At 36.6% G+C, this 144,179-nt stretch overlaps 4 protein-coding genes across 12 annotated transcripts in view; 2 read left to right on the forward strand and 2 right to left on the reverse strand.

Annotated features, from left to right (window-relative positions):
- The first annotated feature begins 5,721 nt into the window (after positions 1 to 5,721).
- LOC106096337 (fatty-acid amide hydrolase 2-A) lies at positions 5,722 to 75,743 on the forward strand. The gene is made up of 3 exons (XM_013264040.2): positions 5,722 to 6,125; positions 42,835 to 43,015; positions 70,670 to 75,743. Exons 1-3 carry the CDS (start codon positions 6,031 to 6,033, stop codon positions 72,071 to 72,073), a joined length of 1,680 nt encoding a protein of 559 aa, XP_013119494.2. The 5' UTR covers positions 5,722 to 6,030; the 3' UTR covers positions 72,074 to 75,743.
- LOC106096348 (succinate--hydroxymethylglutarate CoA-transferase) lies at positions 15,481 to 17,172 on the reverse strand. The gene has a single exon (XM_013264052.2). It carries the CDS (start codon positions 16,867 to 16,869, stop codon positions 15,553 to 15,555), a length of 1,317 nt encoding a protein of 438 aa, XP_013119506.2. The 5' UTR covers positions 16,870 to 17,172; the 3' UTR covers positions 15,481 to 15,552.
- Positions 75,744 to 89,204: 13,461 nt separating the features above from the next.
- On the forward strand, positions 89,205 to 95,689 carry LOC106080384 (DNA-directed RNA polymerase III subunit RPC3). Its single transcript, XM_013241763.2, has 8 exons — positions 89,205 to 89,417; positions 89,489 to 89,616; positions 89,676 to 90,022; positions 90,118 to 90,272; positions 90,338 to 90,443; positions 90,545 to 90,894; positions 90,959 to 91,126; positions 95,442 to 95,689. The coding sequence occupies exons 1-8, from the start codon at positions 89,271 to 89,273 to the stop codon at positions 95,622 to 95,624; spliced, it is 1,584 nt and encodes a 527-aa protein (XP_013097217.2). The 5' UTR covers positions 89,205 to 89,270; the 3' UTR covers positions 95,625 to 95,689.
- A 124-nt stretch (positions 95,690 to 95,813) lies between these two features.
- Positions 95,814 to 144,179, reverse strand: part of LOC106096384 (juvenile hormone esterase) — a 95,745-nt gene continuing 47,379 nt past the window's right edge. For 3 of the 9 annotated variants that reach the window (XM_013241708.2, XM_013264144.2, XM_059363136.1), the window contains exons 4-10: positions 114,949 to 115,053; positions 105,875 to 106,011; positions 100,791 to 100,952; positions 99,977 to 100,704; positions 99,728 to 99,897; positions 96,497 to 96,777; positions 95,814 to 96,429 (exon numbers count right to left, since the gene is read on the reverse strand). In XM_013241708.2, the coding sequence (XP_013097162.2) occupies positions 96,237 to 96,429; positions 96,497 to 96,777; positions 99,728 to 99,897; positions 99,977 to 100,704; positions 100,791 to 100,952; positions 105,875 to 106,011; positions 114,949 to 115,053 (1,776 nt within the window). In that variant the 3' untranslated portion in view covers positions 95,814 to 96,236. The other 6 variants (XM_059363137.1, XM_059363138.1, XM_013241741.2 and 3 more) reach the window with 6 other exon arrangements.

Genomic DNA, 144,179 nt, shown 5'->3' on the forward strand with positions numbered 1-144,179 from the left:
TGCGATGTGATGATAGCTACGCTACCGTTGGACACTTGAGCCAGCAGCTATGTAAAGATACTTAGCATTCATTTTGACAAATACATATATTTAATATTCAAATAGGTTTGCACATTAAACACAAATACCGAATTCAGTGTGTGCACAATTACGAGTACTTGTATATAAAAAAATTATTGCTGAGAATGTGTGCAAGCGTTTAATTGTAAGTAGAAGTGAAATTAATAGATCTGTTTTATTTTAACAACAACATCCAATACATCGTTTTATTCTAATGACATAAAAGATCCACTTACTTAATTAATTTAATAGGGTGGCCATTGCTTCTAATGGATTCAACAGAATATCTGGAAATTCTAAGGCTTCAAACAGCGGTGATTTGCTAAAAAAAGAAGAAAAAAAAGAGGGGGTCTGTATATGTATTACCCATAGTTCTACATGGAGGCCACCGAAGCTCAGTGGTTAGCACGTCCGCCTTTGACGCCGAGCGCCTGGGTTTCAATCCCGTCGTGAACATTAAACAATTTTTTTGCGGTGGTTATCCCCATTTATAAGGTATCCTGCCATGTTAAAACTTCTCTACCAAGTGGTGTCGCTATGAGCACGCTGTTCGGACTCGGCAAAAAAGGCGGCCCCTTATCATTGAGCCTAAAACTTTAACCGGACTGCACTCATTGTTATGAGAGAAGTACCCCTGTTCCATAATAGAATGTTCATGAGAAATTTAGTAGTAAGTATTGTTCTATATGGACGCTATATCCAAATCTGAACAGAAAAATTTGTGCATTCGTTCGAGTCAGTTTCAGTGATTTTACCAGACGGACGGAGAAACAGATGTTCCTCCTTATTTCTCCTAAATGCTATGGACATGGCATTTAATGAACAAACCAAGCCCATCCCTACAAAAAATAACCCCACAAATAAAGTTAAGTGCATACAAATGTCTGTTTGTGCATATGTGTGCTTGTTTATGTGAACTGCATATTACAAATAACCCAACAAACAAAACAACAAGAGAGGGAAATAAGCTGACGTAGACAAACAATGAAACAGCTGAAAATAAACAAAAACGCTTTGTTATGTAAATAAACAAGATCTATGTTATTTGAAATGCACAAAAATATGCCTTTTGCTGGGAATGGGTGAGTATGTTATTTTTTGGTGGGGTAAGTGTAAGTACAAATGATAAATGTCTACTAAACAAAGGCGTGAAAATAGCTCTGAGATAAGCAACTTATATGGATTTTGTGTAGGCCTCCCGCATTTGCCGAAGAAACATTAACATCTGCCTCTAAATACACTCAAATGAAAGACATATGCTCCAGCTTGGGTGGGTGGTAGAAAGTGAGAGCGTTTTGAGAACCCTTTTAGTTTTTTTATCTTCTACCATTACATTATTTTGTCTCTCCCTCGCATTTAGAACGCCACGGAGTATCACCACATTGCGAAAGTTTCGTCCACGCTTTAATCACTTTTAAGTCATAGTTTTTTTATACCCTCCACCATAGGATGGGGATATACTAATTTTGTCATTCTGTTTGTTACTCCTCGAAATATTTGTCTAAGGCCCCATAAAGTATATATATTATTGATCGTCATGACATTTTAAGTCGATCTAGCCATGTCCGTCCGTCTGTCGAAAGCATGCTAACTTTTGAAGGAGTAAAGCTGGCCGCTTGAAATTTTCCACAAATACTTCTTATTAGTGTAGGTCGGTTGGGATTGTAAATGAGCCGACTTTGTATCTTGATTTCTTGAGCCACTAGAGGGCGCAATTTTTATCCGATTTGGCTGGCATTTTGCATGAGGTGTTTTGTTATGACTTCCAATAACTGTGCCAAATATGGTTTAAATCGGTACATAACCTGATACATTTGCCATAAAAACCGATTTTGGATCTTAACTTCTTGAGCCTCTAGAGGGCGCAATTATTACCCGATTTGTCTTCTCCCATGACCTTCAACATACATGTTAAATACGGTCTGAATAGGTCTATAGCCTGATACAGCTCCCATATAAACTGATCTCCCTATTTCAACACTTGATGCCCTAACGGTCGCATTTCTTATTCGATTGGGTAATATTTTACGCAATGACTTCTACTATGGTCTCCAACATTCTATTCTATTATGATCCGAATCAGACCATAACTTGATATAGCTCCAATGGCATAGCAATTCTTTTCTTTTATTCTTTGTTTGCCTAAAAAAGAGATGCCGGAAAAAGAACTCGACTAATACGATCCATGGTGGAGGGTATATAAGATTCGGCCGAACTTAGCACGCTTTTACATGTTTTATTGTAGTTTGTGGTTTTGTCATGGCTTATTATTGATATACAGTTTCGCACTAGTGCTTCATATTTATCTTTTATAAATTGTTTACATCAATGACAAATGTAATGTATAGCGGTTACTATTTTGTGTACGAACTTTGAACGGCCGTCGATAGCAGTGTTGTCAATGTTTGAAAATATAATTTTTTGTGACCGTTAAATTTTTTAATTATTTTTGTTTAGTAAAGAATTAAGGAAATATCAAATAAAATATTAATATTTAACAAAACAATGAATAGTAAAAACTACTTTAAATGAAATACAAAAAAAATAATAATAATAGAAATAAATAAAACAAAATGAAGAAACAACTGAATAATAGTAATAAGTTAATACAAATAAAATAAAACAAATAAAAGCGCTTTGAGTTCGGCTAAGCCGAGTGTTACATGCATTCCACCCTGGATGCACTTATTTGGTGAGGTCAGGTTTTGATTTTCAATAACTCTTAAAGTCAAATGCTTGTTAACACTGTTGCGATTTTTTGCTAAAATACTAAAAATATGTTTTATTTGATCCGACATTCCACACGTAAGCAACAAAGCAGTGCCACAATCATGAAACCACAAATATAAAACACATTGGAAGAAGATAAGTTGTAAAACAAAGTTTACTTCAAAAACCATTTCGACATTTAAAATTATGGTATTTGCCAACCAAGGTAGTTCCGTAGTGGGTAGTTTTTTTATTGTTGTGCTAATGACACTACCATGCATTCACCCATGGATTCCGTTTGAAAAGTTTTTGAATGACTTTTTCAAATATATAGAAGCAATATCAAGTTATGGACCATACTTGTCATGGCTACTAAAACACAAAAAACTATTACGCTAAAAATTTTAGCCAAATCTAATAGTAATTGCGCCCTTTAGAGGCTCAAGAAGTTTAATCCGGCGATCGGTTAATATGTGAGCTATATCAAGTGATAAACCGATTTGGAACATACTAAGCGAATAAAGTCGAAACAAAACTCCACATGTAAAATTTCAGCCAAATCGGATTAGACTTGTGCCCCCTAAAGTCTCAAGAAACCCAATCGTAAGACCATTTTATATGAATGATATAACTGGTAAAGGATCGATTTAAGCCATACTTGGCACGGTTGTTGGCAGGATTCACTAATAGAAGTTTATGTCAATTACAAAAACATAAAGTGGATAGGCCCCATTAACATCATTAAGATTGTCAAAATCTGCCTATTGTGAATGTTAAAAAATGTCAGCAAAATTTTTGTTCTTTTACAAAATTCAGCATATTGCACATCCCCGCATTATTTTTTCGTTTTATTTCACATCTTTTCCAAATACGGCTTAAATTCTTTCAATTTTGTGTGTTTTATTAATTCAATTTGAATTTGAATATGAATAAACTCAAATTGGAATTAAGTAAGGAAAACGTAAACAATGACAAGTTTGACAAGTTTAATGACAAAAATTTAAAAAATTGTATATCGGCTGTTCGCTTGGCTTGACCTTGTTGAGTTAATTATAGGTTATTGGAAGCCATACCAAAAAAGACCACATGCAAAATTTCAGCCAAATCGGATGAAAATTTACCTCTTAAGGCTGATGAAATTAAATTAGGAGATCGGTTTACATGGCAGTTACTCAAAACATGGACCAATTTAACCCAAATCTCGACAAACCTACACTAACGCATAGCGTTACTCCTTCGTAAGTTAGCATGCCTTCGACAGGTAGACATATGGGCGGACATAGCTAAATCAAATGAAAATGCCGAAATGATCAATACCCGTTTACACCGTTGTATTACAATATCATTTATGGGAGAATGTCCTACTGAATAAAACTAGCGAGCTTTTTTCTTCAAAGTCTATAATCTAAAAAAGTAATAACGAAAAAATTTCGCAAAAATCGAACATAGTACCACCTTTAAAATAAAGTAAAATCTTCGTTTTTTATTGAACTGTTTTTTAATCATTCTTTTTGTTGTCTATGCATTCAAGAACAGTTATTTTTGGCTAGCATAAATTCCCACAGGGGTAACTACCAAACCAATGACTATCCAACTTATTTATTAGTTGACAGCCGTGGGTGATTTTATTTATTAATAAAAGCATCATTTAGTTTTAAAACAAAATGTTTTCAAAAATTTTGTCGAAAGGTTAACGGGACAGCAGCTTCTGGGATTCCATCCCTTCATCAGCGGTGTTCTTCAACGAATTACCCGGTCAATCAACAAGGTTATGAGGTTAGACAAAAATAGTCTAAATGAGAAAACACTATTGGTCATAACTTCGAAGAAACCTGTAATAATTTTAAACACCTTTTCATTTTCATATAACCAAATAGAACTGTGCTTGAACGCATAGACAACAAAAAGAAGGTCCTACTGAAAAATAAAAAATTTCACAAAAATCGAACATGGCACTTGCCTTTAAGTTGTCAGAGACCATCATTAGTGAAATGTTAAAATATGTTTTTGTCAATTTTATTGATGAAGCGAATTTTTCAAGAAAGTTTCCCATAGCAATAACTTTCTCATATATCCGAATTCATTTTCATATAAAAATAGAATTTGGGAAGTAATAACATTTTACAGTTTAGCGGTATTTTCAGTTAAGCGATTTTTCACTTAAACGATTTCAATTGCATAAAGTTTAACTTGAGCGGGATTTTTCGCAAATGCATTTTACAGTTACGCGTTTTCGACTTACAGTTTAAATTTAATTTAAATTAACACTCTTAATCCCTTAACGCATGCCCCTGCCTGAAATTTCACATATTCATAATTTTCAGAGTTTATATTGACGTATCCACAAAAGGTGCTCCCAAGGATTTTCAGAAATTTTTTTTGTTACAATTTTTCAGATATGAAAAATTGCTGAGTTTTGACAAGATGGGAAAACCCATCTTTATAAGACGGTAAAATTGTATTTAACTAGTCTCAAACGTCCACTTTACGCCAATTCAAACTGCTTTGGTATACCTCTTTCCTAGTTCTGGGTATTTTTTGTACCCATTTTCAGTTAATGAATTCAATAAGTTTAAAATAATTCATATATAACTACGAACTTATTTACACGCTCCATCGGCAAGCAGCACTTTTAAGTTGGCAACACTCTTTTTTATAAGCGCGTTAGCATCTGTTTCATTTCCCGTGATCTTCTTCGTATCATCGATTTGTTTGTAAATAGAAGTAAAGTCAATAGCAGGCAAGACAAACGCCATATGTATCACTGACACTCCCAAAACACACCCCCGCACTACATCTAATGTTTTACAAATTCGGTTTGTTATCGTTTTCTTTCTGTTTGCACACGCGTCCGCACATCCACATCTCTCATCCTCTTCCTGTCGGTGTAGGGCCCAAAACAAACTAAACGGGCGGCTGTTTGTTCATTGTTGAACGTAGCACTGAAATCAATCAGTTGCTTGGTGCAAGTGCACGTCAAAGGTTGTTGTGCCGGCAAATTGTTGGCTTCGTTGTGTTATTTTCTTTCGTGAGAGGTGATGATTTAATAGTTTGTGTTAATCTTCGTGTGATTTTCGTGACTTGTGAGCAAAAAAACAAAAAAATATTTTCTTCTTTTATAAAAGAAACTAGTGAAACTGAAAAAATAACAAAGTGTTCTTGACTACAAAAGCAAACCAAATTGGGTAGTTTCTTTTTACTACGTTTCGGCTTAAACGTTTAAGTTTGTGTATTTGTCGGCGAAGTAAAGACGAAAAAGACATGTCTTTGGCAACAAGACCATTTTTTGTTGTTGTGAATGTTATAAAATCCATAGTAAGATATGCCAAATGTCAGCTGGATAATGCTTTACACGAGTGAGTACATACATACATATACAGTGACTCCAAAAAGTGAGTGCTCACTTGCCTTTGAATAAATGCATTACTTGTCTGATGAAACTGTTTCAATTTTTATAACATTAAAGCAATGTTTTTTATTCTTCATAGTGCTAATTTTAATTTTGCCATAAAACGTAACATAAATTTTATGCAAACTATTTTAACTTATGGTAAAAACAAAAACAAACTTAAAATTTCAAGTCAAATAGTGAGTTCTCATATATTGGGTTGCCCAAAAAGTAATTGCGGATTTTTCATACAGTCGACTCTGTAATTGCATTCTTTCTTCTGTCAGTTATCAGCTGTTACTTTTAGCTTGCTTTAGAAAAAAAGTGTAAAAAAAGTATATTTGATTAAAGTTCATTCTAAGTTTTATTAAAAATGCATTTACTTTCTTTTAAAAAATCCGCAATTACTTTTTGGGTAACCCAATATATATGTCTTAAATATATTATATAAAATAACTGAGAATAGTATTTTGTTTGCCCTCCTTTGGCTTTTATTATTGCCTCCAGTGTTCTAGGAATTGAATTGACTAGAATTTGGGTAACGTCTTGGGGAATTTTATTCTATTCTTCACGTATTTGGTAAAACAAGACCTCTTGGTTCCGAAACTCTCTTGCAGGTTCTTGTCTCTAAATAATTCCACAAATCTTCGATTGGGTTTATATCAGTAGATTGGGGAGTTTCCATCCATGTTGGTGTATTATATAGCAGCCGCAATTTAATATTATAAGCGGTGTGCTTTGGATCATTATCTTATGTAAATTTTAATTTGGTGGTAACCTCACATTTTCCACACTAAACCGAAGATGTGCTTTTAAAATATTAATGTACTGCTTGTCGCCTATAATGCCGTCAATAATATGTAAGGATTTGGTACCACTAGCAGTCATGTATCCCCATACAGGCATCAACCCTCCACCGTGCTTGTTGGCCTTATTTTGCTTTTCTTCATACTTTGCACTGACTATAAATAACTGTTAAATTTACTTTCATCTGTTAAGATGACTCTATTCCAAAAGTCCATTTATTTATTTTTGTGACGTTTGGCAAAATCCAAACGCTTTTTCTTATTACCTTACTGATGTAGGGTTTTTTTCGGCAACACGGCTGTGGTACCACCCAGCCTCATACAACACATTTCGAATAGTATTGACAAACACTTTTTTATGAGTAATCTCTAGACTCTTTTTGGATTTTTCTTGGTTTGTCAAACTGGGGATCGTTTTCCGTTTCAGTTAGTATTTTTGGGCGGCCACTTCGAGGATTATTTTCAACAGACTTTGTGCGTTTCATTTGTCAATTATTATTTTGACGGTAGGATATGTCTGTTTAACAATTTTTGCGATTTCTCAAAGAGATTTTTGTTGTTCGCGTAACTTCCTGTACTTCTTCGGTGATTTCTTTACGTTTTGCCTCCATATCGAAAATGGCTTACAGCGTTCTTAATCACTCGACAAAATAATTGGAAATTATCTCAAAACTCGTTCTTTCTTTTCGCGTATGTCATTAAAAACAATAAGTACCGTTATCCATATACCGGTATTTGACAGTACATGAGTGAGCACTCACGTTTTATTATTATTTTATTTTAAAAATCCCAAAATTTTTTTTATAAAATGCACCATGCTAAAAATAATACTAGCTTTATGTGTAATTAAAATTAATAAATATATTTTTAATTAACCTATAAGTTAGTAATAGAAAATTAATTTATTTTGAAAGACGAGGTGAGCACTCACTTTTTGGAGTCACTGTATATTACAAGAGAATAAAATAAATAAATTTCATTGAGTTTAAACTTTGAAGGCTTTGGTAGAAAGTCTTTAATGCTCCATATACTGGGTCAAGTGCAAGTTCTGTGTTAAGTTTTGTGTGTTTTGTAAGAGAGATTTTTGTTCATTTTATTTAACGCTGGTGAGAAAGTTGCTTTCATTGTTTACATTAGCATAGGGTTGCCCATATGTGGTGAATATGGAGGGGCTCATTATTTATGGATATAATCACATATGGGGGAGCTCGTTAACAACGCATTTTAATTTTTTGCTGCTCTTACATAACTGCTATAAATACTTGGGGAACAATTATTTTGAAGAAGAGAAACTTAAGCAATACGAATAATTTTTTTCAAATGTTTTAAGTTTGCCTTGCTTTAATATTTGAAAATATGCCAAAATATGTTTTAAACATATGACTCAATCTGGATTAATGTTGTTGTTGTTGTTGTTGTAGCAGTTTATTGTGTACTATCTTTCGTCTGCTTGATTCTGTTGAGTGTCAAGACCCAGGAACTCCGCGACTAAGATGGGGTGCGTCCACAGGGATCTGGGTCTGAGTCGAGTGGGTCTGGCCGGGCAGTTAAACAGGTGACGTGTATCGTGCGGTCCCTGGTTACAGTCGGGACATACATCTTGCACGTCGGCATCAATCCTAGCTCTGTGGGAATTGAGGCGGCTGCATCTGCCGGAACGTAATTGAGCCAGAATCACTCTGGTTTGCCGGGGGAGGTCGATTTCTTCGGGTGCAATGGGTGGCGGTCGTACTCCAAGGACTACATTCACCCGGTAGCCAGTTAACGCGTCTGCTACCGTGTCTGCATGAATGTTGTTCAGACCCGCTTGATATGCCGCTTGATCTAGAGGTTCTCTCTTGTAGCGCTGGACCTCACGCTCTAGATCATGTAGATCTACCTTAAGGCTTCTGGGCGGTGGGTATCTATCCACAAGATGATGATTTGGATGATTTCTGCGATAACAGCCCAAAAGGTATTGCTTAGACAGCATGTAGTTATGTCTTCGCACTGGTAGGATCTTTGTCTCCTGGTGGAGGTGGTCCACATGAGAACTAAGGAGGCAACCCGTCGCAGTTCGGAGGGCGGCATTCTGACAGATCTGAATATTATTCCACTGCGTGTCACAAAGCTGACGTGACCACACTGGCGCTGCATAACTTACCACAGACCGGCCAATTGCTTTGTACGTGGTCAACAAGGTTTCTTTGTCTGCACCCCAAGTGCTGCCAGCGAGTGACTTGAGGACCTTGTTTCTACTTTTGACTTTATTGCAGATTGCTGTGGCATGTGGGGAGAAAGTGTAGGAGCTGTCAAATGTGACGCCAAGTATTTTGGGACACTTGATGGTCGGAATCAGTTCTCCATCGACCATCACAGTCAGCTCAGAATTCACCTCACGCGTATTTGTAGTGAACAGTGTGGCTGAAGATTTGGTGGCGGATATCTTCAGATTTCTTGCAGCGAAATATGAGGCAAGCTCGTTGAGGTAGACGTTCAACCTATCGCAGATGTCATCAATGGGTGGGGGGCCTGATGCCAAGATCGTACAGTCGTCCGCATATGATACGATCTCTATGCCGTCTGGAGGAGGTGGGATGGAGGAAAGGTAGAGGTTAAACAGAGCCGGAGATATCACCCCGCCTTGGGGAACTCCCTGTTTCACTCTACGGTGTTTTGACTTCTTATCCCTAAATTCCACAAATGACTGGCGGCCACACAGATAATTCGCGACCCAACGTTTAAGGCCTGGCTGGAGGGACGTGTTGGCGATGTCCTCAAATAATTTGGCATGGCTGACCGTGTCGAATGCCTTCGATAGGTCCAATGCCACGAGGACCGTCCTATCACATGGCCTGGGTTGATTGAAGCCACGGCAAATGTGTGTGGTGATGGCATGCAAAGCTGTTGTTGTGCTGTGCAGTCTCCGAAATCCGTGTTGATGCTCGGCGAATGGAAATTCTCCTACGAGGCTCGGGAGGAGTAATGCCTCAAGCGTCTTAGCCACTGGTGAGAGAAGGGAGATCGGTCTGTACGACTCCCCCAAACTCGGGTCTTTACCAGGCTTCAGTAGCGGGATCACTCTGCCCATTTTCCAGACATCGGGAACTATAAGAGTGTTCAATGACAGGTTAAGGACAGTGGTAAGGTACTCAACTCCAGGTAAATCCAGATTCTTCAGCATCAATGTAGAGATTCCGTCGGGGCCCAACGCCTTGGAAGATTTGGCGCCACGGATGACATTCGTAACTTCGCCCACGGTAAATTGTGATGGCTGTTCATCGGCTCGGAGACCACGAATACGGCGAATGGCTCTCCTCCTTGCCCTGTCTCTCTCGGGATGCACGATAAATTGACGGTTGAACAACCTGGCGCATCTCTTCGGATCAGTCACGGTTAACTCGCCAAAAGTGACTGAGGTCCTGTCGTCCCGTCTACCGGGGTTCGAGAGAGACTTAACAGTGGCCCACAATTTGCCTGCACCGGTGCCTAAGTTACATTGCTCCAAGTGTTCCAGCCACAAATTCCGCTTATGTTCGTTGACTACCCTGTTTATTTCCAGATTCAGCTCGCTGATTCTGGGGTTAGCGGGGTCCATAGCACGAATCCCATCACGCTCGTCTGCGAGTACCACCTCTTGCGCCGGGAAATTGGGTCGCACTTGCGGTATTCGACCGGCTGGTATAAAGCGAGCGGCTGCTGCGTTGATGATGTCTCGGAATTTCCTCTCGGCCACAAGCACATCAGAGGGGGGTGGCAGTTCATTGAAGCGGCGATTGGTATACTCTCTGAAGCCAGTCCAATTGGCCTTCTTATAGTTGATGAACGTTCGGCGCTCAGAGGTTATGAAGTCGGGTGGTCGGTCGATGGTGAGGATTATGGGGAGGTGGTCTGACCCCAAAGAGATGACGGCTTGCCAGGATACGTCACTCAGGAGATCAGGGGATGCGATTGAGATGTCTGGCGAGCTGCTGCACCTCCTCGTAATCCTAGTGGGGGCATCCTCATTCACCGTGCAAAACGTGGAGCTATCTACAGCGGTCAAAAAAAGTATTCATCATTCAATGTTTTTTTTTTTAATAAGTCTACAAAAGACAATTGGAATAAAAACATATTAAACTAATGATGCAGTAGTGCTTGTGTGATATATATGTACACAATTTCATTGTTTTTAAAGAAAAAAATAGTATTTATTGGAACAAAAAGGGCCATTTTACAGCTGAACACAAAAAATTAAACAAAAAAAGTATTCATCATTGCAAAAAAACAAAAAAATAAATAACATAATTTAAAAAAATTAATACTTTGTTATTCGACCACCGCGTCTTATAACTTCTTTTAAACGGTTTGACATCGATTGGACTAATTTAGAGGTTATATTTTGGTCTATATTAGTCCATTCCTCCATTATCACCTGTTGCATTTGACACTTGCTCGAAAAATTGCGCGTTCTCAATTTGGGTTCGAGATGTTCCCAAAGATGTTCAATTGGGTTCAAGTCGGGACTTTGAGGAGGAGTTTTAATGACTTTGGGGCAGTTATACAGCATCCACATCTTGGTATTTAAAGCAGAATGTTTGGGGTCATTATCTTGATAATATTGAAAGTTATTACCAAGCCCAAGTTTTACAGCACTATCTTTTAAATTCCACTTTAAAATGTCAATGTAATACTTATGATCCATTACTCCATTAATAATTTCAAGATTTCCCGCTCCTGAAGCCGCCATACACCCCCAAACCATTAAACCACCTCCACCATGTTTTACAGTAGCAACTGTGTTTCGTTCTTCAAGCTCTGTATTTGGTTTTCTGTACACTATGACCTTTCCATCGCACCCAAAAAGATTAAACTTGCTCTCGTCTGCAAAAATGACTGTTTTCCAAAATGATTCGGGCTGTTTTACATACATTTTTGCGAAGTTTAGCCTTTTCACTCGGTTTATTTTATTTATAAAGGGCTTCTTACGTGCAGTTCTTCCTCTGTAACTATGCCTTTTGAGTGTATTTCGAATTGTTTGTGTAGTAACTTCCTTCCCTAAATATTCCATAGTGTTTTTACGAAGAATGGTCGCATTTGTCTTCGGAGTTTTCTGAACTTGCCGCACTAGCCAACGCACATCTCCAACTGAAAGTGCTTTTGGTCGACCAGATCTTGGTTTATTGTCAACAGTTTTCGTTTCTGTCCACTTTCTGATGATGGATTGTATAGTAGATCGTGGTCTATTTAATATTTCACTGATAGTTTTTTGAGTTAAACCATTCCTGTGGTGTTTTATTATCAAAACTTTTACCTCATCAGAAACCTCGTTTTGCTTACGACCCATTTTGACAAAAACTATATTTTCAATGAAATTAAATATTTGCTGTCAAGGGCAAAGCCTCCTTTACTAAATAAAACAGAAAAGGGGGATTCCCAAATAATATTTGAATTTGACTTTGATGATAGCACATCAATGATGAATACTTTTTTTGTTCTGTTTTTGGTGTTATTATATAAAATTGCATTTTTTGCGCTAATTAAATTTATTTTTTGAATTTATTTTAAAACATATTACGAAAAATAAACTATTGCATAAAACTGCATTATTTGTTTACTTTAAATTTTCTTCAATTACCCAAAATAAGTGAATTTATTATCAATTTTGCTAATGATGAATACTTTTTTTGACCGCTGTATCTGCTCTGCCAAAGCTATGCCACGCTGGTCGTTGCCTAGGGGAGAATGCCATGACGAGTGATGTGCATTGAAATCCCCCAGAACCAGACGACTATGGCCAGATAGCAACCCACTTATGTCGGGGCTGTAGGCCTGGCCATTAATCGGGACACAGCTGCCAACCGGCGGTATATACACGTTGTATATCTCTATCTCGGCAGTACCAGACCTGACTGCTACCCCCATACATTCCATGTATGGGTCACTAGCGTCAAGCGCAGGCGAGATAGGTCTATACTGCACGGAATGGTGTATAACGAAGGCCAATCCCCCACCTCCATTCCTTGAGCGATCCTTACGTAGCACATTGTAGCCGTGACAACTGTGCAAGCTGCAGGTGTTAGTCAGCTTTGTCTCCTGGATCGCTGCGACCGATATGCTCTTCCGACTCATAAAATCCACAATCTCATCAATCTTGCCTCGCAGTCCATTGCAGTTTAACTGCAGGAACGATACATTTCCCGACACTGGCCTGGCAATAGTAGGGCTAGGGTGCTGTCTTTGCATAAATTGCCGTACGGGAGAGGTCGGGGGGGTCACATAGTCCGACGACGAGGACGCCGAAGGCGACGACGGCGACGCTTGTGACCCACTGCTGGCTGTGTTCGCACAGCACCTAGCGACATAGCCAGTATGACTATACTCCCGTAGCGAAGTTAGGCCAGAGCAAGAACGGAAATGTACCCACTCCAAGCACCTGTTACACCTCACCGACACTGACCGATGATGAAGGCGGTTCTGGCAAACGGAACAGAACCAGGGTCCGGGGTTCTTTTCAATCCCGGCACGGAACAAAAGCATACGGAGAAGGCACTCCTGGATGTGCCTCTCCCATGACGAAAAAAGACGAACACGTACACTGAGGCGGCAGCCCTTGCCGATGAAGATTCCATCGGGTCAATCCGGTACGTACAACCGGCTGCCATGGGATTGATCTGGATTAATCATGTATATTGGTGTCGTTAGAACTATGAGGTTTTGGGTTAGGATAGTTTATTTGGTGTATACTGTTGGAGGCCACCGTAGCGCAGAGGTTAGCATGTCCACCTATGACGCTGAACGCCTGGGTTCGAATCCTGGTGAGAACATCATGAACATTTTTAGCGGTGGTTATCCCCTTTTAATGCTGGCGACATTTGGGAGGAGGTCCCTTACCGAGCTTAAAACTTGAATTGGACAGCACTCATTGATATGTGATAAGTTTGCCCCTGTTCTTTAATGGAATGTTCATGGTCACTTTTATTTTATTGTATTTGCATATTGTAAAGAGTCATTCCGCTGGTCCTTTAGTTCTTGTTAAAGAAATTTGTTCGTCTTTGCTAAAATTTCGTACCGGAAGTAGTTTTATGCCCTCCAGAACCCGCACACAATCACGCCCTAGAATCTATATAACCTCCGAATACACTGATTCTCCGATTTGACTTCATAAGCGCCTAAATTTTTGGCAGATTTGAAAAACAATTTTTACCTGAAAAACACTTTGATCACACTAAATTTGATTCTGGCAGGTTAATGAACAGGTATAGCTCCCGTATTAACTGATTCCCCGATATCACCATGTAAGACTAAATGAAATTTGGTACCTATATGATATACACTTAGGACCTCCAACACCCTGCAGTGGGTTCTATTCAATGGTTAAAATGAGTTCATTTACAGGGCTGAATAGTATAAGGTCAAGCCAATTGGAAAGACCCCATGAACATTGAAGTTACGAGTATCCAAATGTGCTGATTAAAAGTGTCATAAATAGAAGAAAACATATACAAAGAATGAATGCAATCAGAGAACAAGGTGACATCCTAATCGCAAGTGCTGCCAAAAATTAAAAAAATTATGTTGGCTTCGCAAGTAATCCTCCTTCTTCGCAAGTAATCCTCCTACTGCAGAATAAGCCCTATTCGCTCGTAGCAAAAAAATTATATCTGTCCAGAAGTCAATATAATTACCTAACTTCTCAGAACCCAATCCAACCTGGACCCATTCTAAGTTCCAATGAAGGAAGAAGTGCTTCCTTCTCAATACCTTGTCTCAATGAGGGCTGTCATCAAGTCAAGTCGTCAATTAGGGGTGTATCTAGCCGGACTCTTCCTCTCCGAGAATTTATATTTACGCCGTATCCGCAACCCTTAGCAGAATAGAAGAGTGTCCGAAATTTGAGAAGCGCCAGACTCCTGACTCCCTTGGGTTTACTTACCTCATTTCTTACCGAAGATACTTCCTTCCTCTCCTCCCCCCTTCCTCTCCTCCCCCCTTCCTCTCCTCCCCCCTTCCTCTCCTCCCCCCTTCCTCTCCTCCCCCCTTCCTCTCCTCCCCCCTTCCTCTCCTCCCCCCTTCCCTTTTTTTATTCTGTCCTGACTGAAGACAGTCTAGCGGTCCATTTAGATTCTGTTTATCACAAAACTCCAGACATTGCACGAGCATTTCTCCTTGAAGGGTTACTGTTGTCAGCCTGGTACATATACGTATAATACAAACGAACTAGTACTGTTTGTTGAATCAGTGACCCTTTTAGTTAAACTAGGTCGTTGGCAAACTACGGATCTCTACTTCTCTGCAAGTTTTTCCCTTTCTGCGCTTAATTGTGGTTTTGTTCATCACAAAACTCCTGCGAATTTGCGACAAAAAGCTCCCTATTGTTACCCTGGTTTAAAACCGATTCGAACTAGTTCAGTTCGTTCTTTCCTTGCCGTTAAGCCTCGTCTATAAAACGAAAGTATGTTATCACTCAACTAAAACTTGAAGCGGACAGCAGTCATTGCTAAGTTGGAAGGTTTTCCACATATTCCTTAAAGGATATTGATGGAAAACAAGTTAAAATGGTTTTTTTTCTTCGCATATTCTTTATTATTTTTAAGTTTTCAATTGGCACATTATGAAATATTACAAAATTTATTCTATAATCTTTTTATTTCTTAATCCTACAATTTGTTCTTTGGTATAACCCAAGACGTCTGCCAACACTTCATCTGTATGTTGGCCCAAAACGGGAGGGGCAGTTCTAGCATCATTATTCGACTCACTAAAGACCACAGGAGGACCCACCACCTTGATTTCACCATCTGTTTGATGGGGTAATGTCTTTACTAAACCAATGGCTTTGATATGCTCATCTTCGAAAACCTCACGTATGCTATTTACCGGTCCCACAGGAAATGAAGCTGCTGCAAATAATTTCATCCATTCAGTGGAGGATTTTTGGCATAAAATATTTGCCAATAGTTCCACAATTTCCTTACGATTTTCTACACGATCTTTATTGGTTTTAAATTTGGGATCTTCAGCCAAATGTTTGATTTCCAATAGCTCACATAATTCTTGAAATTGTTTGTCACTGCCGGTGCCCAAGGTGAGATAACCATCTTGAGTCTTAAAGCTTTGATATGGTACAATGCTGGAATGAGCAGTACCCCACCGCTGGGCATCAAGACCAGCATTTAAATAATTAGCAGCCACATTGATAAGCATCGAGACTTGAGTGGAAAAGAGATTCACATCGATTTTTTGTCCTCTCCCAGTACGCTGGCGTTGTAGCAAGGCGGCTAAAATGGCCCCATGTGCATATAGGCCAGTGGCCACATCTGTAACAGCCACACCAACTTTGCTGGGAGGTCCATTACGTTCGCCGGTAATATGCAATAATCCCCCCATAGAGGCCGCTATCACATCATAACCAGGTCTCTTGGCATATGGACCCTGGGAGCCATAACCTGTTAGCGAACAATAAATGAGCTGAGGCGCTATCTTCTTCAATTGATCATAGCCCAAATGTAACTCATTCAATTTTCCTGGCACATAATTCTCCACCAGAATATCACATTTCTGGGCCAGATCATAGATGACATCTTTTCCCTTTTTTAAATCAATGCAGACACTTTTCTTGTTACGATTGGAGGCCATAAAATAGGTGGCATCTTTACTTTTCTCCAGAAAAGGAGGACCCCATTTGCGTGACTCATCTCCACCAACATAGGGACGTTCGATTTTATATACCTCTGCTCCAAAATCAGCTAAAATCATGGTACAGTAAGGTCCAGCCACAATGCGGGTAAGATCGAGCACCTTTATGCCCTTCAATGGGTGGAGATCGGTTATTTCATTGGCAGAGCAAGAGGTTGCTAAATTTTTGCCCCTACATGTTATAGCATATGATTTTTGCCAAAGCTTTCTGCCAGCTAGGCATTTGAGTGTTTGACTGAGAATTAACATGAGCTGAAGCGGGAGATAGATGACTTGCTGCTTGTATATGTGTGAGAGCTAAACGCAATGCAGCCGAAACAATTAATGGAGGAATTTTTTTACTGCTTCTTTTTATTGTAGTTGTCTCTCGCAAACAGCTGTTTTCGTTTGTATTTATATCCAAAAATTCAATTTCGGTTATCTTAAAGTTGTTGTTGTTATTGCCGGTATCGTTTTTACTCAAATCAACCGATCTACCACCACTGCCTGTGTTCTAACCTTTTAACCCAGCTGCTGCCAACGTTTGCAACTGTGCTTCGATCAAAGTTTGGCGCTCAACTAAATTCATGGCAGCCAATTAAATTTATCTACGGCCATGATTAATGGAATAAAAAGAGAATGAAAGGAATTGAGAGTACATAGTCATATTTGAACAGGTACATAATACTCTTAATGGAATGCTCTAAGAGCAAAGCTATCAGTTAGGCAGAGGTTGTAGATTCTCTGTTATTTGAACGCATGTATATGCGGTTATACACTGAAAATGGATTTATAGCTAGTTTTTTTTTTTTTACTTTAGTACCAGTATTAAAATTTTAACTATAAAAATCCTCCTTAATTGCAAGGTTTTGTATCTAGCTAAAATACTTCAAACTTTCAAGTAAAAGTATAAATATGGTTCGGTCTGGAGCAATAGATTCGCATAAACTCTGAATTGGGAGTTATGTCTATTTGGCGGTTCGCAATGATATGTTTGTCAAACTGAAAATGACAGCTGCATGACACCTGTTGTATTTGATCCTCTTTAAGCACTTGCTGAGTTTATTTTAGAAGAAAGTTATTTGTAATGAAGTTCACGCGTTACAGTGTGATTGCATTATATTTCACTGGCAAATCATAACCGGCTATTGTTTGCGAAAACAAACACCCTAGAGTAAACACAATATTTGTGTTTCGTAAAACGTAAAATTAATCCTTATAATGATATTGCCAGCGAATGCAAAACCTATGTTGGTGGTAAAAAAAATGTGCAATAACACCTGAAATGGTTCAGCGAGGTTAAGCTCGATTTTACCGAAATACATGCCGTGGTGGCAATCAAAAGACTAAATATCTGAAATTATCCCGAGCAAAGATGCAGTAAATGTATTTAAAAAGAGCTCAAGGTACAACTTTTGAATGGCACACGATCTTACACAAAAGCCAAGGCGGATTTAAAAAGGTGGTCTCACGCGAACAGCTGGCCAGATTTGACGGTATTAAGATGACAGATTTCGTTTGCATTCTCTTTGTTGTTATCTACTTTCTCGTATATTCTCTGCTCATGTACGCACACGTATACACACACGCACACAAATTTCTTTGCGTATGTGGGCAAAAGTACGATCAGCTTGATGACAGAATGGCAGATTGCGATCGATAATATTTTATCTCCTGATGTAGATGATCTAACCGTTTAACTGCTAGCTTACTACAAACGATGTGGCTGAAGAATCTGATTCCATCAAAGTGTCAGTATGTAACTATAACGTAATGTCTGAAGGACATGTAGTATATAATAGGTAGGAATTAACGTGCCAAAGATATCATCCTACCTAAGAGGACCCCATATTTCATTATACGGCTCTTGGACTAGATTCCACTGGGTAAACACACGAAGTATTCGTGATCTACCGCTTCAGACTTAGCTGAAAGATGTTGGCGATACTCTCAAAAAGCCTTTAGGGATTCCATGTTAATGCAAGGCAATTGGAAAATTTTTAATAAGACTGGTGAGAGAAAGTGTATTCGTTCTGTACGATTCTCCCTAATCCTTCGTCTTACCAATACACATCAAATTCTCTGGATGATCTGGTAGCATATGGCAGCCATAGCGGCGATGAAACTTTAAGCGATGGGAGCGCAGCTTGAAGATAGGAGCGGGCCATCGCGTACTAGTCGAGAAGACGATACGAAACCTGACTAAATTGAAACAGTTTTCGGTTCGGATACCTGAAGTCGAATGCAAGACACTGAGGCCAGCGCCGCACTGCCATCTGGTAGTTCATGCTACACGGATAGGTGAAAGCTGGATGGCAAAACAGGTCTGCCTGGTCATAATGGAGGACCGCCTTCATGTAAAAATCCTTGCGTTTACGTAATGCATGAGATGGCAATGTCAACGCAAGAACTTCGAGTGCGAACATTCTAACGGAAACTAAATGCTTGTGCCACAAATTCTATTTGAGATCACGTGAGAACCACGAAGTTCCTGAAATAGATTTATTCGAGTCTACTTTTCATTACATAGATCGCACCACGGACCGATTAATAGCTCATGACCTTACCACCATAGAGGCATGGGGCGGTTTGGTATCAACACCCTCTTGTCAACCTTACATAACCTATGGTAACTATAAATTAAAACGATAGAATTCTGGCATGCTAACGCACCTGCTCGCTGGTGATTTCTTGTTCATAATGATTATACAGATGGTATAGCGCAATGTACTGTGCTGTGATTAACGATCTGTTAAACCCTACACCAATACTGTGGAACAGGATGTCATAATTTTGAGCATTTGCTTGCCAAGCTATGAAGACGAAGAGCTAGATGAATTGTTTATCATAGCGTTGGAGTTAGATTCACTATCTGAGTCGAATTAGATATGTCCGTCTGTATGTCCACATATTCCCGTGATCAAGGCATAGGTGATATTTGTTGTCTGAATGTCATCAAATATTGCAAATGTCACTTTTTTGGTCTAAGAACGAATGCTGATGAAATTTAGACGAGCCTTCCAGATGAGAAATAAAACACTCCATACCAAATTTCGTGCAAATCGTAAAAATTGAAGTTTCTATGCCCTTATGAGTGTAAATCGGACGAATTATATTTATATGGGGGCTATATCTAAACCAGAACCGATGTTTTTCCAAAATTGATAGTTGGGCCAAAAATGTGATTTGTGAAAAATTTGCGTGTTGATTGGGTAACAAATGCGATCTCTTTCTTAATTACAAGACAACTACGGACGGACTATGAGTACAGAAAAGATATGCGAACAGACAGACATGGCTAAGCGGAGTCAGTAGGAATTTCTTAGTCAAATCATATTTTTTTATCACAGTCACAGTAGTAGTGGTCGTACCATGGATTTCTTGGAGGAGGCTTCCGGTACCCAAGTACGGATTTCTCCGCATTTTGCATGGTGTGGGCAATAGTTTGCCACTGCGCCATTACATCATCGGTACAAGGAGTGCTTTCATCAAGCATTTGGGTCAGTCGAGTGGAGTATGCCGCTGCCATCTGTTGCGTTTGCACCTTTTCAATATCCAGCTTACGTTCGTACTTTCTCACTTCAAAGAGGTGCGAACCTTTGCTGCAACAAGGTAATGATCCGAATCTATATTCGCTCCAAGTATCGATCGTTCATCTAACACGCTGGATGAATGCCTTCCATCTATCACAACGTGATCAATTTGATTTCTCGTGTTTTGATCGGGTGACAACCATGTGGTTTTGATTATTTTTATATTGAAATCTGGTGCTACTTACTACCACTACCATGTTTTTTGCCGCGGCGAAATCTATCAGCCTCAGTCTATTACTGGACGTTATCTCGTGGAGGCTAAACTTTCTTCTATCTTCGCATTAAAATCTCCCAGAACAATTTTAATATTATGGGCTCGGCAGCGGTCATATTCTCTCTCTAAACACTTTTAGAAAATATCCTTGGTCTGCTCGTCTTTGTTTTCCGTCCGGGTATGGGTACAAATCAGGCTGATGTTGAAGAACTTGGCTTTTATGCGGATTGTGGCTAGCCTCTCAGCCACCGGAGTAAAGCTGGAGACAAGGTGTTTCAGTCTCCGACTAACCACAAATCCACAGCCAAACTCATGCCTCTTGTTATGGCTGCTAAAGTATAGTTGGTTTGGTGTTGTAGTGACGCCATTGCCAGTCCATCGCACTTACTGTAAGGCGGTAAGCGCCTATAATTCGCCTTGTCATCTCGAGTATCATTGGCACTCAGTATTTAATTAAAAGCCAGTGTCACCTGACTCCTCACACTGACCCCGTTTACACTGCTCCTTAAATCCGGATTTAATTCTCTATTATCTGTTTTCACTTCATAAAATCAGCTGACGAGAGCTTTAAATTCGGATTTTTTTTGAGGCCACCGTAGCGCAGAGGTTAGCATGTCCGCCAATGGCACTGAACACCTGGGTTCGAATCCTGGGCAGAACATCATGAACATTTTCAACGATGGTTATCCCCTCCTAATGCTGGCTACATTTGGGAGGTACTGTACCATTTGGTATGTCAGCCATGTAGAAACTTCCCACAAAGAGGTGTCGTACTGCGGCACGCCGTTCGGAATCGGCTATAAAAAGGAGATCCCCTATCATTGAGCTTAAAAACTTGAAACGGACAGCACTCATTGGTATGTGAGAAGTTTTCCCATGTTTCTTAATGGGTTGTTCATGGGCAAAATTGCAATTTGCAATAAACGGGGATTTATTCAACAAATTCTTAAAACTTACTATAAGAATAGTACTATAAATATGCAAATTGAAGCTCTTCCGTTCTTAAATTGTTCTCATTTGATTTGGATTAATTAAATTTGTACAATTGTTATTTTTTGCTTACCATATTTTGTAATCTTATCAAAATTTTTTCTTTATGTAGTTTTATGGAAATATTATCTTTAATACGTATAGATAAATAGATATTAAATCCATTCACAAGTTTTTATCTATTACTCTTATTAGATGGTAATCTTTCTCTAGAATTATTCTAGACATAGTCTATAAAAGCTTTGTTATGTCTCAACATTTCTCTTCAAATTGCGATTCTCTTAAGTTTTGTTTTTCTTCTGGACAAACGCTTTAATGCTTTTCAAATTAACGGTTTTAATTACACTATGAATCATAAGCTTTATATATTTGAAATGTTAAGCTTTTTGTTTTGCTTTGCTTTATAACCTGTAGAGCTATACCATCTTCGTTTGTTTCTGCTATAATGACCAATGGCCAGTGGCGAATGGCAATCCTTTGTGTTTTTAAAAAATCGATTCGGAATTACCCCTGTTGAGTAGTTTTGAAGGTGAAATTTGCCTGAGCCTTACAAAAGAATAAAAGACTCGAATTAAACCATCGAAACGAATAAGGATGTATGATGGTGTGTGAAATGGGGAATTATACTCCATTAAAAATGGATTTCATTTCTTGTGAATATGACTTGGCTTTGTTGGGGAAATTACCCTAAGGAATCATTTATCATTCATATGTTCATCTCCATAAAAGTTTCATACAATGCAGTTTAGCCTGTTTTTATTCTTTTGAATTTTTGTGGTGTTGATGCAAAACGGTTTTTTTTCAGATAATAAAGCAGGATGTTCATACAACAACTTAATTGCTTAACTCTTTTTGGGCAAGCTAAGGAATCCGGAATTTGCCACACATAATAATGATGGCATATGACTCTTCTTTTTGCTCTCCACTCTGGGAATAGTCAAGTAATTTTAATGATTACATATCTTCAGATTATTCCGTTTATCCAAATTTCTAGATAAAATTTTCTGATTTTAGAATCGATAATGAGAATAACAAATGTCGTTTCATTCAATACCATCTTGTGGTAGTCCTTGTAACAATGTAATGTCAAGTATTAAATTTAGATTTCTACATTCATGATGTGTCGAAAGTTTTCTCTGAGATATAGCTACATTGCATAGTGGTATAGAATCGAAAACAAAACGTGCTAAGTTCGGCGGGCCGAATTTTGGTACCCACCACCATGTTTTCCGCTAAAAATTTGCCTTATTTGAACTACTTTACAACATATCGGGGAATCGGTATTTAAGCGGATCACGGTCGCTGGTAGTCATATCAGAAGTCTTTGTTCAGCTAAATCAGGCGAAAATCGAGGCCTATGGAGCTAAAAAAGTCAAATTCTAGGATCAGTTTATATGGAGCCTATATCAGTATATAGACAGATTGGGATCATACAAGAAGTCAAATCCAGAAATCGGTTTATATGGAGGCATACCGGTTTATTGACCGATTCGAATCATACTCTTCAATGATGTTGGAAGTCATAACAGAGGTTAGGAAGGGGATATATCACTTTATAGATCGATTCGGTACTGATGTTGGAGGTCAGAGCGGGAGTCTTTGTGCCTAATTTCAGCCCAATCGGATGAAGACTAAGGCTTCTTGGGCCTCAAGAAGTAAATACTGGGAATCGGTTTGTAGAGGGGCTATATCCGTTTATAGACCGATGTGGATCATACTTGGCGCAGATGTTGGAAGTCAAAACAGAAGACCCTGTTGCCCTATTTTAGCCAAATAGGATGAAAATTTAGATTTCTAGGGTCTTTAGTGATCAAAACTAAATCTTCTAGGGATCGATTTATATGGGGACTATATGATTTTATAGACAGATTCGAACATATTCGGCACTGATGTTGGAATAATTGCCAATCCGGATGAAAATGTAGGTTTCTAGGGGCTTAAGAAATTAAAACTGGGGATCGGTTTATATAGGGGCTATATCCAATTTTGAACCGATATGGCGCATTTGCAATCCCCAACGACCAACATCGATAAAAATGCATCAGTGCAAAATTTTAAGTAGAAATCTACATACGTTCAAATGCTATCGTGATTTCGGCAGACGCTCGGACGGACATGGTCTCAGGCCAATATTTCGCGGTGTTACAAAATGAATGATGGGTATAAAAATGGTACAAAATCCACCATTTGACAATGGGTAGTGATAACTCTTTGAAATTGTAAATAGTTACAGCTGCAGTATTAACCAGATTATGTGCAAAATTTCACGGGCGCGCCTCTTCACAGGCCTCCAAGGTTAGTCACTTCCGATAAATCCTAATTTGTAGTCCGATTTCTTTTTTTTTTTTTTTGTTTGATGGATAGTGCTCAAAAATCCCTGCTAGGAAGTCCACTTGAGGTCTTCAATATCACTTCCGATTTGGGGGATTTTCGACTTAAAATTTTTTTGTTTTGTAATTTCGACTCTGCCGCAAATAGTGTCCACGTCCAGTTAAAAGATATACTATTTCGAAGTCAGCAAATGTACAAAATAGATTTTTTCATATTTTGGTCCAAAACCTACTTTCACTTCAAGTATTAAAAATACTTGCTTGTATGCCGTAATTTTTATAACCACCAACATAGGATGGAAGGTATACTAATTCCTAGAGATGGGTTTCGACAGGATAAATACCCAATGCTTGGTAAACACCCAATAAATACGGATGAAAAATGCTCCTTTTATAGGCTCAATACACTATATCGGGAGATCGGTCTTTATAGACATATTTATCAAAATATGGTCCGATCTGGACCAAATTTAACAGGAATGGGAAGGGTTCTCCCAGATCCACGGTGCCAATTTTCATCGAATACGGGTAATAAATGATCTTTTATGGCCTTAATACCCTATATCGGGAGATCGGGCGGTCTGTCTATAGGGCAGCTATATCCAAATATAGTCCGATCTGGATCACACTCTACAGAAATGGGTAGGGGTCTACCAGTATTCATTGTGATAAATTTCATGGAAATGGGATAAAAAATAACCTATTTAATGCCTTAAGACTTTAAGTTCGAGGATCGATCTTTGTAGCGGCGATATATTACTAAATTCCGATTTTATGAGATCAGGAAGTTAGGTTTATATACACTGATAGAAAAATGACGGTACTTTTCCGATACCGCCTGGTACTATTATGTTCGCGTCATTGGGAATGATTTTTAATACCATTTGGTATCAATTCAATACCAGACAAAGGGGGCTATTAAGAATTGACGGCGTCCTATTGTATACTTGTTATTGAGCTTTATACTTAAGATATTGCCGCCATTATAAAATATTTGGTTAACAAATAAATAAAATGTTTTAATACAATTTGAGTGCGTAAAAACCTGTTCAAATATTCGAAGGCGGTAAAAATGGAAGTAATACAAATTCTAAGCTCATTCTATATAAAAAACATGATAGTCTCTTGTTTGATGTATTCATATGAATACTTCTGGGAATCAATGCATATGAAATCAATTGCTGAATACAAAAGAATTGAGGTTGGTCAAGGTGTAATATTACTTTTTGTAATTATCAACATAAATAATCAAAAAAATCGGATTAAAATTCTGTTAAATGGTTTCTATTGGGTTCATTAGGGGAAGGAATAATCAATAACGGTTTGGTACTTAAACCATTAGCGGCCTGGTGGTAAAACCAATAACAGATTGGTATTGAAATCAATACCAGTTCGGGAAAAAGGCTATTACCAAGCGGTACTAATCATTTTATGTTTCATCCATACCATTCGGAATTGTTTTTGTACCATAGGGTGTTGGTTTGCTATCAATACCGTATGGTATTGAAATGAGTTCGTTTGGTATCAACCTTTCTCTGGGTGTACAAAGAATACGAAATCATCAAAAATTGTTCGAAAAATGTTTTTATACTCAAGACATCTGCAAAATTATAAATACCCAACCTTTTGAGTATATGTGGTTAAATACCCGGGTATTTACCCAATTTACCTGTTAAATACCTTTTGGGTATTTATCTATCGCCAATCTCTACTAATTCCGTTTGTAACACCTTGAAATATTGATTTGTGACCCCATGAAGTATATATATTCTTGATCGACCCGACATTCTAACTCGATCCAGCCATGTACGTCCGTCTGTGAAAATCACGAAGGGGCTCGAACAAATTATGATATCCGCTTGTAATTTTGCATATATACCTCTTATTGATGTGGATCCCGACCCGACCTCACGATTCGACATCTTGAGCCCTTGCAAGCCAGAATTGTTATGCAATTTGGCTGAAATAGTGTTTTATTATGAATTCCAACAACTGTGCCAAGTAAGCTTCAAATCGGTCTATAACCTAATATAGCGCCCATATAAACCGTGGTTCGGATTTAACATCTTAAACCCTTAAAACCGCATTTGTTATGCGATTTGGCTGAAATTTTGCACGTAGTATTTTATTATGACTTCTAACATCCATAGTAAGTATTCTCCAAACCAGTCTATAAACTGCTATAGCTCCCATATAAACCGACCTTCTGTTTAGCCTTCTACGGCTTTAAAGTTTAAATTTTAGCTTGACTTGACATATGTCTTCATTTTTGTCGGAATACTAGGGGTGTGGGACCCAAGATTCGGCACTGTCTTTTGAACTTCGTTCATCTCAGTTTTATTTGGTATAGACTTTTTACTATTAACTAGAATATTTTAATAGTAATCTAATATAGTGATTACAAATTATAAGAGTTAATGAGAAAATCTTTGAAATGATTATCACCAGGATAATTAGTACTGTACAATAATCTGTATAATTATTACAAAACGATATGACTTTAATAAATTAGAACCGAATGCAAAATAATTGCTTGTATAATAGGTCTTAACACATCTATTATTAGTCTATTTTCTAACATTTAATTATTTGAGTTTAGTTAAGCGTAGGGCATTCATTAAGACATTAACTATACGTGTTATATTTGGTTGGAATGAAATGGTTGCATTATATAATGATACGATAATATCAATAATCGTCTTTACATCAATAATTTTAGTGTTATAGCCATTTTAAAAAACAATAATTAAAACGTGCCGAACTTTGGATGTATTTATCATCCTATTTTATTATTACTTCACTGTTATATCCAAAAATTGGCTGGACTGGATAATATTTGATTCAGTTCCGGAGAACTCTCATACAAGTCACAGTTTCAGCAAAGTCGGGCAATATGTTCCGAACTGGAACATATTCAGAAGACGGGAGGCTTGAAACAACTCACTGTTTCAAATTGCAGCGAAATCGCGTAAAAAATGCGGCTTTAAGACCCTAAGTCTAAATATGGTCTGACCTAAACCAAATTTGGGACAGATGTCAGGAAATCGGATAATAAATGCGTCTTTTACGGCCTTTATACCCTATTACGGAGGTTCAATCTATAAGGCAGCTATATCTAAATATGATCCGATCTGGATCATATTTGGGTTAGACGAAAGGAGGATAATATCGAAATCGGAAAATAAATGCGTCTTTTGCGGCATGTAGACGCTCGATGAAAAATACCGCGAAATCCGTACTTGGGTACCAGAAGCCTATGGCACGACCAAAAGTGTCGAAATGCTACTGAAACCAAGAATGGGGTATACAGAGCAACCCTGCAATCAGTAGCAATGCGCCAGATGAAGGATAGGCAGCGGGAGAAAATGAGAGACGAGAAACGTCTATTCCGCAGAAAGAAAAATGAAATGAAAAGACGTTAGTGTGGGCTAATTACTATGTACAGGAGTCAGAATGAAGTCCGGACATTTTACCAAAGAATCAAACACCAAACTGATGGCTTTGGTTCAGGGACATCTTCCTCCAGAAACAAAGAAGGAAATTTGGTAACTAATACAGATAATGTGCTTTGGATATGGAAAGAACATTTTTCCCAGTTGCTAATTTCCCACAATGGCGGCGAAGAGGATAGCTGATGCTGATATAGAATGTTTATCCCCTAGTCGGGATGAGGTCCAAGCAGCAGTGACCGATAATTTTCCGATGAACTATTTAAAGCCGGAGGCGACTGATAAGGCGTATGCATAATGATTTTGGAAGACATTTTTTCTATCAGTGTAGGGTTGTTTAATAACTAAAGCTCTTTATACCCTACTAATTTCATACTTTTTGCATATATTTGTAATGTTAAGTGATTGTTAAGAACTGTTCGACTTCCTAAGTCGAACCGTCCGTTCATCTGACGAGGTATTATGGAACTTAATGGAACTTTCAAAGTCCCTATCGATGATTGAATATATACCCCATATAAAATGAGCTTCAAATTATACTTCTTTGATCCAAAATTCTGAACTTTTTCTAATGTTTTTTGTTCAATGTTTTACTTTTTAAGTTTCTAGAAATATTGCTGTCAACACTCATTCGACAACGTGTTTTGTTCGAATAGGTCAGTATATGCGACACGTGGAGCAATGCAATAAATTCATACTTTTTTTATACATATATTTTGGAATAATTACACCCGTAATCACCTTCAACAATTTATGAATGTCAAAAATAAGTTCAAAATAATTATCTCAAGTGTGCGGGTTTTGCAGGTAATTATATCGTAAATTTTTGATTTATTTACTTTATATCTGCCATTAAATATATTCAACAGATGTCGAATAGTGATATTCTGATAAATTACTGTACGTTAGAGTCCATGGCATTACTTTTAAATTGAAAGCTTTTATCGGCCCGAAATAGCTGTCATATAAATCAATCTTCCGATTATACATCTTGAGCCTCTAATTTGGCTAAAATTTTGCATATGTCGTTTTGGTATGACTTCCAACAACTGTGCCAAGTATGATCTAAATCGGTTCATAACCTGATATAGCTGCCATGCAATCCGATCTCTCAATTTGACTTTCTGAGTCTCTTGAGGGCGCAATTATGACTTAATTTCCCTGAAATTTTCAGGGTGATATTTTTCTATGATTTGTACGGCATGACAAGTACGGTCCATATCGATCAATAACTTGATAAAGCTCAAATATATTTGAAAGAGTAATTCATAGAACTTGGCAAATGCGATCCATGGTGGAGGGTGTATGGGATTCGGCCCGACCGAACTTAGCACGCTTTTACTTGTATTTTATTTTAATATATTGTTTTATTATATTTTATTTTAAAAAATAATTTTTTATGAAACTCCTAACACAGTAATTTTGATACGAGGATTGCCTTTTAAATTTTGGGATTGGACAATCCTTGTGATGCAATCTGCCAACTGATAGCTCTATCGTAAAGCTTGAAGTTTTTGAGGTTATATGTACTCAGAGGCCACCGTAGCGCAGAGGTTAGCATGTCTGCCTATGACGCTGAACGCCAGGGTTCGAATCCTGGCGAGACCATAGAATAATTTTTCAGCGGTGGTTTTCCCCTCCGTATGCTGGCAACATTTGTGAGCTACTGTGCCATGTAAAAACTTCTCACCAAAGAGGTGTCGCACTGCGGCACGCCGTTTGGACTCGACTACAAAAAGGAGGCCCCTTATCATGAAGCGAAACTTGAATTGGACTGCACTATTGATAAATGAGAAGTTTCCCCTGTTCCTTAGTGGAATGTTCATGGGCAAAATTTGCATTTGCATGTTCTCAGATAGTTTTGACATACGAGTGCTATTTGTGTTGTTTACAGTAACTTTAAAAATTTATCTTGCCCAAAAAATGGAATTAAATTGTGAACATTTTCATGCGATTTTTATACCCACCATAAGATGGGGGGTATACTAATTTCGTCATTCTGTTTGTAACTACTCGAAATATTCGTCTGAGACCCCATAAAGTATATATATTCTTGATCGTCGTGAAATTTTATGTCGATCTAGCCATGTCCGTCCGTCTGTCCGTCCGTCCGTCCGTCCGTCCGTCCGTCCGTCCGTCTGTCTGTCGAAAGCACGCTAACTTCCGAAGGAGTAAAGCTAGCCGCTTGAAATTTTGCACAAATACTTCTTATTAGTGTAGGTCGGTTGGTATTGTAAATGGGCCATATCGGTCCATGTTTTGATATAGCTGCCATATAAACCGATCTTGGGTCTTGACTTCTTGAACCTCTAGAGTGCGCAATTCTTATCCGATTGGCACGAAATTTTGCACGACGTGTTTTGTTATGACATCCAACAACTGTGCCAAGTATGGTTGAAATCGGTTCATAATCTGATATAGCTGCCATATAAACCGATCTTGGGTCTTGACTTCTTGAGCCTCTAGAGTGCGCAATTCTTATCCGATTTGAATGAATTTTGGCACGACGTGTTTTGTTATGATATCCAACAACTGTGCTAAATATGGTTTAAATCGGTCCATAATCTGATATAGCTGGCATATAAACCGATCTTGGGTCTTGAATTCTTGAGCCTCTAGAGTGCGCAATTCTTATCCGATTGGAATGAAATCTTGCACGACGTGTTTTGTTATGATATTCAACAACTGTGCCAAGTATGGTCCTAATCGGTCCATAACCTGATATAGCTGCCATATAAACCGATCTTGGGTCTTGACTTCTTAAGCCTCTAGAGTGCGCAATTCTTATCCGATTACAATGAAATTTTGCACGACGTGTTTTGTTATGATATTCAACAACTGTGCCAAGTATGGTCCTAATCGGTCCATAACCTGATATAGCTGCCATATAAACCGATCTTGGGTCTTGACTTCTTAAGCCTCTAAAGTGCGCAATTCTTATCAGATTGGAATGAAATTTTGCACGACATGTTTTTTTTTATGATATCCAACAAGTGTGCCAAAAATGGTTCAAATCGGCTCATAAACTGATATAGCTGTCATATAAACAGATTTGGGGACTTGACTTCTTGAGCTTCTAGAGGACGCAATTCCTACCTGATTTGGCTGAAATTTTGCATGACTTTTTTATTTTTTATTTTTTCTTTCAACCACTGTGTCAAATAAGGTTTAAATCGGTTCATAACCTGATATAGCTGCCATGTAAACCGATCTGGGATCTTGACTTCTTGAGCCTCTTGAAGTCGCAATTATTATCCGATTTGCCTGAAATTTTGTACGATGGATCCTCTCTTGACCATCAACATACGTGTTGATTATGGTCTAAATCTGTTTATAGCCCCATACAGCTCCCATCTAAATCGATCTCTCTATTTTACTTCTTGAGCCCCCAAAGGGCGCAATTCTTACTCGAATTGGCTGACATTTTACACAGGCCTCCAACATATAATTTAATTGTGGTCCAAACCGGACCATATCTTGATATCGCTCTAATAGCAGAGCAAATCTTTTCTTATATCACTTTTTGCCTAAGAAGAGATGTCGGGAAAAGAACTCGACAACTGCGCTCCATGGTGGAGGGTATATAAGATTCGGCCCGGCCGAACTTAGCACGCTTTTACTTGTTTTTTACAATTTTCGACGTGGATTAACTCAACAACAGTGCATCGATGAACTTAATTCAATTTTTGGTGATGAAGCTTCATCAAGGACCAGTGTTTATCGATGGTATGGTGAATTCAACCGAGGTCGTAATTCACTCCAAGACAAATTTCGTGAAGGTCGTCCAAAATCAGTTATTGTTCCAAAAACCATTGATGCTGTGTGCCGTCTGATATTGCAAGATCGCAATGTGAACTACCTTAGATTGAGACAACGTTAGGCATTAGTGAGACCAGCATACATTCAATATTGCATGAACATTTGACTGTCAAAAATGTGTTCGCGATCCAACGCGCTACACAATTTGTCAATCGCTCAAAAAAAAAGCTCGAATCGATTGGTCGAACGAAATGCTCCAAAAATACGAAACAACAGCATTTTTGAGCACTCAAAACATCGATTTGAAAAGTCACCCGCCGTATAGTCCTGACTTAGAACCGAATGACTTCTTTATATTCCCGTACTTAAAAATAAAATGAAAATTCAATGTTTGACGACACCTGAAGAAGCGATTGATGCGTTCAGAATGCATGTTTTGGAAATACCTCAATCCGAGTGGCAAAAGTGCTTCGACAATTCATTCAAACGCATGGAAAAGTCTATAGATCTTTACGGGAAATATTAAAAAAAAAAAAAAAAAAAAAAAAAAACTAAGAGTGTACTAAGTTCGCCCGGGCCGAATCTTATATACCCCCAACCATGAGTCGCATTTGTCGAGTTCTATGCGCGGTATCTCTTTTTAGGCACACAAAGAATATTGAATAAGAACTGTTATGCTATTATAAAGGGTGATTTTTTTGAGGTTAGGATTTTCATGCATTAGTATTTGACAGATCACGTGGGATTTCAGACATGGTGTCAAAGAGAAAGATGCTCAGTATGCTTTGACATTTCATCATGAATAGACTTACTAACGAGCAACGCTTGCAAATCATTGAATTTTATTACCAAAATCAGTGTTCGGTTCGAAATTTTGAAAAAATTTTGTTCAGCGATGAGGCTCATTTCTGGTTGAATGGCTACGTAAATAAGCAAAATTGCCGCATTTGGAGTGAAGAGCAACCAGAAGCCGTTCAAGAACTGCCCATGCATCCCGAAAAATGCACTGTTTGGTGTGGTTTGTACGCTGGTGGAATCATTGGACCGTATTTTTTCAAAGATGCTGTTGGACGCAACGTTACGGTGAATGAACACATTTCGAACCGAACACTGATTTTGGTAATAAAATTCAATGATTTGCAAGCGTTGCTCGTTAGTAAGTCTATTCATGATGAAATGTCAAAGCATACTGAGCATCTTTCTCTTTGACACCATGTCTGAAATCCCACGTGATCTGTCAAATACTAATGCATGAAAATTCTAACCTCAAAAAAATCACCCTTTAGCTATTGTATATCAAGTTATAGTTCGATTCGGACCATAAATGGATGCTGAACATTGTAGAAGTCATTGTGAAATATTTCAGTTCATTCGGATAAGAATTGCGCCTCATAGGGACTCAAGAAGCAAAATCGGGAGATAGGTTTGTATGGGAGCTGTATCAGGCTATTGATCGATTCAGACCATATTAGACACGTATATTGAAGGTCATGAGAGAAGCCATTGTACAAAATTTCTGCCAAATCGGATGAGAATTGCTCCCTCTAGAGGCTCAAGAAGTCCAGATCACAGATCGGTTTTTATGGCAGCTATACCAGGTTATGAACAGATTTGCGCCATACTTAGCACAGTTATTGGAAGTCATAACAAAACACCCCATGCAAAATTTCAGCCAAATCGGATGAGAATTTCGCGCTCTATTGGCTCAAGAAGTCAATGTCCAAGATCGGTTTATATGACAGCTATACCAAATTATGAAACGATTTGAATCATACTTAATACAATTGTTGGAAGTGATACCAAAGCACCACCTGAAAAATTTCAGTCAAATCGGACCAGAATTGCTCCCTCTAGAGGCTCAAGAAGTCAAGACCTAAGATCGGTTTGTATGGCAGCTATATCAAAACATGGACCGATTTGGCCCATTTACAATCCCAACTGACCTACACTAATAAAAAGTATTTGTGCAAAATTTCAAGAGCCTAGCTTTACTCCTTCGAAAGTTAGCGTGCTTTCGACAGACGGACGGACGGACAGACGGACGACTTAAATTGACATGACGATCAAGAATATATATACAAACAGAATGAGGAAACAAGTATAACCCCATCCTATGGTGGAGGGTATATTAATTAATATTTGTTTTTGTGTTCTCTAATACCGAAATATAAAAGGCAACTCTCGTACATGAGATAAAGCCTCATTAATAAGTCTCCATCCTTTAGAAGATCAAAGGGATAGTTTTTTCACTAACATGTTCTTAACATTTTTTCCAAGAGGGAGTTAGGTATTTACAGCTCTATTTTGTTTCCAAGTGTTATTTGAGATTTACATAACACTATAGTGTGATAATTTCCAGAAATGGAGAGTTAAATAATTTCTATTTCAACTTTACCGCATCCACAGAACCACTGCATTAACAGAATTTATTTATTCAAGATTCTAAGAACTTGCTATTTTGTCGGAAAACATAAATGCGAATGCAAGCTGATAAAATGGTGAATGGGTTTTTTCATCTATAGGCGGATGAACTTTAGCCGGACAATAGCTAAAGATAACCACAACAGTTGATATTACAATTTTTATTAAGAAAAAATATTTAAATTGTGTATATGCATGTAGATGTAACTGTAGGCGATTTTAAGCATACGCTTTGCGATTTTCTTTTTTAATTCAATTTTTAATCAATTGCAATGTAGATATAAAATAATTTTATTGGTTTTTTATGGCCTTTTTAATGGCTGGATAGATATGCATTTGAGCGAAACTAAAATAAAGAATACGATACTTTAATTAATTTTAATTGTAGCCATTAACTAAATAATAAATGATTTTTATAATCCATAATAATACCTCAAACACGATTTTTAGGTTAGGACTCTTCTCAGGCCACTCTGGAAATGGCGCATCATTTTTGGTTGTTTGTTTTCTTCTTTGTGGAAAAAAGTGAAATACCGAATGGCAGAAAATTATAATGGGTACTTGTATGTTACTTTTTATTGAAATCAACCCCTAACCGTCAATTAATTAACCTAAAGTAAATGGCTTGAAGTATCATACTTCAGTTGTTTAACCCAACACCATAGGATGGGGTATACTAATCTAGTCATTCCGTTTGTAACACCTTGAAATATTGATCTAGGATCCCATAAAGTATATATATATTCTTGAGTCGAAATTCATGTTTGAAATTTTGTACAGATACTTAATATCGATGTAGGTCGTTGGGGATTGCAAATGGGACATATCGGTTCAGATTTGGATATAGCTCTCATATAAATTGATCTCCCGATTTGGCTTCTTGAGCCCATGGAAGCCATAATTTTCATCCAATATGGCTAAAATTTTGCAAATAATGTTCTGTTATGACTTCCAACAACTGTGCAAAGTACGGTTTAAATCGGTCAAGAACCTGGTACAGCTCCCTTATTAACCGTTCCCCCGATTTGAGCCCCTGAAAACCTGAATTTTCGAATTTTCATGCGATTTGGCTGAAGTTGTGCACATAGTATTCTGTTAACTTCCTCAGCCCCTAGAAGCCGCAATTTTTGTCCGTCTGATTTGGCTGAAATTTTGCACATATTGTTCTATTTTGATTTCCAACAACTGTGCCAAGTACGGTTTAAATCTGTGTATAACCTGATATGGATCCCATATAAACCGATCTCCTGATTTGACTTTTTGAGCCCCTGGAAGCTGCAATTTTCATCCGATTTGCTTGAAATTTTGTATATGGTGTTCTGTTATGGCTTTCAACAACAGTGCCAAGTAGGATTCAAATCGGTCAAGAACATGATATAACTCCCACATAAACCGATCTCCAGATTTGCCTTCTTGAGCCCTTACAAGCCGCGACTTTTATCCGATTAGGCAGAAATTTTGTACATAGTGTTCTCTTATGACTCTCAACAACTGCGCCAAGTACGGTCCAATTCGGTCTATAACTAGATATAGCTCCCATATTTTAGCAGAATTCATAGTGGTGGGTTCTCAAGATTCGGCCCTGCCGAACTTAGCACGCTTTTACTTGTTTTTTATCTGATGTCATTGTCTAAGTAAATTTTTATTTTGTATGGAAGAAACTACATATGGTTGACTATTAATATTAGAATTAGGAAGATGAGAAGAAGGTTTAGAAAATTGCCATTTACTTAGAGTGGAGTATTTCGTATGGGTCTTAGATTTCATAAGTGTTAATTATTAATCAGCCCGGGAAAAATGTGTATTCTACATTGTGGAAGGTTGGTTATATATGCGCTATATCTTAATTTTGTCTAAACTATTTAGGCAATCAGGGATATACACATGTACTATGTAGTTTAGGATCGTTGATCAATATGTCATGGTGTTACAGAAGGAATGATAAGTCCATAACCCCCAATGGTCGAGGTAAAAATTGCAAAAAAACCATAACTCAATCTGCGCTCTTCCCTTTTTTTCAGTTTCATGTAAATGACTCAGTTTTCTGAATTTTACATAGAACGTATATTTCCGTTATAGCATTTCAACCTTTAAAAGGCTTTTAATTAAAATTTGTCATGTGTGTTTTTCCCATCTTTATGCTCAACTTTTTCATTCAGAGAGCCTTATCTCGTTCACTGCCAAATACATTGGTTTCAACAACACAACCCCGCACCTAGCTTCTTGCTCATAAAGTAAAGGCATTCATGCAGCTAGTATTAACTACTAACTTAGTACCCGAGCATCTTAAAGATAGTCACTGCATTAAGTTGCATCGAACTTCGAACTAGCTTGAAGCAAATCTCAGTTGTATTGATAGTGGAATTAAGTTGAAGATACGTGCTCGTATTTATGTTATCTTTTATAAATTGTTTATGGAACTGAAAGAACTTTATACACATTTTAAGTTCAGAGAAAAGAGGGAAGCTTAGTATATCAGAATGGCAATAAGATTACACCATTTCCATGTGAAAAGAAACATTTTCAAGTTTAAGCTTTTGTACTGAACTAAGCGTTGTATATAAGCGATGTATATATAAAGTAAAAAATTTTTCTAAAATGTAAATTTGCCCACGAATATTCTATGAACGAACAAGGGGTAAACTTCTCACATATTATTGGGTGATGTTCGATTCAAGTTCAAGTTTAATGATAAGGAACCTTCTTTTTATAGCCGAGTCTGAACTGCGTGCCGCAGGGCGATACCTATTTGGTATTTAAATAATAATTTTGCACATTCTTCTATGAAAATAAAATTTTGGGAAATTTTTCAATGAAATAATTTTTTCCTTTTGTTTCATTTTCGAGACGAGCTTAATGATCGAAAATTTTTGCAATGGAAAAGGTAAGCCATAGATCACAACCCACCAACCAATATGGCACGCGTTTTGTCTTTGCTTAGAAAACTATTTAAACATATTAGGTGTGGAGGCTTCAAGGACCGTACATACATTGGTTTGTTGTACTTATACTGTTCTCTTCTACCGCATGTGTTTTCTTTGTTGTAACAGACTTATTTTCTATATGACTGCATGTCCTCCATAGCATACACATGTCAAGATGTATTGATGGGTTCGAACGCTAGAAGACGGAAATGGCTAGAGCCGTTGCTACGTCTGTGCATACATTTTCTATTGTATTAAAACTGAATATTTTGATTTGTATAAATAATTAGTTTATTTGGGTTTAAAATGAAAAGTTTTGAATCATTTTGTTTTTTTTTTTTAATTTATTAAATATTTAAACGCAAATCCTATGGGGGGATCCAGATCGTGAAAAGACGAGGCTATTACTGAAAGGAAGTAAGAAAGAGATCAGTATAGCTAATGGTATCATAACGGGACACATAGGACTACAAGCTTACTTATGTAAAATCGGTGCGGCAAGTGATAGCATGTGTAGAGTATGCGGGGAAGATAAGGAGACGTTGGAGCATTTAATTTGTCACTGACCGATTTCGCGTCTAACAGATACCGGCACTTTGGTGGAGATACAATACCAGACATGAACCAACTTAGGGGAATCGTATTGAAAACAATTAAGGATTTTGTAAGTAGCACGGAATTCCTTACTTAATATTTTCTTTTTAGAGGGTACTTTATAGTTTTTAGAGCGCACACAAGCCGATTACTGGCTTAGGTGTATGTCCATAGTGCCATGTGGCGGATTAATATCTGCACCCTTTTCAACCTTACCTAACCTAAATATTTTATTTAAGAACCTTTTTTAATAATTTCATGAATATTACAAATTTTGCCCCTAACCATTCCATTAAGGTACAGGGGCAAAATTTCAAGCTCCTACACGCAAAAAAAAAATAAAACGAATCAAAAATAAATACATATATACTTTTTTGGGACGCAGATCAATATTTCATTGATTTACAAACGAAAGGACGATGTTTATATACCCCAATTATATGGGGGTATATTAACAAAATTTGTCCATGAACTTTCCGTCAAAGAGCAGTGGCAAACTTCTCACATATCAATGATACGGGACGTTTTTTTCATAGCCGAGTCCGAACGGCGTGCCGCAAAGCGACACCACTTTGGAGATTACAAATGGTACAGTTTCTCACAAATGTCGCCAGCACTAAGAAGGGACAACCACAGCTAAAAACTTGTCTGATGTTCTTGCCAGGATTTAAACACAGGGGTTCAGATTTATAGGTAGACATACTATGCTCTTTGCAACGGCGGTAGTGTACATTATAATTTTGCCAATTTTTTAGTAAAATTTTGTGAAACTTTGTTTTGACAAAATTGCGTATAAATTTCGTGGTAATGATAACAAATAATGACAGTGTATGCTTACTAAGTTATTTATGGGTTGTTACTCCATGTGTGCCGTACACCCAGAGAAAAGATGATACCAAACGTGCTCATTTCAGGATCATACGGTATTGATAGTAAATCAACACCGTATGCTACAATAACAATATCGGATGGTATGGATGAAACATAAAATGATTAGTACCATTTGGTAATAGCCTTATTACCGAACTGGTATTGGTTTTAATACCAATCTGTTATTGGATTTACCACCAGACCGTTATTGGTTTTAGTACCAAACCGTTATTGATTATGCCACCCCCTAATAAACCAAAAATAAAAAACATTAAAAATAATTTTAATCTTCATTGTGTACAGCAATTGATTCCATATTTATTGATTTCCAGAAGTGGTTTTCATATGAATACACCAACACAGCATTGTTTTCCACACAAGAGACTATTATGTTTTTTGGTGTATAATGTCTTTAGAATTTGTACTATTCCCATATTCACCGTTTTCGAGTATTTGAGCAGGTTGTTACACACTCAAATTGTATTAAAACATTTTATTAATTTGTTTAACAAATATTTTATGTTGTCTTCAATATTTTAAGTACAAAGCTCAACAACACTTCTGGCGCGATGACAAAAAAAAAAAATGTGACGCCGTCAGTTCTTAATAGCCTCCTTTTTCTGGTATTGAATTGATACCAAATGTTATTAAAAATCTTTGCTTATGATGCGAACAAATTAATACCTGGCGGTATTGGTAAAGTACCGTTATTTTTCTATCAGTGTATTAATGCTGAAGTTCACAATGATCATCTTCCTATTTTCCAACAGTTATTAGTCTCGATTTGTTACCATAGAAATTACGTCGTCTATCCGAAAGCTTGCCTAATGTGCAGTGTTACTTACATTAGGGTTTCGTGCACATGTCCATTTTCCAAGTTTATAGCAACCTTCAAATTTCTTACTCTTTGTACGTCCATGATTTTATTTCTTCACATACATACAGCGGTCAAAAAAAGTATTCATCATTCAATGTTTTTTTTTAATAAGTCTACAAAAGACAATTGGAATAAAAACATATTAAACTAATGATGCAGTAGTGCTTGTGTGATATATATGTACACAATTTCATTGTTTTTAAAGAAAAAAATAGTATTTATTGGAACAAAAAGGGCCATTTTACAGCTGAACACAAAAAATTAAACAAAAAAAGTATTCATCATTGCAAAAAAACAAAAAAATAAATAACATAATTAAAAAAAATTAATACTTTGTTATTCGACCACCGCGTCTTATAACTTCTTTTAAACGGTTTGACATCGATTGGACTAATTTAGCGGTTATATTTTGGTCTATATTAGTCCATTCCTCCATTATCACCTGTTGCATTTGACTCTTGCTCGAAAAATTGCGCGTTCTCAATTTGCGTTCGAGATGTTCCCAAAGATGTTCAATTGGGTTCAAGTCGGGACTTTGAGGAGGAGTTTTAATGACTTTGGGGCAGTTATACAGCATCCACATCTTGGTATTTAAAGCAGAATGTTTGGGGTCATTATCTTGATAATATTGAAAGTTATTACCAAGCCCAAGTTTTACAGCACTATCTTTTAAATTCCTCTTCAAAATGTCAATGTAATACTTATGATCCATTACTCCATTAATAATTTCAAGATTTTCCGCTCCTGAAGCCGCCATACACCCCCAAACCATTAAACCACCTCCACCATGTTTTACAGTAGCAACTGTGTTTCGTTCTTCAAGCTCTGTATTTGGTTTTCTGTACACTATGACCTTTCCATCGCACCCAAAAAGATTAAACTTGCTCTCGTCTGCAAAAATGACTGTTTTCCAAAATGATTCGGGCTGTTTTACATACATTTTTGCGAAGTTTAGCCTTTTCACTCGGTTTATTTTATTTATAAAGGGCTTCTTACGTGCAGTGCTTCCTCTGTAACTATGCCTTTTGAGTGTATTTCGAATTGTTTGTGTAGTAACTTCCTTCCCTAAATATTCCATAGTGTTTTTACGAAGAATGGTCGCATTTGTCTTCGGAGTTTTCTGAACTTGATGCACTAGCCAACGCACATCTCCAACTGAAAGTGCTTTTGGTCGACCAGATCTTGGTTTATTGTCAACAGTTTTCGTTTCTGTCCACTTTCTGATGATGAATTGTATAGTAGATCGTGGTCTATTTAATATTTCACTGATAGTTTTTTGAGTTAAACCATTCCTGTGGTGTTTTATTATCAAAACTTTTACCTCATCAGAAACCTCGTTTTGCTTACGACCCATTTTGACAAAAACTATATTTTCAATGAAATTAAATATTTGCTGTCAAGGGCAAAGCCTCCTTTACTAAATAAAACAGAAAAGGGGGATTCCCAAATAATATTTGAATTTGACTTTGATGATAGCACATCAATGATGAATACTTTTTTTGTTCTGTTTTTGGTGTTATTATATAAAATTGCATTTTTTGCGCTAAATAAATTTATTTTTTGAATTTATTTTACAACATATTACGAAAAATAAACTATTGCATAAAACTGCATTATTTGTTTACTTTAAATTTTCTTCAATTACCCAAAATAAGTGAATTTATTATCAATTTTGCTAATGATGAATACTTTTTTTGACCGCTGTATTTAATTTGTGCAAGAGTTTCTTTACAAATAAAATGTTGTTTATATTATTTTATTTTAAAAATGTCAATAGATGTTTTTGTGTTTAATTATTATGATGATTGTATTTTCCCCTTCTAAATGGTGTATTGTCTCTCTTGGAGCACGATCAAACCAACCATGCAACCAAAGAGAATACTAAACCTAGCACTAGTGCAGAGAGAGAAAGAGATATTGTGTTCACTGCAGAACAGCTTCAAACACATATGTATGCTTGAAAAGAAAACCGAATTGGGGGTTTTTATTTCGTTGTTTACAAAAATTGAACAATAAAACACAATTTGTTTAAATAACTATGTAACTATGGCTTAAGAAACTATTTGCTCAGCAGAGGTCGTCGTGCGTTGTTATACTCGTCTCGTGTGTGTGTGTGGGAAAATATATATTTTTTGATTTTTGTCTAGATTTGGATACTGAAACCGAAATCGATCGATACAACAAAACTAAACATTGTTGTCATAGTCATTGTTGCTGTTGCTGTCTTTCTATATGAACGCTGGGTGTCCGTGTATATATTATACTACTCGCCTCACAGCAGTGAGGGACGGGAAAGCGCGCAACGTTAAATGAAACGAAAAAGTGTGCAACAATCATAGGCAGCAAGCCTAATGGCGTTAGTGCTGAATTGTTGATGAATGCAATTTTTTGTTTAAAACCAAAAATAAAATATTTTTACAAAAAAAATCAATAGAAATTACCCCCTTCTGCACTGTAATTAAAATCAAATTTTTGCAACAGCCGAAAACGGGGAGGGGCTGAATTTTAACTCGGAGTGTATTAAAATAAAAAAAAAGTCATTAATAAACGAAAACAGATGTGTAAAACAAAGCACCTATACAACAAATTTCAAAAATAATTAAAGTTTCAAATGAAAACGTAAAATATTAAAAGATTTATACAAAATAGAATTAATTTTGCAAAAGATAAGAAAAATAGAAATAAAACAGAATCAAGTTTTCTGTGTTTATTGAAAGTTTTAAGAAAAAGTGTACCAAAGATTTTGAAATCTTTTGATTTCAGTGAGTGCAGCTGTGGATGTATATTTTAATGACATACTTTTTGTTGCTGGAAATACCACATGTTGGCTATTGCCAAGTAATTCAAAAACAGCAGCAACAACATTAAATGTTTCCTTTGTTTGGTGTGAAAGAAGTCACAAGTGTAACCCCATTTACCTGAAACGCCTGTTATGAGCAAACCTATTTTCGTTGCCATAACAACATTGAACAACCCCTGAACCAAAATTCAATCTCTAGCTCGCACCTTAGCTGCCTTTCAATCAAACATTCACTCAGTCAGTCAGTCACTTGTTGCGTCGGTGTGATTATTTCGTTTGTGGCATCGATTTGCCTTCGTGTTATTGCTTATTGCTACGCGTTCGCGCATGTGTAAAGCTGGTGCATTGGTCATCGTTTAATTGCCCACAATCAGTCATCGTATCTGGGGGCCACTTCAACCACAAGTAGCAGCAGCAACAACAACCACTTGAGCTTACAACACACATTGTGCAACCTTCTCTCGATCAATAGCATCTCTCTCCTGCTTCACTTTTGCTATTGTGCAAAAAAAGTCCCCAGAAGTTTTAAAAAAAAAAAAATGGGGGAAAAGGGGCTGCTGTAACAGAGTTGAAAAGACCAACAAATACCATTAACTGGCCAGCAGCAGCAGTCATCATCTTAAGTGGTTTTACCACCAGCTGTAAGCTTCAGCCACAAGCACTTTGTGGCTTGCTAGCTAAAATATTGCACAATCCTTGTGGCTTTTGGCAAATCAATACATGCACAAAGCAAAGTAAGCATTCGAGTTCGTCACATTAAATGCCTCCATAAGTGGTAACAGCAGTAAGGCCGTTTGTGTTGTCGCCGCGAGACGCTGACGTTGTCATTGTAATTTGGCGTGTTACAAGGCTTACAGGCAGTGTTTAACAGTCAGAAACAGCAGCAGCTGACACCATGCCTTTGGTTTTAGCACTCTCTCCTCTTCTTTACTCTCTCAACCACAACACTCTAAAATAGATAACACTAGATGAGAGCAGCAGCTAAACCAAATTGGCCAATGGTTGAAAAAACTCTTAAAGAAAAAAAAAACTCAACAAAGCAAAACAAAACAAACATAGACAAACAAAATCAAAAGAAGCTAGCAACATTATGTTGCATGTATAAAATAAACCAGGCGAAACTAATGACCATTGAGAAAAGTGTACTGGTGGCAATAAAACCAAATTTGAAATATTAAAAAAAAACACACACAAAACGTAAATAATAAGTAAAGCCATACATCACCTAACAGAGAGCAATTAGCAATTTGACCCAGTTTCTCTTTCTCTCTCCCTACTTAAGCCTCTTCTTCTTGTTGAAGAGGCCCCAAACAACTATTTGACGTTTAAAAACAATACCAACTTATATTTTATTTCCTGTTTATCCCCTGTTATCTATAAAAACCGCCAAAATTGCTGTCCTACTTTGTTCCAGAATTATGGGGTACATAATGCGGCGCTTTCTGCGTACGGCTATGATCGTGTTCAGTTGGTTCGTTGTACCCTATAGCCGTTTCACCAACATCAAGGTGAATCGGAAAAAGCTGCCGCCCATTAAATCGCATCTCTTGGAAATTCCCGCTGTCGATCTGGCCAAAATGATCAGGACAAGAAAGGTAAGTGAGAATATATTTATTTAAATTTATTCTCAAAAGTCAGACCAGTGTTGCCAATAATGTTTATGACAGATGACATCACTGACTGACTTTTAAAAATCAGATGTTTTTGACACTTGTGGTATTAAATTGCAATCAATGTATGGACATTAAATAGTAACTAGTCTTTGCTCTTACTTTAACTTTCAAAAACCTTAGATGTCAAAGAACCAACGTTCTATTCTAAATTCTGTTTGCAATTTTATGATAACCCAACTTAAACCCTCCAAAAAGACATGTTCATAGATTGGGAAAATAAGGAACCTAAACGAAAGATACTCGAGTCAAGATCTCCAATCTGATTTAAAAGTTTCATGTCAAGAAGAAGTGGGCAGCCCATCCCAAACATGTAAGGCTATATGATTATGAAGTAGATTATGAATCTAATAATAATATCAGAAACCAAGTGTCTGTGTCCCTTGACCAACTGACGATCATGGTAATGAGGGATTCAAATGTTATTCAAAATTGGATTCAAAAACCCATCCGCGGTCCACCCCATCCCCCAAAAATCGTATTTTGTTGGTGTATGGACCCGTCAGGACAATCTTGGACTCAAACGAAAGGTAATTGCGAGTAGATTAATAATCTGTTATTCAAAGTCGATAAATTGTTAGCCAAGGTTAAAAACGCATCTACCACCGCTGAAGGGCGGGGATACTTCCATAAAATCTTTTGAGCAAGGAAAAAACTTAAGTTTTCAGAAACCTTGTTTTTCTGTGTATATGTTCTTTATCCTCGTAAAACTATGAATGTCCGTCCATCGTTTGAAATCCCGCTACAATCTTTAAATATTTAGATATTGAGATGTCATGGCGCCTATCATGACGAAATTTGTGTGTGTTTATACGTGTGCGTAAATGCAGAGAATATGCGAATAAGAAGATAACAACAATGAGAATGCAAACAAAAATCTGACATCTTAATACCGTCAAACCTGGCCGGCTGTTAACAGTTGTTCGCGTGAGACCACCTTATTCAATCCGCCTTTGATCCCTCCCAGTTTTTGCACAGTGGGGCTTTCTGTTTATTCTAGCATTAATTTTAAATGCCAAATACCTCAAATACTGTAATCTGTTTGTGGAATTGTAGACATTGAGAGCTTCCTTTACAATAAGTGGGTATTCCGCATCTCTCCCAGTTTGTGCATCCTTTGGTTTGAACTTTTTAGTGTTGTAGATGTGTTTGTTATCCAATTCTTACGTTGTTACTTTATTTTTTACAAAATTCGAAATGTTTGTAGTTCATTTAGAGTTCCTTTTGTTGTTTTTGTGATGTTTTTAATTTTTTTCTTGATTTTATTTATTATATTTTCTTATGCTCTTAGCATAGCTCTGCTTAACAGAGCGCTGGTAAGTGAATGGGTTTGTGTCTCTGCTATTTAAAGATAACTTTAGGTCTGTTAGCATACTTTTCCAGTAAAAAATTTGCAGGAGAGTAAGTACAGCCTTTACTCTCTTTTGCTATTTATTTGAATTAAAAAGCTGGTATTTATAAAACAGCTGCTCTATGCGAATGACTTCCAGTAACAATTTGTGCAAATTTGCAAACATTTTTGAGTTGCCGAATACACTATTTATTTCACGGTCATGCAGAAGTTCCAAACTCTGCACAGTGCTCTAAAATCAAAATTATATTTCAGGGCAAAATTGGAATAAATTTTTTTATGAACACAAAATTTCAATAAAATGATCATAATAGAAAAAGTAATTAAGAAATTAAATCCCTATAATTTTGTATACTCTGTAAATTTCAGTAGAATTTCGAGCGAACGTTTTCCAAAATTTATTAATAAAATGTCTCTAAACAGAAATTCCACCGTAGCGCAGAGGTTAGCATGTCCGCCTATGACGCTGAACGCCTGGGTTGAAATCCCGGCGTGAACATCAGAAAATTTTTCAGCGGTGGTTATCCCCTTACAAATCCTGGCTACATTCGTGAGGTACTTTGCCACGTAAAAACTTCTCCCCAAAGAGGTGTCGCTCTGCGGCACGCCGTTCGGACTCGACTATAAAAAGGAGGCCCCTTGTCATTGACCTTGAAATTGAATCGGACAGCACTCATTAATATGTGAGAAGTTTGCCCCTGCTCCTTTATGGAGTGTTCATGGGCAAATTTGCACTGTAAACACAAATTCAATAAAATCTATTTTTTTTTTAATTTTTCTTTTAAAACACTTTTTTTTTTTGAAAGAAAAAATTTTGACGATGCCTTCGTAGACATCAAGAAACCATGTCAGTGTTAGTTATCCTCTTACTATGGAGGCGGTATTTTTGAGGCATTCAGCAATGTTAAATTTCGCAACGAAGAAGTGTCGCTAAGCGCCAAGTCGTTCGTACTCTACAGTACAAAAGAGGTTTCTTTTCATTAAGCAAAATATTGAGTCGGATTCCTTAGTGGAATATTTTGTCAAGAAATTTCCAAAGAATACCTAATCTACCTACCAAATGTCGAAATAATTAATAGAGAATAGTGTATAAAATTTAAAGCACAAACCTGTCATTTAAGTCGAATGCTAAAAATTTCCATTTCAAGGTGAATTAATATGGAACAAACACGTGATTATGAATCTTCCAATAAAAAGTTGCAGACTTTGCTAAAAAGAATCATTTATTATATCTTTCTAGAAAAAATTTTTTTAATTATAAACAATTGCTGCTGTGACTAACGATGCATTTGTTTATTAGAATTTATTAATGTTAATAGAATTGTTTAAACATTTACTTTAGCATTTTTTCTCTTTTTCTCAATTCAATTGACATTCACTTTTGGCGTGTTTCTTGTTGTTTCGCAAACTCATGTTTTTCGATTTTATTAATTGGGACAATTAATATATAAGACTTAAGCCACCATCACCACCACCATAACAATAGCAACAGGCTCTTGGTGATGATGGGGATGGGTTTGGCGATGACTATGCCATAGTCCATCTGGTTTGAGTATGTGTCGAATGTCTTCCCAAAAAATAAACACCAAATTAAGTAAATTCTACTTTTCTCTTGTGGCAATCTTCTTTTTAAATGCAAATTATGAACCGGAATTAAATGCATTTTTTAATTTTTATTCCATTATTGTTGTTTTCTTTACGAAAACTTTATTCATAAACTGGTTTGGTTTAAATTCCTTTTTTTTTTTGGTAGATCTTAGAATGTTTACCACATTTATATTGGTAAAATACTGAACAAATTTTGAAATAACGTTAGTAGGCACGTGCAGGCTTAAATTTCACCTCGTCAGATTAAAAAGTCTGTTAAAAATACATATAAAATATGTATGTCTTACCGATCCAAGTTTAACTAAATTATAGGGATATAAACATTAAATACATTATGATACTTCCAAACTGCACAGTTCTCCATAACTATAATTTTTCCTTAATGCAAATGTTAAATGAAATTTTCTATAAATTCAGTAAAATTTACTCCGAAGACAAAAAAATTCTAAAAATTTATTTCCTATGACAAGATTTCTAAAAAATTTGATAAATTTACTCTTAAGACAAAATATGTAAGTATTTATCAAAATATATATATATATATATATTTTAACCCAGTAAGGAAGGGCAAAAGTCGGGCGGTGCCGACTGTATAATATCCTACCCCTACCCTATAAGTATCATGTGGTACCAATTTTGATGGACCTCGGCGGATATTTTTCAGATGGGTTATTAAACAATCCGTACCACATTTCGAGGAAATATGTTCAAACTGTAATACCTACGGTTGAGAAATGACAACATTATTGCAAATTACCCAAAATCTGACGAACATATAAAAGGGAGCTATATCTAAATCTGAGCCGATTTCCAGCAAACTTCTCAGATATTATAATAGTCGTCGAAGAAAGCATTGTGCAAAATTTTAGCAAGATTGATAAATAAATGCGCTTGCAGCGGCTCTAGAAGTGGCAATCGGGCCATATACATATATGGCACCTATATCTAAATCTGAACCGATTTCTATAAAATTCACTAGCAATATTGAGAGTCAAGAGAAAATCCTTCTTGCCAAATTTCGAGAGAATCGGTTAACAAATGGCCATTTTATTGCATTATTGCTGAAAATCGGACGAGCTATAACCAAATCTGAACCGATTTCAATAGGCTTCGTCTCTAGGTTGAAAAACATGCCTGCGCAAAATTTGACGATCAGATGAAAACTGTGATGAGAACTATTTTGTACGAATTAACATGGACAGATGGACCTAGCTAAATCGAATCAGAAAGTGATTCTTTGTCGATCGGTATACTTATCAAGGGGTATATCTCCCTTCCTTCTCGGTGTTACAAACAAATGCACTTAGTTATAATACCCTGTTGTAGTGGTGTAGGGTATAAAAAAATTTCATGAAATTTTTTCTAGAGAAAAAATTTTTAAGGAATTTTCTCTAATTTCTTATGCCAAAAACTCCACCCAAAATCAAAAGTGGACCGATTGGGACAATATGGGTACCAAAAAAAAGGTATTGGAGAGTAGAATACGAATATGGCCATAACATTTGAGAGTAAGTACCCATCGGGCATACAAAATAAGATCAAAGTATAGGGGGTCACCCCACCTCCCAAAAACGCCTCAAATGGGCAAATGACTATTTAGGATTCGTTTTGTTTGCTTGTTGCGTAGAATCAAAAACGGTTAAACCAATTTTCTTACATTTTGCACATATTGTGTGGATTTATCTGATTTGGAGAGTAGAATACGAATATGGCCATAACATTTGAGAGTAAGTACCCATCGGGCCACCCCCAAACTCCCCCAAACAGACATCTTGGATGTTCATGTCAATATGGGGCTCAAATGAAAGGTATTTGGGAGGGGATTACGAATCTGGCATACAAATTAATATCGAAGTATAGGGGGTCACCCCACCTCCAAAAAAACGCCCCAAAATGGGCGTTTTTGGTAGGTGGGCAAATCACTATTTAGGATTCGTTTTGTTTGTTGCGTAGAATCAAAAACGGCTGAACTAATTTACTTAAAATTTTCACAGATTGTGTGGATTTATCTAGACGGTAACATAGGCTACATAATTTTTAGATATCGGATGGGGGCGGACACTCCCCCTTACCCCAACAACGCCACCCAAAACCAAAAATGGACCGAGAGGCACAATATGGGTATCAAATGAAAGGTTTTGGAGACTACAAAATGAATATCGTATTAAAATTTGGGTCCAAGTACCCACCGGGCCGCCCCAATGTCAAAACTTCTCTAAACTGATACATTCGATACGCTCTAATTCACCCCCTAAACAGAATTTAATTTCCGACTATGGAAATATGAAACAACGGTACTTGAGAGTAAAGAACGTATTTGATATCTAATATCAGGGCATAGTGCCTGTGGCCGCCTCAGCCCCAAAACACCCTCCAAACGATTTATAAAAAACAAACCATGGCAATATGGGGCTCAAGTGGCTCGGGGACCTCCCAAAACCCGCCAATTATATATATAGACCAATCGGGACAACATAGAGCTGTTTCGGAGCTTGAGAGGAAAAACGAATTTGATATCCAATTGAAGAGCCATGTGTATGGAGAGCCACCCCACCCTAAAATACCTCCCTATTATATAAAAGCTATTTGGGGTGGATCTTGATTGATTTTCGGGAAATTGATTCTCATTTTCGGGACAAATACACTGGCATTCGAACAGAACTTATTTACCGATCATGCCATTATGGGGCTCATTAGTGGTGCGACATCGAACCAAGAAATATCGATGTTTCTGAAAGAGAACATCGATGTAGATGAAACATCGATGTTTTCCAACCTTTTTTTTAACATTAAAAACGAAAACACAAAACAAAATAAGAAATGCGGAAAGATGAGGAAAGAAGGCATAAACATCGATGTTTTTTTGTCCATTTCTTTTTTAATTTTTTATGAGGCAATCTTAGTGCAGGCAGAAACATCGATGTTTTTGCAGAAGTTAGCTTTCTTTTTTTAGGTAAGAAAGAAATTGAGACATCGATCGAAAAACATCGATGTTTCTCCCTTCACTCAGATTGCCTCATAAAAAACTAAAACAGAAATGGACAGAAAAAATCGATATTTCTGCTTAATATTTACCAATACGGTAATATAGGACTCAAAAGAAAGGCATTTAGGAGTAGAATAAAAATTTACCCAGGAACCGAGCAGGGGCAAACTTCCCACACATCAGTTAGTGCTTTCCGATTTAAGTTTAAACTCAATGATGAGGGACCTTTTTTATAGCCGAGTCCGAACGACGTGCCGCAGTGCGACACCTCTTTGGGGCGAATTTAGATGGCACTTGGAAAGGTCGCCAGCATTAAAAGGAGATAACAACCGCTTTAAATTTAGTCTGATGTTCTCGCCAGGTTTTGAATGCAGGCGTTCAGCGTCATAAGCGGACATAGGCTACAGTAGTACGAATTCGATATCCACATTAAGGGCGAAGTGTCCCCAACCTAAAAAGATATTAGGCAGTTAAAGAAGGCACAGAGGAGCGGGACCGGTTCGGGTAATTTTAAATAAAATTTCTCTAATGACAAAGTTTCTTTCGAACTGAATGATCGGAGATTTTCTTTGCCAATGGAAAAGGAAAGCCAGAGATCGCAACACACATCAACCACTATGGAACGCGTATTAGGTGTGAAGGCTTCAAGGCCGTACGTTGTTATGTTGTACTTATAGCGAAAACGCATCTATGATGTAAATACCACATTAGCTACGTTTGAAAACCCCGTCTGTTAGCTGTACTTTTCCCAATGCAGATTTTTTGCCACCACAATTACACTACACTTCCGTGGTATACACGTGATTCTGTGCATCTGTTGGAAGTTGTATTGATGGCATCTAACGCTAGGCAACGGCTCTTGTTGTTGCTCCGTGTGCCCAGTTTCGATTCCCAGCCGGGATCCGGCGAATCTTTTCATTTTGAAGTTTTTTGCTTGTTAGGGCGAAGATAATTTAATTTTTTTTTTGTTTCTCTTCTTTGGGCCGTACGTTTGTATGTTGTACTTATACCGAATTTATTGCGAAAACGCCTAATTAGCCACGCTCGAATACCACATTAGCCACGCTCGAAACCACCGTTTATTAGCTGTACTTTTCCCAATGCAAGTGTTTTTGTGTAGTGGCAGATTTTTTGTCTACACAATAACACTACTCCCATGGTATTCACATGGTGTCTTCGAGCGCTGGATAACGGCAACGGCTCTCACTGGGCTGGGCTCCGCCGAATCTTTTTATTTAGATTTTTTTTTAATTTAATTAACATTTCTCAAATGAAAAAACTTTATTAAAATTTTTTCTAAGACAACTTTTCAATAAAATTTCCGTTCAAGAAGTTTTTAGTAAAATATTCTTTAAAGACAAAATTTAATTATCTCATCTCTAAAGAAACACTTAATAAAATTTTCTCTAAAGACAAAAGTACTTCTAATTGATGTAGGTTTTTGGGGATTGCAAATAGGCAATATCGGTTCAGATTTGGATAAAGCTCCCATATAAAGTGGTCCTTCAACCTAACTTCTTGAGCAGCTAGAAGCCGTTATTATTATCCGATTTGTCTACAGTTTGGCACGGAGTGTTCTGTTCTGCTCTGTGCGAACTTAGTACGCCTTTACTTGTTGTATGATTTTTTTCTACATATCTCCCAGGGAACCACCCCAATAACAAAGCCATATTTGATTTACGCGTTTTAAATTAATTTAATAATTTTCTTCAGAGAATACCACATGATCTCTGGCGAATGGCATATAAATGTGGCATTAAATAGTAGAACCTTGGCGTCTGCTATCGAAAAAAGGCGCTTCAGTTGCCATTCCTTATATAAACTCAAAAGACAATTATTAAAAATCATTAAAGAGAAAAGATTGTTTGATAAGAAAATTCCAAATAGTAAGAGGAAGAGTACTTGTCGCAGACAAATTGTCTATCTAACTATTAGAAATGGATTGTTTGTGTGTTATTCCAGACGATGATTAATATGACAATATGTGAGTTCACTACTCTCTATGTTTGTCTGTGTCACTTTGTCTGTCTTACTTGTATCTTTTTTAAATTGCTTGCTGGCGGGATTGTGACTTAATTGCATTCCACGCCAATTTAATTTACATATTCGATTTTAATTGATTGTATCTATTGGAAAGAAATTTCAAAATATTTGAGATTTTTTTAATATCATCTACTACTTGCCAATTGTTGAACGATACGTAGTGGTGTTTTACAGTGAGTGATAATATCATCATAGTAGTTTAGCTTGAACCCGGAAAAGTCGGCTAATTTGATGGGGAGTGTAATTAAGATATGAAAGTTTTAGCAGACATGCAACAATTATATGTCACATAAAAATTCTTTGCATGATTTCAATGATTTGCTGTTTCAATAACAATTAAAAAAAAAACACTCTCAGCTGTCCATCGGCACCTGTGGCAGTATTGGCAATTTATGTCTTGTTATACATATTAATTGCCTGAAATGTTGTTGCCACCATTTATTACTTTTAATCGTGGCATACGAACGTGACCAGGCTTTGTTTAAAAACTTTTCTTTGGCTCTAAATCATGTCTTGCCACCTCCTACTTACGAATTTTACCCAAAATGTGTGTTCCTATGTCAGATATGTTCAGTTCCCATGGCTTTCAATCTAAAAACATTATGAATGGTTACAACCATACCCATAGCTATTTTGATTTGTATTTTCGTAATAGCTATCCCAACGTAAAACATATTCAAACTGACAATGAATACATTTTGACTATGACAAAACTGAAGACAACTTGATTATCCACAGCATACAACATTGACCGAAGACACATTGCTGCTATACATCAAATGAACTTGGCGAGTTGTAAGATTACACTGCATAAAATGTTAATAAGAACACAGGATTCACTGAATAAGGTTAAGCCAAGCGATCAGCCGACATAATTTTTTTTTTAAATTTTTGGCATTGAAGATGTCAACTTCTTCTCTTTTTACATTCATTCATTGTTTACGGTTTCTCCTATCTGTTGACACTTTCAATCGGCTGATGTGACATCCTTAATGATGTTCATGGGGCCTATCCACTTTATGTTTTCGCAAGTGACCTAACCATTTATTTGTAACAAGGTAGTACTTCGAGTGTGTGTTTTGAAAAGAAAATTCTTTATAAAAGGAATCAAACAGCTTTAGCAATTACCCAGAGCGTATTTTGATTGTGTAGTTTTTTTTTTGGAACAATATCAAGCACCAGATTCATATCATCTATTTTCCATGTTGCAAATGCAGCATAGCTTCTTCCACCTACCTATAACGTTTGATTTGTTGTTTTACCAACATATTGTACTTATTAAATTCTTGTGCAGTGTACGCATCTATTAAAATACAACATCGTAAGATTGTCATTTTAAACAATGAATCCACATAGTATGCCTGATATAGGCACATCCATCCAACTATCCAACCATCCATTCAGTCTCTTATTCATTCATTCATACAATTGGGGGTATATCAATGTCGATCCATCCCGTCGAGTAGACATCATTTTATGTTCATGTTCAAGAAAATAATTGTAATTGTTTCTATTTAAGTTAATGCGAATTCATAACTCCGTGACACAAAAAAACAGGCCAATGAACACTACCAAGTAATGGCCATCCCCATATACTCGTACATATGTACATATTTACCTACACTTGACTTAACTTGACAATAACAATAATAACCCCCACAACGATGGTGGTCCGGGTTAAAACGCGTATGAGGTCTAGAGACTAAAGTACTAAACGAAATTAAAAGAAATAATTAAAAAAAAAAACAACAAGAAAACAAGCAAAGATATATGACAAATTGGCAATGATTTTAAGAAACAAAATGAAACTCCAAAAACACTTGACTAATAAATGCTACTATTCTACGGGTTGCATACTAGAAAAATTAGCATTTATAAGTTTAGATGATTCATTTGGGAATATTTGAGAACTTGTGCTTTGTATTTTTTTTTTTTTTTGATTTATTTAAATGTTTAAAAACAACATTAACGCCATTATTGTCAAGGGTTTGTTGAGAACATATGTAGCGGAAATAAAAGTTGACACCAATTGACCAACATGTTGCACGACAAATATTTCAATCTTAATATACTAATATTTATTTACCGACCATTAGCCGTGTGATGAATATGAATTTATATTTTGACATTTGTTTTAATTAACTGACATCAGTGTTAGAAAATAGTCGTCGGCCTCAATACACGAACTTATCAATCATCTATTATTTATTGATCGCTGCATAGGATGAGTTGGAGAATGTTGATTTAGTTTTAAGATGGCTACTCTACTGAGTGTAAGAGTAAAGGTGTCATCACACTACATGTTCTTGTCTCATGACATGTCAAATTTTGGTATTTTTAAAGTTGCAAACATAGTGTGATACTGTATGCATTGACATCGAGGGGGCTTTTAACAATGTGCGTATCGACGCACTGATCCAATCCTTAGACCAGTATCAGGTGGACCCGGCGCTTAGTGACTGGATAAACCATATGCTAAGGAACAGCTGGATAAATTGTGTGTTTAATGGCATAAATATAAGGGAGAAAGTGGCACAAGGCACGCCACTCCTATGGGTGACCACCATAAATGACCTATTACGGATGCTGCCTGGGGAAGGATTCGAACCCGTCTGCTATGCCGACGATGTTATAATATTTCTAAGGGGTAAGGATCCGAATGAACTATGCAGAAGAGCCGAAAGGGCCTTGCATATAACTGGGCTAGACCTCGAGGTCTCAATTTTAACCCAGAGAAGAGTGAAATATGGCGGTTCACAAGGAAGATGAAGGTGGTTCAATTTAACACACCACGTTTCCTCAATAAGACGATTTCGATATCTGACACCGTCAAATACTTAGGTGTGATCTTGGACAGGAATCTGAATTAGAAGTGTCACATTCAGATGTTGGGTACTATGCAGACGGGTCTTAGGCTCGAAATGGGGCTTGAATCCGAGGATAGTCCACTGGCTCTACAGGAGCCTGATTAAACCAATACTTACTTACGCCTCATTAGTTTGGTGGTCTGCTATGGAGAAAAAGTGCAACATAAGGACCATACAACAGGTTCAGAGAACATGTTGTCTTGGCATAGGCGGAGCGAGTGTGAACATTTTTACCGACAGTAAAATTGCCATAAGGGCAAAAACAACCAGGACGGTAAGGTCACGAACAGTCTTGTAGGGTAAAAAGGAGATTAACGCCTTTTCTGAGAATGGCAAAATCCGCATCGTTTGGATGCCGGCTCTTACATTAAAGTCAGGGGAAATGAAAGGCGGACGATTTGGCGGTGAAAGCCAGAGTACTGGCGTCAATAAACTTGATTAACTCGAAGCCTTTCCGGTCGACGCAGTCCGAGTTAAGGGAGTGAGCGACGAATGCGCATGCAACATTGTGGAGCAGCGAAACGGTCGGTACGACGGCGAAAATCCTATGGGAGACCCAGATCGCGAGAAGACGAGGCTACTACTGTAAGGAAGTAAGAAGGAGGTCAGTATAGCTATTGGTATCATAATGGGAAAAATAGGACTACGTGCTCACTTATGTAAAATCGGTGCGGCAAGTGATAGCATGTGTAAGGCATGTGGGGAAGATGATGAGACGTAGGAGCTTTTCCTTTGTCATTGCCCGGCTTTCGCGTCTAACAGAGCACTTAGGTGGAGACACAATACCAGACATGAACCAACTTAAGGGAGTGGTATTGAAAACAATTAAGGATTTTGTAAGCAGCACGGAATTCCTACCTTAAAATATTCTTTTTAGAGGTTACTTTATAGTTTTTTAGAGCGCACAACAAGCCGATTTCTGGCTTAGGTGTATGCCCATAGTGGCATGGGGCGGATTAATATCTGCACCCTCTTTTCAACCTAACCTAGTGTGATACGAATAAAATTACCCATGAAAATCACTATTAAAAAAAGCACTGTTATTTTGTTAATTTGAGCGATGCTGTCAAAAACATTAAGAAATCAGCTGTTTTTGTTGTCAGTTGAATGAAAGCAACCCCAAAATTAAATTTCCTTCAAAAATTTTACAATTTGTAGCCATACTAAATCAGCTTTTGTTCACATATTTCGGTTATGTCATACAAAAATAACATACTGGTGTTATAGCAAAAATCATGAATCGTATGTAGTTTGGCAATTTTGACACACATGATGAAATACCAATGATACATAAAAGGTGATATGTCATAAGACAAGAACATATAGTGTGATAGAACCTTAAATATAAGATCCGTCGAAAATCCATGCTAGTGGGTATACATAGGATGTATACCACTAAATTTTAAAAGTGCCGTTTTTACTTGTTCCGGTTCACAAATGACAACTTATTGCAAATTACCCAAAATTTGACGAACATATGTGTTAAAGCTATATCTAAATATGAACCGATTTCGATCAAACTTCTTAGATAATGTGGTACTCGTCGAGAAAAGCGTTGTGCAAAATTTTGGCAAGATTTGTCAAAAAATGTGTATCTAAATCTGGACCGATTTTTATGAAATTCACTAGTGATGTCCAGAGTCATAAAAAAATCCTTTCTACCAAATTTCGAGAGAATCGGTTAACAAATAAGCGCTTTATTGCAATATTTCTCAAAATCGGACGAACATATATATGGGATCTACACTTAAATTTGAATCGATTTCGACCAAACTTCTCATATACTTTGGCAGTGGTCCAGGAAAGCGTTTTCAAGATCAATAAATGCGCTTGATGTGACTCTAGAAGTTAAAATTTAACGACATATATACATATGGCAGCTATATCTAATCTGAATTTCTATGAAATTCATCTATAATGTCGAGGGTCAAGTGAAAATCCTTCATGCCATATCGAATAAGAAAGTGATTCTGAGTCAAACGGTATACTTATCAATGGGTCTATCTCTCACTGCACCACAGTAGTGGTGTAGGGTATAAAATACCCACTTTATCGGCATTTCAAGAGGGTTTGACAAATAAATTTTTCCAAATAGCCGGGTTCTTGAATGATTAGTTTTCGAGATTGGATTTATCAAATTGTGTCTAAAACCCCGTTTACACTGACTGTTCTTTAAATCCGGATTTAATGGCTCGATCAACTGTTTTCCCTTTATAAAATCAGCTGACGCCATCCTTTACTCCGGATTTAATGACCAGTGTAAACGGGGTTTAACATCTTTCTACAACTTTGGCAAATATTGTCCGCTCGGTGGGATTTAAAAAGCGGGTTGTTCATTTAAAACTCTCTATTTCACCCCAGGATAAGTCATCCGTTAAATATTTAAGAAGATCGGTTGTAATTACCAGATTGACTTCATGTTCATATAAATGCAAATTTTCCCATGAACATTCCATTAAGAAACAGGGGAAAACATCTCACATATCAATGAGTGCTGTCCGATTCAAGTTTAAGATCAATGTTAAGCGGCCTGCTTTTTATAGAAGAGCTTAAACGGCGTGCCACAGTGCGACACCTCTTTGTGGGGAAGTTTTTACATGGCTGCCATACCAATTAGTGCAGTATCTCACATATGTTGCCAGCATCAGAAGGGGATTACCACCGCTGAAAAAATTTTTTATGATCTCGCCAGGATTCGAACCCAAGTGTTCAGCGTCATAGGTGGACATGCTAACCTCTGTGCTACGGTGTCCTCCTGTTAATAAACACCCTATACACCCAGAGAAATAAATTTGCTGATATCAGCAAACACTGTCTGTTGATTATAAGTTCCAATTTTCTTTCTCAAATTATGAACTTCAAAGCAATGATTAAATCAATCTCTATATGTTAATATACATTTTTGGTCATGATAGCGGTAAATCTTTTGTTAAATAGCTTCAATATGATTTTAGTAAATATTTTGTCTGCTGGTATTTTAAATCTTTAAATACTATAATGTAAGAGTCAATATACAAATTTTTGAAGAATATTTGAAATTTTTAGGCTAGTTTTAATTTTTTATCATCTGAAAAAATCAGAAATTGTTTGCTATTTTAGCAAAAAATTACTGCTTTCCCATTTTCAGCAGACTTTATTATTGTTTCAGCAAACATTTTTGCTTTTTTTTGATAAAAAAATTGCACTGAGTTTATGAAAATAAAAGGTAAATCCCCGAAAAATGGTTAATGTATTTATATACTCATTAACATAGGTTGGAGGGATACATTTTAATAATAACATTTAATGGTTTCTCGTGGAGCTCTTAGAGGTCACTGTTGACATTTAAGTCAACTTGTAATTACTTATATGATAAAATGAGATTTTTTTTACGATGTCATTATCTTTTCACGTCTTGTCTAGAAAAAATTAACTTCTGAATTATTTTGTTTTGTGCTTACACCAGCCAAAAGTTTTAATCATTTAATTGAAGAAGATGAAACCCACAGAGTTAATCTCTGTGCGCAAAGAAAGCTGAAAAAGCATATAAAATGAAATATTTTTTCTAGGTGGAAGAAATTAAAATAGTATGAGAAATTAAAACACTTCCGAAATAATGAAGTATGTACAATATGTATGTAAATACAAAGCAAACACTTTATCTTAATTTTTGCTTTAAACACAAGTATTGTATTATGACATCGGGTGTTGGCTTTCAAGAAGAAGTTTAACTCATATTTTTAATTTAATATTATGATTAAAAAATTTTCTTTTTTTAGGATAAGGGTTTGCCATTTTGTTTTAAAAATGATTTCAGTCAAGTGGATTCAAAATTTGAGTTTACTTTCTTCAATTACGTTTACTACGCTTAAACGTCTCGGTAGCCGAGTTGACAATGTAGTCGAACATACCAGTGGTCATCGTGTGGGTTCAATTTCCAAATGAAAATTCAAATATTACAGAAATGTTGTCTAAATTTCAAGTTTCTAACCCATCCTAAGGAATCTACTCGAGTTAATAATAATTAACTCAACGTATTCTTTTTATAATCAGTTTTTAGTTTGTTGATGGGCTGCCAAAATATTTTGACTAACTACGTAATGAATACGCACATCAAACGAGAGTTTATCATCAATGGTGACACCCAAGCATTTCAGACTATGTACAAAATCAATGTCCTCACCATTATAAGTCAAATTCAGTTGAATATAGAATAGAATAGAAGAGCTTGAACGGCGTGCCACAATGGGAAACCTCTTTGTAGGGAAGTTTTTACATGGCTGCCATACCAATTAGTGCAGTATCTCACAAATGTCGCCAGCATCAGAAGGGGATAACCACCGCTGAAAAATTTTCTTATGTTCTCGCCAGGATTCGAACCCAGGCGTTCAGCGTCATAGGTGGACGTGCTAAACTCTGTGCTATGGTGTCCTCTTGTTCATAAACACCCTATACACCCAGAGAAATAAGTTTGCTGATATCAGCAAACACTGTCTGTTGATTATAAGTTCCAATTTTTCAACTATTGAAGGAAACTTTCTCAAATTATGAACTTCAAAGCAATGATTAAATCAATCTCTATATGTTAATATACATTTTTGGTCATGATAGCGGTAAATCTTTTGTTAAATAGCTTCAATATGATTTTAGTAAATATTTTGTCTGCTGGTATTTTAAATCTTTAAATACTACAAAATATAAGGTAAGAGTCAATATACAAATTTTTTAAGAATATTTGAAATTTTTAGGCTAGTTTTAATTTGTTATCATCTGAAAAATGCAGAAATTGTTTGCTATTTTAGCAAAAAATTACTGCTGTCCCATTTTCAGCAGACTTTTTATTGTTTGAGGAAACATTTTTGCTTTTTTTTTTGATAAAAAAATTTCACTGAGTTTATGAAAATAAAAGGTAAATCCCCGAAAAATGGTTAATGTATTTATATACTCATTAACATAGGTTGGAGGAAAACATTTTAATAATAACATTTAATGGTTTCTCGTGGAGCTCTTAGAGGTCACTGTTGACATTTAAGTCAACTTGTAATTACTTATATGATAAAATGAGATTTTTTTTACGATGTCATTATCTTTCCACGTCTTGTCTAGAAAAAATTAACTTCTGAATTATTTTGTTTTGTGCTTACACCAGCCAAAAGTTTTAATCATTTAATTGAAGAAGATGAAACCCACAGAGTTAATCTCTGTGCGCAAAGAAAGCTGAAAAAGCATATAAAATGAAATATTTTTTCTAGGTGGAAGAAATTAATATGGTATGAGAAATTAAAACACTTCCGAAATAATGAAGTATGTACAATATGTATGTAAATACAAAGCAAACACTTTATCTTAATTTTTGCTTTAAACACAAATATTGTATTATGACATAGGGTGTTGGCTTTCAAGAAGAAGTTTAACTCATATTTTTAATTTAACATTATGATTAAAAAATTTTCTTTTTTTAGGATAAGGGTTTGCCATTTTGTTTTAAAAATGATTTCAGTCAAGTGGACTCAACATTTCAGTTAACTTATGGACACTCTTTACTACGTTTAAACGTCTCGGTAACCTAGTTAAAACGTAGTCGAACATACCAGTGTGGTCATCGTGTGGGTTCAATTTCCAAATGAAAATTCAAATATTAAAGAAATGTTGTCTAAATTTGAAGTTCTTAACTCATCCTAAAGAATCTACTTGAGTTAATACTAATTAAATCAACGTATTCTTTTTATATTCAGTTCTTAGTTTGTTGATGGGTTGCCAAATTATTTTGACTAAGTACGTTATGAATATGCACATCAAATGAGAGTTTGTCATCAATGGTGCCACCCAAGCATTTCAGACTATGCACAAAATCAATGTCCTCACCATTATGTGTCAGTCGGAATTCAGTTGAATGCCGGGATGAGTAGAGAAAAGTAAAGCCCTAGTCTTAGAAGCATTAACAGATAAGCTGTTGGAACTCATCCAATTATGTAACGAGCTTGTTATGAAATCAATCTTGGCTTGTAGATCATCAATGTTATGAATATCGCCCTGGAACAGCATCTGCACATCATTGGCTTAAGAAAAGGGCAAACAAATTATAAAAAGAAAGGGCCACTTCTCCGCTTCTTACTAGCAAAGAAGCTTCTTACTAGCAAAATATTCGACCGATCCCCATGGACCAAAAAGGTATGAGCAAAATAATTTACAGGCATCTAGACCGAGCCCAAAAAACCGGTGAAGTTTTCGGACCAAGACAAAATGGTCTACGCGATCGAAAGCCTTTTCCAAATCCAACGATAGCAGAAAGCATATTTTATCATGAGAAAAATTTTCTTAATGGAGTCAGTTAATCCCAACAGTAGCATAGATGTGCTACTCTGACTCCTGAAACCACATTGAGAGACAGAAAGCAATCTGCAACGTTCTAGGTAATCAACGAGCTGTTTCTTTAAAACATACTCAACCACCTTGGGCAAAAAAGGAAGAAGTACGATGGGTCTATATTTGGTACGTATGTAGATGGTCATACAAGAATTCGTTGAATTTTACCCAAATCGGTTAAGAATTGCGTCCTGAAAAGGTTAAAAAATTCATATCAGGAGATCAGTTTATATGGGAGCTATATCAAGTTTTGAACCGTCATGCAAAATTTCAGCCAAATCGGATAGGAATTGCGACCTCTAGAAGCTCAAGAAGTCATGTCCCCAGATCTGTTTACATGACAGCTATATCAGGTTATGATTTGATTTGAACCATACTTGGCACAGTTGTAGGACATCATAACAAAATACTTCGTGCACAATTTCATTCAAATCGGATAAGAATTGCGCACTCTAGAGACTCAAGAAGTCAAGACCCAAGATCGGTTTATATGACAGCTATATCAGGTTATGAACCGATTTGAACTATACTTGGCACACTTGTTGGACATCATAACAATACACGTCGTGCGAAATTTCATTCCAATCGGATAAGAATTGCGACCTCTAGAGGCTCAAGAAGTCAAGACCCAAGATCGGTTTATATGGCAGCCATATCAGGTTATGGACCGATTTGAACCATACTTAACACAGTTGTTTGATATCATAACAAAACACGTCGTGCAAAATTTCATTCCAATTGGATAAGAATTGCGCACTCTAGAGGCTCAAGAAGTCAAGACCCAAGATCGGTTTATATGACAGCTATATCAAAACATGAACCGATATGGCCCATTTACAATACCAACCGACCTACAATAAGAAGTATTTGTAGTATTCAAGCGGCTAGCTTTACTCCTTCGGAAGTTAGCGTGCTTTCGACAGACGGACGGACGTACATGGCCAGATCGACATAAAATGTCGCGACGATCACGAATATATATACTTTATGGGGTCTCAGACGAATATTTCGAGTAGTTACAAACAGAATGACGAAATTAGTATACCCCCCATCCTATGGTGGAGGGTATAAAAAGCAAAATATCTCCCCTTCCACTTGTGTGCATTCCACACACGTGGTAACGAAATGCTGCTATGCCAAAATAAAAAGGAACCAATCAAAACATCCCTTCGACACGCCGTGCAGAAATCGTTACAATTTCCTTCTTAAATGTCGAAATAGAAAAAATAAATTCCCTCAGACTTGTTGAACCAATTTCTTTCCATTTAAGACTGGTACTATATTCGTTTTTCGCGATATTTTTCGCCGATTACTTTTTTGAGATAATAGATTTTAAAGCAAAAAACGTGATGATTTCTTTCAGTCGGACATTCCCTTATTACTTATGGTAAAATTTTAATTAAATGGTTATTTTATCGTTGTTATTTTCGTAATGTTTCAAAAAAGTAATCGCGAAAAAAGGAGTTTTCAACGGTGAAAAACGAACATAGTACCAGCCATTAGGTAAGAATTATCATATCTTTCGTCTGACTATGTGCAGACACGTTGGACGTCAGATCATATTGTTAGCTGGGTAGTGAGAATTTGTAACTACCTTTGTTGTTACTGTTACACGGTTAATATGATGTTGTTAGTATTTTTTTGTGTTCCCTCACAAACCGCAACCAAGAACTGTCATTGTTTTCTGGTAAATCACAATTGCATAACTGGATGTCAATACACTTCTTGTAGCGGATGAGATTTTGAACTTGTTACTGTTAGTTGCTGTCGCAGCAGACGCAGGCAGCAATAAAGTTTATGTGACGTTCTTAATATAGCTTCGTTTTACTTACGCTCTCCGTCGCTCTCAAACTCCCAATCGGCAATTATCATTTAAAATGCAAAGTACAAAGTACAGTAACAAAACCAACTGCTGCCAGAGAGCTTGAGGGAAATGAGAAATATGTGTCTTAAAATAAAGGGAAGAAATCAAAGCTAATGACGTCATATTTTAGTAATGCTAGTTTAGTAAACGAAAGAAAAGGTTGAAGCAAAAATTTTTTCCCGCATTAAATAACAGAAAAAAAGAAAAATTTAAATATGCAAGCTGAGAGTAAACAAACTATTTTCGTTATGTTTGAACATAGCCCACCTGGTTAAAATAAGCATTTTTACAAACCGTTAGACACAAACTTCATTAGTTTCTGTGCAGAACAAAGCTTGCCGCCACCCATCAGCGAAATTGTAAACTACCAAAAATGTTATGCTCTTTTAAGATAACTAAAAGTAAATTCATAAACAGCACAACAAAGTTACTCTTCACGGCTTTATTTGCTATTCAAATTTATTTATTTTTACTAAGCCCACATAAATAAAATACGCCTATTATTGTTTTTGGCTGAATGTGCGTTGTTATTCGCAATTTGCCCGCATATATGGCATAGCAGCTCACATTCGTAGTATTCCTATTCACATCGCCATATATAATCATTTTTTTTTTCCATTTTACCATAGCGCAGATTATATTTATCGTTATTTCGTTGCGCGCTTGACTGGCAGACAGATTCTTCAATCGATAAGAAAGGTAGATGCAAGAGATACACACATCACATTTTGCATCAAAATTGTCCATTATTGTGTTTTATTGTTAATGCATATGAATATGATTTTGCAACAGCATAACTAATTCGAAGAAAACCTTGTAACGGAACATCAAACAATTAACACATTGGCATTTACTCTTAAAACGGCATGTTTTCTTGTGTTATGATACCCTGCAAATGGACTGATTTCAATATCTTAAACTGTTGTGATATCACAGTTAAGTGGAAGTTAAGTTTTATTTAGCTCCTTTTAAGAACTCTACACACGCGAAGTGAAACTATGCGGACTACTTTGCTTACGAGCACTACTTTGTAAAATTTTCTCACACTTTTCACTCTATCATAATGAAATATTTTTTGTACAATTAGCTTCAGCCCATCACGCAACAGGGGCCGAATTTTTATTTGTTATTTATTATTGAGTGGATGTTTTACCAATTTTAAACATTTATCACGGATTTAAACATTTGCGCTTTTAAATTTAAAAAATCCTCGTTCAATATAAAAATGCATGATTCACATTAGGGAGATTTCAAACCAGTTTACTTGTTCATGTGTGTGGTAATTTGGCCCTAGACTAGTTGGACGAAATGACTTGTATAGCATCCTGTGCTGTTTCCACTCTGTGGGGGTCCTTAAAGCAATTAAATGGAATCTTAGGGGATCATTTTTGACACTTTGCACTTGTGATAACATAATATCATTTATTAATCTCCATGTCCATTTAAGGGCTCTGTCCTCTACCTCAAAACTGACAAAAAAACAAGTAAAAGCGTGCTAAGTTTGGCCGTGCCGAATCTTATATAACCTCCACTATGGATCGCATTTGTCGAGTTCTTTTACTGGTATCTCGTTTTATGCCAACAAAGGATTAAAGAAAATAAATGCTATTTAGCAATGGTCCAATTCGGACCATAATTGAATTGAATGTTGGAGACAATAGCAGAAGTCATTGTGTAAAATTTCAGCCAATTCGAATAAGAATTGCGTCCTTTAGAGACTCAAGAAGTAAAATAGGAGATCGGTTTATACGGGAGCTGTATTAATCTATAGACCGATTCAAACTATATTTGACACGTATGTTTAATGGGAGAAGCCGTTGTACAAAAATTGCATTAGCTTCTTAAGATCCTCTATACAGGTCAGGGATTTCGCAAGGTCTTTAGTGATATCATACTGTCGATATATGTATGCTCATTCCTAAATTTCGTGTTTGAAGGATTTGACTAAAGTGATTGCGATTTGGCACACACTTCTGAAACATGGATGCAACAGATGTACTGCGTCACAACATTACGGCATCTTATGACATAGTGTATTGTTTTGATCGCACGGTATGATTTTCGTCATTTGATGATTTGCAAATTAGAGCACAGTATTAGCCTATTTAAATTCGGAAATTGATCAATACCAAGTTTTGACACATATCTGAATTATAATTGGGGTTACAGCGCAGCAATATGCAGACAGAAATAAAGACAAAATCGACGAAATCCTTAAAAATATAACATTAATAATATTGAATCCAAAATCCAGATCGATCGAATTGTTGCCAATTTTATTACCTAATAAATACTCTTCAACTCCGTTAAATTATGTTGTTAAGATAAATTTAAACCTGACACCACTTAATGATATCAGAGAAGTCTAGCATCTTACTTCCGTGGGAAAATTTCAATTAGCAATTTACATGTGCACTATATGATACATCTTCAAATTTAATTTGCAACTTTTTTGAATGGAATTTCACCCTGAAATCTTAACCTTCATCTCAAACATTACATATCTAAACTCACTCTTCCAGCACGTAATTACTCATTCATTAAATATTACAATCATAACAATATGTAGTTATCAATGACAATTAGCTGCACATTTGGTATGTAATTTCAAAATACTTTGCTAATAATGTCGTACGTATATACATAGTACGTCAGTTATGATAATTAAATGTGGCAATAATAATAATAAAAACAAGTGTCTATTTAAATAAAAAAAAAATCCCCCCATTTATTCATTACTTCATATTTTTGTTTACCAGTTGTCAACATCAAGGGAAAACTACTGGTCTCCGGTTGCAGTCATTTAAATTACACAGAAATCAAAGAAACACAAAAATTGCAATGCAAACAAATGTTGTGGAATTTTTCTGTTTAACAAGAAAATGCATGAAATAATATTAAAAGGACCCGCAAGTTATTATTTGAACTATGGTATGACTTTAAACGAGAGGAAATTCCATTAGAATTGGTAAATAGTACAACAATCCTTGCTATGCTAATATTTATGTGTAAGAATTCCAAATAATTCTTCTTCTCTTCTCGAAAATGGCTGAACCCATTTTATTGAGATTTTATATTATTGGAGAAATTAGTTTCGTGGTTCCGGTGAAAAAAGGGTGTAATTTTTTTAAATATAAGAAGAGGAGGGGCGGACCCTTCTCCTTACCATCTCGATGACGGTTGAATGGATTTAAGCGAAATTTTCTTTGCACCCTTAAAGTAGACCAATAGCACTAAATTGGTATAAAACTTTGGGGTCAAATAACCTTGGGGAACGCCCCATCAACAAAACTTACAAACTGGCATATAAAACGATCACGACAATTTGGGTATCACATAAAAGGTTTTTAAGAGTAGAGTACGTATTAGTCCCAATTGGCCAGCTTTGTGTTACATATACTATATGCAAATTTGCATATCACCTCTTTTAAAAACTGTGTTTGGAGCAATTAAAAAATTAATAGGTTTAATTAATTTCATGAATGCAACCGAAAAAAAATCCAAAAAAATTTTGACGAAGTCAACCGAAATATCGGAAATAAACTGAAACAACACCCTAAAACACTTTGTTTTAACTGACCTGCAGCCGAAACCATTAAGTAAGTCATAAAAAATTTTGAATCAAAAATGTAATTGAAAACAAAGTCCTTTTCAATGGATTCGTTTTATGTTTTAATTGAATCTTAAAACACTTATCAACAACAATCGTGATTGAATTTTATTAGTTGTAATTAAAAAAATTATTTCAATCAATCATTATATTAATTGAATGTGAAACGTTTTTCAATCATAAAGTAATTGAAAATTTTTTAATTTTCCATTAAATAAATAGTTGATCGAATCATTTTCTTTATCGAATCTGAAAACATTTTCCATTAACGATATAACTGAGAACGTTATCTTCTTCAATAAAAAAATTAATTGTTTCAATCATTTCTCTAATTGGACCGAAAAATCTTTGAATTGCGAATTGGTCTTAGATCCTATACGCCTTCTTTTGTAATATCTGCAACATAGCCTTTAATTGAATTTACTGAAGCAGCTGTACATGATGATGAAGTAAAATCAACCAAAGGCTATATTGTCCCCTACGGCGTAAATGGATGGAGATTTCAAACAGTCATACGTCTAACATTTCAAAAAAGCGGAAACCGTTTCTATGCATTGCATTACCCCGATATATAGGGCAACCCCTACTCGGCATCCGAACTTTTTTGGATAACCCCCGAGTGGAAGTTTTTGTTCATAGGGGTGCCCACGGACCTTTGCCCAAACAAAGCACCTCAACTTCATGTACCCAGAGGTTAACATCTGTTGTAGGAATTAATTACAATTAATATCAGTAAGGAAAGGCAAAAGTCGGGCGGATCCGACTATATAACATACCCTACACGCCGAACTGACTCAAACAAATGAAATTTTTTTTAGATTCATTTAAAAATATTATTAAATCAATTAATTTTTTAATTGAAAATTTCAATTACGATCATAACTGAAAAGAAGTTCAAACTGAAATAAAAAAATAATAGAATCAAATAATTTTTTAATTGCAAATGACAAAAATTTCAATCACAATCGTAATTGAAAAAAGTTCAGATTCAATTAAAAAAATTATTCAATCAATTAATTTTTAATTGAAAATTACCAAAAAAAAAAATAAAAAAATTCGGATTCAATTAAAAATTTATTGAATCAAACATTTTTATATTCAATTAAATTGTTGATTAAAAAAAATGTTCGTTAAATTTTTTTTTGGGTAGGATATATGAATGTTTCCATTAGATAGATGGAGGATAAAAAATCTTCAATTTATTCTATGATGTATCTAAATTTCTAGAAGCATCTCATTGATGCATTCTCGAACATCCTGTGTCGAATAATGGCTTGTAATCATAATTATTGTCTTATAGATTAAGTCATAGCGGTGCGGAGATTAGTTTGTCTGTGGTAATTCTTTAACAGCTTTAAAAAAGGTTTCTGTCTTTTTATATGTGTTTCTCCTCAGGTTTCTTTAAACTTAATCATATATGAAAACAATAACCTTCATGCATATGAAAAAACAAAATATTTTTAATTATTACAAATGTTATTACAATAACTCAAAGACAGATACAGTATATGTTTGAATGTTATAATATGATATCTTATTTTTTTACAAATCTACCTAATTTAGATGGTTTAAACATACATACATACCTTAGCAAAGGTCATCTTTATATCCATTTCATATTTATATGTTGATGCTTTTCATTTAAACCAAACATATAAAGTCCAAACATATTTCATTAGTTTTAAATTTTGTCTAGTCAATTGTGTGACCCACCTTAATGTCTACACACTTGTAAGCATTGTCGACATAACATGTCTCAGTTTGTTTGACTGCTGCTACTGCTTGCCATACGTAACTACACTTTGACCTTAAAGCAATGGCATGATTGCAGCTCAACTTTAATGGTTCAACTGGAAAATGTTCATGCTATTTCTCATTCACAGTCGGATGAACAATTGGCCCCGGCTGTAAACATATCTAGGTCATGATGTGATTAAAATTTTTACTTGACTTCTACTTCTATGCACTCCGTTTGGATATTTAGTTTGCTTAAAATTGCATTTAATCGAGGAATTTTAAATTTCAATTACAGTAATCTTTTTCAAATGCTAAACAATTAAATAAATTTCCTAGATTTTTTGACTGAGCATGAACATAATTCATAAACAATGAAAATACGTGTACTACAGCAAGTCAAAAATTATTTCAAAATAATACTAATGAAGAGTCAAAAGTTGGGGATTATAAAGCGGACTTTATAATACAGTTGCCTGTATATTTAGACCTTCAGTAATGTAGGGGTAGGCTCAAGGCGTATTTAATAAGGTGGCCGCATCGGCGAATTGCTACAACAAATCATCTTTTTTGGGAACTTGTTATGTCAAAATTTGTAAACGGGGCAAAGAAAATTAAATTCGACGTGACATTTAAAAATTTTCTTCAAATTTGCTTCGATCAATCAGAACAAGAAGAACGTTTACTGAATTGAGTTCATACGATGTTGATGGGCGGAAAATTTAGCGTACCACTAGCAAAAGGCTTCAATAGGAATATTGTGACTAGAGCTCAAGGACGGTTTTTGTATCCTTTTTTGGCGCTCTTGGATAATTGTGGGATTTTTATAGTATGCTTTCAAGATTGGCCAATCCCCGAAAGATAAAGTTGGTGCTATTCAACAACATGAAGTAATTTGGTGTCTTCACGGGATCTCTCTTAGATGGGGTCGAGCTATCGCTCTCACTACTGTTGGGCTTCAAATCGAGCTGGTTGACGGTTGTATACCTATGGTAGCACTGTCTGAATTGGTTCAGGATTATGGCTAAATAAACTCCCTTTTTCCTGTTCAAAATATTTCCACGCACATAGACTTTCGCCATTTTGACAGCCATAGGGACTTGCAATGGTAGATTGGAGGGAACTTCTTCAGCTCGCCTGGCCCCCATTATTGTTATTCATGTTGGCTCCTTATCTTCTTCATTCTAATATCTGGCATTGTACCGCCGTAAATTTTGTCTTTTTTCTACAGCACTTTTTGAATCAATTTCGGGGGCGACGTAATAAACCTAATGAAGCTGATAGCGATTGAGATTGTTAGACGCGTACCTAGATAATGGTATGCATCTTACAACCTCAAACGTAAGTTTACGAACCAAGACAGCAGCAAACAGAAAAATCAATTTATAAATATTTATTTCGAAGTTTAAATATTTGTAGGGCGAATTCAAAAATGATTTGACATATCAAATTCCATCAGCTGTGCTGATGCGCCCACCTTATTAAATACGCCTTGGGTGGGCTATTAACATGGTAAAAATTGATTGCAACATTCAATTTCCTAGTTTCCTAAACTATGGATATCAAATTACTCAAAATTCCAGTTTAGAAGAAAAAAAAATCCATTGCTTGAATTGTAACGAGTATCTATTGTCATAAACAAAATGGAATATTACGTAAAAGCTGCATGGATTGTAAAAATTATTCAAATTAATATGCTGTGGCAATAGATTTTTACATTCATAAAACTAATTGTTTATGGCCGTTTTTATAGTAGTTCTATTAATCGATTCCACAGAAAAACCCCCCACAAGTGGAAAACAACAATCATCCGACTTCCATGCTGTTTTATGAAAGACAGAATTGTTTCTTAATTATTCTCAAATGAAGACTGAAAATGCTTTGTCATTTCACGTTCAATTTTTTTTAACGATTGTTTTCCTCCATTGACGCCCATTGATAATTGGCTATACGTTACAACTGTTTTTTTTTTCCTTTCAATTGCTAGAATAGAATTAATAACCTTGACTTTCGCACCGAAAGTTGTCTTTGTATGTCATACTAAGTTGCAAAAAATTTTTTTCTAAGAATAATGTTGCCTAAGTGGCCACTTTAATGTTAAGAACTATTTAAGCGAAATTTTCCACTTGCCCTATCAATGAATAGAAATAAATAGTGGGATTAGCCAAACTATTTAGGTCAATAGATCTAATAACATTTAATGTCTCGCCAGGATTCGAACCTAGGCGTTCAGCGTCATATGCGGATATGATAGTCTCTGCGCTACGGTAGTTAAAATAAACTTTAGAATAGGTTAGAAAATAATATTGTTTAAAAGAAAATTGAAACTATGTAAATTTGAAAACAGCTAATTTCGAAGAAAAATGGAAAATCTTTTTTTAAAAATTGACGCGTTGCTGATGTTTTGGATATTGTGAGGAAGAGTATTCCAAAGACGTATGGTACTCTATAAAACTGCCATTCGGATACTAAGCTCCTTCTTCTAAAAGGGATAAATGATTTTATGTAAGAATAGTAGAGATCTAGTTCTAAGTAGATTGTCGAAGCTACAGCCATAAAGGGAAGTAGCCAAGTGAGAAACATGTTGAGTCCTTCTTATACCATAGACATAATGCTGTTGAATACTACATTTAATTTTCGTTGGCTTAGTGAATGACAGTTTGAGAAAAGTTCACACCCATAGATCAGACTAGGAATTAGATATGTCTTTGCTAACAGATTGGTGTATGCAGTACACGCAGCTTTGCATATGTCTGCCTGGCAGTAGCATTTATATGATTTGATCAAATTTGACCAAAACTTTTTGCAATCATTTAAAAAATGGTGCACCAGGTATTGTCAGATGTAAACAGCTGTGAACTTTTTATTCAGCATAATTGTTGTTGGTTTATAAACATTTGTGGTCGATCTTATAACACCGTGTGTTGATTCAATTTTATGAACGAATGTGGTCGTTTTGTCAACGCCGTACTGGATTTTTATTATATGTGTACGTAAACTGTCACTAGCGTAGTTAGGAAACGATTTTACCTTAAACATTTTAACGGCATTTTGAGTCGGGTCTGTAGACTTTTATGTGCCACTGTAGTTCCTAAAGTTATTTTCTTAATTCTTTCTTTAATTTCTTTCCTTTTTGTCTAATGATTTTTTTCCCTCCTTTTCTTCTTTCAGGTCAAAAGCAAAGAAGTGGTGGAGGCCTATATAGAGCGATGCAACCAGGTGAATCCCTTGATCAATGCCATTGTAATGGATCGTTTCGAGGAAGCCCTGGAAGAAGCCCGTGAAGTTGATCGAATCATTGCTATGGGTATCAATAGCGAGGAGGAAATGGAGCAGAATACCCCCCTGCTGGGAATACCAGTCACCGTCAAGGAGTCCATAGCAGTCAAAGGTTTGACAAATCAAACGGGTCGTGTCTTTAAAACACCACAGATTGCCAAAGCCGATGCCCCAGTGGTGGAGCAAATCAAACGTTGCGGAGGCATCATATTGCTGGTCTCCAATACACCGGAATTGTGTTTGCTGTGGGAGACCTACAACAATGTAACAGGGCAAACAAGAAATCCCTATGATTTGAAACGTACACCAGGAGGTTCTTCGGGAGGAGAAGCTGCTTTATTGGCCAGTGGTGCTTCGCTATTGGGTTTAACTTCGGACATTGGAGGTTCTTCACGTCTGCCCGCTATGTTCAGTGGTATTTGGGGTCATAAGCCTACACCCTATGCTGTTTCCTTCAAGGGTCATCATCCTACCTCGGATTTTCCAAAGTGGGGAGATTTCTTCACAATTGCCCCAATGACACGATATGCTAAGGATTTGCCTTTACTGTTGAGATGCATGGTGGATCCGACAGGACCCAAGCTAACACTGGAAAAGGAGATCAGTGTAAGTGGCATACGCTTCTTCTTCATGGATAATGATGGTCCTTCGGGCATGATGAGGCCTTTAAGTCGCGATCTGCATGCGGCCATCAATCGAGTGGCCAATGATTTTAAGGCCAAACGGGTCAATATACGTAAAATGAAATGGTCCCTTGACATCTCGCTGTCGGCCATGTTGACCATGAAGAACATAGAGACCATCTACCACAAGACCGAGGAGGGCGAAAGACCCAAGACCATTTGCACAGAGACAGTGAAGTATTTCTTCGGTTGCTCCGACAGCATATTGCCATCGGTGATATTTGGCCACTTGCAGAACTTTATGAAAATCATACCAAATTCAAGGCACAAACATTTGGCCACCATCATTGAGGCCCTTAAGACTGAATTCAAAGAATTGCTGGGCAACGATGGCGTCTTCATCTATCCCACATTTCCAAATACAGCCCATCAGCACTATCAGATCTACCATAAGCTGTTGGAGCCCATGTATATGGCCATCTTCAATACACTGGGTCTGCCAGTGACCAATTGTATGATTGGCCTGGATAGACGTCGTTTGCCCATGGGCATACAGGTGGTGGCGAATCCGGGACAGGATCATTTGTGCTTGGCAGTGGCCAGAGAAATGGAAAGGCGCTATGGCGGTTGGGTGCGGCCACCATCGGAGGATACTAGTAAACGTAGTGAATAGACAAACATATAGTATTAAACTAAATAATTAAAAACAAGCATACACTCTCACACTTACATTAAATCATACATACATACCAGCTTATGTACATCACACCCACATCTTTACACCAAGATGAACATTTAGAAATTTAGGCTATTTCATATAATTTTCTACTTTAATTTTATTCAACAATCAATTTCTTCTAATCATTTAACATCACTTTTTTGTTTTGCATTGTCTCTGTGTTTTTTTTTAATTTTTTGAAATTTGGCGATTGCCAATTTTCATATATATTTCGCTATTTTCGCATATCCATTAAAATTTTAAATTTTAGTATAATTATTCAAATGTGAGGTGGCAAGGGAAAAATGGAATATTTTAAAATGTTCACAACAGATCCCCAAGATTGTGATAATTATTCTATATGGTAACTATGTGTCTATCAAAAACGAAAAACACAAAAATTTTAATTCACATCACCTTAACAATAGAGCAGACCATAGATGTCGATGAAGAATTCTGGCATCAATTAAATTCAAATTTACTGCACAACATTGCTCGATTTAATTGTTGAATTGTGAATGTGATTAAAAACAGCTATATGATATCCTCAAGTTTAAAACAATCACATAATTTATGGGTAAATGCTGTTTACACTGCGCACTAAAACGTGTTTTATGGCTATTTCGTCGTTTACATGCTAAATCTTGTGTGTTTTTAACTTGATTTACCATACAAAACTAAAACCAATTTTAGCTGGATTTATTTTTAAATACCAAATAAATCCGATTTTGTCGCTGAGTAATCGATAAAAGTACCAAAAAATGCAACTATGGTCAACCATACTTCCAGGTTATAAGGCCGCTTTGATAATAGCAAGTTAACATTGTATTTTTTATTATCTAGATTTAATCAATCCAACAAAAAGCACAGGATTTAGCTCTTAAATCTCGAAAAGGGCATAAATCCGGATTAAGTGGCTAATGTAAATTTACCTTTACATTTTTTTGCCCATGAACATTCCACTAAGGAACAGGAGCAAACTTCTCACATATCAATGAGTGCAGTCCGATTCTAGTTTTTAAGCTCAATGCTAAGGAACCTCCTTTTTATAGCAGAGTCCGAACGCCGAGCCACAGTGCGACTCCTCTTTAGAGAGAAGTTTTTACATGGCATAGCACCTCATAAATGTTGCCAGCATTAGGAGGGGAAAACCACCGCTGAACTCGAACCCAGGATTCTAACCCAGGCGTTCAGCGTCATAGGCGGACATACTAACATCTATGCTACGGTGGCCTCGGTGACCTTTACATTAGTTGCCACATACTGTGTTGTCTCCTTGATTGTGTGAGGAACAGAGTTTATTGCGTTAGGCTTTCTTCTAAGCAGGTATGCGGTCTCCAGATTGAGCAGACGATCGGATGCCATTTTTGTATCTTCTCCTCATAAACGAGTCGCCTCAGGTCTTAAAGAATTCAGCTGGTAACCCACCGGCCCCTGGCGCACCTATTCTGTATAAGTGCGCCCGTAGTCCTATGTGACCTGTAATTATAGCGAAAGCCATATCGAACTGCTTCAATAATAGCCTCGTCTTCTCACGACCTAGATTCCCTCATAAAACTTAAGTCGTCCAACCAACCGTTTGACTTTTTTCTCAGTGCTTCATGTGAGTTCGTCGCCCACGGCTTTAAGTCGGATTGCGTCGATCCGAAAGGCTATGCTTTCACCAAGTTTACTGATGGCAGTTCTCAGACCCATACTGTCGATTCATATGTCCTTTCGTCTCCCCCTACTCCGAATCGTGGAACGTGGAATTCTCAGAGAAAGCTTTAATCTCCTTCCAAAACTCCAAGACTGCCTGCAAAAAAAAAATTAATTAGTCATAAACGAAATGTTCGCCAATTATACTACTTTTGTGGAAAACGTTTTGACTTCGTTTAAGATAAAGTCGCAAGATCTTTTATGATAAATTTCAGAATTTGTGATGAATACAAAGTTTTATTGCCCAAATAATGCCATAATTACATAAGACAAGATATTTAGAAGAAGCAAGTAAAAGCGTGCACAGTTTGGCCAGACCGAATCCTGGAAACTCAAGACCATGAATTTTGCTACAAGTTTCCACACAATATGAACTTAGTTGAAGAGAATTGTTGCACTTGGTTATAGACCGGGTTATCAGGTTATACACCGATTTGAACCGTGCACGGCATGATTGTTGGTAGTCGTAACACTACATCCAAAATTTTAGCCAAATTGGGAAAACATTTCGGCTTACAGTAGCTCAAGATGTCAAATCGGGAGATTGGTTTTTATGAGATCTATATCAGGCCATACCCTATACCCCAACGTATAGTGGTGGGCATACAAAAAAAAAAACAAATGTTTTAGTGTGCCCCCTTATTAGAGCTGGCAAACTATCGATAGCCGCAACATTCGATATTTTCGGTAGTTTTAATAATAAATATCGATAGTGTAGATACTATCGTTAATTTCCCATCACCTATATTTCAAACGAAAATTAGTAGTGAAAAGTCTTCTAACCAAAGACGAAACGCGTCCCATAGTGGTTAGTTTGTTGCTATCTTTGGCTTTCCTTTTCCATTTGCAATTTTCGATTATTGAGCTCGTCTCGAAAGAGAAACAAACAAACATTTCATAGTTTAATTGTCGACAATACCACAATAAAAAAATTCGCATCAAAAGGCGCCGCCATCACATCACTGTACTCATCAAAAGTTTCTGCAATTTTATCGTAAACAAAGTCCAAACGTTTTTCGTAAAGAAGTTTACTTGTCGAATAGTTCGTTTATGGCTAATGAATTATTTTTTTGCGTGTATGACATGCTTCTATCTTGTTTCTGCTCTCCCTTGCCTTAAGTTTTATAGCCGCAGTGACTGTCTCATGCTTAATATGCTAGATTGCACTCATCACAAGGTTTGCGATCTAAAAAAATAATTTGAAAAAATTGGTCGACAGAAAGTGCTTAGACCTCCATATTGCTGTTCGAGTGTACCGGGTGAGACATTGGTGCCGCTCCCGAATATTCTTATTTACAAACAATTAAAATTTTGCATTTCAAAATAAAAACATATAAATCAGTTTTCCCTTTCCCTCTTTACTTGACTTTACTGGCATTTCGAAAACTTTCAGCTATCTCAAGCTAAAAAGCCTCTCAATCACTTTTTATTTTGCAATCGAAAAAAAATTGAAAATATTCGATAACAAATGCCTATCGAAACATAGGTTGCCAGTGTACTCATGACATAAAAGCATTTTAAATTATTTCTCACATTATAAACATTAAACTACATTGTAAGATTTCTTTAATCTATATTTCTAAATTCTTCAAAATCTCACACATGTTTAGACAATCATTTTCTTTACCTTCTTAGTAATTATGTATATAATTTTGTTTTTTATTTGTTGTTTGCAATAAATCAAAGATATAGACTTAAGCCCAAAACGAATCCATTAAAAACAACCAAACACACACACTCACATATATGCTTTTATTTTAGTGTAGCGCCACATCACAACTTTATATGTAATTTTTTAATAATGAAACCAATTTTATAGAACCAACAAAAAATTATCGAAAAAAAACAAAATATTTTTTAACTCTGTACATAATTTTTATGAAAATTATTTCAATAAATTTCTTCAAAATCAAAAAATTTAAAATAATGATAGCTTTTCTTTATTTATCAAAATTGTGCAAATATTGATCAAATTAACTGCACCCACCACAGAATCGGACGAAGAAGTTGACCTTCAATGCTAGCAAAGTTTGTAGAACTAGGTATATACTTTTAAGTATACATTTGTGAACATCGTCGTAGCCGTAGACAGGCAGCATTTACGATAGATACGCGATAATTTCTGTACGTACGTATATATGATTGTATGTGTATGCATATATCACAAAATTCAATTAAATTACATTGCTTTTGATTTTGGAGTAAAATGCTATGAAATCAAAATGGAGTGTCCTTTAGTTGTATGGCCATTGAATTATGGAATCAAGCGACTGGCAATTCTAAAACAACAATACAAAGAATGTGTTAAGTGTTTGGATAAAATTATCGATAGCAACTTCAAGCGCCTGGTCGAATTTTATATACCCTCCACGATGGAACGCATTTCTGAAGTTCATGGCACGATTTTTGTTTATAAGTAAGAAACTAAAATGTTATACACAACATAAACAATACATTTCATGAAAATTGTAAGCCATTACAGAAATCTTTTAACAAAACTGCAGATCGGTTTATATGAGATATATTTTTATATATGGACCGATTAGGCACTTTTACAACCTCACCCGGTACCACGCTGTTGACAGTCAGATGGATAGACAAGGCTAGTTCCACTTATAATGCCAAGACGAAGAACATTGAGATTGAGATTAATTTTGATAACTATTTTTACTTCGATTACATTATCCACACTGTGGATAATGTAACAAAACATTGTGAATGGCAATTCCTACGTCAAAAGCAACATAATCCACTTTGTGGATGCCATTATCGACGGTGCGGATGTCATTATCGACGGTGTGGATGCCATTATCGTCGTTGTGGATTCATTATCCTCGTTGTGGATTCATTATCTACGTTGTGGATACCTTATCCACATTGTGGATACATTATCCACCTTGTGAATGCATTATCCATTTCCCACGTTGTGAATACACTTTCCACGTTCTGGATACATTATCCACGTTGTAGATACATTATCCACATTGTGGATACCTTATCCACATTGTGGATACATTATCCACTTTGTGGATATATTATCCACGTTGTGGATACATTATCCACGTTGTAGATATTTTATCCATGTTGTGGATACGTAATCCACGTTGTGGATACATTATCCACGATGTGGATACATTATCCACGATGTGGATACATTATCCACGTTGTGGATACACTATCCACGTTGTGGATACATTATCCACGTTGTGGATACATTATCCACGTTGTGGATGCATTACCCACGTTGTGGATACATTATCCACGTTGTGGGTATATATCCACTTTGTGGATACATTATCAACGTTGTGGATACACTATCTACGTTGTGAATACATCATCCACGTTGTGGATGCATTATCCACGTTGTGGATACATTATTCACGTTGTGGATACATTATTCAAGCTGTGGATACATTTTCCACGTTGTGGATACATAATCGACGTTGTGGGTACATTATCCACGTTGTGGATACATTATCCACGTTATGGAAACATTATCCACGTTCTGGATACATTATTCACGTTGTGGATACATTATTCACGCTGTGGATACATTATCCACGTTGTGGATACATAATCGACGTTGTGGATACATTATCCACGTTGTGGATACATTATCCACGTTGTGGATACATTATAAACATTGTGGATACATTTTAAACATTGTGGATACATTATTCACGTTGTGGATATATTATCCACGTTATGGATATATTATCCACGTTGTGGATACATTATCCACGTTGTGGACACATTATCCACGTTGTGGATACGTTATCCACATTGTGGATACATTATCCATGTTGTGGATACATTATCCACGGTGTGAAAACATTATCCACTACGTTGTGTGGATACATTATGCACGTTGTGGATACATTATCCTTGTTGGGGATACATTATCCACGTTGTGGATATATTATCCACGTTGTGGATATATTATCCACGTTGTGGATATATTATCCACGTTGTGGATATATTATCCACGTTGTGGATATATTATCCACGTTGTGGATACATTATCCACGTTGTGGATACATTATCCACGTTGTGGTTACATTATCCACATTGTGGATACATTATCCATGTTGTGGATACATTATCCACGTTGTGAAAACATTATCCACGTTGTGGATACATTATCCACGACGTTGTGTAGATACATTATACACGTTGTGGATACATTATCCACGTTGTGGATATATTGTACACGTAACCGATACCACGTTGTGGATATATTATCCACGTTGTGGATACATTATCCACATTGTGGATACATAATCCACGTTGTGGATATATTTTACACGTTGTGGATACATTATACACGTAACGGATACATAATCCACGTTGTGGATACATTATCCAAGTTGTGGATACATTATACACGTTGTGGATATATTATCGACATTGTGGATACATTATCTACGTTGTGGATACATTATGTACATAGTGGATACATTATACACTTTGTGGATGCATTATTCACGTTGAGAATACATTATCCACGTTGTGGATACATTATATACGTTGTGGATATATTTTTCACATTCTGAATACAGTATCCACGTTGTTGAGACATTATCCACATTGTGGATAAATTATCCCTGTCATGGATACGTTATCCACATTGTGGACCAATTATTCACATTTTGGATACATTATCCACATCGCTGATACATTATCCACATTGTGGATACATTATCCACATTGTGGATACATTATCCACATTGTGAATACATTATACACTCTGTGGATACATTATCCACTCTGTGGATACATTATCCACTCTATGGATACATTATCCACTCTGTGGATACATTATCCACATTGTGGATACATTATCCACATTGTGGATGCATTATATACATTGTGGATACATTATCCACATTGTGGATACATTATCCACTCTGTGGATACATTATCCACTCTGTCGATACATTACCCACATTGTGGATACATTACCCACATTGTGGATACACTATCCACGTTGTGGATGAATTATCCACATTGTGGATGAATTATCCACACTGTGGATACATTATCCACGTTGTGGATATATTATCGACGTTGTGGATATATTATCCAAGTTGTGGATGCATTATCCACATTGTGGATACATTATACACTTTGTGGATACATTATTCACGTTGAGAATACATTATCCACGTTGTGGATACATTATCCACTTTGTTGATATATCATTCAGGTTGTGGATACATTATCCACGTTTTGGATACATTATCCACGTTGTGGATACATTATCCACGTTTTGGATACATTATCCAAGTTGTGGATGCATTATCCACATTGTGGATACATTATCCACTTTGTGGATATATTATCCACGATGTAGATATATTATCCACGATGTGGATACATTATCCACGTTGTGGATACATTATCCATATTGTGCATAATGTGTTAACGATGTGGATGGCCTTAACTGTGCCGTGAATAACATGGTCAGGTTGTGGATACCATTATCTACGTTGTGGATAACGTTAATTACCTTGTAGATATCATTATCTACTTCATGAATTAATTTAGCTACGACTTGAATAACAGACTCCACTTCGAGAATTTAACTACGTCGTGGGGATAATTATCTAAGCATGGATAATTCTATCCACAGCTCGGATAATAATCGAATTTGAGCAGAAAGACTAAAGCTTTAGTTCACAAAAGTCACTTTAGATGGGAAATGTAGTGACACGACTAAATCGTCTTAGTTTACTACGATTGCAATTACATTTCCTTATTAATATTAAAGGTTTATGTAATGCAACATATTGGCCTGCAATCCAAACTTTGAAACAATTTGTGTTTACAGAAAATATATCATCTCCGGTGAATGGACCATTAATATATTCACCTTATAATCCCCCCAAGGCTCCATGCTCGATATTTTATATATTAGATACTGATCGTCTCTGGAAATATTTGCATTTAAAGTTTAAATTACGTCTAAATTCTGTCAAAATGTTTTTGCCAATTCAAATCTTGATAAACCACCAAAAACTGTTATGACCAAAAATCTTTTGGGCTAAATGTGCCTTTGGAAAAACAAAAACAATAACAAAACCATAAATGTTGTTATTTGTTGTTATTCGCTCTGAGGTTGTTGTTTGGTTTGCAAGTCGATGGATGGTTGGTTGGTTAGTCGGCTGAGTTCTGGTTGAGTGGCACAAGGCCGTTTGTAAAGTGGTAGGTATAGATAGACGATGGTGGTGGTGTAGAAAAACAGGTGGCGCGAGGGGTTTGCATTGCATAATGCCAATACGAAAATGCTCAAATACAAATATGCAAGTCTTTGGAAAATGCAACTATAAAGAGATCATTGGACAGTGAGTTATGGAAATTTTTAAAGAAAATTTATATGAATGGATTCGGATAGGTTATGCTGCATTATGGGGGCCGTCTAAAATCATACTCACACAGACAATTTTTGCCCATTATAGTAAACTAAAGTCGCACATGGGTATCGAACCCACCACACTGGCACTGATCGTCTCGGAGTAAAGAAACTCCAATAGGTTATAAAAATTCGATACAACGCATCTACTGAACTGCTTAAAGTAAGGTTTTTGCAAAATTCCTGGTGTCTGACATACCAAGGTTCAACCCAGACGAACTTAGCGGATTCTCACTTCTTATCCTCTCCTTAACCACTGTATTCAATGCCTTGGTTTGCTTCAGTCAAAAACGCGTCTTTGAAAATTTCTGGTTTTTGTTTCTTTGCATTTGAAAATTTTTGGCAATTTACAAGATTGGCTGGTTACTTTTCATTTGTGGACTTTGGATATACACGGGTGTGTGAGCCAGCCAGCTAGCGACTAAGAAGTTTTTTCTCTTGTTTTTTGGTTCATTAAAAGACATCACATTTATCTTTTTGGTTGGCTACCAAGCCAACACACCTGGTTACGTGTTTTCGTGTGTCTCATGATATATTTGGACCAAACCACAACATAAAAAGTAGGTAGGTATGTAAAAAAATCTATGCCATATCGATTCTAAGGAATTTTAAATTAATAAATGTTAATTTCGTACAAAACCCATAGGATTTGGCTGCCATGCATATTTTCAAGTACATTTGTGGTTGGCATGCTTGGATAGAGGTATTTCAAAATCTAAAATATTGGCATTTGCATTGCACTTGAATTGCGTTTGAACAAAGCATATCGACCCAGAACCCTAGCTTATCTAATATTTATGACGAACTTGAAACACCCTGTTACGGTAAGAGTTTAATTAAGAAATGCGAGTCTGATGCATCTATACCATACCCTACCATTCCATAGAAATAAGAGAGAGCGATTATTGTATTTTTTCCAGTAGTAAAAAATTAAGGTTTTTAATCGATGTTTATGGATGGGAGAATATATAACATAATAATAACAAATGTTTAGTTTGGATGGGCTGCAAAATATACCACCGCAAAGTTCAACGAAATCGAATGTGTTAATTTATGCAATCTGTAACACGTTTTTGCTCTTAAAGGGGATATTAATCAAAACTAAGAATTTTTATGACAACAAATTCTTTTTGTTCAACAAGAGTCTTGAAATCGTTAGAATTCTTCGAAAGACGCCAAAAAAAATTCTCTAATGCTTGCAACGTCACATGGTAGCACCAAGCCAAACCGAAAACTTCGCTTAAGATCGAATATCCTATCATAAAGGCGAGCTAGCCTAAATTTAGGCCTGCTAAAAGATGTTAAGAAACTAATTCAGAAATAATTCACAATGCTATTATAACATTCGTAGCATAGATGATTCACAATAATAACCATGGTTAACAGTTTTTGTCGAATACAATAGTCTCTGTTAACACTATCTCTCTATTATGCTGTGTAGAATGCAGCAGCAGTTAGAACTGTTACCGCGTTTATATGCACATACCTATATAAATATGTATTTGGTGCCTAGCTATTTATTAATTCAGCTTACCAGGTATATTTGGTATAAATGGAGAGAGACCAAGCCAGGTAAAGAAATTGATTGTGCTTCTTCACTAGAAACGATGCATGTGTACGGACACAAAGCAATACAATACCACAAAAGACGTTAAAAACTCTCAGCTTATGTTATGCTTCATAATTAAAAACGAAAAGCAGCTGCCCATCGATCAGGGATGGATTCCATTTTTTCCCCACCGTCATAGGATTGAGGGCATACTAATCTAGTCAATCCGTTTGTAACACTTCTAAACGAATAAAACAATTCCCTTGAAATTTCGCACATATACTTTTTATTGATGTAGGATGTCGTTTAGAATTTAAAATGATCAAAAGCGGCCCTTGTTTAGATATAGCTCACAATTATTATCCGATTTAGCTGAAAGTATGCACAATGACTTTTGCTATGACCTCCAATATTCATGCCGAATCGATTTGATATATGTAGCTGTTTTATAAACCTATGTCTCAATTCTTATCAAAATATAAAAAATATCCATGGGGGTACTTTGCTTGACCTCTCCTTATCATTTTTTTAGGTTTTGCCTTTAAGCGCAGTATGCACCTCTGGCGAATTTTTTGCTACCAAAAGAAATGCATTAACATATCCTAAACGAAGTTTCCGTTACCGGTACCGTTTCCGAAAATTTAATATGCTGGTACGCAGCTCAAATGAAATTTTCTTTGCTTAAAAGGGTGACATAATAGGCATTGGGGAATTTTTCCTAGCAACAACGAATGAAAATTTATGTTTTAATAGCTCCATGCAACATGAAATAAAGTTATTTGAAAATAGAAACAATTAATTACAGCACTTATGTACTTTATTAGCCAAAAATTATTAAAATTTCGCCAAAAATAATAAATAGATGTTTGGCGCCATCTTGTATTTTACACAACCAGTTTTCATTGACGACATAAATGTCTTGGCTGCAACCGAAAATTTCGCTAAAGGTGCATACTCAGCTTTAAAGAGAAACCGTGTAAAGAATTTCACGCATGTGCTTGAGGGAATATTAATTCGGCCCGGCAGAAATTAACCCATTAACGCGGAAAGGGTAGAAAAAGTGCTCAAGAAAAGAGAGTATTGAATTTGGATTGGCGCAAAGAGGACGAAGGAAACTAAAAACTAATTACTAAAATAATTTGCCGTCATATATTGCATCATTGCATTTGATAGTACCTGCATTAAAAAAATAAATTTACAGCGATAAGCCTTCTACTTTTGACAGTAGGTGATTTATGTCAGTCATTAAAATTCGTTTTTTTATCGGTAAATGGTTATAAAATATAAAGATAATATTTTTTTGTTGTAAAAACCTAACGGTTTAAGAAATAAAAAGATTTTTTTAAATTTTTCCTAAAAATATTAAAATTTTGGTATTTTGGTAATTTACCAAAACATTTTTGATGATTTCGCATTCTCTGTAAATAAACCTGACCTTCTAATCTCATAAAATCGGAACTTAGTGATATATAACCGATATTAGACCGATCTCCAGTCTTAAAGTCTTGAGGCAATAAATTGGACATTTGTCATCCGATTTCGGTGAAATTTGGCACTATGAGTTCTGGTAGACCACTACCCATTTTTGTGATTGTTTGTACAGATCGAGACTGCAGGTCCATACTGATCGCTGGACCTAATGGAAAGAGGATGTCGAAGGGCCTAACACAACTCACTATACCAAATGTTGGCGAAATCGGATAATAAATGTGACTTTTATGGGCCTAAGGCCTTAAATAGAGAGATCGGTCTATATGGCAGCTATATCGAAATCTAGACTGATCTGGAATGAGGATGTTGAAGGGCCTAACGCCTCACTGTCCCAAATTTCTGCGAAATCGGACAATAAATGCGAATTTTATGGTCTTAAGACCTTAAATAGAAAGATCGGTCTATATGGCAGCTATATCCATATATCAAGACTGATCTGGACCAAATTGAAAGAGGATGTCGAAGGGTCTAACACAACTCACTGTCCCAAATTTCGGCGAAATCGGATAATAAATGTAGCTTTTATTGGCCTGAGACCTTAAATCGGCAGATCGGTCTATATGGGGGCTATATCAAGATATAGTCCAATATATCCCATCTTAAACTTAAACTTAATTTGCCTATGGACAAAAAACGAATCTGTTCAAAGTTTCAGCTAAATATCTCTATTTTTAAAGGCTGTAACGTGATTTCAACAGACAGACGTACAGGCGGACGTGGCTAGATCGTCTTAGATTTTTACGACGATCAGGAATATATATATATATATATACTTTATAGGGTCGGAAATGGATATTTCGATGTGTTGCAAACGGAATGACAAAATGAATATACCTCCATCATTCGGTAGTGGGTATAAAAAAAATGGTTTAGACTGTTTTGATTCCATAATTTCAAAATTAATATACTTTACAGGTGACGAGCTGAACCGAGACTTCTCCGCTGCGCCTTCTTTTACTTTAGATGGAGCAAAATTATACTTTGAATATTTATTTTCGACAATTAAAGAGCTTTAAGTTAAATATCATGCTACGAAAATAATATATTCATATCGCTTGACTAACAGTATAACAATATAAGTGCCTTTATCTGAATCCCATATGATCTTTATTGGAACACGAATTCGCTCGGAGGGTTTGATGCCATTCTAAAGACTTTATTTCCGCCCGGTCAGCAAATATGTCCGGTTTGGGGTGTGGGCCCCAAAAACTATCGGGCTCTTGAACACCCAAATTGTCCTGGTGAGAACGTTCTATTTGGGGGTTGTTATAGTGGTAGGAAGTCCCCTAAACAGTTGATCCCGAATGTTGATATCAGATTCATGGTCTACTCTCAAATACCTTTCATTTGAGCCCCATATTTCCATAGTCGGCAAACATGATCGGTTTGGGAGTGTTTTGGGGGATGGGGCGGCCACTCATTGACTTGGCCTTTAAAGTATATATCATATTCGTGTTCTACTTTAAAATACGATTTATTTATTTAATTTCAATGGTCAGCAAATACTTCCTATATGTGAGGTGTTATGGGTGTGAGCTAGCCCCATAGATACTTTTCCGAATATTTATTTAACGCTCGTGCTGTACTCCCAAAGACCTTTCATTTGACCCCCATATTGATATGGTCGTAAATTTGTCCTCTTTGGGGGATGTTTTTGGGGAGTAACGGCCTCCCAAATACTTGGTCCCACATTTGGATATCAGATACGTATTCTACACTCAAATAGCTCCTATTTAAGCCCATTATTGCCATGGTCAGTAAATAAGTCATGTTTGGGGGGTGTTTTGGGGAAGTGGTGGACCCCCAGAAACTTGGTCCCACATTTGGATATCAAATTCGTATTCTACTCGCAAATACCTTTCATTTGAGTCCCATATTGCCATGGTGCGTAAATATGTCCGATTAAGGGGTATTTAGGGGATTGGGTTGGTCCCCCAAAAACTTAATCCGACAATTGGTAATCAGATACGTTTTCTGATCTTAAATACCTTGCATTTGAGTCCTAAATCATCGTGATTGGTCTATATATATTTTTGTAGGTTTTGGGGGTGGGGCGGCCCCCCTAGGTACTCCATCCGAAATTTGAATACCAAGTTTTTGTTTTTAGGTTATTATAAGAGATCACACAAAATTTCGCTTAAATCGCACCACCCACCACCGAGATCTGGCGTTTCTGAAAATTTGGGTAAGGGGGAGGGTCCGCCCCCTACAGATAACAAAAAATGTTTTTGAGTCTATAAGGAACACACAAACAAACAAACTGACAAACACAAATAGATTTTTATAAGATATTTAATTTTTTCATGTCTAGATTTTCCCACAGAATTTCTTCTATTCCCAGCTCTGTTTAATAAATGTCTTCGTCTCCATAAATTTTCGAAAATAAAGTTGTCTGTCTGCTCTTTTCTTTTGCTGATGCAGCAACAACTAGCTAGCTCACCAAACAAGTTATTGTTTGTGTAATTCTTTGTTCATTTATTATTTGATAGAGAGCAACTAAGATGTTTGTTAAAGACAGGGTGTGTTTCTGCAGACGTTCAACAGAGTGTGCATATGTATGTATGGTTGTGCGTGAATACAAAAGAATGGCTGAGTTTGACGTGTTTGTGTATGACAATAGCCGGCCTGGTCAATGAGAAGGGAACAGAGACTTCATTAAGAGTTTTACGAATGTGAAACTGTCATTTCGTTTTTGGCTGTTTAAGAAGAACGTTACACATCATCGAATTAAAGGGAATTGATTAGCTGTATTATTATCAGCTTTTAATTCCAGAAGAAAAAATTAAGAAAAATATTACAAACAAATGTTTGTCTATGTTTCTTGGTTTTTAAAAGTCTTTAATATTCTGCGCATTTGAGGTTACAGTGTTGTTTGCCAAATTGTTAACCGTGATCCCGCAGATAGATTAAAAAAATACAACGTGTCTCTTTTCCGTGTTGAATCGGCTGATGAAAACCCACAGTGATTTCGACCCCGTAGGGCACGTACATATTTCTAAACTTCAGACTTTATTTTTTTTTCATTTTAATGTGTGAACACAAAAAATATAATTCTAATTTCTTTAGTTGATTTATGGTAATTACCGGAACCAATCCAACAAAGTGTGTTGCTCAGTTATTGGAGGGGAAGGAAAATATAGCATGTAATTTAATTTCAAGGATTATTCAATGTTTGTCGTTTGGTTTTATAAAAAAAGTATCAAACATACATACGTACATGCATTATTGTTTCTATGCTTTGTATGTAACAAACGTATGTTTGCAAGTTGAATGGGTTACCATTATTCTCTCACAGGCGTCCAACTGTCTTGTCGTTACTACAGTAGCATTTTAATTTAAAAGCACGTTTTTTCCACGTCACCGTATCAATTTTGTTTTTGTAATCGCAATCGTTTATAATTGCCGCTAATTAAACGGAAGTTAGTATGCTTTCTCGCCGTTTGCATTGCACTTTGAAACGGTAAATTCAGGCAACTGCCATAAAATATAGCATGGAATGAAATTTTATAAAATTCTACAGCAGCCATACCAGATAAACAAAAAAATCCAACACGTCATAAAAGGGAATTTTAGACAACCAACTAGCACCTAGCATCCAATGTATTCAAAATGTGCAAAATCTAAACATTTAAATCTCTGCCAAAAAATTTCAAGCTCTAGTTAAGAAAATTTGCAATTCATTAACAAAATTAAAATCCATAGTCCATACCTACACATTTTAAAAACACGATTATTTTCTATCTTTTTGCCAAACCAACATTTAAAATTGTTATAGATTTTTTTATAACATAATGAAGTCATTTTTATGTTATTCTTTTTTTATCTGTAGTTGTGTCTGTTGGAATTTCCAAAAGTACGATTATGATTTGATGGGGAATACATTGAACTCATTTTGTTTATGTTGTATTATGCCAACGTGTCTACCACACGATTGGATTATTCTATCACGCCATAAAATTTATTTTATTGCTCTGTTATTGGAGTGTTGTGTGTGTTTTTAACTCTTGAACAAAATATGACTCCTGAGAGTAAGCTATATAATATTAAGATTAGGCTACGTAGGTAATAGAGAAAAATTAATAGGAAATTCACACTATATTTATTTGTGGCAATTCTTAGTTTGTGGAAGAAAGAGGTATAGGGAATGGATTATCTTTCCAATTGCCTTACATCTCTCTTCAACCAATTATCAATTGGCGCAAGTAAAAGTGCAATTTTCAGGAATGAGGATACAGCAATAACACAATATTTGGCTCCTGAAAATATGCTTTAAAAATATAGAGTGACAACAAAGGGACGTTCACACTAACAAGTGAACCTGTGTTAAGTTTGGCAGTGAATAATCTTATTTTGCGCGGTTTCCCTTTATAAAGCTGAGTATTCTGTTCAGCTTTGCAGGCGGAAAGCTGTCAAACTCCACATTAAAAAACTTCGGCGGGCAAGTTTGACAGTATTAAAATGTCAAATTTTTGTTTGCATTCTCTTTGTTGTCATCTTCTTTCTCGCATTTTCTCTGCTCATGTACGTACACGTATACACACCCGCACACAAGTTTCTTCGTGTGCGTCGATCAGCTTGGTGGCAAGATGGCGGATTGCACCATATGATTTGTGGTTGTTGTACAAATGAGACCACTTTGACATTTCAACTTACGTGATTATTACGTTACCTCCTAATTGTACCATGGTTCAAATTTGTATTGCAGTAAAAATTTTGCCATGGCATATTTAATTTTAATGGCTCTATTCACCTTCGGTGAAATTTATATTACGATAAAAAATTCATTGACGTATCCTAAACGAAATTTTCTTTACCGAAAATTTCGCTTGCAAGTACCCAGCTGAAATGATTTTTGTTTTGCGTTACAGGGTGACATAATAGGCATTGGAGAATTTTTGCTTTTGTTACAAATGAAAATATATGATTTGATAGGTCCATGCAATGTGAAATAAAGATATTTGCAAATAAAATCATTTAATTTCGGTACATATGGTACCAAAAATGCTTTAAAATCGCCTAAAATTATAAATCGATGTTCGTCGTCATATTGTGTCTTCACAACTATTTTCCAGTGAAGACATATATGTCTCGGCTGCAACCGTTTGAGGTGCGTATCCACCTTAAGCCGAGTATGCACATCTGGCGAAGTTTTCGTTACCATAAGAAATGCATCCACCTGTCCTAAATGAAATTTTCGTCACCGGTACCGTTATCGAAAATATCGCTTGCAGGTACGCAGCTCAAATAGAATTTCTTTGCATAACATGGTGACTTTTTTCCTCCAACTTTGAATTAAAATTTAGGTTTAAATAGCTCCATGCATTATGAAATAAAGTTTTTTGCAAATAGAAACGATTTACAAAAGTTCGTGTACTTTATTAGCAAAAAATGATTAAAATTCGGCCAAAATTATAAATCGATGTTTGTCGCCATCTTGTATTCTACACAACTATTTTTTAGTGGCGACATAAATGTCTTGGCTGCACCCATAGCGAAACAATTAAAGGTGGTCTCATCTGCACAACAACCACAAATCATATGGTGCAATCCGTCATCTCGCCATCAAGCTGATGTGTGTGTGTACGTGAGCGTATATAAGCAGAGAATATGCTAAAAAGAAGGTGACAACAAAGAGAATGCAAACGAAAATCTGACATCTTAATATAGTTAAAACGGGCCGGTTGTTAACAGCTGTTCTCGTTAGATCACCTTTTTAAATCCGCCTTGGGCTGCACCGAAAATTTCGCTAGAGGTGCATACCCAGCTTTACATTAATCTCATTTAAAATTCCAGTTGAAATTATTTAACATGATGTATTGGCAGCTCTGTTAATACTTAACAGTGTTGTATTTGCCAACAGGGTAGTCAAATAATTATATTTTATCTATCAGCTGTTAAAATTGACATAACTCCTATGTTTACATTTTTGTTTATAACGTGTTTGTTTATATTTTCCACGCGTTCCAAAAGTTATAGAAGTAAAATTAAATTTATAAGAAAAAATGTCTATAGATTATGGAAATCTATGTTCGGTGATATTAAAGCAGTGTTTCGGGGAAACAGTGCAACTGGTGGGCGATTGTTTATTTGCAGCAAATGCCAGAACTTTGAGTAATATAGCAAAGACCACAAAGTTAAGCCGGCGAGAGGTGAATATAACAAATGCCTACTTCAAGTATGCATAGCATTTACCTATATTTTGTTAAAATATTCCCTTCAGGTGTCCACTGCTTTGGGTATTTTAATAAAATATCAATTAATAAACTTCCAAGCCAATGAAGTTAATGCTTTTGTTGCTGAATATACTCTTAAAAGGGAGGAAATTTTGTATATATTGCGTTATTCCAGGTAAAAGGGTATTTGTATTAATTTATTCCAATTGTATTCATTTATTCTATTGTTGTCAGATATGTTCATCTAATACAAACTATGTATGGTTCAGTTGGCGCTGCCATTGCCGAAGAATTGCTATACAGTGGCTCACAAACTGCTTCTAATACCTTGTTAAAATGCATGGCCAACAATGAAATCACTGAAAAAGCTGAGACCATACGTGACACATTTTTTCAAATGATACGAGACAACTATTTGATTAAGCTACCCATGTTGGTGACCAGCGAGACTGGTGAACCGGATGCTGTGCCAAAGTTACACATTGAAGATTATGATTTATTTAATCCTCCTGACATTGATTTACCCACTTTGGCCAAAATACATAATGGTGCTTTGCCGGCAACTCAGTTAAAAGATACAGGTATGGTTAATTCCAAGCTTAAAGCATTTCCAAAATAATTACAAAATTCTTTGCCTTATAATGGTTATAATTTGTTATTTTTCTTGGTCCGGCAGGTGTATTTTGGCAATTGAATTTCAAACGTTTTCATCAGGACTTTCGTGATAGCCTTATGATATCAGCCGTTGAGCGGAAACTAGGAGCCAGTGCAGGCGAATGTTTTAAGTTCATATTGAAGCAAATGTATGAAAGAACAGATCCCTGGCAAAGGGTACGTTTTATCCCATCAATACAAATTTAAGATAGCACTAACTTAATATAATTAATGTTCAATAGCAATACTCGAATCCCTTTACCGTGGTTGAAGTTAAACAACAGGTGGAGAAAAACTCTAGTAATTTGGATTTATTGAGACATCTCGAGAAATATGTGGCTTTAATCGGTAAAATATCTAATGAACCAAGAAACTGCCTTTAAAATGAATAAAAATTAACTTTTTTAATGGTGTGTCGACTGTTTAAAATATTTTTCCCCCAATTTCAGCTGACGATTCCCTTCACTTCATACGTAAAATCGGTGAAATGGGTGGCGGTCAATATGTGGTGGATATGGCTCCTGCCTTCGAGTCTTTGGCCTTGGCCTGTATAGAAAACGTTATCACCGAGCGTTTTGGTTCAAAAGCCTCACGCATATTTCGTGTGGTTCGTATGAAAAAATATATCGAACAAGAGGAGTTACAAAAGGAAGCCATGATACCAGCCAAAGAAGCAAAATTATTGTCCTACAGTTTGTTTCAAGAACAATTTTTACAAATTAAAACCATACGCAAAGCAGGTGGAGGCGGTACAGGACCAGCCAAAGCTTTCTATTTATTTTATTTGAAACACAAACAGGTAATCTTTGGAATTATTGTATTCATATAGGAAATATTGTAATTATTTTTTTTATTATTTTCAGATTACCAAAATGTTGCTGGATATTTGTTTTAAGGCCTTGTACAATGATATAACACGCTCCAATTACGAAAAGAATGAACATAAACGTTTGATTGAGAAATCTCAAAAATTGGATAGTATTGTGGCCACCATGAAGGAAAGAGGAGAATCTGAGGAGTATATTGCTGAGGTAAATCTATATGTAAATCAGTTAAAAAACATTCAAGACGAACAAGCCAAATCGGTACCCTAACAAATCTGGTATGGAGAAAATTGTTAGAAGTTTTCACCATAACGGCTCACGTACTTCACTTTATAGGGAAAACATCTATTCATGGGAAAAGTTCCATGTATGGCGGGCGATTTTATATGCCGTTTTCAACCTATAAAAGACGAACAGGGATTGCGTTCCAGTGTTGCGTATACGGTGTTCGGCAATTACATGGAGTGCAGTTAATGGCTCCGGTTTGATACTGTGAAAGCCTTCATGAGCCAGGGGCTGTCGCTTTAATGTAATTTTTTTGGCCTGGGAGAGTCATGTCGCTTTAGTGTAATTTTTTGGCCTGGGAGAGGCATGTTGGCCTGAGAGTCTTTTTTTGGCCTGGGAAAGTGTATATACCTGAAAACCAACCACGCATGCTTTTGGTCCTTGCCCAGATTTATGAGAACTTCGCAACCTGTTCATCCTCGGTTTACAAAACCCGAATCCATCATCGGTCAGCTTCATAAGGCATAACCGATTCATCAGCTTCAGTTTGTCTCATGCAGACCATATCCCTCTTAAAATAATTTCAGAATAAATCAATACGACTATTTACTGCGATAGTGGCTACAACAACCCATAATATTTCCGTGACAGTGCGGCAAGGTGTATTAAGTGCAATGGTCTTCGCTAGCATGTTTGATGACATCGTCGCCTTATGAGTGGGAAGAGAATTATAGTCAAGAGACAAGCAGAACAATACAATCCACAATTACACTTGATGGAATTGAAGGTGCTAGACTATACCGTGAAGTTAAAACAAATTACACATTCGATTCAGGTTAATGATAAGCGTCATAGGAGGACATGCAAACCTTTGCACTACGGTGGCCTCCATACGTACAGAGATTTAGAGGGCATTAAATATCTGTGTCGTAGCACAGATCGGTGAACGATCGGAAGGGATGCGCCAGATTGTTGAACCATCGATTTGTTGATCATCCCAAGCGATGGCGCGAGAAAAAGAAACCTTACACGCATTCATGGTCTCCAGGCTGATGACCAACCTTCACAACCTACTTTGGGCGAAGATAAAAATTTTTGTAAACGGTGGCTATGCTCGTCAAGCTCCATAGGTGAGCAGGCTCTTCCGGTCCGAAGGATCGATCGCCGTGGGCGTTATGACCATTGGTTATATGAAGGTGGCAATAACTTGCCTTGTCATATCAAGAATCATAGGCACCTAGAATTTAAACAAGAACCGGTGCCGGCCGACATCTCACTAAGACTCTCCACTCCATATCGCTGATTGTCCGCGACTGCAGTTGCAGATATTCCTTATATAGAGCATGACTCGCAGCCTGTGGACGCGCCCATGTGAGTTGGAACTTTCATTGTCATCCAGTTCCAGGAAAGATAAATGTCATCCGCTGCGCCAAATCGTCTAAGACGCTGAGCTCTGTTGCAAAAGAATTTTGATGTAACGGGAATCTCTGAAAGCTCTTAAAGTTTGGTAAAATGACTCCACCACTGAACGGAAAAGGGACAAACTACTTGCATATCAATGAGTCAATGATAAGGTACCTCCTTTTTATTGCCAAGTCCGAACGGCGTGCCGCAGTACAACACCTCTTTGGGGAGAAGTTTTTACGTGGCATACGTCACCTCTCAGATGGAGTCAGTATTCAGCACCACTAAAAAAAAATTTGTTTTCGCCAGGTTTCAAACCCATGAGTTCAGCGTCATAGCGGACATGCTAACCTCTGCGCTACGATGATCCCCAACACCATCGAAATGGATTTTACAAATTGCATATAACAACTACTGCTTGAAACTTGAATTCACTGATAACAAATCGAAATAGGCAACGCTTAACCCATACCTTTCCATTATTTCATTCCCTCCGGGCGGTTATCGTATTATATGTGGACGTTTGGGCTATCATAGCATATGGCCACAAAGTTGACTACATTTGCGATAAGATAAACGTGTAATTTATCGTTCTTACTGCTTATAACACACCAAGAAATTTGAAGATATCCGCCACCAAATTTGGGCCAAGTGGTTGACTATGTGCGTAGAGGAAATACGACGACAGCTAAATCTAATAGTGAAGGCTATAACACATCATATTACAAGCTACTCCAAAATGAAAACTTAAACATGGGCCTTTAATCAACATCGAACGGTATTACTATGAGCATTACATAGCCTGGAACTTTTAGCTCCAACCTGTGTGATGTTCGTTGTTATCACGAGAAGCTTAGCTGCGAGCTACCGGGGGCGTCCACAGATTGGGGATATTTGAATGCTCCATACAAAGTAGCTGCACATGCAGTCGCGGATAATCAGCGGTATGGAGTGGAGAGTCTCAGTTAGAGGGCAGGCGGCACCGGCCCTTTCTTAAATACTGAGTGCCTTTGATGCCTGATTTGACATGGCGAGTTATTGGCGCCTTTAAATAACCAATGGTCATCATGTTCCCGCGGCGGTCGAGCTTGCTAACTTATAAGAGTTTAACGAGGATCGCTACCTTACCATGCAAATGTGGCTACAATAACAACAACATCACAATCGAACCTCTGCTTATAGCTGGCAAATTATCGATAACTGCACCATTCGATAATATCGATACTACCTTTAATTTCCCATCACCTGTATTTCAAAGGGAAATGAGAAGTAAAAATCAGGAGTTCGATTTATATAGGAGCAATATCAATGCACAGACCAAACAATAAAGACAGTTAGAAGTCATGAGTGAAATCCTTGTACAAAATGTTAGTCAAATCGAATGAAAATTGCGCCCTCTATAGGCGCATATATCTTTTATGATATATTCAGTGTCGGATTGCTTATTTGTGTTTAGTTTTACAAAAAAATTAAACTTTTGCATAGTATCCATAGGGAAAAATATCAATCGATATGTAGCAAAAAAATTAAATATCGATAGTGCCATCGATATTTTGCCGGCTCTACCTCTCCTGCTTCATGACAGACTTTCTTTGCCCCATAATAAAATATTAAAAATCAATAATGTTCGTTTTAATTTTTTGGACTTTTTATTTTTACTAGCTGACCCGGGCCCGCTCCGCTGCGCCTCCTTTTACTTTATATGGAATCAAAAGTTTCCTTGGAATATTTATTTTCCACAATTAAAGATTTTTTAGTGAAATAACATACGCAAATACGTCCTATTTGGGGGTTATTATGGTGGTGGGACGTCCCCTGGACAGTTGGTCCCTAATGTTGGTAACAGATACGTGGTCTACTCCCAAATACCTTTAATTTGAGCCCCATATTTCCATAGTCGGCAAACATGACCGGCTTGGGGGGTGTTTAGGGGGATGGGGAGCTACTCAGAGAGTTGGCCTTGAAAATATATATCGGATTCGTGTTCCACTTTAAAAATCCTCTTATTTGAGCCTCATATTGCAAAAGTCAGCAAATACTTCCTATTTGGGTGGTGTTGTGGGGGTGGTGTGGCCCCGTAGACACTTTTCCCGAATATTGATATCAGATTTGTGCTTTACTCCCAAATACCTTTCATTTGAGCCCCATGTGGCTATGGTTGTAAATGTGTCCCCTTTGGGGGAGTTTTTCGGGAGAGGCGGCCCCCAAACACTTGGTCTCATATTTGGATATCAGATTCTAATTCTGCACTCAAATACCTTTTATTTAAGCCCCATATTCCCATGGTCAGTAAATAAGTCCTGTTTGGGGGGTGTTTTGGGGAAGGGGTGGACTCCCAGAAACGTGGTCCCACATTTGGATATAAGATTCGTATTCTACTCGCAAATACCTTTCATTTGAGTCCCATATTGCCATGGTCGGTAAATATGTCCGATTTAGGGGTGTTTTGGGGCTTGGGGTGGTCCCCCAAGCACTTGGTTCGACAAATGGATATCAGATACGTTTTCTTATCCTAATTGCCTTTCATTTGAGTCCCATATTGCCGTGATTGGTGTAAATATATGTTTTGTAGGTTTTAGGGTGGGGCGGCCCCCCTAGGTACTCCATCCGAAATTTGGACACCAAATTTTTATTTTTAGGGTACTATATGAGAGCACACAAAATTTCGCTTAAATCGCACCACCCATCTTTGAGATCTGGCGTTTCTGAAAATTAGGGTAAGGGGGAGGGTCCGCCCCCCTTCAGATATCAAAAAATGTAGTACCCTATTTTCACCACGGGATCATTATGCACCATCTGTGAAAATTTCAGCCGTTTCTGAGTATATAAGGAACACACAAACAAACACAAATTGATTTTTATATATAAGATTGATTTTATTTCCTTTTTTTAGATACTGGAAACTCTAACGCCGCCCGAACGAGAAATTTTGGATAAAGTTAAAAATCGCATTAAGACATTATCCAAAGCTGAATTATCTCTCGATGATACAATATTTCTATTACAAATGTACATCTATCACTCTGCTCCCACCTATGTGGTGGCAACAAACAAAAAAGCATCATCAAATCAATAAATTTTTTGTTCTTCGCCATTCTTAAATATCGTAACATCAGTTTTTACATTATTTTTATTTTTTTTTATTTATGTAAAAAAACATGTTTATATTAAACAACTATAACGAAAACAATGTTATAAAAAATATACATATAATTAAAAAGAAAATAATAATTTAATTTATAAATGTTTTTGTTTGTGACATTTGTGACAATAAAAAAATTAAATTGTATACAATAAAAATAGTAGGTGTTGACTATTTACACATAAAATGATTTATGATTTTTTAAAAAAATAACTTATTAAATGCTTGCTTTTGTTTAGCTTTTCCATAAAAAATTCCAAGGAAACAAAACTAGATATCGTATAACATATTAGTTTATGCTCGTATTTTTATATTAACTAAAGACTAACTAATTAACTACTTTAGGATTATTTTAATTTTTGCTTTGTGAAAACATTAATTAATTTTTAATTTTTTGTGTATATTCCTCGTATATTTATGGATGGCAAATGATAGGTGAACTAACGTTTACAAAAGGATTTGTGTATAGTGCTCATGGATGTATATGGAGTTTAAAATTGATTTAAATGTTTGTGGTTTCGTACAAGGGTGATTAGCACTATGTTTCTACATGGCATTGCCATTATAATGTTCATACATATAATCCCAAAACTGTTGTCTTTCCAATTCAGGATTATTTTTCATTTGCAGATGTGTGGTTATGTCCATGTAGGTAAGGTTATTCATAGCTCCCTCGCCGTTTACCGGCAACCAAGATGTGGTAAGTAAATCATCATTTAAATTGGATGGTGTGGGATTACTGAAATGGGGAATTGTTATAAATATGTTTTCCTCTCTCTCTCTCTCTTTATTATTTTTGCTCTTACCCATATTTAGCAAAATTCGTCCACATTCGAACCATACGATTTTTGACTAGCACTTCCATAGATTTGGGATCCAGACTCAAGTTGAAGAAACCAAATTTGAACAAATACCCCAATTCATCACCATGGCATACTCCAGGTCGTTGTAGACCCAACATGCGTTTATATAAACCCAAAGCACCATCAAATGAGAATCGATACATATAGACTGGCATGTTACTATATTTGGCATGATTTCGTACAGTACGCATAATGCCATGGACAAACATCAGATCGGTGAGTAACTGAAATAACATAAAGCACAATATTTTTAAGAGTAGAAAGAAATAAAAAGAAAAAAGGACAAGCTGGACAACACACACATTGACAAGAAAAAAGATATAGAATGGAATCAAATATTAGATATTACAAAAATCTCCCAAGATCCTAAGCAACATTTTGAAATTGAGAGTTATTATTCTAAGGGGTGGCATATCAAAGAAAAACGGCGATACAGGGGCATATGCCTCCACCGATGCAGACATGAGCGAAGTATTGATTCATTTAGGCAACTACTCCATTCTGGATACTATGATTAGGAGGCCACTGTGGCGCAGATGTTTGAATATCTGGCTATGACTCCGAACCTCTGGGTTCAAATGAACATAAGAAAATCTTTCAATAGTGGTTACTAATGCTGGCTACATTTGTGAGGTATCCTGCCATGTTTAAACTTCTCTAACAAGTGGTGTCACTATGCGGCATCGGATAACGGTTCTTTTTCGATAATGGTCTTATAAACGTATTTCTGAGAGATCCTCCAAAATGAATCGAGAGAGGGAACATACATAAATAGATCCTTATTTTTCTTGTCCCAAGACTAGATGTAGAGATTTGAATCTTTTTTCCCTACACTTCTTTATACGGTGGAATCAAAATGACCTTAGACTAAACTCACGTTGTTCATGGGCTACCGATTTTACCTTAAACCTACACCTAGGCAATTACTGCAGCGACCATTTTGTGGAAGTGTCACGCATGCGTTTTTAAAACTATTTCATAGTGTCATATCAAGTCTTCAGTCCTCTTCTGGTGTTTGAGTGGCTTCGTTCCTTTCCAAACTCCCACTTGAAAAACTATTCTATCTCATTGCTAGGTAGTTTGAGACTTTTTATACCCACCACCGTAGGATAGGGGGTATATTCATTTACTCATTCCGTTTGCAACACATCGAAATATACATTTCCGACCGTACAAAGTATATATATTTCGGATCGTCGTAAAACTCTAAGACGATTTAAAGATGTCCTTGTGTCTGTCCGTCCGATTTCATGGTCATAAGCACGGATGCCGTCATCTTAAAAACATCAGATGCGTGCAGCCTTCGAGCCTCTTAGGACCATAGGTCATGAGAAACTCACGCTTATTAGTACAAAATCATGAATATAGTGAAGCGGCATTAAAGACTTCGGAGATCGAATGTGATTCTGTTTCGTTGTTGTTGTACCCATGTGTTATGTTCTATCTTTCGTCTGCTTGGTTCTGTTGAATATCCAGTTCCAGGAATTCTGCGACAAAGGTGGGGTGCGTCCAGAGGAATCTGGGTCTGAGTCGAGTGGGTCTGGCCGGGCATTAAACAGGCGACGTGTGGTCCCAAGTCAAAATTGGCACACAAATCCTGCAAGTTGGCATCAATCCTTGCTCTGTAGGAGTAGAGGTCGCTGCATATGCCGGATCGTAATTGAGCCAGAACGACTCTGGTTTGCCGGGGAAGCTCAATTTCTTCAGGTGCAGTAGGAGGCGGTCAACGCATCTGCTACCGTGTCTGCATGAATGAATGCCGCTTGACCTATTGGTACTCTCTTGTAGCATCGAACCTCTCGTTCTAGAGCATGTGGATCCACTTTAAGACTTCTGGGCGGAGGATACCTATCCACAAGATATTGGTTTGGATGGTATCTACGGTAACAGCCCAGAAGGTATTGCTTGGACTAACTAAACACTAAATATTTCATGAACAGGGGATACTTCTCTCACATAAATGAGGGCAGCCCAATTAATGTTTAAGCTCAATGATAAGGCGTCTCCTTTTTTATGCCGAGTCTGTATGGCGTGCCGCAAAGCAACATCACTTGGTAGAGAAGTTTTAGCATGGCAGGCTACCTTACAAATGTAGCCAGCATTAGTAAGGGTATATTAGGATGGGGATGCTGTTGGCGCCGGGATTTGAACCCAGGCGATCGACGTAATAGTTGGACATTCTAACCCCTGCGCCACTTTGGTCACCTTGGCATTGCTTGGACAGCATGTAGTTATGTCTTCACATTGGTAGGATATTTGTTTCCTAATGGAGGAGGTCTATGTGACTTGAAGATGTTGTTTCTACTTTTGACCTTATCGCAAAATACTGTGCCATGTAGAGAGAATGTGCGTGGCATGTAAAGAACTGTCAAATGTGACACCAAGTATTTTGGGATACTCGATGGTCGGAATCGTTTCTCCATCGACCTTCACATTCAGCTCATTATTCACTTCAAGCGTATTTTTGTAGTGAACAATGTGGCTGGAGATTTGGTGGCAGAGATCTTTAAATCTCTTACAGCGAAATAAGCGGCAATTTCATTGAGATAGACGTTTAACCTATCGCATATGTCAACAATGGGTGTGGACTCTGATGCCATGATCGTACTATTGTCCGCATATGATGCGATCTCTATACCGTCTGGAGGGAGTGGAAGAGATTAAACAGTGCCGGAGATATCAACCCTCCTTGGGGAAATTCCTGTTTCACTCGATGGTGTTTCGACTTCTTATCCTTAAATTCCACAAAGTGTTTAATGCTTTCGAGGACAGTCGTATCACATGACCTCGGCTGTGCGAAATTTTTACTGGAGTGATGCTTGCTCAAGGTACGGAACACCAATCCCTAACCTAACCTAGCATAGTTCTGAAAATCCTAATCAGTTAACAGTATAAATCGTTTTCAATTCTGTGAGATATGTAGATTTCAAACGATGCTTAGCTAATAATCATTTTATGACATCCTCTATAAATATATGATAACTTGGAAACTAACATGGAACTGCTTTAAAGTAGGCACTTAATGTTCCTTGGCAAAATAAATATTTTTTAAAGGAATTTAAATCCACGTTCATTAGTTTTCAGATCAACTAAATTGTTTACCAATATACTTTTTTTGCGCCCCCTACGCAACAAACAATGGAGGTGATTTTTATTAGGAACTCTCAAACTTACCGCAATCATTTCATCCACCGACTCAATGCCCACTTGTTTGTTGCCCAAATAAAATTGGCGAATCTCACGAGTTACTCGCTCCCTCTCATCAGTGACATTGAGATCTCTTGGCACTAATCTTGTGAAATCATTTTCAATGATTTCCAATAATTTGGGATTTTTACGTAAACCTGCAAAACAAAAAAGCACACAAATTCATTGATGAGGTCAATTATTTAAGAAAGGGGACCATTCAATAAGCAATCTTACGTCTTATAAATAACATGGCCTCATGTGTATTATAGCCTGTCATATAGGGTATATTTTTATGGAACTTGTGTTGTTCATACATGCTCTGAGGACTTTCGGTGATAAAGGGAGTTTCATAATACACCGCTTCCTCTCCTGGCTTATTCCAATAGCCTTCTACGACGGGAACAAAAGGCAAGCCAATGTTGTTTCTGAAATCTTCTTCGGTAAGAGTTGTGGGAGAAGCCTCTACCAATTTCATGGCTGGAACTCTTCTTAGGAACTCTAAAATCTCCTTGGTATCATTAGCACCAACATAGCCCAAATTTGCCGCTAATCTAGCAGCTCTGGCTACTGAACTTTCACCCATAGCCCAGGGATTTAAGGCAGAGCCACTTTCGGAAATTGCTCGATGAAATAGGCCCTTCGCCATTGGAGCCAATAATAACATTTGCACTGATGATCCACCCGCAGATTCTCCAAATATAGTGACATGATTGGGATCACCGCCAAAGGCTGCAATATTATTGCGTACCCATTTGAGGGCTAAAATTTGATCTTTCAGACCCTGATTGCCGGGGGCATCGGGGCCAGCAGTTAGGAAACCCAAGGGACCTAAACGATAATTCAAGGTGACTAGAACAATGTTTTCGGCTACCAAATAATCTGGTCCATAGAGGAATGTATTGCCAGAACCAAAGGAGTAACCACCGCCATGAAGCCATACCATAACCGGTAAATCAGGATTGCTGGAAATTTTAATTAGAAAATTAAATATTCTTGGGATTAAGTTTTCTTTCCAGCTGGAAATATGCGTCTGTTGTATTTAACTCACTAATCTCCTTTGGGCATTTTGACAGTGAACACATTCAAGAATAAACAATCCTCATTGCCCTTGTATGTATCAAGAATCATGTTCTTGTGAGGACAACTGTTTCCTTCCCGGGATGCATCTCGTATACCTGACCAATTTCTTTCGGGTTCTGCAGCTCGGAATCTATTAAAATAGAAATAGAATTACTAGGGATTATTGAGGTCAAGGTTAAACAAAATAAGTTGCGTTAGATTAAAAGAAGAATACTCTGAGAAGTTTTGAATTTGACTAATGGTTTTGCAATATGACAAGGTACACTCAGTTAGGGTCACTTACTTTATTTTTAAGGTTCACCTAGTAACATTCCTTAAGAAATATCGGGGGAATTTCTCATATATAGATAAGGACACCTAATGTAACTTTAATCAAATGATAGCCCAAGCTGGTTATGGTACACAAATATTAGAGTTCTTATATAGACTGTTCTCCAGATTTGACTTTTTAAATCTACTGAAGACTACGTTTTTGACCGATATGCGCTAAAACATAATTTGATGCGTCAATCAGTGTCAATATACTGCTGGGTAGTCTTTCGGAATAGTTTCACTGAAAAAAGATTAGCAAACTTCATTTAAAGGTGATTTATTTTCCTACTTCTTAAGGGGACATTCCCTTGGGTGAAAAATATTTTCCTTAATATTAAGAATTTTTTTATTTTAAATGGTAGGTTAATAAATCCTTAACTTTGCTTCTTGTTATTAAGGACAAAAATCTAAAATGTAGTTCAAAGTATTGTTGAAAGTTAGAAAATTGATCTTGGTACAAGACAACAATGAACCGTAGTTAAAAACGCAAAATTAACTTACAAATAGGAGCGTCTTTAAATGTTAAATTTTTTATACCCACCACTAAAGAGAGGGGGTATATTAATTTTGTCAATCCGTTTGCAACCCATCGAAATATCCATTTCCGATCAGCATCATCAGCGTAAAAATCTAAGACGATTCCGTCTGTCTGTTGAAATAACGCTACAGTCTTTAAAAATAGAGATATTGAGCTGAAACTTTGCACAGATTCTTTTATTGACCATAGCAAGTTAAGTTCGAATATGGGCGATATTGGACTATATCTTGATATTGCCCCCATATAGACCGATCCGCCGATTTAGGGTCTTAGGCCCATAAAAGCCACATATATTTTGCTGAAATTTTGGACAGTGAGTTGTGTGAGGCCCTTCGACATCTTTCTTCAATTTAGCCCAGATCGGTTCAGATCTGAATATAGCTGCCATATAGACCGATGTCTTGATATAAGGTTTTGGGTCCATAAAATGCGCAATTTTTGTTTTCCGATTTCGCCGAAATTTGGGACAGTGAGTTATGTTAGGCCCTTAAACATTCCTCTTCAATTTGGCCCAAATCGGACCAGATTTGGATATAGCTGCCATATAGACTGATATCTCGATTTGGTCCCATAAAAAGCGCATTTATACTCCGATTTCACTGAAATTTGATACAGTGACTTATGTTAGGCTTTTTGACATCCGTATCGTATATGGTTTAGATCGGTTTAGATAAAGCTACTAAAAAGACCAATTGAACAATGACTTGTACTTATTAGTATTTGGTCCAAATATTTCGATATAGCTGCTATGTGGCATAAGGTATGCATTTTCACAGGATTTTGACGAAAGGTGGTTTACCTATATACCCGAGGTAATGGGTATCCAAAGTTCGGCCCGGCCGAACTTAACACCTTTTTACTTGTTTAGGTTAAGAATTTTCAAAAAATAATAATTGGATAGTCATCTGTGAAATAAAATAAGAATCAATGAGCGATCAATATTTGAAACGGATATTTGTTGTTGTTGTAGCCATATTGCATCCTCGTCAATCTCCTAAAGATGAGTAAACTAGTTCCGGTTCATAGGACCGATCGCTGCGGGAACGTCTTGGCCATTGGTTAAACAACCAATTCGATATCTATGCCGAATATAATCCAGATCGGACCATCTATTCTTGGTACCAAATCTGAACCGATTTCGATAAAATTTAGCAGAGGCTTTCTGATGAGTAATTTAACGTTCCAAACCAAAATTCGGAGGCCACCGTAGCGCAGAGGTTAGCATGTCCGCCTATGGCACTGAACGTCGGGGTTCGAATCTTGGCGAGACCATCAGAAAAAAATTTTCAGAGGTGGTTTTCCCTTCTTAAAAAACCACCTCTGTGAGGTACTATGCCATGTAAAACTTCTCTCCAAATAGGTGTCGTACTGCGGCACGCCGTTCGGACTCGGCTATAAAAAGGATGCCCCTTATCATTGGGCTTAAACTTGAATCAGACTGCACTCATTGAGTTTGCCCCTATTCCTTAAAGGAATGTTCATGGGCTGCAATTTTGCCCAAATACAATACCAAAATGCATCTAAATCCGTTGAAAATTTTAGTAACTAGGCAATTCTAAGAGTAAATCGGGCGAGCTATATCTAAATCTGAGCCCATTTTTACAATAAATAGATAGCGTTTGTCTTTGGGTAAAAATTAAGTGATATATGCAAATTTTTGTGATGATTGGATAACAAATTTATAATACCTTAGCTACACAAAAAGAAAAAACGACAGACAGAAAGGATATATCAGCACAGAAAGGATATGCAGACAGACGGACATGGCTAAGCTCAATCAGCATGAATTTTTGAGTCGAACTACACATTTTATCACAGCTATAGAAGTGTTGAAGGGCACAGCTAGGACGTTTGTTACAAACTCCATGTAAATACATAATTTACCAATTTGATGCTAGGACCTAAAATACTCAACTGGATTCCTTAGAAAATACTAATTGAACTTTGGTGGCACGGGTTATCGTTAACCGATCGCCATAATATTTCGTATTTTGCTAATTATGGAAAAGTAGAGAGTATGCGTTTCTCTATTAGCAAAAAATTATGTTTCTCCTTATAGGATGGGACGGTCTTATACTTGTAAACATAGCTGCTTTACTGACCGATCTCACGCTTGATTTCCTGAACTCCCTAGAAGCCTTAATTTGAATCCGATTGGGAGAAATTCGGCAAAATAAAGAACATCTATGACATCTAATAGTCACAATAAATTTCTCCCAAATATTTCCATAGATATATTGGGTTGCCCAAAAAGTAATTGCGGATTTTTCATATAGTCGGCGTTGACAAATTTTTTCACAGCTTTTGACTCTGTAATTGCATTTTTTCTTCTGTCAGTTATCAGCTGTTACTTTTAGCTTGCTTTAGAAAAAAAGTGTAAAAAAGTATATTAGATTAAAGTTCATTCTAAGTTTTATTAAAAATGCATTTACTTTCTTTTAAAAAATCCGCAATTACTTTTTGGGCAATCCAATACATATAGCCTCCTCCTTCAATTTGACTCTTTGACTCCCAAAAGCATTAATTAATACCCTTTTGTTATCTAGACGTACATCCTCAATAGGTCTTTAAATAAATACATCCTTCATTTAACTCGATCTCCCGACTAGATTCGTCCAATTGTTTTATATAAGCAATACAATACACTGAGCTAGTCTCCACGTACATGGTGGTGGGTTAGCTGTGTCTATAAGGGGTTGTTTGGCGGTTGTGACAATCGTTATCTACGATAGATTCCAAAAAATTTTGCCGAAGAAACCATGGGTCTAAAATCAAAATCGAGCCTTAAAACGAAATCTAAATTTTCATTTTAGACTGATGCACTACGGGCGAAATGACCGATTTAGCGCCGCAAAACTCAATTTTGAACTAGTTGAAAAGTGGCAAAATTGAACATCAATCGATCACAAATATTTGACTAATCTTAGATATCGATACTACATTGATTGACACAAGTTTTGAGGCTCTAAATAGACCATTTCGCCAAAAGTGCGATGGTTTCTTAGTCGAAAATTATTAGAAATTGTTATAGATTGGAATTTTGATAAACGCTTATTGAGTGGTTTTTGGCACTTAACAATTTACCCAAGTTAGTATCCGCAGTGGTGGCTGTCCCAAATTTAGCCTCGTCGAACTTGCTCGTCTTTACTTGTTAGCCATTTTTATCGTCTATGGATTGAGATTTAACTTCCCCTTTGGGGGTGTCATAGTGCGTATGAGTATTATTAACTTTTCACATAAGCATTATTTATTCGACACCAGAACATTTTTATACCCACCACCATAGGGTGAGGGTATAATAATCTAGTCATTCCGCTTGTAACACCTCGAAATATTGATCTAGGACCCCATAAAGTATATATATATTCTTGATCGTCTCGAAATTCGGATTCGAACTAGCCATGTCCGTCCGTCTGTCGATTGTACGATTGCGGTCGAACGCGTGGAGCTAGCCGCTTGAAATTGTGCACAGATACTTTATATTGATGTAGGTCGTCGGGGATTGCAAATGGGCCATATCGGTTCAGATCAATCTGGGCTTAAGAAGTCAATCTCCCGATTTGACTTCTTAAGCCCCCGGAAGCCTCAATTTTCATCCGATTTGGCTGCAATTTTGCACATAGCATTCTGTTATGGCTCCCAACAAACGGTCCAAATCGGTTAATAACTAGATATAGCCCCCACATAAACCGATCTGCCAATTTGACTACCTGAGCCCCTGGAAGCCGCAATTTTTGTCCGATTTGGCTGAAGTTTTGCACATAGTGCTCTATTTTGACTTCCAACAACTGTGCCATGTATGGTTTAAACCTGTGTATAACCTGATATAGCTCCCATATAAACCTATCTCCCGATTTGACTTCTTGAGGACCTGGAAGCCGCTATTTTTATCCGATTTGGCTGAAATTTTGTTATGACTCCCAACAACCTCCTCCTTTTTATAGCCGAGTCCGAAAGGCGTGCCGCAGTGCGACACCTCTTTGGAGAGAAGTTTTTACATGGCATAGTACCTCACAAATGTTGCCAGTATTTAGGAGGAGAAAACTATCTTTAAAAATTTGTTCTAATGGTTTCGCCAGGATTCGAACCAAGCATTTAGCGTCATATCCGAACATGCTAACCTCTGCGCTACGGTGGTCTGCTGCATAGTGTTACAGGCCACCCAATTTATTTATTTAAAATCCCTCATCTGAATTTATTACCTTCTTTCACCCACCGGTGCTTGGCCATAGCGTATTCCCTTGAAGCTATAGTAACCTCCACGTTCACCTGAACGGAATTTCTGAAAACGTCCTCGAATTTTTCCAGCAGATGTTGTTACCACAACATGGGTGTCTTTCTGCAATTAGATACAAAGAAGTAAACATCAATAATTAATTTTACCATTAATCATATTATTATATTGGGTTGCCCAAAAAGTAATTGAGGATTTTTTAAAAGAAAGTAAATGCATTTTTAATACAATTTAGAATGAACTTTAATCTAATATACTATTTTTACACTTTTTTTCTAAAGCAAGCTAAAAGTAACAGTTGATAACTGACAGAAGAAAGATTGCAATTACAGAGTCACAAGCTGTGAAAAAATTTGTCAACGCCGACTATATGAAAAATCCGCAATTACTTTTTGGGCAAACCAATAGCTAAGCAAAATTAAACAACATTAAGAAAAACACAATTTCTAAGCAAACGGCAACTGGTCAAGGCCGTTCAATAGAATAGCTGCCGTTTATGGCCACTCCATGACTTTTGGCCCAGAAAAAAATTTTCGGCAAACAAAAAAAAGTTAACATCAATTCAAATTACCAAATTTTTTTTTTATCACCACATATCGTATGTCCGAAACATTGTTTCGCAACAAAATGCCTCCGTGTCACCTACCTTGACACAGTTTTGTTTATTTTACCATTTTGAATATGACTGTGAAGCGCATTTTAGAATCGCACTTCATCAGAATTTTTCGTGCCATTCGTTTAAATAAAGTAATTGTCGTTTAAAGAATGCTAATGTCTAACATAGAGAATAAACACTGTTAGAACTCATTGGTATCCATGATTGATAAACAAATTAACACCAGCAAAATTGTGCTCCATAACAAGAGCGTACAAGTAAAAAAATTCGAAAAAAATAATAACACAGACATTGAATTTTTAAAAATTTATTTTCATATAAAAAAAAGTTTCGGAAAATTTAATTTTTATTTATATTTAAAATTTTTTTTTTGTGTATAGTGTTTGATAACAATATTTGATTTTTATAAAAAGTATGTATAAAGATTTGGTTATAATTGAGTTATGACAAAAAACGTTGTATTTTGCAAGGAAGTATTTCATAGCTCCCGTATTTATTGGGTTGCCCAAAAAGTGATTGCGGATTTTTTAAAAGAAAGTAAATGCATTTTTAATAATACTTAGAATGAACTTTAATCAAATATACTTTTTTACACTTTTTTTCTAAAGCAAGCTAAAAGTAACAGCTGATAACTGACAGAAGGAAGAATGCAATTACAGAGTCACAAGCTGTGAAAAAATTTGTCAACGCCGACTATATGAAAAATCCGCAATTACTTTTTGGGCAACCAATAATATATGGTTGCAATACTTGCTGGAGAACTTCACATTTCTTTAAACTTCACATTTCTTTAAATACTGTATTAATGCCTCCATTGCACTTTGTCTTTGAAAGTCTTAAAAAAATTTGGCAATTGATTTGTTTTTATTTTAAATTTTTTTTTAACAATAATGCTACCATGTCATAGTGCTCGGCCAGACAAGTGATTTAACCATAAACTTTAATTTTTAAGGAGCTCCTCTGAAACTTGTTTAGTGTCCACAGTAATATTTTTCCTAAGCATTAGTTTTTGTGGCTTTCATTTTAGATTGAAGTTCAATACAAATTATTGCAGAGTATTGCACCATTCATTCATCTAACATTGTTCGGTCAATGTATGTGGCTTATGAAATGCAAACTGGTTATAAAATGTTGGTGGAAAACTTGTCTACGTATATGATATGTTACATAAATTTTCAAGAGGTTTTCAACTGTTTCAATATCCTTCACCATAGGATGGGGAGTATACTAATCTATTCATTTAATTTGTACATATATGTGTATGAGAGCTATTTCTAAATCTGAACCGACTTTTTAACAGATCGTTTGAAAATTGTTGTTACTGCGGCCATATAAGTGCAAATCCGCAGATCTTTTAAGATCAGTAACAAAACAATCCGTCCCAAATTTTGTGCAGATCAGATACAAATTGCTTTTATTATAGCCTCATAAGTGTAAATCGGGTGCTACATATATATTGGAGCTATATCCAAATCTGAGCTGATTTTGGTGAAATCTTGTAGATATGTTAATGTGCAGATCGGTTGAAAATTTTAGTTACTACGGCCATTTAAGTGCAAATCGGGCGATACATATATATGGGAGCTAAATCTAAATCTGAACCGATTTTGATTAAATCTTGCAAGAATGTTAAATTTTGTGCACATAGGTTGAAAATTGGAGTTACTACGGCCATTTAAGTGCAAATCGGGCGATACATATATATGGGAGCTATGTCTAAACCTGAACCGATTTTGATGAAATTTTGCAGATATGTTAAAATTAGTAACAAAACAATCCGTCTCAAATTTTGTGCAGATCTACGGCCATTTATCGCAAATCGGGCAATACATATATATGGGAACTATATCTAAATTTGAACCGATTTGTTTTTCGTCCTTATGCCATAAAAGTGATATGTGCATGGACAATAAATACGACCTGCACTTTGATTACAAGAATATATGGAATCACAGACGGACATGGCTTAATCGAATCAGAAAGTGATTCCGAGTCGATCGGTATAACAAAACAATCCGTCTCAAATTTTGTGCAGATCTACGGCCATTTATCGCAAATCGGGCAATACATATATATGGGAACTATATCTAAATTTGAACCGATTTGTTTTTCGTCCTTATGCCATAAAAGTGATACGTGCATGGACAATAAATACGACCTGCACTTTGATTACAAGAATACATGGAATCACAGACGGACAGACGGACATGGCTTAATCGGATCAGAAAGTGATTCCGGGTCGATCGGTATACTTATCAATGGGTCTAGCTCTTCTCTTTCTTAGCGTTGCAAACAAATGTACAAACTTATAATACCCTGTACCACAATGGTGGTGTATGGTATAAAAAGTGGTATCATATCTCGGTTTTGGACATCCTTTGGGTGTATTTTTATTATACATACCCAGATGGTGTAAAATAATGCAAATATCGTCAGCAGTGCTTAACTCACGCACCCGTATCGGGGCCCTATCAAACCAAACCGAGTCTAAGTCTTTGGGTTTCTGGCTAACTGGCTAAATCATGAAGTGTTTTAAAGTGTTTGCGGTATGTTTGTTTGTTTGTTTTCTATAGACTCAAAAACGGCTTTGGACCTCCGATAAAATAGGATACTTCATATTTTATTATATATTGGGTTGCCCAAAAAGTAATTGTGGATTTTTTAAAAGAAAGTACAATAAATGCATTTTTAATAAAACTTAGAATGAACTTTAATCAAATATACTTTTTTTACACTTTTTTTCTAAAGCAAGCTAAAAGTAACAGCTGATAACTGACAGAAGAAAATAAATCAGGTAATAGACCGATTTGGACTGTAGTTGACACAGTTGTTGGTCATAACGGAACACTACACGCAAAGTTGCAGCCAAATCGGATAATAATTGCGGCTTCCAGGGGCCCAGGTAGTCATATCTGGAGATTGGTTTATATGGGAGCTATATCTTAATCTAATCCGATAAGGCCCATTTGCAATCCCCAACGAACTACATCGAAATTAAGTATCTGTGCAAAATTTCAAGCGGCTAGCTTTACGCGTTCGACCGCTATCGAGATTTCGACAGATGGACGGACATGGCTTGATCGATTTAGAACGACAAGACGATCAAGAATATATGTCTTAGACGAATATTTCGATGTGTTACAAACGGAGTGACTAGTATACCCCCATCCTATAGTGGTGGTATAAAAAGTTTCTCTCAAAAACCAATGTCCAAACTGAAACGTTAGTAGACGACATCGGATTGAGATCAGATACAACGGAGGACATTTGAGGCTTTTGATGAAAACGCATTTCCCACACGGTTGTAATTTTTCAATTTTTTTATAAATTTAAAAAAAAATATATATTTTTGACAACATCTAAATAAGGTTTCTTTTTCAAACAAAAAAAATATTTTTCATAATAATTTATGACTATTTAGTGAAGACAAGTAGATTTATACTTTGATATAAAATCGACGCTGCTGTCAGAATTAATAAGCTTATCACCATTCATTTATTTGTGTACCCTACACCACCCTTGTAGTGCAGGGTATTATAACTAAGTGCATTTGTTTGTAACACCTTGAAGGAAGAGAGATACCGATCGACTCAGAATCACTTTGTCTGTCCATGTAAGATTGTGTACAAAGTACAGGTCAAAATTTTTGTCCGATCGTCTTAAAATTTGGTACAGGCATGATTTTGGCCTAGAAATTGGAAAAAGTAGGTTCAGATTTGAATATAGCTACCATATATTTGTTCATCCGATTTGGTCTAATATTGCAATAATGTGGTCATTTATTAACCGATTCTATCGAAATTTGGAAGCAAGAATTTTCTATTGACTCTCGGCATTATTGGTGAATCTCTTGAAATTTCACTCCGATTTTCACTTCTGGAGCCACTGCAAGCGCATTTATTGAACAATATTCCCAAAATTTTGCAGAACGCTTTCATCGACAACAATATCTATAGAGTTTGGTTGAAATTGGTTCAGATTTAGATATAGCTCCCATATATATGTTCGTCCGATTCTGAGAAATATTGCAATAAAGTGCTCATTTGTTGAAGGATTTTCTTGTGAGGAATATTTCATATGTACATCACCCCATATATATTTGCTCGAAATTTTATACGGGTTGTTTAATAACCCATCTGAAAACATCCTCCGAGGTCCATCAAAATTGATTCAGAATAGGATATAGCTTCCACTTTGTACTTATAGGGTAGGTGTGGGGTATAATACAGTCGGCACCGACCGACTTTTGCCTTTTCTTATTGGTTTTAATATAGAAACTATCAAATGCAACAAATGGTTTCCTGAAATGTTACTCCTTAGAATTTCGAGAACATTTTTGGTTTAAGTTTTTTCAATATAAAATGTTGCTGACTTTCGACAAGCCAATTTTCCCCCAAAAAAATATGACCTTATATGACAGGAAGAGTTTTTATACCCACCACCATAGGATGGGGGGTATAGTCATTACGTTTGTAACACCTCGTCATTACGTTTGTAACACCTCGTCATTACTTTTGTAACACCTCGAAATATTCGCCTAAGACCCCATAAAGTGTATATATTCTCTCGATCTCTCGACGTTCTGAGTCGATCGAGCCATGTCCGCCCGTCTGTCGAAATCACGATAGCGGTCGAACGCGTAGAGCTAGCCACTTGAAATTTTGCACAGATACTTTCTGTTGATATAGGTTGTTGTGGATTGCAATTGGGTAGAGATGGGCGATTTGTAATTACTCAAAAGGTATTTACCCGGTAAATTGGGTAAATACCCGGGTATTTATAATTTTGGATATTCAGTAGGACCTCGGTTATCGAACACAATTCGTTTCAGAAGCGTGGTCGTTATGCGAAACGTTCGTTAAGCAAAACCATTATTTCCATATATATCAGTGCAAAATTAAATAATGAGTTCCAAGGTGGAAAAAGTACAAACTAACATATTGGTTTGCCCAAAAAGTAATTGCGGATTTTTTAAAAGAAAGTAAATGCATTTTTAATAAATCTTAGAATGAACTTTAATCAAATATACTTTTTTTACAAGCCAAAACTAACAGCTGATAACTGACTGAAGAAAGAATGCAATTACAGAGTCACAAGCTGTGAATAAATTTGTCAACGCCGACTATATGAAAAATCCGCAATTATTTTTTGGGCAACCCAATATTTCAGTAAGTGTGTACTCAGCGAATATCGCTTTAGCCTTCCCACAAATTATGTTCTGCAAAATACTACCACCTTGCATTTGCTTTTTGTTAATCCATATAAGAAGTAATTTTTCAACATCATCGGGAATACGTGATCGTTGCGAAGATATTCTTGACACTCCCTTTGAAGCATTTACGTCCTTTAATTTTTTTTTCTTTAGGATGGTGGATATCGTTGGTTTTGATAGGTTGAATGTACGTCCTAGATGAGCTACCCCAACACATTGCTTATGTTTTTCAATGATTTTATGCTTCATTGCTATAGTTATTTTTGCTCTTTTATTTTTCTGTTCTTGCGAATCTTCGTTTGAATGCATATTTTAATGATACGTTACACTTTCACAAAAAATGACAACACTTCTTCTTAATTGTACAAACACAAGTGATACTAAAGCTAAACACAAACAGAGAACTTTTATGCGCAATTCGGTAGTTCCCCTTTTTTTTACACAATCAAATACATAATGAACATGAACTATATGTTTGTATGTCTCAACACGTCTTCTTAATTGTAAGAACACAAGTGATGCCAACAGAAGTTTTCCCCGCAATTCGGTATTTCCCATTTTGCGTTGGTCGTTATACGAAACATTGTTCGTTAAGCGAGACTTTTTTTTTAATGTGTTTGTTGTGCGAAACGTTCGTTAAGCGAGGCATTCGTTAACCGAGGGTCGACTGTATCTTGAGTATGAACACGTTTTCCAAACAATTTGTGGTGATTTCTTATTATTTTTTGTATATAAACCTGACCTTCTAATATCATAAAATCGGAATTTAGTTATATATAGCCGCTATACAGATCGATCTCCTGACTTTAAGTCTTGAGGCCAAAAATTGGTCGATGAAATTTGGTACAATGAGTTTTGGTAGACCCTTACTCATTTCTGTTAAATGTTGTCCAGATTGGACCATATTTAGATATAGCTGCCATATAGACCAATCTCCAGACATAGTGTATTGAGCCCATAAAAGTTGTATATTTCATCAGATTTTGATGAAATTTGAAACAATGCGTTTTGGTACCCCTCACCACCTTTGCGTTGTCCATATCGTACCATATTTGGATATAGCTGCCATATAGACTGATCCCCCGATATAGAGTATTCAGCCTATAAAAGGAGCATTTTTCATCTGATTTCGATGAAATTTGAAACAGTAAGCTTTGGTATCCCTCTACACCTTTTTGTTGAATATCCAGATTGGATCATATTTCGATATGGCTGCCATACAGATCGATCTCCCGATAAAAAGTATTGAGCCTACAAAGGGAGAACTTTTCATTTTTAAAACAATGAAATTTTAAACGGTAAGTTTTGATAGACATCGTTTTATTACATTTCGCCTAGATCGGACCATACTTGGATATAGGCGATACTCAACAAAAAAGTGCCAAAAAGGTATTTATTGGGTAAGAAATCCATCTCTACAAATGGGCCTTATCGGTTCAGATTAAGATATATCTCCCACATAACCCGATTTCCAGATTTGACTTCTTGAGCCCCTGGGATTTTAATTTGTCCGATTTGGCTCTGTTATGATTTTCAACAACTGTGCCAAGTATAGTCAAAATCGGTCTATAACCTGATACAGCTCCCATATAAACCGATCTCCCAATTTGATGTCTTGAGCCCTTACAAGCCGCAATTTTTTGTCGGATTTGGCTGAAATTGTGCATGTGGTGTTCTGTTATGATTTCCAACAAATTTGCTTTGTACGGTCCTTGTCAGTCTATAACCTGATGTAGCTCCCACATAAACCGATCTCCCGATTTGATTTCTTGAGTCAATACAAGCCGCAATTTTTGTTCGATTTGGCTGAAATTTTGCATGCGGTGAACATGAAATGTACAACAAATTTTGCCTTTCGACCAAATTTATTTTGTATAAATTTTTATCAGAACCCATGGTGGTGGGCTTCCAAGATTCGGCCCAGCTGAACTTAGCACGTTTTTACTAGTTTTAACTAGTTTAATTTGTCTTCTTTAAACCAATATAAATTTCGTTAGGGTACCTCTTTCCTAATTGGAGCTAGAATTTTTCTAAGACAGCTCTATTCCTGGGTATTTTTCTAGCCATTCGTCGTTAATGGGTTAATGGAATGTTCATGGGAAAAATTGCATGTGTGCTGGGTATTATACAGTCGGCACGTCCGACTGTTATCTTTCCCTGCTTGTTTTGTAATTAATTTTATATAAATGTATACTTAGTTTACGAATGAACTACGACTTAAAATACTCAACTGGATTCCCTAAGAAGCACCACAGCCTACATTGCACGTCATGTCGGCACGGGTTATCGTTAACCGATCGCCATTATATTTCGTATTTTGCATATTGGGATCAAAAAGAAAAAAACATTTTTTTTTTGAAAAATCTAACCCCCATCTTATGGCCGTGGGTATAAAAAGGTATCTCTTGGGAGGTTCTACTGGGTGCAGAATGCTGAGATTCTAATCCTTGGAGTGTCAATTGTTTCAATCGGCCTATTTGATTCCTCTGTGCGGTACTGTTTCCCTCTTAACTCATTGCTGAAGTTTGGATGTCTGAGGTGTATGATTAATGAAAGTCAGCTTGTGTTCTGGCCTCCTTTCATTCGAGTCTCATAATGCTGGCAGAGGTCTACGCGGTGCTTTAGTGGTGAGGCACCAATAATTTTCTATACTTTTGAAGGGGCATAAATTCGTCTTCAAACAATGTTTATTATTTAGTGGCCAGCAAGTGGCTACAAAAATGTTTAGCCTTTGTAAAATTCTTTAAAAAAAATTTTTGTGCATAACGTGGAAAATTTACTTCAACTTGAAAACCCCAAAATTCTGCACAAACCAAAAAACACATCAATCTTGTCTTAACACTGACAACCATAACCACTATAACCACTAGTCACCAAGCAACTAGAATCTTGTTTTCCATTCCATGCAAGGTGGTTGTACTAGTCCACTATGACTACAGCAACATGTGTCAGGTACACGCATGACCAGCAGCAAACTTAGTTGCATTGAAAATGTTAGCCACAAAAATGTACTTTTTTGTATGCTGTTATTTTGGCCAATGCTTTGATAGTGGCCCTGAAGGACACGCAATGATTAGAATGCACATCCGATCGGTCAATGCAAGGTGGCTAATTATATGTTAGATAATTTTTTTTTATTTTAATTATTGGCCTGTCTACATTTTCTGAGAATGTAATTGTTGCAATTTTTTTTACACTTTTTAAAAATACTTACACGAAACGACCTTACAACTTCTTGAACCACACGCATTGCCCGCGATGGTAGAAGTTGAACCAATGAGTTCGGATGTGATGTCAGTGTTTTCCATGCTGTGGTTTCCTGCAAATGAAATGAAGCATGATTGGTGAAAATGGTATTGGCCAATTCAGATTATTCGTGTCTTAAAATTCAAAAAATTTATTCTATGAGTTGTGTATGAATGATGCTGTGAATTTTTATAAAAATATAAGACTAATTTTTATTCAATTCAATGTGTCATTGTAATGTATGCAGAAAATTTAATTTTTTGAGGAAAATAAAATGAGAGGAAAGTTCAGTTGAGTTATATTAATGTCTGTTGGGAACATTCGTTATTTTTATACCCTCCACCATAGGATGGGGGGTATACTAATTTCGTCACTCTGTTTGTAACTACTCGATATATTCGTCTGAGACCCCATAAAGTATATATATTCTTGATCGTCGCGACATTTTATGTCGATTTAGCCATGTCCTTCCGTCCGTCTGTCTGTCGAAAGCACGCTAACTTCCGAAGGAGTAAAGCTAGCCGCTTGAAATTTTGCACAAATACTTCTTATTAGTGTAGGTCGACTGGTATTGTAAATGGGCCATATCGGTCCATGTTTTGGTATAGCTGCCATATAAACCGATCTTGGGTCTTGACTTCTTGAGCCTCTAGAGTGCGCAATTTTTATTCGATTGAGATGAAACTTTGTACGACGTGTTTTGTTATGATATCCAACAACTGTGCCAAGTATGGTTCAAATCAGTTCATAAACTGATATAGCTGTCATATAAACCGATCTTGGGTCTTGACTTCTTGAGCCTCTAGAGGGCGCAATTCTTATCCGATTGGAATAAAATTTTGTACGACGTGTTTTGTTACGATATTCAACAACTGTGCCAAGTATGATTCAAATCGGTTTATAACCGGATATAGCTGTCATATAAACAGATCTGGAGACTTGACTTCTTGAGCTTCTAGAGGGCGCAATTCCTATCCGATTTGGCTGAAAGTTTGCAAGACGTGTTTTATTCTTACTTTCAACAACTATGTCAAATAAGGTTCAAATCGGTTCATAACCTGATATAGCTGCCATATAAACCGATCTGGGATCTTGACTTCTTGAGCCTCTAGAGGTCGCAATTATTATGCGATTACCCTGAAATTTTGTACGACGGATTCTCTCATGACCATCAACATACGTGTTTATTATAGTCTGAATCGGTCTATAGCCCGATACAGCTCCCATATAAATCGATCTCTCTATTTTACTTCTTGAGCCCCCAAAGGGCGCAATTCTTATTCGAATTGGCTGACATTTTACACAGGTCTCCAACATATAATTTAATTGTGGTCCAAACCGGACCATATCTTGATATCGCTCTAATAGCAGAGCAAATCTTTTCTTATATCCTTTTTTTCCTAAGAAGAGATGCCGGGAGGAGAACTCGACAAATGCGATCCATGGTGGAGAGTATATAAGATTCGGCCCGGCCGAACTTTGCACGCTTTTACTTGTTTCAGTTATGATCATGTCTCACTACCTATGGTATCTCAAAATATCTAACTGAGACTGATTGAAGACTGCCATCTCTCTTTCACTTTTGTTGGGGACATTTGTCATTCTTCCGACCACGTAAAACACTTTTGATGCAGTGGTCGGTCGACCACGGTCCGTAGCACTGCTTAAGAACAACATTCGCGACGCTATTGCCAACATACCGTTTGATATGCTGCAAAGATTGTACACGAATTTCAAAAATCGATTTAACGCAATGAGCGTCGTCATTTACCCGGTGCCATTTTCAAAACTGAATGAAAAAAATTGAGATATTGTATTCTTAAATAAAAAACGAATTAACATAATAACCGAAGTACTTTTGTGTTTATTGACTTTTGAAATAAGGAAGTTTTCTAGCGCATCCTCTGGTGTTCCTTGGCTGGATGCAAGTGAGAAAATTTGCATTTTTTCGTATAATGAAAAGAAGCCGGTATGAGATTTTGGCCCCAGGATTTAACACCCTAAAACAAAAATGAAAATATGGGGAACGACAAAAAAACTTTTGGGGCCATTTTCATCTTTTCAGGACCATTTTTCAGGCAGTTGTGGGGACCAATTTGGGCATTACTCAAATAAATCTGAACTTTTCAACATAAATTGGCGGTGGTAAATGATATGGGGGCACATATTCATTTTACTTTGGGGTCTAGTTTCATCATTCTGGAGCTCAAATGTATGCATTTTACTACTAAAACAACAATTTGGGGTATATTTCCCCTAATTTAAATAAGTGGTTTAAAAACAAAAAAATTTATAAAACTAGTGCATGCAGTACCTTTTATATTCAGAACTTATCTCGAAATCTCAAACTTTAATTTGGATACCAATTGAAATAGCAATTTAGGACCTTGTAAGATTTTCCTACCATAGGACAAAAGATTTGGATTTCCACATCTTTAAAAGGCCACATCGGATATGGGAGTTATATTGATGTTGGTTTTTACTGCCTTAAAAGTCCATATCGGATGAAATATACACATTGAAGCTATATCTAAATTAGGACTGATTTTAATGAAATTTTGCGCATGTATTGGAACGTCAATTTAAACGTCTCATGTAAAATCGGGAGAACATTGTGGATTCTACATCCCTAAAAGGCCATATCGGATGAATGATATATATGGTAGCTATATCTAAATCTAAACCGATTTTTATGAAATTTTGCACACATATGAAGACGTCAAATAAAGCACCTCATGCAAAATTTTGTAAATATCGGACCAAAATTGTGGCTTTTACTGCCTTAAAAAGCCAAATCGGATGAAACATATATATATATATATATATAAGAGCTATATCTAAATCTGAACCGATTTTTATGAAATATTGCACATACATTGAGACTTGAGACAAAAACGACTCCACGCCAAATTTGGTAAAGATAGGACCAAAATTGTGGCTTCTACAGCTTTAATAGTTCAAATCGGATGAAAGATATATATGGGAGCTATATCCAAACCTGAACCGATTTTTATGAAATTTTTCAGATATATTAAGTGCAGTAACAAAACAGTCTGTGCCAAATTTTGTGCAAATCGATTGAAAATTGTATCTACTACGATCATTTAAGTGCAAATCGGGCGATACATATATATGGGAGCTATATCTAAATCTGAACCGATTTTTATGAAGTTTTGCACGCATATGGAGACGTCAAATAAAATATGCCACGCCAAATTTTGTAAATATCGGTAAAAAATTGTGGCTTCTACAGCCTTAAACGGCCATATCGGATGAAAGATATATATGGGAGCTATATCTAAATATGGACCGATTTTCATGAAATTTTCCACACATATTAGGACGTCAAATAAAACACCTCGAGAAAAATATTTTAAAGATCGGACTAAAATTGTGGCTTCTACAGCCATAAAAGTCCATAACGGATGAAAGATATACATGGGAGCTATATCTAAATCTGAACCGATTTTTATCAAATTTTGCACACATATGAGGATCTCAAATAAAATACCCAATGCCAAATTTTGTGAAGATCGGACGAAAATTGTGGCTTCTACAGCCTTAAAAAGCCATATCGGATAAAAGATATATATGGGAGCTATATCTAAACCTGAACCGATTTTTTTTTGAAAATGAATAGCGTTTGTCCTTGGGCCAAAAACGAGACATGTGCAAAATTTCGTGACAATCGGACAACAAATATGACCTGCACTTTGATTACAAGAATACATGGACTCAAAGACGGACGGACGGACGGACATGGCTAAATCGAATCAGAAAGTGATTCTGAGTCGATCGGTATACTTATCAATGGGTCTAGCTCTTCTCGTTCTTAGCGTTGCAAACAAATGCTCAAATCTCTAATACCATGTACCACAGTGGTGGTGCAGGGTATAATAACTGATAAAATCAATTTAAAATGTATTGCAAACTTTTATTATACCCTCCACCATAGGATGGGGGTATACTAATTTCGTCATTCCGTTTGTAACACCTCGAAATATTCGTCTAAGACCCCATAAAGTGTATAAATTATTGATCGCCATGACATAAATTCTTGATCCCCTCCTAATGCTGGCAACATTTGTGAGGTATGCCATGTAAAACTTCTCTCCAAAGAGGTGTCGCACTGCGGAACGCCGTTCGAACTCGGCTATTCAATTCTTATCTTATTTGGCTAAAATTGAGCATGAGGTGCTTTTCTAAGACTTTCAACAAATGTGCTAAGTATGGTCTAAATCAGTCCATATCCTGATATAGCTGCCATATGAACCGATCTCCATTAGACTTTGTGAGCCTCTGGGGGGCGCAATTGCTATCCAATTTGGTTGAAATTTTACATATGCCGGTTTGGTATAACTTCAAACAACTGTGTTAAGTATGATCTAAATCAGTGCATATCCTGTATTCTGTATCCGATCTCCTGAGAAGACTTCTTGAATCCTAGACGGCTCAATTCTTATCCAATTTAGCTGAAATTTTCCTTTTTTTTTTGGTAAGACTTTCAATAACTGTGTCAAGTATGGTCTAAGTTGGTTCATATCCCGATTTATTTAGCTGCCATATAAACCGATCTCCCAATTTGATTTATTGAGCCTCTCGAGGCTCGGTAAATAACTAGATAAAGCTCATATACATTTAAAAAGGTAATTTAAAGAACTTGACAAATGAGATCCATGGTGGAGATTCAGTCGAGTCAAAGTTAGGCCGGGCCGAACCTTATATAGCCTCCACGCTTTTACTTGTACTTCTTTTTCTTACAGAATAATGATCGATCGTGACCGTCATTGATATAAAACTCTTCATGTGTGAGAATGTTTCAGGAAAACTATGGTCACGAGATACTCACGAGAAAGCCACAAGGTTGAAAAAAATAACGGAGCACAATTTTTTCCATGCGCCTCAAATCATACTGAATTTTGACGTACGAATGTAGGCACGCTGGCACAATGGGAAACATATGAAAAAATAGAAATAGAAAACAAGTAAAATGGCATTAAGTTCGGCCTGGCCGAACTTTTGATACCCACCACCTCGGGTATAAATGTAAACCCCTTTCGTCACAATCCGGTGAAACTGGGATAACTTTAGCGCCAAAATTCGACACAGACATTAAGTGGTCTAATATATATAAGTCACTGTTCAATTTTGTAGAACAAAATATTATTATATAAACCGATCTGAACCATGTAGGACACTGATGTTGAAAAGACTAACATAAGTCACTGCGTCAAATTTCAACGAAATTGGATAATAAATGCGCTTTTTATAGGGCCAAGATTTTAAATCCAGAGATCCAGAGATCTATAACCAGAGATCTATAACCAAACCTGAACCGATTTGGACCAAATTAAACAAGGATATACTAATCGTCCTATTTTATTATAACTCCACTACTATTGTATATCCGTAGTTATATCTTAATAGTGGCTGGTCTCTATTATACTTTATGCAGGCCCAGAGAACTTATATACATTATAAGTAAAATTATCAGACAATAAATCTACTTTTTATAGGATTAAGACTCTAAATTGGGAGATCCATCTATATGGCAGCTATATCTATATAGTCTGATATGATTCATATCAGACTATATAGATATTCCAAGTTTCGATATTTCAACCAACTCACTATTTTAAGTTTCGACGAAATCGGTTAATAAATAAAGATTTTATGGGCTTCAGACCCTTTATCGGCAGATCGGCCTATATGACACTGTTTCAAATTTCAGCGAAATCTGGTAATAAATAAAGCTTTTATGGGCTTCAGACCCTTTATCGTCAGATCGGTCTATATGGCAGCTATATCTAAATATAGTCCGATCTGGATCATAGTTGGGTCAGATGTCGGGAGGCCCTAAGCTACTCACTGTTTCAAATTTTAGCGAAATCGGATAAAAAACAAAGCATATATAGGAATTAGACCCAGTCCGAGTTAAGGGCGTGACCGACGAACGCTATGGAACAGCGAAAGGGTCGGTAGGACGAAGAATATCCTACGTAAGAAGGAGATCAGTATAGCTTTCGGTATCGTAACGGGACACGCAGGCAAATATAGCATGTGTAGGCAAATATAGCATGTGTAGGGCATGTGGGAATGATGAAACGTTGAACATTTCTTATTTTATTGCCCGGCTTTCGCGTCTAATAGATACCGGCACTTAGGTGAGGACACAATACCAGACATGATCCGACTTAGGGGCTATCATTCTAGCAAATTTTGTTGGAACGAAAGAAGGAGAAGACAAAATTTGTTGAATGTTTGGAAAAATGCGGCAAGATATTAAAAAGAAATATATAAAAATGGAAAAAGTGGCTCGTTTTATTTACCTAACTGTATATTAGACGCATTGCTAAAAAGTTCTTCATACGCAAATGAGGATGTGACCAGCATTACATTGCGCCACAACTTCTCTAAGAAAGCTCTATTTTTGGATAATTTTCTAATCACTTGGCGGTAATGGGTCAAAATGTAAAGTGGAATAGGAAGCAAATTAATGAAATAATTTTATTTATTTTTCTGTCCTTCTACTTCAAATTTAATATATTGGGTTGCCCGAAAAGTAATTGCGGATTTTTCATATAGTCGGCGTTGACAAATTTTTTCACAGCTTGTGACTCTGTAATTGCATTCTTTCTTCTGTCAGTTATCAGCTGTTACTTTTAGCTTCATTTAGAAAAAAAGTGTAAAAAAAGTATATTTGATTAAAGTCCATTCTAAGTTTTATTAAAAATGCATTTACTTTCTTTTAAAAAATCTGCAATTACTTTTTGGGCAACTCAATAATTTACAAAACCATGACACGGATTAATTAGCATTTTTTTTTGAAAATTTTGTCAACTTTCATTCCCATATTTAGTTAACGCCTTTAAATCACACATTTTATTGCATCTACCGATTTTGATTCCACGAAGGACACAAAAATATTTACTCGACTGCTGCCAATGTCGTTCCATCTCATTTCTATTGACCAAATTATCATGTCAAAAAATCAATGAATCAGTGCCAGCTTTACCGTTGCCATGAAGAATATTAATTGATTATATTGGCATGATGAAGTGCTAAATACATAGAAATCGTTTATTTATATTTTCTCGCTTATTTTATTTTTCTGTATGCAAAAAACAAAAAATGAAGTTGGCCTTAATTATATAAAATTTTGCAGTGTTAATGAATTTCCAAAGATTGATATTGTGTTACATGGACAATTAATGTTATACATATTTTTTTTAAATAGTTGCATGTCAACTTTTAACTGCAAATTTAAAAAGTAGCCGAAAAGCGGGGCTGAAGAGCCTGCACAGGAGGATTCTCCTTCTCCAGGATCCTAAATCATGCAAATCGGTTCATTCGACCAAAATTTAAAAGGTAAGAGTAGTCGAAGGAAGTCAACTTTGACACACTTTATCTCACTCTGTATTAAGGATACATGCAGATAAAGATACGCCATTTTCCTAAAGCATATGTATCCCAGATTGGCCCATAAACAGATATAACTTCCATATAAACTAATCTCCCAACTTGGCTAATAAAGCACCTAAAAAATTAGGTTTACGCTTCTGGTTAAATTTCTTTTAAATAATCCACATTTACTATTATCAAGATATGTAAATCTCATATCAAGATATGTAAATCTCTTTTGGTCTAGAAACGGATCTGCAATAACTTTTTGGCTCAATTGCTTAATTTTTGAAGACTAGCCTAAATTTTACAAAAGTTTCTGATTTAATCCATAAGAATTTGTTAAATTAATTCTATAATACATTTGAAATTCGCAAACACACTTTTAAGTGGTTTTTGCTATCTCTAATCCAAAAGATTAAAGAAACGAGCATGTCATTATCTGATAAGTGAACCTTTATTTTTTTAACATCTTCAGTGTGTAAACGATGCCAAATAAGAGCGAAAGTGGGAACATTTCAGAGATATCATATAATAAAATAAAAGACTTAAGAAACAAACTCTAGATTAGATGGTTAGAAAAAGACTTAAGAAACAAACATTAGAGCTACACAATATAAAAAGACTTAAGAGACAAACTTTTTTCTTTAATACACCGAAAAAATATAACAAACATTTTTTCAATTAAAAAAAATTAATTCAATCAATCATTTTCTAATTGAATCCGATTTTTTTTTTCATTTGCTTCGTGATTGATATTTAGGCTATTTTCAATTAAAAATTTAATTGAATCAATCAAGTTTTTAATTGAATCGGAACTTTTTTTCAATTAAGATTGCGATTGAAATATTTGTAATTTTCAATTAAAAAATTAATTTATTCATTCATTTCTTTTAATTGAATCTGAACTGTTTTTCAATTACGATCGTGATTAAAATTTTCAATGAAAAAGTTAATTGATTCAATTATTTTTATACCCACCACCGAAGGATAGGGGGTATATTCAGTTAGTCATTCCGTTCGAAACATATCGAAATATTCATTTCCGACCCTACAAAGTATATATATTTCGGATCGTCGTAAAATTCTAAGACGATCTAACGATGTCCGTGTGTCTATCCGTCTATCCGTTTGTCGGTCCGTCTGTTGTTATCACTCTACAGCCTACAAAAATTGAGATATTGAGCTGAAATTTGGCACAGACACGTTACTTGATGCACGCTAGTTAAGTTCTTGAACGGGCCAAATCGTACCATGCTTGGATATAGCTGCTATATAGACCGATCTGCCGATAAAGGGGTCTAATGCCCATAAATGCTTTATGTTTTATCCGATTTAGCTGAAATTTGAAACAGCGGGTTAATTTAAGCCTCCCCACATCTGACCTAAATATGCTTCGGATCGGACTATATTTAGATATAGCTGCCATATAGACAGATCTCCCGATTAAAGCCCATAAAAGCTTTATTTTTTAACCGATTTCGCTGAAATTTTAAAAAGTGAGTAGTTTTACGCCTCCCAACATAGGAGCCAAAAATGGTTCAGATCGGACTATATTTAGATATAACTACCATACAGACCGATCTGCCGATAAAGGGTCTGAAGCACATAAAAGCTTTTTTTTTAACCGATTTCACTGAAATTTGAAAAAGTGAGTAGTTTAAGGCCTCCCAAAATAGGTCTCAACTATGGTTCAGAAGGGACCATATTTAGATATATCCGTCATATAGACCGATCTGTCGATAAAGGGTCTGAAGCCCATAAAAGCTTTATTTAATTTCCGATTTCGTTGAAATTTGAAACAGTGGGTTATTTTGAGTCTCCCGACATGCAACCTTAATATGGACCGATATATTTAGATACAGCTGTCATATAGACCGATCTTCAAATAAAGAGTCTGAAGCACATAAAAGCATTATTTTTTAACCGATTTCGCTAAAATTTTCTAAAGTGAGTAGTTTTACGCCTCCCAACATAGGACCCAAAAATGGTTCAGATCGGACTATATATAGGTATAACTACCATACAGACCGATCTGCCGATAAAGGGTCTGAAGCCCATAAAAGCTTTATTTATTACCCGATTTCGCTGAAATTTGAACAGTGGGTTAATTTAAGCCTCCCGACACCTGACCTGAACATGCTTCAGATCGGACTATAACAGATATAGCTGCCATATAGACTGATCTTCCGATTAACGGTCTGAAGTCAATAAAAGCTTTATTTTTTATTCGATTTGGCTGAAATTTGAAACAGTGAGTTGTTTTAAGCCTTCCTATATCCGTGCTTCATATAATTGAGGTCGGACTTTATTAAGATATAGCTGCCATATAGACCGATCTCCTGATAAAGAGAATGTAGCTCATAAAAGCTTTATTTTTTATCCGATTTTACTTAAAATTGAAACAGTGTGTAGTTTAAGGTCTCCTGACATCCGTCCCAAATATGGTTTGGATCGGACTATATTTACATATAGCTGTCATATGGACCGATATGCCGAAGGCCCGGCCGAACTTAATGCCTTTTTACTTGTTTTAATCGAATCTTACAAAATTTTATATATAAAATGTAATTGAGATGTTATCAATAACAGCCCAATCGAGTGACACAAAGAAAAAAATGTTAGTGGTCTAGGCAGTAATTAAAACTTTTTTAGACCCAACTGCACTGTTATGATTGTCCGTGTTTTTAAAAAGTCTAGTCGCTTGATTTTTAAATGAATTCTTTCTATATAAAGAAGATAAAACTCCCCCACAAACGCCTTTTTTTAGCAAGGACGTATTCTAGATAAATATTTTTCTTCTCCAATGCATGTAAATTCATAAAGTTACTATAATAAAAACAGATTTATCACTGTTAAGCTATGTCGGTAGCTTTACCTTAACCCGCCTCGTTCCTTTTATAATTCAAAAATTGCAAATTTTGCCCATGAACATTCCACTAAGAAATAGGGGCAAACTTCTCACATATCAATGAGTGCAGTCCGATTCAAGTTTAAGCTCAATGATAAGGGGCCTCCTTTTTATAGCCGAGTCCGAACGACATGTTGCCAGCATTAGGAGGGGAAAACCACCGCTGAAAATTTTTTCTGATGGCCTCGCCAGGATTCGAACCCAGGCGTTCAGCGTCATAGGCAGACATGCTAACCTCTGCGCTACGTTGGCCTCCATTTTATAATTCAGGAAACAATATTTTCGCTGCGTTTTTAGAAAAACCTTTGGTGGTGTTTTATTTCTAAAAAAAATAAACCTCTATTCGGGTTCCAGGAGTTTTACATATGATAATCATGTTGCATCGAAATCAAGGGTGTGGCCAATACAGCTCGATTTTTGCAAACATTTTAATATAACATTGCATATTTTCAGTAAAATTTTTAATTGGTCCAATCAAAAAATTGATTGGATATTTCGTAAATTTCAATCATTTTTAATTGGATCAATTAAAAAATTAATTGAAAATTTTCAAAATTTCAATCATTTTTTTAATGGATCATTTAAAAAATTAATTGGAAATTTCAAAAATTTTCAATAATTTTTTTAATTGAATACCTACTTTTTTAATTGAAAACTTTTTTAACACCTTTTTCAAAAACTGTGATTGATATTATCATTTTCGTGATTGAAGAACTTTCCATTAGAAATTAATTGGATCAATTAATTTCGTGATAGAAACCGATTTTTATTTTTATCTGTGTATTGGGTTGCCCAAAAAGTAATTGCGGATTTTTCATATAGTCGGCGTTGACAAATTTTTTCAATGGCTTGTGACTCTGTAATTGCATTCTTTCTTCTGTCAGTTATCAGCTGTTACTTTTAGCTTGCTTTAGAAAAAAAGTGTAAAAAAAGTATATTTGATTAAAGTTCATTCTAAGTTTTATTAAAAATGCATTTACTTTGTTTTAAAAAATCCGCAATTACTTTTTGGGCAACCCAATAGTTTCAATTACGTAGTAAAAGAAAGTTAAACAACATCATTTAATACACATAAATTTATGTTTTCACAGGGTTTCAGCTATTATAACAATGGACTACTTTAATGATTCTCCAAATTTATTATAACAACTCATCTTTTATCTTTTATCACTCCAATTAGGTCCATACTATTAACTATCACATAAAATAGCTCACTTTTTATTATGTATACCCCTCATAAATGCTTTCATACCTCTGTTGTTGCTGAAGGATTCAACGAGGCGGAAGTTGTAGAAACAATGGGATACTCAAAACTGTCCCAATCATCGTCATTATCGACATGAATGCTATTCGATGTCACCGGTGTTACAAGAGCTGAATTAACTGTGGTCAATTCAACAAGCACTTTGTCCACAGATTTCGCAGATGATTCGGGCAATAAAGGCGAACTGGCAGTGCTGGTGATGGTCGTGGTAGATGAAATCGTAGCCGGCAACGATGTGGTCAATGTTGCTGGTGTTGTAATCAACAACAATGACGGTAATGTTATGGGTAACGGCGTTGAATTCGTTTCAGATATTGACGATGGGGATGATGATGGTGATGTCGGCAAATTTGTTGTTCCAATTAACAATAGCGTTTTAGAGTCATTTCCCCGTTGGAGTTGTAGCTCGTTCAGTTGGTCAGTAGTGGCGTTGCCATTGTTTGGTGGTCGGACATGCGGACGACTAAAATTTGTGACCGATATGGCAAATACCAGTAAAGCAATGGATATTACAATGGCCACCAGTGCAGCTAGAAATTCCAGTATACGACGCCAATCCATTGTATTGGTTTTGCACACCCCAAAACAGGGAGAGAGAGAGAGAGTGAGAGTGCAAGTGTTTTTTTTTTGTGAGGATACAAAACAACTGAGGCAAATTGGTTGGAGAAAGATAACAAAATAAGAAATACAAGTAAACACATACACGCACATATTGAAACACATACACTCGCGAAGCTTTTTTACACATTCGGTTTTGGGATTTTCTGGATGTTTTTCTTTGGCGTTTCCCTATTTACGATTCCGTTTAACGTTACGTTGGCACAGTGGTTTCAATGGGGATAATAAATGCCGTCTGTCTTTCGAAACAACGCTAACTTTAGAGTGGGTAAAACTCGCAACCATGTTCATACGTCTGTCTGTCAGTCCGTCTGTCGAAGGGACGCTAACTTTTAAAAGAATAAAGCTAGGCGCATGAAATTTTGCACAAATACATCGTACAAGTGTAGTTAATTTGGGTTTATAAATGGGCCATATCGATCCATGTTTTGATATAGCTGCCATATTAGCCGAACTCGGATCTTGACTCTTAAGCCTCTGGAGGGCGCAGTTCTTATCCGATTTGGCTGAAATTTTGTATGAGGTGTTTTATTATGACTACTCAAAAGAAGATTTGGGGAAAATAATATAGATTGTCCAGCCAAAAAAAAAAAAAAAACATTGACGATAATGTCAGCAGGATAACGACTGCAATAGTTGGGCCTTTCGAAGATAGTTGTTCTCTTCGAGAAAGGAAGTCCACCCAAGAAAAACCCTGTATGAACGGGAAGATTCTCAACTCAAAAAAAAAACGGAAGTTTCTTGGGGTGTGTATTACACACAGTTTAAGGAATACAATTAGATTATTAGAGTGTCAAACGTGCCTCCTGGAAGCTTTTCTGCTGACAGGTCGATAGCATTAATGACTCTGCCAAGATGAAAAAGTTTCTCTCAAAAACCCATGTTCAATGTGAAGCGTTAGTAGTGAGAGTGAGAGTAGACACAACGGAAAACACGGAATCTTGGAATAATAAGGTTGATCGAAGGCTTATCATGGAGGCCACCGTGGCGCAGAGGTTAGTATGTCCGCATATGACGCCGAACGCCTTGGTACAAATCCCGTCGTGAACATCAGAAAAATTTTCAGAAGTGGTTTTCCCCTTACTAATGTTGGCAACATTTGTGAGTTATCCTGCCATGTTAAATCTTCTCTACCAAGTGGTGTCGCTATGCGGCACGCCATTCGGACTCGGCATAAAAAAGGAGGCCCCTTTTCATTGGGAAATTTAATTTAATAGTAAAACTTATCATAACAGAATTTATGGTAAAAGAAGCATACTCTTAAAAATTTTTTGCCCGGTTTTCCTCCTGTAGTTATTATAGTCAACTTTTTCTATGCCGATTTAGCGTTGAGTCTTTTGTACTAGGTGCCAAGCTCTTATATCAATCCTATTTTGTAAATTCAAACAACATTAACGTGCTAAGTTCGGCCAGGTCAAATATTTTCTGATGTTCACGCCGAGGTTTGAACCCAGGCGTTCAGCGTCATAGGCAGACATGCTTACCTGTGCACTATGGTGGCCAAGTTCTTTGTCTGGTATCTCTTTATAGATAATGAATAAGAATTGCTATGCTTAAACTTAAAACTTCTGTCAAATCGAATAAAAATTGCGTCTTGTAGGGGCTCAAGTCTAGTAGAAGTCTTTGAGCAAAACTTAAGTCAAATCGAATTAAAATTGTGCCTTGTAGGGGTTCAAGAAATAAAGTTAGGAGATCGGTTTATATGGGAGCTGTAATAGGTTATACACCGATTGAGACCATATTTGGGACGTATGTTGAAAGCCTTAGGAGAAGTGGTTTAGCCAAATCGGATATCAATTTTGACCTCTACAGGCTAAAGAATCGAGAGATCGGTTTATATGGGAGCTATATCAGGTTATAAATCGATTTGGACCCTACTTAGCATAGTTGTTGGAAGTAAAAACAAAAGACTCAATGCAAAATTTTAGCAAAATCGGATAATAATTGCGCCCTCTAGAAGCTCAAGAAGTCAAGATCCGAAATCGGTTTATATGGCAGCTATATCGATTTATGAACCGATTTTGGCATTACTTGACATAGTTGTTTAAAGTCATGAGAGAAAATTTCAACCAAATCGGATAAGAATCGCGCCATCTATGGCCCATTTTCAATCCCAGTCCGATCTACACTGTGCGCAAAATTTCAAGCGCCTAGCTTTACTCCTTCGAAATTTTCCACAGAAGGACAGACGGACGGACAACGCTAAATTGATCATGGTGGTCAAGAATATATATACTTTATGGGGTCTTAGACCTATATTTCTATGTGTTACGAACGGAATGGTGAAGTTAGAATACTCCCATTTTATGGTGGAGGGTATAAATATAGAGATATTGAGCTGAAGGTTAGGTTGCCCACCAAATGTGAATTCACTCGGAGGCCAGTTTGGCCCATTGTGGTATCAAAGAAAAAATGGTAGAGAAAGAAGATGTGAGACCTCGGACTATAGTTATATACGAATAAAATAAAAACATGCAAAAAAACCTACGCCGGAGCCTAGGCACCTTTCGTCGGAACCATCCTGCTCAGTCAGCAAATCTCAGAAGACCTATCAGAGTTCGCAAGTTCACCCAGATCGCAGAAAGAACGGCTTCCCAGAAAGGAGAGTCTACGTCCCTGCAGACCCGGACATGAACACAGCAAGTGCTCGATAGTCTCCTCCTCATTCTCATCGAAGCAACTGCTACAGAAGTCATTGTGCGGTATTCCCATGCCTGCCGTCAATGGGGCCTATGGCACAGTGCCTGGTTATGACCCCTGTTAAGGTACTCATCTACCTCTTATCATACACAGCAACTCCTTCGTCCTCCTTTGGTCGATGACAGGCCAGAGCGCCTTTATAGTCCGGCAACCATCCACCGAGTTCCGTCTTGCCACCGTCGCCGCTATGGCCATCCCCTCTACTGTGTTTAGTAGCTCGACAAATAGCACATAGGCAAGAACAGTGGCTGGAACGTCCGGCGCAGACAACCCCCTCCTGGCGCACTCGTCCGTCCTCTCATTTCCTGGAATCCCCTTATGTCCAGGAACCCATGTCAGCATCACATCGTGGACCCGAAGCCTATCCTGGGACTACAAACAATCCGCTAAGCATCTCGAGCTCACTCATCATCCTCGACCCCAAGGCCTTGAGCGCCGCTCTACTGTCCACATAAATCCTGAGTTTTGAGGGCGGTAAATCCTTTACCAGAATTTCTCTGGAGGCTAATGTAATGGCACAGACCTCTGCCTGAAAGACTGTACACTCGTCTGGCAGTCTCAGAAACATACCGATATTGAGTGCATCAGGATAGGCCCCCCAACCCAGTACCTGACTCCCATTTGGAGCCATCCGTGTAGATCGAGGTTTCATTCTCCCCAAGTACAGCAATCTCTCTCCATTCATCCCTCCCAGGTAAACGAATCGCGAATGCCCTCAACCCTGTCGGCCAGGTAGTCGGAGATCCTCCTCAGTTTACCCTCCGCATCCATAACAACCAGAATCGAACTGTGGCCGCAAACATCCTCTTTCAGCATGCCGAGCTTTCTCAGCCTAAGCGCGACCTTGGCGGAGCAGTTCCGAATATAGGCCTCAATAGGCTGCATATCCAGCATCGCTTCCAGGCCTGCCTGCGGTGCGGATCTCAGTGCCGACGAAGGCCAGTTTTTGGGCCTTCTCAAACTCTATCGCACGTGTACTTTTCTCTACGGCCTTCCACGATACCCGTGCCCCATAGGTCAGTACTGGTATCACAATGGCCGTATACATCCAATAAATAATTTTGGGGGTTACCCCCCATTTCCTTGCCACTCAATGTTGAGCCGAAACTTTGCACATATTCTTTTTCCCTCTATAGGCAGGTAAAATTCGAAGATAGACTTTATCGGACAATATCTTGATATAGCCCCCACATAGGCCACCGTAGCGCAGAGGTTAGCATGTCCGCCTATGACGCTGAACGCCTGGGTTCGAATCCTGGCGATACCATCAGAAAAAAATTTTCAGCTCTGGTTTTTCCCTCCTAATGCTGGGAACATTTGTGAGGTACTATGCAATGTAAAACTTCTCTCGCTCACTGTGGCACGCCGTTCGGACTCGGCTATAATAAGGAGGCCCCTTATTATTGAGCTTAAACTTGAATCGGACTTAACACATTGATATGTGAGAAGTTTTCCCCTGTTCCTTATTGGAATATTCATGGGCAAAATTTGACATTTTGCTTTGCAATTTGCAATTTTAGCCCCCGTATAGACCGATCTGCCAATTAAAGGTCTTAGGCCCATTAAATCCACATTTGCTATCCGACTACGCTAAAATTTGGAAAAATAAGTTATGTTAGGCCCCTCGACATCCCTGTTCAATACGGCCTGGATTCGTCTACATTTGGATACATCTGCCATAGATACCAATCTGCCGATTTAAGGTCTTGAGCCCATATAAGGCTCGTTTATTATCCGATTTTGTTGAAGTTTGGCACAATGCGTTGCGTTAGGCCCTACGATATTCGTACAGAGTATGGTTAAGCTGTCATATATACCGATCTGCCGATTTAAGGTCTTAGGTCAATAAAAGATGCATTTATTATTCGATTTGGCACAATGGGTGGCCGTCCGACATAAGTACCGAGTATGGACAAGATCGGGCTATATTTGAATAAAGCTGCCGTATAAGGTCTTAGGCCCATGAAAGGTGCATTTATTATTCGATTTCGATTTGGCACAATGAGTTGTGTTAGCCCCGACTTATGTACCGAGTATAGTAAAGATGGGGCTTTATTTAGATATAGTTGCCATATATTCCGATCTCCCAAATTAAGTTATGAGTCTCATAAAAGCAGTGTTTATTGTCCGATTTCGCTGAAATTTGCCTCGATGACCTGTGTTAGGCTCTTTGACATCCGTATTCCATACGGCCCAAATCGGTCCATATTTAGATATATCTGCCATATTAACCGATCTCCCGATTTAAGGTTTTGGGACCATTTATTATCAAATTTTACTGAAATTTGGCACAGTTAGCTATGCGAGGCTTTTCGACATGCCTGCTATATATGGTTCAAATAGCTCTATAATTGGATATAGCTGCCATATATACCTATCTACCTATTTAAGTTCTTGAGACCATGAAAGGCCGATTTATCAACCGATTTCGCTAAAATTTGGTACTAAGGCTCTTACATACATCCTATCCGATTATTTTGGATATCGGACTTTATTTAAATATAGCTGCCATATAGACCAATATCTCCCGATTCTTTTCCTCGAGTCTTTGAAAGCTGCAATTCTAGTTCAATTTGTCTGCAATTTTGCACGTAGTGTTCTCCTGCAACTTCCAACAGCCACGCCAAGGACCATCTTAATCGATATAAAAACTGATATATTCCCCTTACAAACCGACTTTCCGATATTTCTTCTTGGGTCTCTGGAAGCTATAAATGCTGTCCAATTTGGCTGAAATTTTGCACGAGTGTTCTCCAAAGACTAACCGCGCCAAGTACCAGCCAAATCGGTCTATAACCTGATGTAGCCTCCTTATGAACTGAGCTCCCAATATTTCTTCTTGAGACCCTGGAAGTTGGAATTGTTGTCCAATTTGTTTGAAATTCAGCACGTAGTGTTTTTCATTGACTTGCAATATCTATGGTAAGTATGGTCCAAATCAGTCTAAAACTTGATAAATTGGTTGCCCAAAAAGTAATTGCGGATTTTTTAAAAGAAAATAAATGCATTTTTAATAAAACTTTGAATGAACTTTAATCAAATATACTTTTTTTTACACTTTTTTTCTAAAGCAAGCTAAAAGTTACAGCTGATAACTGACAGAAGAAAGATTGCAATTACAGAGTCACAAGCTGTGAAAAAATTTGTCAACGCCGACTATATGAAAAATCCGCATTTACTTTTTGGGCAACCCAATAGTTCCCATATAATCGATCTCCCGATTTGTCATCTTGAACTTGTAGAAGATCAATTTTTATCTGCTTTGGCTGAAATTTTGATCGTAGTGGTTTATTATAACTTCCAACATCCATGGTAAGTACTGTCGAAATCGGTCTATTAACCTGATATAGCTCCCATATAAACTGAACTCCCGAATAGCATTTTACTGCCCCTTCTATTTTTGCCTGAATTACCAAAAGTTTGATGCGTAAAGTACACATTTACCCTTCAATTATGTGTTAATTTTTTAGTGGAATCCATGGTGGTGGGTCCCCAAGGTTCAGCCCGGCCGACCTTAACACATATCTATTAATTTTGGCTTATTTTTGTTTTCAAGTCTACACTGTATACCACTACCACTTTGAAACCACTGTGTTTGCCGATCTGTTCATACATTTTGTGTTTACATAATATTAAACGTTGCGCATGCGCCGTTTAAGCTCTTTTACAATTATCGCATAACTTTCAGATAGATTTTCTCAAACTCCCGGAATTGTAGGTGTTTACTAACAAATCAACAGGAACTAAAGTCTGTTTGGTATTTTGTTAATTAAGTTTTCTTTTTCGCTTAGTTCCACTCTCTTTCTTCTATTGGTCACACTTTATTTTCAGGAATTTTCCAGCACAATTTGTTTTTTGCGTATTTAACTCCGTCGCCTTTCGTTTGGAACTGATTTTGGAAAAGCCAATGCAGGTAGTCGAAAGAGACTTTTGATGGTGTATAGACGGTTAAGTAGTGGATTCGTGTTGCCATTTTTTGTTGTTGCAATACTTGTTGGTAATACTGTTGTTGTCGCTATTGTTTGTTTTGTTTTGATACTCTTATTGTTGTAAATGCAACAACAATTACATTAGTTATAATTTAATATTAAAGGTATATAGATTTTTTTTTAAATTTTATTTGTTTTTCATTTTGTTGATTTTTTTAAAAAACTTGTTTTGATTTTTTCGTTTTGATTAAAAAAAATTACATTTATTGCTATTTCCCTTATGATGTATAAGATTAACACGCAACAGAGAAATGTTCATTGATGTAGTTGATAAAATGTGGTTGTTTCCCATTTTTGCACAGGGTATCGTTCTGGATTATTAACCATGGGCTTAGTAGGACAATTTGTATACCCACCACCATAGGATGGGGGGTATACTAACCTAGTCATTCCGTTTGTAACACCTCGAAATATTGATCCGCGACCCCAAAAAGTATATATTCTTGATCGTCTGGACATTTCGACTCGATATAGCCGTTTCCGACCGTCCCTCCGTCTGTCTGTCGAAATCACGATATCGGTCGAACCCATAAAACTAGCCGCTTGAAATTTTGCACAGATACATCATATTGATGTAGGTCGTTGGAGATTGCAAATGGGTCATATCGGTTCAGATTTCGATATAACTTTCATATAAACTGATCTTTCGATTTGACATATATCGATGGGGATTGCAAATGGGTCATATCTATTCAGATTTCGATATAGCTCCCATATAAGTTGATCTCCCGATCTGACATATTAGCCCCTAGAAGCCGCAGAAGTAGAAGTAGTGTTTTGTTATGACGTCCAAAAACCGTGTTAATGTCAAACCGATTTGACATTTTGAGCACCTGGAAGCGGCAATTTTTTTCCGATTTGACTAAAATTTTGCACGTGATGTTCTGTTCTGTTCCAATAATTATACCAAGTACGGTTGAAATCGGCTTATAACCTGATTTAGCTCCCATATAAATCGATCTCTCGATTTCACGTCTGGATACCTTGGAAGTCAAATTTTTATCCGATTTGGCTAAAATTTTGCACGTGGTGTTCTGTTACGACTTCCAAAAACTGTGCCAAGTACGGTCCAAATCGGTCTATAACTCGATATATCCCCCATATAAACCGATCTCCCGATTTGACTTCTTGAGCTCTTACAAGCGGCAATTTTTATCCGATTTGGCTGAAATTTTGGCTGTTGTGTTCTGTTATGACTTCCGACAACTTTGCATAGTACGGTCCAAATCAGTGAATAATGTAATATATCCCCCATATAAAGCGATCTCCCGATTTAAATTCTTGAGTCTGTTGAGGCTGTTCTGTTAAGACTTCCAACAACTGTGCCAAATATGGTCCAAATCAGTATATAACCTGATATAGCTCCCATGTAAAGCAGTCTCTCGATTCGGTTCCTAGAAGCTTTAATTTTTAATTTTTGCTGGTTTGACAGAAGTTAAATTTATTTTGTGTACATTTTTAGCAGAACCCATGGTGGTGGGTTCTCAAGATTCGGCCCGACCGAACTTACCATACTTTTACTTTTTCAGTTCCTAAAAGCTTTCATTTTGCTTGGTTTAACAGAAATTTGGTACGTAGAATAACATTTTTAGTAAAAATTTTGTGCCAATTTTACGCAGAATCCATGGCGGTGAGTTTCAAAGATTCGGCCCGGCCGAATTTAGTACGTTTTTACTTGTTTTTATATAAATTTTATTAGACGAGAGATGAGGAAGATGCTAGAAAGAAAGAAAAAAAATAGCTGTCAAATGCCTACTATAGGTTTGGTAGTGATTGACGCGTCGAGGGCATCAATAAGTCAAATCGACTGATCGGTTCATATATCTCTTAATATATCTAACAGGGTTGTTATAGGGCATAATTGTATTCACCTACCACATTCCCATTGAAACAATTTAGGCTTTTTGGGGCTCAAGAAATCAAATCGAAGAACTCTACAGGGTCCACTTGCCACTTCCAACGATCTACAATAAGAAGTATGTGTGCAAAATTTGAAGTGGATATCATTATTCGTTCGTCTGCTGTAGTGATTGCGACAGACAGACGGACGAATTGAAAACCATTCCCTTCTTGGAATGCTAAGAGTATCATGGTGGAGGGTAAAAAGTTTTCCAAAAGTTTTCCTAAGAAATACGATCCAGATAAACAATTGTCATAAAATTGTTTCCAATTGGCCCACATAGCTTAGAATAAATTAGAATAAACATTTATATCAAGCATTGTAATCTGTTAATTATTTTAAATGTTCAGTGCATTCAAACATGCTTATTTAATGGCAAATAATTTTGCTTTTATTTTCAATTTATTATTTTATTTCTAAATTTCTAAACAAAGATCTTTCATGTGATAAATATAAACATTCCACGAATGGCCGAGGAAATTTAACTTTATTAGATGCGTACGTCTCCAAAAGCGGCATTCACTCAGTAACAGTTTACCATTTTCTACATGGTGAATGCTGTTGTAACTTGCTTTATATGCTTGATGTAGAGGTTGCTGGACGCTGGTTATTTATACACTTTTATATCAGTTTTATTCCAGTCTATATAGGAGGAAGGACAAAGAAAACATGCTGGCGCAATTTGTAGCAGAGTAGTAAATATTTCACAGTTTTGAATCTTATTTTACTGCGTGTCGCACAACTGGCGCTTCATTGTTTACCACTGATCAGCCAATTTTTCTATATGAAGTCAACAGATTTTCTTTGTCTATATTATTTGTCTATATTCCTATTCCTGACTTTGTTACATTTTACAGTGGCATGGAGCAGTTGAAGATCCAATTTGAAATACTGTACAGAGGTAGTCGGCCTGGACCAGCGCTAGAGATAACAATCCGCTTTAGAGAATGCACTATGCAGGAATTAAGCACGAAATTTAAGTGTAGAGTACGAATCTTTGGCCCCAAGTGGAAGAGAAATTGTCCTACGCCCAAAAAATCCCACAGCATATGTTTACCGATTGGTTCAATGTGGGTATCAAATTTTTCTCCATCCCATCTGAGATGATCAGACCAATAAATCTATTTTTTTAGTATAAAAGCCAAAATTTAACGTCCCAATGGGTATATTTTGTTTGTATCCTTCCGTGTTTTGATACACAAATGCTTCCATTACATCTTTATAAAAAATATTATATACTATAGGATGGGGATATACTAATTTCGTCATTCTGTTTGTAACTCCTCGAAATATTCGTCTAAGACACCATAATATATTCTTGATCATCATGGCATTTTAAGTCGATCTAGCCATGTCCGTCTGTCCGTCCGTCAGTCCGTCTGTCTGTCTGTCTGTCCGTCCGTCCGTCCGTCTGTCGAAAGCACGCTAACTTTCGAAGAAGTAAAGCTAACCGCTTAAAGTTTTGCACAAATACTTTCTATTAGTGTAGGTCGGTTGGGATTGTAAATGGGTTATATCGGTCCATGTTTTGATATAGCTGTCATATAAACCGATCATGGATCTTGACTCCTGGAGCCTTTAGAGGGCGCAATTTGTTTCCGATTTGACTGAAATTTTGCATGAGGTGTTTTGTTATGACTTCCAACAACTGTGCCACATATGATTCAAATCGGTCAATAACAAGATATAGCTGCCATATAAACCGATCTTGGATCTTGACTTCTTGAGACTCTAAAGGTCGCAATTTCTATCTGATTTCGCTGAAATTTCGCATGAAGTATTACGTTATAACTTCCAATAATTGTGCTGAGTATGGTTTAAATCGATTCATGTTTTGATATAGCTGTCATATAAACTGATCTGGGGTCTTGACTTCTTGAGCCTCTAAAGGGCGCAATTTCCATCTGATTTCGCTGAAATTTCGCATGAAGTATTACGTTATGACTTTTTTTGCATGAATTTTGCATGAGGTGTTTTGTTATGACTTCCAACAACTGTGCCACATATGATTCAAATCGGTCAATAACAAGATATAGCTGTCATATAAACCGATCTTGGATCTTGACTTCTTGAGCCTCTAAAGGGCGCAATTTCTATCTGATTTCGCTGAAATTACGCACAAAGTATTACGTTATGACTTCCAATAATTGTGCTGAGTATGGTTGAAATCGGTTCATGTTTTGATATAGCTGTTATATAAACTGATCTGGGGTCTTGACTTCTTGAGCCTCTAAAGGGCGCAATTTCCATCTGATTTCGCACAAAGTATTACGTTATGACTTCCAATAATTGTGCTGAATATGGTTTAAATCGGTTCATGTTTTGATATAGCTGTCATATAATCTGATCTGGGGTCTTGACTTCTTGAGCCTCTAAAGGGCGCAATTTCTATCCGATTTGGCTGAAATTTCGCATGAAGTATTATGTTATGACTTCCAATAATTGTACTGAGTATGGTTTAAATCGGTCCATAACCTGATATAGCTGCCATATAAACCGATCTTGAATCTTGACTCCTGGAGCCTCTAGAGGGTGCATTTTGTTTCCGATTTGACTGAAATTATGCATGAGGTGTTTTGTTATGACTTCCAACAACTGTGCCACATATGATTCAAATCGGTCAATAACAAGATATAGCTGCCATATAAACCGATCTTGGATCTTGACATCTTGAGTCTCAAGAGGGTGTAGTTATTACCCGATTTGGCTGAAATTTTGTAAAAGGGCTCCTCCCACGACCTCAAACATACGTGTCAAATATGGTCTGAATCGTTCTTTAGCCTGATACAGCTCCCATATAAACCGATCTCCCTATTTTACTTCTTAAGCTGAAATTTTACACATAGACTTCTACTGTGGTCTCTAACATTCAATTCAATTAGCACAATTCTTTTCTTTTATCCTTTGTTTGTCTAAAAAGAGATATCGGGAAAGAAGTCGACAAATGCGATTCATGGTGAAGGGTATATAAGATTCGGGCCGGCCGAACTTAGCACGCTTTTACTTGTTTTTTATTCTATTAAACAAAACGCAGGGTATGTCCCCTTTAAATGCATTGCGTTGTCGAATGGAAATTAGGAATTCGAGTGTTTATTGACAATTGTCTTAAATCTGTGGATGCCATAGCCGGAAGTTAATTCCATACACGTACGGTTCGGGAAAATAAGAATTCTCCCTATAATGCATTGTCCGGTCCGCTGGCCAATCAATTACAAACGGTGTTTAGTGCCTGCAATGTCTAGTATTTCTGACAAACATCTTTCCATCAGGAATAAGAAGACGAATATCAGATGAACACACACCATGACAGTACCGATAGAACAGCGCGAAACAAACCACATTGCGACGATGTTCAAGGGAGGCAATAGAGTTGCATACCCAAATCAACGCCATCGCTCTCCTCTGTACGCGGTCCACTAGCTCCAGGGATAGTTCGAAAGCTCCAGCCCATACAAGCGAGTTGTACTCCATTTTCGGAGTTACGAAACGGACATCTCTATGTATTTTCATGCCCAGAACATCAAGAGTTTCTGAATGTTCAACATCTATACCGTTGATAGAGATTGCAACACTCAAAAGGAGAAGAGCTACACCCATTGTTAAGAATACCTATCAAGTTAAAATATATTCCAAATTCGAATATCAATAACCCTCTGTCTGTCTATCCAAGTCTTCTTATGATCAAGATACAAGTTGCACTTATAGTCCAAGTGTAGCAAAAATTTATTTTTTTTGGGAAAAGTGTACTAAGTTCGGCCGGGCCCTCCACCATAGATCGCATTTGTCGAGTTCTTTTCCCGATTTTGTCGAGTTTGTGCCCTCTAGTGGCTCAAGAAGTCAAGATTCAAGATCGGTTTATATGGCAGCTATATCAGATTATGGACCGATTTAGACCATACTTTGCACAGTTTGGAAGTTATACCAAAACAGGTCACGCGAAATTTCAGCCAAATCGGATAGAAATTGCTCTCTCTAGACGCTCGAAGGTCAAGACCCCAGATAGGTTTATATGACAGTTATGTCCGGTTATGGACCGATTTCAACCATACTGCGCACAGTTGTTGGAAGTCATAATAAAACACCTCATGCAAAATTTCTGCGAAATCGGATAAGAATTGTGCCCTCAATTGGCTTTACTCCTTAGCGCGCTTTCTACAGACAGACGGACGGGTGGTCAGACCGACGGACAGACGGACGGAAAGACGGACGGACATGGCTTGATCGACTTAAGATGTCATGACGATCATGAATGTATATTCTTTATGGGGTCTAAGACGAATATTTCGAGGAGTTACAAACAGAATGACGAAATTAGTATACCCCCATCCTATGGTGGATGGTATAAAAAAATTGGTTCAGATTTATGTGAGGGTTTATGGCTACAGTTTTCCAATTTCTACAAAATTTTCCACAAGATGCTTGATTCAGATAAGGTGAAGGTTAACAACTTTCGGAACCACAAATCTTCCACAGTCTATAGGCTTAGGATGTATCTCTAACGAAGCTATAGAATTTTCCTCCCAGTTTTGTGTTGAACTTTTTTTCAATCCTTATGGTTTTCGCCTTATTGACATATCTAGATCGTTTTTTATACCCACCACCGAAGAATGGTGGTATATTCATATTGTAATTCCGTTTGCAACACATCGAAATATTCATTTCCGACCCAGTAAAGTATATGTATTCTTGATCAGCGTAAACATCTAAGACGATCTAGCCATGTCCATCCGTCTGTCTGTTGAAATCACGCAGCAGTCTTTAAAATTGGAGATATTGAGCTGAAACTTTGGACAGATTCTTTTTTTGTCCATAATCAGGTTCGAAAATGGGCTATATCGGACTACATCTTGATATAGCCCCCATATAGACCGATCCGCTGATTTAAGGTCTTAGGCCCATAAAAGCCACATTTATTATCCGATTTTGCTGAAATTTGGGGCAGTGAGTTGTATACTTGACTTTCTTCTTCAATTTAGACCCGATCGGTCCATATTTGGATATAGCAGCCATTTAGACCGATATCTCTATTAAAGGTCTTGGGCCCATAAAAGATGCATTTATTGCCCGATTTTGCCAAAATTTGGGACGTGAGTTGTGTTAGGCCCTCCGTCATCCTTCTTCAAGTTGATCCAGATCGATTCTGATTTGGATACAGCTGTCATATAGACCTATCTCTCGATTTAATTTCTTGGGCTCATAAAACATACAATACATTTATTGTCCGATTTTGATGAAATTTGGGATAGTGAGTTGTATTAGACCACTCGACTTTCTTCTTCAATTTGGCCCCGATCGGTCCAGATTTGGATGTATCCGCCATATAGACCGATCTCTCGATTTAAGGTTTTGGGCCCATAAAAAGCGCATTTATTGCCCGATTTCGCCGAAATTTGGGACAGTGAGTTGTATTAGGCCCTTCGACATACATCTCCAAGTTGCTCCAGATCGGTTAAGACTTGGATAGAGCTGACTTATAGACCGATCTCCAGATTTAAGTTTTTGGGCCCATAAAAGATGGAATTATTGTCCGATTTTGCCAAAATTTGGGACAGTGAGTTGTATTAGGCCCTTCGACATCCTTCTTCAAGTTGGTCCAGATCGGTTAAGATTTGGATATATCTGCCGTATAGACCGATATCTCTATTAAAGGATTTGGACCCATAAAAGATGGATTTATTGTCCGATTTCGCCGAAATTTGGATCAGCTAGTTGTGTTAGGCCACTCGATATCCTTCTTCAATTTGGTCCAGATCGGTTCAGATTTGCATATATAACTGCCATTTAGGCCGATATCTCGATTAAAGGTCTTGGGCCCATTAAAGATGCATTTATTGTGCGATTTTGCCAAAATTTGGGAAAGTGAGTTATGTTAGGCCCTTCGACTTTTTTCTTCAATTTGGCCCCGATCGGTCCAGATTTTGATATAGCTGCCATATAGACCGATCTCTCGATTTAGGGTTTTGGGCCCATAAAAGGCGCATTTATTATCCGATTTCGCCGAAATTTGGGACAGTGAGTTGTGTAAGGCCCTTCGACCTCCCTCTTCAATTTGGCCCAGATGGATTCTAATTTGGAACAGCTGTCATAAAGACCGATCTCTCTATTTAAAGTCCTGGCCACACAAAAAGGCACATTAAAAATCAGATTTCGCTGAAATTTGATACAGAAATTTGATTAGGCTTTTCGACGACCGTGTCGTATATGGTTCAAATCGGTCTATATTTGTAAATGTCTATAAAAAGACCAAAATTTTGTTCCATAATTGAACAATGACTTGTAGTTATTAGACGACTCAATGTCCGTGTCGAATTTGGTCCATATCGGACCATATTTCGGTATAGCTGCTATGGCGGCATAAATTTTGCATTTTTCACCGGATTATGAGGAAAGGTGGTTTACATATATATACCCGAGGTGGTGGGTATCCAAAGTTCGGCCCGGCCGAACTTAATGCCTTTTTACTTGTTTACTTTAAGGGTACAACATTTCGAATCATGGCAAATGGAATAACAAATAAATATTCTTCCATTCTTCAGAGGTGAGTATGAAAACAAATGTATATATTTTTTGCGACTAATGGCTGACGCCTAAGGTTAAAGACGTTGCAGAAATGATATTTGCATACCTAAATTAATGAATTTCCATAGCTATGCGATTAATTATGCCCTGTTTAAACGATCTATCAATCTGTCATTGTCAGTTCACAAAACCAAAAAAATACCATAATTAGACAAATGATTCGGCCACTCACAGTAGTATTTTGCATACATTCAATTAATGTCCAAATTAATTTCATTAGGCCAAACCAACAAACAAACGACAAAGTCTCAAAGAAGTTTATAAACCTGAAATTAAACAAAATTTGAGGTTTAAATACAACGTAACTGGCGATTTAGGTGTGAACTCCTATAACATACATAAAAAAAAGCTATTATCAAGGCAAAGAGATGGCAAGCAAACATTCATTGTTGATAGATGTTGTTTTTTTATTTCTAACTGTAAACATTTGTATTGTCCAAAGACAAATTAAGATGTTCATGACGTTACGCCGGCAGTATTTAACATCAAAGCAAGTGCTTTACATTGATATTTGCCTTAAAGGGAGCGGTAAAAATACAAACAGTCCGTTAAGTGGCTAATCAGATATGTCATTGGTATGATATATTTTGACATTGCTTGTGAGAGTAGTACTTTTTTCATGTCAAGGTTGTTTCGAATGCCAATACAGAGGTTTAAGCCCAGAACTGTCAGATTTATAATTTGTCTTAATATTATTCGATTTTATTTAGAGCAAAAATTGCACAATTACGGAATAGGGATGTGAGTTTGGTAATCCTACAGGGTGGCTGATGAATATTGCTACAATGATGAATATTGCTACATTTTTTTTTCGGTGTATGGAATACATTTTTCTTTTATTCATGTTAAATTAAATTATTAAATTAATTATTAAATTATTATTAATTAAATTAATTAATTAATTAATTAAATTAATTATTAAATTATTATTATTAAATAGAAAAAAAGTTATTACATTTTTTTTTGGTAGCGGCTTTCATCAGCCACCCTGTATAACTTTAGAAATTATTTTATTGGGACTCTATAAAGGTTTCCAGTGTGCGTTACAATTAAATCAAGGCCCATTGGAATTAAGTTAAGTGCCTATTGACTTAACGTTGATTCTTTCGCCAGAAGGTAAAGGTCATGACTTAAGTCCCGTTGAAATCAACTTAGTTTTTTTACCTGTTTTTGCGCTACTTTTTATTTTGATTGTTTCAGCTAATTGTCGCATTTCTTTGTCCAGCTGGAATCAAAAGACTTTGATTTTATTTAGAATGAACGGCACTCCGATAAATATGCATGCTGCAAACAGTGTTGCCGCTCAAGAAAATTATTTCCTACCAAAATTTTAGAAAAATCCTGCCAAAGCCGGCTAAAACCTCCCAAATGTTCTTTAGCCAAAAATTGGTGAATACTTTTTAGAGTCTACTGCCTAGAGTTAGCCATATTATCATTCCATTTTCAACAAACAGCCGTGCGGAGATTTGATAAGCCAAAATTAGTACATAAATGCGTATTTACTACTCATTTTCGCCATAAAAGACAACATCTGAGGATGAGTCAAAACTGACCATATTTGTGTGTAGCTAAAATATACTCCTGTTAACAGTTTGAAGGCATTGAACTCACAAAAGCCATATTTCTTACCCAGAATTTATGAAATTTGGAAGAAATCCCTTGACACTCGTAGCAGTTGCAGTTAATATCAGAACTTATGATTTTTATACTATATATTTTTATGGGGGTATACTAATTTCGTCATTCTGTAACACCTCGAAATATGCGTCTAAGACCCCATAATGTATATATATATTTCTGATGGTCGTGACATTTTAAGTCGAACTAGCCATGTCCG

The sequence above is a fragment of the Stomoxys calcitrans genome, chromosome 2, assembly GCF_963082655.1.
Source record: "Stomoxys calcitrans chromosome 2, idStoCalc2.1, whole genome shotgun sequence".
Classification (NCBI taxonomy): domain Eukaryota; kingdom Metazoa; phylum Arthropoda; class Insecta; order Diptera; family Muscidae; genus Stomoxys; species Stomoxys calcitrans.

What these genes read in the sequence shown, in the direction of transcription:
- LOC106096337 (XM_013264040.2), top strand. Translation starts at nt 6,031, where the DNA reads ATGTCTTTGGCAACAAGACCATTTTTTGTTGTTGTGAATGTTATAAAA. An exon ending in CTGGATAATGCTTTACACGA is followed by an intron (nt 6,126 to 42,834) that starts GTGAGTACATAC and finishes ACTTTGTTCCAG; the next exon opens with AATTATGGGGTACATAATGC. An exon ending in AAATGATCAGGACAAGAAAG is followed by an intron (nt 43,016 to 70,669) that starts GTAAGTGAGAAT and finishes TTCTTCTTTCAG; the next exon opens with GTCAAAAGCAAAGAAGTGGT.
- LOC106096348 (XM_013264052.2), bottom strand. Translation starts at nt 16,869, where the DNA reads ATGTTAATTCTCAGTCAAACACTCAAATGCCTAGCTGGCAGAAAGCTT.
- LOC106080384 (XM_013241763.2), top strand. Translation starts at nt 89,271, where the DNA reads ATGTCTATAGATTATGGAAATCTATGTTCGGTGATATTAAAGCAGTGT. An exon ending in CAAAGTTAAGCCGGCGAGAG is followed by an intron (nt 89,418 to 89,488) that starts GTGAATATAACA and finishes TATTCCCTTCAG; the next exon opens with GTGTCCACTGCTTTGGGTAT. An exon ending in GAACAGATCCCTGGCAAAGG is followed by an intron (nt 90,273 to 90,337) that starts GTACGTTTTATC and finishes AATGTTCAATAG; the next exon opens with CAATACTCGAATCCCTTTAC.